The sequence below is a fragment of the Pelophylax lessonae genome, assembly GCF_965119305.1.
Source record: "Pelophylax lessonae genome assembly, chromosome: 1".
NCBI lineage: Eukaryota > Metazoa > Chordata > Amphibia > Anura > Ranidae > Pelophylax > Pelophylax lessonae.
Genome location: NC_138768.1, coordinates 227,240,581 through 227,384,759, shown reverse-complemented (window position 1 = coordinate 227,384,759; position 144,179 = coordinate 227,240,581). Strand labels below are relative to the sequence as shown.

The 144,179-nt window shown below is 43.1% G+C and overlaps 4 protein-coding genes across 4 annotated transcripts in view; 2 read left to right on the top strand and 2 right to left on the bottom strand.

Moving 5' to 3' along the window:
* The window catches only part of LOC309569630 (ubiquitin-conjugating enzyme E2 G1-like), an 18,835-nt gene extending 7,164 nt beyond the window's left edge, over positions 1-11,671 (top strand). The window contains exons 2-6 of the mRNA XM_082275530.1: positions 2,262-2,364; positions 4,543-4,640; positions 5,111-5,289; positions 8,544-8,634; positions 11,335-11,671. Of these exons, the coding sequence (XP_082131656.1) occupies positions 2,262-2,364; positions 4,543-4,640; positions 5,111-5,289; positions 8,544-8,630 (467 nt within the window). The 3' untranslated portion in view covers positions 8,631-8,634; positions 11,335-11,671. The remainder of the gene's footprint in view (positions 1-2,261; positions 2,365-4,542; positions 4,641-5,110; positions 5,290-8,543; positions 8,635-11,334) is intronic.
* Positions 11,672-37,651: 25,980 nt separating this feature from the next.
* Positions 37,652-68,437, bottom strand: ARPC3 (actin related protein 2/3 complex subunit 3). The gene is made up of 7 exons (XM_082243304.1): positions 68,296-68,437; positions 59,951-60,050; positions 56,103-56,179; positions 51,430-51,498; positions 51,147-51,273; positions 39,375-39,469; positions 37,652-38,005 (listed from the first exon to the last, which is right to left on the bottom strand). Exons 1-7 carry the CDS (start codon positions 68,299-68,301, stop codon positions 37,943-37,945), a joined length of 537 nt encoding a protein of 178 aa, XP_082099430.1. The 5' UTR covers positions 68,302-68,437; the 3' UTR covers positions 37,652-37,942.
* A 15,754-nt stretch (positions 68,438-84,191) lies between these two features.
* Positions 84,192-106,893, bottom strand: GPN3 (GPN-loop GTPase 3). The gene is made up of 8 exons (XM_082257739.1): positions 106,759-106,893; positions 100,487-100,595; positions 96,377-96,544; positions 95,553-95,677; positions 93,853-93,968; positions 92,648-92,744; positions 91,235-91,363; positions 84,192-84,655 (listed from the first exon to the last, which is right to left on the bottom strand). The coding sequence occupies exons 1-8, from the start codon at positions 106,804-106,806 to the stop codon at positions 84,590-84,592; spliced, it is 858 nt and encodes a 285-aa protein (XP_082113865.1). The 5' UTR covers positions 106,807-106,893; the 3' UTR covers positions 84,192-84,589.
* A 19-nt stretch (positions 106,894-106,912) lies between these two features.
* On the top strand, positions 106,913-143,226 carry FAM216A (family with sequence similarity 216 member A). The gene is made up of 7 exons (XM_082257753.1): positions 106,913-107,251; positions 114,829-114,863; positions 114,941-115,074; positions 124,012-124,126; positions 135,121-135,181; positions 135,307-135,401; positions 142,883-143,226. Exons 1-7 carry the CDS (start codon positions 107,163-107,165, stop codon positions 142,990-142,992), a joined length of 639 nt encoding a protein of 212 aa, XP_082113879.1. The 5' UTR covers positions 106,913-107,162; the 3' UTR covers positions 142,993-143,226.
* Positions 143,227-144,179: the final 953 nt, after the last annotated feature.

The window sequence follows — 144,179 nt, the reverse complement described above, 5'->3', positions numbered from 1 at the left end:
CTCCTGAAGAGACAGCTTAAAGCCCAATGGTCTGAAAATTGAAGCTGTCTTGTCAGTGAACCTCAGAGAAAAGGATTTTACCGTAAGACAAAAATCCACTTTTTCTGTCTTGGGTAAATCCTCAATTTTGTCTCCCATGCTTCCCCTTTCCAGACACTTTTCAATTTACAAAAAGGGACAGGCAGGTAAATAACTTTAATGCAGCAGAGACAAAGCATGTCTCCATTAAAATTCCTGTCCGCCCATTTTAATTGTGGCCTAAAGTTCCACTTTACCCATTTACCCACTGGGTACTTAAACCCCCTTCCTAACCAGACCAACTTTCACCTTTCAGTGCTCTCACATTTTGAATGACAGTTACTCAGTCATGCAACACTACCCATATGAAATTTTCATTTTTTTTTTTTTTTCACACAGAGCATTCTTTTGGTGGCATTTAGTCATTTTTTTTTTTATTTTGCACTATAAATGAAAAGACCGAAAATTTTGTAAAGAGAATGAATTTTTCTTTTCGGTTTTAAAATTTTGCTAATTTAGAAATAATTTTTTCATAAATTTTGGCCAAATTTATACGGCTACCTATGGCATTTGGTAAAAATGACCAAAATGGGTATAAATTTGGCCTTTGTGAAGGTTATAGTCTACAAGCTATGGTGCCAATCATTGAAAATTGATCAAACCTGATGTACTAATGGCCTATCATTTCTTGAGACCCTAACAAGCCAGTAAAGTTACAAATGCCCCCCAAATGACACCCTTTTTTTGATTTGGAAAGCAGTTTTTTTGAAGTTGTAATTTTTTCACACAATTCTTTTCAAAATATTTTTTTTTTCACAAAATGGTTTTCTCACACTGTATAGGCATACTTGCAACTACACCCCAAAATGCATTGTTACTCCGGAGTATGGCGATACCACATGTGTGGGACTTTACCACAGCCTGACCACATAGAGGTCCAACATCCAAGTAGCACCTCCAGGTGTTCTAGGAGCAAAAATTGCACATATAATTTCCTGACAACCTATCACACTTTTTTGGAGGCCTTGGAGCACCAGGACAATGGAAACGCCAACAAAATGACCCATTTTGCAAAGCTAAACACCCCAACACATAATCTAGAAGCCATAATGCATCTTTTGAACATGTTTTATTTTTATATATACAGTTGTCCATTTATAAGATATTTCTAACGCATAGCATGTACACAGTAAAAATGACACCCAAAAATACATTCTGCTGCTCATGAGTGACAATACCACATGTGACACTTTTACACAGCCTAGCACAAACAGAGGCCCCACATGCAGGGAGCACTGTCATTTCCTGACTTCCTATTACAATTTTGTGAGGCACTGATGAGCACTGCAGTGGCCCTGGATGTGGCATAATTGGGGTATAGCAGAGGAAGGAAATGGATGCAGTTTCTCTCGCACGCTGTACCGATCGTTGTGTACAGTGTGCGAGGAGAGAACTGAAACGGTCATGTGTCGGTTTGTTGACAAGTGATCACTCTGTCCAATGACCTTGGATCATGTGGTAAACGCCCGCTGTTATTGGCCCTTTGCGGGAAGTGCAATTCTGGGAGGACGTCATAGTACACCCTCCCAGAATAATCCGACCGCCCTGTAGCCATCATTTGGCAATGGCCCAGTCGGCAAGTGGTTAAATTCGGCATTAGTTGACACCTTACAGCAGAACACTGACAACTGGGCTTAAGTGTAGAGTCCCAAGTAGACCACAGCATCCTACATGAGCTCTGCTTTGCTGTGCTATACACAAGGAGAGGAGGGTGGGTGGCAATACATTCTGCAAATTCTGGATCTTCAAATTTTAAAGTGGAACCTTAGGCCACAATTAAATGGGTGAAAAGGGAGGAATTTTACTTGCCTGCCCGACCCTTGTACAGTGAGTCGGCAGTGGTAAATCTGAACTCCTGCATATATACAGGAGTGACGTCCTTCCCACCTGGCCAACGAAGGCAGCCGGCGATCAATACCAGAATGCCGGCAGGCGGAAGGGGTCAGTGGCTGGGTAGGAAGCTCAGGGACATCGACTTGCTGGAACCCAGGTGAGTATAGCTCAACCTTAACATTAGGTGCACCAGGTCCTTTTGAACTGGTAAGAAATACACGGTCTTAGGTTTTTATGGTGTCTTTGTAATGTACTAGATAATAAATGTATAGTGTAGTGTAAAGCCAATACAAGAAAAGGTCATCTATAGTTTAGCTCTTCTAACATGTAAGTTTTCTACCTTATTTCAGAATTGAATAAAAACCCAGTTGAAGGCTTTTCTGCTGGACTCATTGATGATGATGATATCTTTAAATGGGAAGTGCTTGTTATTGGGCCTCAAGACACATTATTGTAAGTTTCTGCATTTAATTTCTCAGCACTTTTCATACTCTTGATTAAAGCAGTATTAAATTGGATTTTATCAGTTCTAGGATGTGGTGGCTGCATTGCATGTGTGTGTGTATCATATATATATATATATATATATATATATATATATATATATATATATATATATATATATATATATATATATATATATATATATATATATATATATATATATATAAATTTTTTTTTTTTTACCTGGTAATTTTTCGTTTAACGGGCCAGGCTTTTCAGGCAAAGTGGCTTGTACAGGGTTGGGGCAAATTAGAATGCTGACAGGGATGCTTATAATGGTCAACTTTTATTCATTTATGAAAAACCTTTATCCCAATAGGAACAAAACTGTTTGCTGTAACTGCTTATAAAGTGTTAGCTGGAGTGCTGCTTTAAGTCAATCTAAAAAAACGCAAATCAGTTTGAGAGGGAGCAGAAGTGGGCTGAGCTGGGATATATACACACACACAGCCAAATGCAAAGATTAGTTCATGGAAATCTAGTTTATGCTTGGATCTCAGATCCTGAATCCTTTTGGGTAGAAAGAGTTAGTGATTGTAAAGTCTTGTGTGTTTAAAAAAAAAAAAATCTATTAAAATAACAAATGACATACTTCCTTTGTGCAGTGTTTTGCACAGGGGGAAGTAGAACATCCTCCTCTTGGGTCCCTGGCTGGAACTCCTGGCCCCTCCCGCCTGTTGAGTGCCCCCACAGCAAGCAGCTTGCTATGGGGGCACCCAAGCTAAGCTGCAGCTCCATATATCCATTCAGACTTGGATCTGCTGTATGGCCCTGCCCCCTCTCTCCTGATTGGCTAGCTGAGTTTGACCGCAGAGGGAGCCAATGGCACTGCTGCTGTCTCGGCCAACCAGGAGAGTCCCGGATGGCTGAGGCACTTGTGAATATTATTGGATAAGGAGTGGACTCGGGGGTAAGTTAGGGGGGCTGCTGCACACAGACTTTTTATCTTAAATTTAAATAAAAAAAACCTGAGCGGTGGCGGCTGGTGCATGATGATTTTGGGGGGACAGCAAAACCAACACCCCCCCCCCCCCCAGCCGGCAGTCGAATGAAAACCACCCCCCCTGGGCGCTGGCAGGCCAGCTGGACAGCTAGCATCCTTGCCTCCTCCTTCCCCAAGTGGCTGTGCCTCTTTTCAGCCAATCAGGAAAGGGGACTTGCAACCCGCTTCCTGATTGGCTGGGAGGAGAATGAGTGCTATAGCAAATATTCATTTGCTATTGTCATACAACTGGGTGGGCTCAGGGAACAGTGCTCTGTGCCCTGAGCCCACCCTTTTTTGAAGTCTTATTAGAGCCTCTGGCTCTAATTGGGTGCTTTTATAAAAAAAAAAAAATATTGGAATCCATGCATCCAGTGACCTGCATGTAGATTAGGGGGCTGGATGCATGTATGGAGGGGTGGCGCCCCTAGTGGACGGGCTGCCAATTCTGAGTTTACAACCCCTTTAGGCTTTGTTGGGGTGGAGTACTGCAAGCCCCTTTTTTAAGGGGTAATACGTAATGAAGTTGTGAATATCGATTGGTGGTTTGCAGCGCTGCTTAAAATATACTGTGCAAATATTCTAATAAATAAATATGCATATAAATATCTTCAAACTTCATAAAGAGAAAAAAGTGAATAAATTCATAAAATGTAAATATCAAAATGGTGTCCATAATCAAGTCCTTCAAAGGAAAAAAGGTGCTTCAGTGCTTATCTGTGCTTAATGTGGGGTCACCCCCCCGTGGTTATCTACTTACCACAATGTGGTTGAAAGCAGGCATTTAATGCTGATTACAATCTGTGCATAACTTCTCCAGTGCTGTTGGGAAGATTGTTGCCGGTAAGATCCTTATAATTAGTTGTTAGTCCCGAGTTTCCTCATAAAAGAGAGCAGGTATTCACTCCCCTGCTCCGCCAGCAGCTGTCACCTCCCTCCTTCCAATACTCCACCAGCAGAAGCCTGGCTGTTAGGCTTCAACCAGTTGATGAAGTTGTACCTGGGGCAGGGGCAATGTATAATCCAAGGTCTTCTATCAAAAGACCTTTTTCAAACAGTTTTTTTTATTGGGTTTGTTATGCAATGTCCTCATGAAATGCATTTTCAGTATTTAGTGTTAACCTGTTCACACTTATGTTTTTCAGTGAGGGTGGTTTCTTTAAAGCATATCTTACATTTCCTAAGGACTATCCTTTACGGCCTCCTAAAATGAAATTTATTACAGAAATCTGGCATCCAAATGGTAAGTATTCATTCCAGACAGGTTTTCTGGGCTGTAGCAAACATAGTATCTGGTTACTACTTTGTTAATACATTTACACCTTAATAAACAATATAAAAATCGATTAATGTCATCACAGAATGCCTTGCTCTTTCACTGCCAACATATGGCATACATCTGCAGTATTGGGTGGTTTTACACAAACTTCAACTTTCACTGCAGTCTTGTGGAAGTAATCCAGTGACTATACAGCGGCCTAATTGCTTCCATGGGGCCATAGTAGTGCACCCCCCTCAGTACTGTACTACCAGAATATGACTTTACTAAAGTGAAGTTGGTCCTTTGCACAAGTGTACAGATCAGTAGATCTATATGAATGAGGCCTTGCTGAATGTGTACTCCTAAAACAAATGCCCAGTTTTGGGTTTCTGTGTCAGAATGTGAAAAAAGATGCATTTACTAATGTACTGCACTCTTGTGTTTTTTCCCAGTTGCTAAGAATGGCGATGTCTGTATATCCATCCTCCATGAGCCTGGTGAAGATAAATTTGGATATGAAAAACCAGAGGAGCGATGGCTGCCTATACACACAGTGGAGACCATTATGATCAGTGTTATTTCTATGCTTGCTGACCCAAACAGTGATTCTCCAGCCAATGTAGATGCTGCAGTAAGTATCTAGCTTTAGGTAATGGAATCCACTGCAACCGGTTTACTGTGCTTAATGGCAGTGTTATGAGGATGAACTGTAGAGGTCTGTGAAAAATTATTTATCTAGGGAATGGTATAGCTAGGAGAAGACTACTAGCTACTTACATTTTGAAGTTTTACAGCTCATCCAAAGATCCCTAATAGATGAGCAGTGGAATGTCTTCAGATAGGGCAGAAAGTCCAGCTGAATGTGGCTAAGGTCTCGCTCACACAGGCATACACGAGCATTTGCCTGTGAGGGCTATTGTGAATGCAAAATTCTGTTTGTGCAGCTGCTTCCTCCCAATTGATATGACTTGGACAGTCTGCACAAGGTTTTATGGAACACCTGTGCTTCCCCATGCGGCCAACCATGGCCTTTACATTGGCATGTGCCTAACTAGCGGATGTTTAGATATAAAACCATGTATGGCTTTGAATGTGGCTCAAAAGCCTATATTGCCGCTTACCAATCATTATATGTGGTAGTTGCATTGTTTTTGTTCCGGATTATCCTAACTATAGCACATTTCCTGTTCTAGAGTGACAATGCTTGCTTACTGTACTGGATCTTGGGAGGCGCAGCTTTGTTGGGTTTATATACACGTTGGCAATCACTTTGTGTGGGGGGGGGGGGGGGGTGGAGTTGTGGGCACTCAATGGCTGTGGAGTGTCAATCTATAGTAACCTAGGCAGTGACTGGCCTTTAACAAACTTTAACTGTAGGTGAATTGGGTTACTGTCATTTAAAACCCATGCACTAGGAAGATACACCTGCAGTAAATGTCACTTTTATGGCCCAACTTGCATCAACTAAATGCTTTGTGTTCTTAAGGACCCTTGCAAACAGGTGGCTAAACCCATTCAATGAAAACTCTTGTCTTCCCTTGCCCCATACATTAATTCAGGTCTATGGGAGGTTGTACATTGTAGCAGTGCTGCCTGGGCAGAGAAAATATGCCAGCATTTATACTGAGCTCAGCTGCCCATGTGCAAGGACCCTAAAATAAAAACAAAAATCGAAACCTTGCATTTTAGGAATTCCCATCTACTGTGCATGCCTTTCTGTATTTTGCATTTTTTTTTAACCCACATGTACACTTCTATACTCCACATTTATCTGCTCCAAACTATCCCAAAATCTGCAAAATTTGACCCATAAGATGAAACTAGAATACTTTAAGTTTCTTACATAGAATTTAGAGGGAACTAGACTTTCTGCTCATAAGTGAAATAATGAGGAATTTTCCAAAGGCAATGTCCATAAAATCCTACAAACATGTTACATAGGTTGAAGGACACCAGTCCATCCAGTTCAATCAATGGAAACCATACATAGAAAACCATCATATACACAACTCTTATACCTACCTGATCATGCACTCATCAGTGTAGTTGAGCATTATGGGAAATGTAGTTCCAAAACATCTGGGAGCCATGGTTTGCCATCACTGCCCTAGATCAACAATCTTGAGATCTGACCAGAACTAGTTTTTGAGGGAGTCTATTCCACATTTGCACTGCTCTTTCTGTGAAGCCGTGGAGGTTAAAATTTTCCTTGGCATGTATAAAGTGCCTCCTCTGAAATGACGTTAAAGTAATTGACTTCGCAATGACGAAAGTAATTAACTTTACACCAAGTTCATTACATGGACCACTGTTGTGTTTTTTTTTTTTTTCTTATACATGCTGATCACAACCCCCCCCCCCCCTAAATCTCCTCTTAAAGCGGATCTTTACTGCACCTGAGCACAACAAACCAAAAACATGTTTAATTTTTTAATATTCAAAGCAAACTTCCCCATCCATGGCGATTGCGATGCTTTATTTTGTTCAGAAATCATCCCCCTAGCATTTCTGGCCATGGCCATCTTGAGTAAGGGCAAAATGATTCATGTAGCATTTGCTTCCTGGAATCAATTTGCTGCTTAGCTCAGGCATGCAGGAGAGTGCTTAGCTGACAACCCCTCATCTCCTGAAGATTCCTGGGATGTAGAACATTTGCCTAGGTAAGAAACCAGGAAGTAACAATGTAAAGTTTAATACATTTTGTTATATACTTTCTTTAATACTAGCAGCATGAGGATTTAAAAAAATGTTGAGTGAAGTACCACTTTAAGAATAAATTCTAATCCTTCCACATATCTGAGTTCCCTCATATTTCTGGCAGTTTGGTTGCCATTTTCCTCACTTTCTCCAGTTCTTTATCCTTTTTTGTGAACTGGTGCCCAAAACTGAACTGCATATGCAGGTAAGGCCATACTAATGCTTTGTACAAGAGCATGTCTTTCTAGAGTAAATTCCGCTTGGAAATATCTTGCTAGCTTTAGAAATTACAGCTTGGCCTTGCATGCTATTAAGCTTATGATCTACCAGAACACCTAGAGCTTTCTCTACCATGGACTCCCTCAGTCCTCTACCTAGGTTGTATGCACCTTTTCAGCCCTGCGCTACATAACATTATATAATCAGTTTTAAACCTCATTTTCCACAGTTGCCCAATTAAGTTGGGGCTAGTTTGTTTTGAGGGGGGGGGGGGGGGGGTTGTCCTACTTATTTAACAGGTTTTGAATTTTTACAGCCTTTATGTATTCTGGTGTTACTTTTAAATGAGTGTTCCTCAAATGCTTTTTATTTATAGCTCCTCTAATTTTGGATGTGAGCCACATAGGTTTTGGTTTTAGCCTTTTAAACCTATTGCCCATGGAAATATTTCAAAGTATTGCCATATAGTTGATTTTGAAACATTCCCACTTCTGTTTTGTCTTCAGCGATCATTCCTGTGAGTAGCGTTCAGCTTTGAAAATTTGCTCTCAAAATTAACATTTCTTTCCATTATGTGCTTATTGCTTACATTAAATTTAAATCCTGCTATGGTCACTGCTACCCCAAGGCTTTTATGTGCATTAGAATTATGTTCTGCTATGTTTGAGATCACTAGGTCCAGTAGAGCATTGTTACTAGTTGGGGCTTCTATAAACCGTACCATTAAAATTATCTTGTAATGGGATTAAAAATGTCTGCCCTTTGACTGGAATAATGGCACTTTTGTGCCAGGAGTGCTTAACACTGGCTGGCTTGCAGCAAGCTTCAATAACAAACTTGGAAGTATGTACACCCATAATGCTTCTTTAACATCACCCTCCATAAACAAGGTCCTCTTTCACACTCTTTGAGATCACTTTTCACATAGAATAGGCTGTCTGTTAAACTCATAACTTCCTTGCTTTTCAGAAAGAGTGGCGGGAAGACCCAAATGGTGAATTCAGGAGGAAAGTTGCTCGCTGTGTTAGGAAAAGTCAAGAAATGGCATTTGACTGAACTAGTAAGTCTGTGTAATTTTAAATTCTATTTGAAATTTTAAGTAGACAATTACTATATCTTTGGGTTAAAACACATTGTTTGACATTGTGAGCAGTTGACGTTCTCTTGGATTTTTGTATCTCCTTCTGTGCTTCATTTGTTACTGAAAATTTAATAAAGCAGTGTAAACAAATTTAAGTGTAACGTACACAAACCTTTTTTAACCCTCTCAGTTCTGGAAGGTTTTACCCCCTTCATGGCTAGGGCACTTTTTCTATTCAGCACTGAGCTACTCTAACTGGCAATTGTGTGGTCTGTCACTGGCTGTGTGCACCATACACAGCCGATGACTGATCACTGTACAAACCCACTGCAGTACCATGTGATTGCTGTGACCAATCACAATAGATCACATGACAGCTGTACACCACCGATTCCATTGTGTATGATTCTGTTGCTAGCTGTTAGTCAATCACAGCCCATCTGTAACATGTGATTAATTGTGGCCAAAATCGCAGCTAATCACAACAATGCATACGGTATTAATCTATTTCAGTAAAAATGGTTGCTTATACCAGTGAAACTAACTGGTATAAGCAATCAGTGTTTGAAGAAGAGAAAATCCTGATCAATTCACCAGAGTAGTGTTACTATGGTAACACCGTATTGCTTTGGTCAGTGTGTTAAAGTTGCTTTTATTTCACCAGTCTCTGATCACTACCACACCAGTAATGGTGATGCTGTACTGCACTGGTGACTAGAAAAATTAAGTGTTTTTTTTTCAAAAAACTCGCCATGCCTTTTTACTAAATCTTGGACTGCCCACTTTCCAAAAAGGGTCATTGGGGGCATTTGTACTGTCCTGGTGTTTTTGGGCCTCAAGCAATTAACCACTTGCCGACCGCTCACATGAAGCGTACTGCGGCAAAGTGGCTCGTTATCGTCCAGCGACTTAGACCTACGTCGCTGGACTCCTCCCCTTGTGGGCAGCACACCACCAGGGGCTCGCTCCCGCTGTATTCAGACACAGCGGGAGTCTGGCCAGGGGAGGAGAGGCGGTGATCACCGCCGCTCTTCCCCGATCGTCGGATCGAGTGAGGAAATCCGCCCACTTGTGTAAACAAAGCGGGCGGATCTCCTATGTGACAGGCAGTCAGATTACAGTATTCAGCATAGCTGAACTTGCTATCTGTGCCTGTGTCACTCAATCCCCTCCCCCCCACACGTCAGTAAGCACCAGGCATACAATTAACCCCTTCCCTGCCAGTGTCATTATTACAGTAACAGTGCATATGTATAGCACTGATTACTGTAGTAATGTCACTGGTACCCCCAAGTGTCAAAAATGTCAGTTAGGGGTCCGATCTGTCCACCGCAATGTCGCAGTCCCGCAAAAAAAATCGCAGATCGCTGCCAGTTCGCCATTACTAATTAAAAAAAAAACAAATTGACAAACTTCCCGTAGTTGGTAAACGCAATAACTTTTGCGCAAACCAATCAAAATGCGCTTATTGCGATTTTTTTTTTTTTTTTTTTTTTTTCCAAAAATATGTAGCAATAAACAAATTGGCCTAAAAAATGTTAAATTATTATATTTTTTTTTTTTGTTTATAGCGCAAAAAGTAAAAATCGCACAGGTGATCAAATACCACTAAAAAGCTCTTTGTGGGGAAAAAAAGGACATAAATTTAATTTGGGTACAGCGTCGCACGACTGCACAATTGTCTGTTAATTAACGCTGTGCCGAATCGCAAAATATGGCCTGGTCAGGAATGGGGTAAAATCTTCCAGTCTTAAAGCGGTTAAGGAACAATATAGGCCGTCAGGCTTGATCAATTTATTATGTATATATTATACAGTTTGTGGGCTGCTACAGACTAAACTGATTTGGGTATTTTCTCCAAAGCAATTTAGCAGAATACAGTTTGGCCTGGTTTTTTGAAGAGATTATTTGCAAAATCTTGAAACGCCTTTTTTCAAAAATTTTGGTCTTTTTTTGTTTAGCAAAAAAAGAACCCAGCAGTAATTAAAGGGATCGTAAAGGCAGACGTTTTTTTTTTTTTCTTTTTTTTTTCTTATTTTCTTATTTCATTCCATGCATTAAGATAAACCTGTGTGCAACCCCTCGAATGCTTACCTGAGCCTAACTGTATCCAGCTGTGTTGCAGGCGTTTCTCAGCTGCCTGGGACTCCTCATTGGCTGAGACAGCCGCGCGGCACAATTGGCTCCGGCTGCTGTCAAAGTCAGCAAATCAGAGGGGGCTGGGTTGCGGCTCCGTCTGAATGGACACTGGGAGCTGTGACTCGGCTCGGGTGCCCCCACAGCAAGCTGCTTGTTGTGGGGGCACTCAAATAGAAGGGGAGAGGTCAGGAGCACAAAGGAACCTGAGAGGAGGATCTGGGCCAATCTGTGCAAAACCAACTGCACAGAGAAGGAAGTATCCAACTGTGCAAAACCAACTGCACAGAGAAGGTAAATATAACGTGTGGGGTGTGTTTTTTTTTTTTTTTTTTTTAACTAGACTTTACAATCACTTTAAGAGCTTTGTGGGGGGAAAATTATAAAAAAAACTTAAATGGGTACAATGTTGCATGACCGTGCAAGTTGTCATTTAAAAGTGACAGTGCTGAAAATTGGCCTGGACAGAGGGGATGAAAGTGCCCTGTACTGAAGTGGTGAAGCTTATATTTTGTCAGACTACTAACTTCTCTTTCCTTTCAGTGCATTAAAAGAAGCCTGTCAACATTGAATGAGCAATAGCATTCACAGGCAGAAGCAGAATCCTGCTCACAGCGTGTGGCATCTCACTGACCTCTGTTCTAGCCTCAAGTGGACAGTTTACTGTTTAATAAATTATAGGATAGACTTCTGTTTTAACTGCGAAATTGCAGACTGATCTTCAATCTTTATCAGGATCCTTATTTATTCAGATATATATTTTTGCATATGTCTTTTTATAAAGGTGAAATTGCTTTCTTTACTGCACTAACCCTTATATATTCGGTAAATCTCCATCCTCCATTTGTCTCTAGCAGTACCATAATCTGTTCACCACATGGAGAATAGGGCTTATTTCATCTAGTGTTTCATGTAGCAACAAATAACATCACTGCACTGCTTGGCAAGGTTTAAATTGGCCAGAAATTGGAATGCTAGAATATTTTATGCATTTGCTGCCGCACAAGAGTTGGACATTGCAGAGCTTGAATTCAGCCAGAATGAGTTATGGGCTGTACTTGGATATGTTGGTAGTCGATGCTTTAGTTTTTTTAACCATGTTTACGCAGTAGAATGTTCTTTTTTTTTGGTTTTTTGTTTTTGTCTTGTGAACCATTTATTTGGTTATAAAAATTAAAATATTTTTGAGATGTTTTGATAAGCTGAGTAATTATTTTTGGGTTTTGCTTTCAAAGTGTGCAAAGCAGGTTAAAATGTTGGCTTAATACAAAACCTTATATTTTGAGGCTAGAACCTAAAGCGGCTTTTTGTTTACTGTCCCGTCCCCCCACTGGGGAAGTCTTTGTACTGTCCCGTCCCCCCACTGGGGAAGGCTTCATTGCCTATATGGCCACCAGCAAGAGTGTTTACAGCAGTGAGCTGTAGTTTTGCCAGTGTTGTATGTGCAGTTCATCTGTGGTTTGGTGTGCTCCCATTGAATTTTATTAGACCAAGACTGCATCAAGATCCTGTATGCTGCATCTTTTTGTGCTTTAAGAAAATGCATGCTCTAATAGGTCAGTGGAGCGCACCTCAAATTGTGGGTAAAACCACACATGCAGTTGTGCTGCAGCCAATCCACTGCACACCAGTTTGCACCTGCTTGAACTAAAAAAAATTCAGTTAAACTCCAGATTACTCTTCCCCATTTTACATACCTGCCCTTATTAGTCTGGTACTGATTCAGATCATTTATAACAGTCCTAAAGCAAGAGGGAAGGTTGCATAACAGCAGTGTGACCTATGATTGAACCACTTGGCAGTGTAAAACCCTTAGACTAGTCTAAGGACTGAATTTTTTGTTTTCCTAAAATTGTAAGAAAAGCAATTAAAGAATTTCGCAGATGAGGTACAAGACAGAAGAGCCTCTGGATATGCGATCTCCTAATTAACAAATTAAAAGCCATGATTGCATGTACCAGGGACTAAAGGAACAGGAGGAGCATGCTTTCCTGTTACAAGTTGAATCTGGGGGAAAGTGGGGGGGGGGGGGGTGGATTTCATTGGATATTACAATGAAATGATGAAACCTAGTCCTCTATTAGAACATAGTGACATCACTGTGACCTAATGAAGCCTATTTAAGGACTGAATGACAACCTGTAGCATATTCCTTCTGAAGGACACACTCTTATTTAATCCCTCTGGTCATTTCTTGGTAAAATGAAGCCCAACAATTGGAGAGGGTGCCCCTTTAGATTTTTTTTTCTGAAGGCTCAGATTCCGTAAAGGTGTCAAAGTGGACTCCAATGTCTTTCAAATGAATGTCAATGCTTAAAGATGCAAAAAAAACTAAAGCTGGGAAAAAACTGACCAAAGGGGTCAGATGTAGAAAATGTGGCAAATTGGGCTCAAAAGAATTCAGATGGGATGCAACAATGATTAAAATGCAAAGGGAAAAAAACTTGTGGAAAGGGTTTAAAAGGCCACTTCTGATTTCAGGAAATTGCTCAAGATCTTAAAATAGATCACTGTTGAGCCCAGGTTCTAAACCTAAATTGTAGTGTGAGCCCAAGATCTAAAAAGATCAACAGTTAAGCCTAGGATCTAAAAACAGACTAGAAAAGTGTACCCAGGATGTAAACATACTGTATATTGAACAGTTGATCCCAAGATCTAAAAACAAATTGAACCAGGCAAGGGGATGATGATCTATGGAATAGTTAAGCCCAGGATCTAAAAATTGGATAGTTATGCCATGGATCTAAACCTAGACCGAACAGTACAGCTCAGGATCTAATAGATTTAACAGTTGTACGCAGGATGTAAACCTAGATTGAAGAGTTGAGCCCAGGATCTAAAAATATACTGAGCTCAGAATCTGAAAATTGAACAGTTGAGCACAGGATCAAAAAAAATGAATCAGTTAAAGTGTAGCTAAACCCACAACAGTAAAATCAGTCTATATAATGCAGTAAAGCATGTTTGTTATACTCACTGTGGAACCTAATGGGCAAATTCTCTGCGTTGTGTAAAAAGGCTGTTTGATCCTGGCTTCGCTGATCCTCCCCTCCTACTGGCCTCTGATACTTTCCTGATAAGTCAGGCTGCACATGCTCAGTTTGGTGTGTAGTGCTAGGTTTCTTTCTTGGGAGTTCATGTGATCGGCACAGGACCAATCAGTACTGCCCAGACATAGGGTCAGGGGTCTTGCAGTCTCATAGGACAGTCAGAAAACGCCTACAAGCTTTAACCAGTGCTTGGCTGGACATGGATAGATGTCACAAGACTGCTTTAACTGCTAATGAGAAGTGATTTAGCAGTTTTATATTTACTAAAATTGAGTTTCCACATTCTGTGTACTGTGGGATACCAGATGGGGACTGCAAGGTCTTTGGTTAACCAAAGTCAAGGACTTTAAAATAGTTCCTATACTAAACCCAGGGTCAAAACTTAGAGATCAGTTGAGCCACAGAGCTAAAAAAAATAGATTGCACAATTGAGCCCAGAATCTTAAAACGGAGCAAATGTTTACACATCTACAAAAGCTCAGGGATGGTAGTGTCTCTGTAATTCCCTTTTTTTTTTTTTTTTAACACTTGAGCCCAACATCTAAAATTAGATTGAACTGTTGAACCCAGCATTTAAACTTAGACCAAACAATGGATCTCAGGATCTAAAGATGGACAGTTGAGCAAAGGTTCTCAAAATAGAATAAATGTTAATGCATCTACAAAATTAAAAAAATGGGGTCATTTTTGTCTTCAAAGGGAAGCGACCATGCCTAAAATATAATAGAAAAAGGGATTAAAAGGCTACATCTCTGGTTTCATAAATTGCAGTTTTCCCAGCCATTTGGATTTTTAAGCCTGGAATCAAATTATGTGAAATCCCTTCTGGTCATTTCATAAGATGAAACTAAATTGTTAACTAAACCAATGACCTTTTTGTAATTCAGCTGGGGATACTGAAGCCTGATGAATTTCCCCTGTCTCCTGTAAAAGCTATTCTATACCTATGCACTAGATTTATAGTGCATTGGCTTTAAAGTAGTCAAACTACTGATCTATTTCTATAACAACCATTTACTCAAAATGGGCAATGTTGTTAGATAACTGTCTCGCAGCCTTTGGCTGCATTGCACAACATTTATAAATTGTACACTTTGTTTGTGGCATTTAAGCATGGTTTTTGAAGCCTCGTTACTTCCCCCCTTAATGCCTGCCATTAATATTTCAATGGACACCTCACAGTGCTCTCCACACCGTGTGTTGGTGTTAAAAAAATTAGGCAACATCTTGCTTTCACGAGGCATCATTTATCAGGTGTCTCCATTAACCACTTTAACTCCAGAAGATTTACCCACCCGTTAAAGCAGTGCTGGAAAGTAATGGTGGCCACACAATATTGACACGTTGGGCCCAATTTGGACATTTTCACTTAGGATTGTGCTCACATTTGTTGCCAGCGGGTTTAGACATTAATGGCTGTGTGAGTTATTTTGAGGGGACAGCATATTTACACTGTTATACAAGCTATACACTCACTACTTTACATTGTAGAAGGTCTATTCACCACACATTGCTTTCTTCCTCTGCCTATGTGGAGGGAGGAGGGGGGGGGGGTGCCTTTCCTCCAATCAGCTGTCACACACTGCATACCAACACAACACTCCCAGTGCTGAACAGGAAGAGAAAATCTCTAACACAATGTGCACTTTCTAAAGAGTATGTAAAGCTGAGGACAGCAGATATACATGTAAACCCTATGTAGGGAGATTTGTTTATTCTCTTATGTATCATCTGAGGCTGTTCACTTCACTGGGTATATGTGAGGGTTTACATCCACTTTAATGCTACTCTTCATTTATGGATCTTCATTTATGGACCTATCTGGTAACCTTAAAGGAAAACACTATATTAGCACAAGTTAGTACAATTCCAGATACGGCATTATGGAAATTCCAACGATTTTCTTTTAACTCTTGCAGATATTTACAGAGAGGCAGTGATGTATTCGTTCATGCAATTAGACAAGAGACCCAATTCACCTCATGGATTCCTACAATTGTGCCATGGCTTGAAAGCACATTTCAAAGAGCACAATAATAAACCCATCTCTAAATACCCACTAATGGGAGTGCTAGCGTTCCAAGGCCCCAAAACAGTTAATATCTACTCTATTAATATCTATTGCCTCTTGCTGCACAGTAAAACCTTAATGGCGACTTCCGGTTCCGGCGCCGCATGGAGTAGTTGAGCACTCCACAGCTCCTGCGGTGTGACCCCCTAAACCTGCTTATAAAGCCCGCCCGGCACCTCCACCCTGCTCCATCTGCCCCTCACCTGCCTCAGGAACCCCTCTGGACCCGGTGCAGACATCCTTCTTGCTCCGCCATGGAGCGATTCCTGGAAAAACCGGCGGCGCGGCCTCCGCCGGGTGCGGCCCAAATCGAGGCCGCGGTCGCGGCCTACTCCGGAAAGGCGCCCGAACCTGCAGCCATGGACGTTTCTAAGCAGCCTGAGGACACCCAGCCACCTCCTACCACACCCCTCACGGCTGCTGACCCCTCTGTTGACCGGATTGCTCAGGCGGTGGTCGCTCTGCTCACCCCCACCATGGCAGCCTCGGTGGAACAGGCAGTAGCTGCAGGCATGGCCTGCATCAGGAAAGAATTGGAGTCTCACTCCCACCGCCTAACTGAAGCAGAAAGCAGAATTTCCAGTGTAGAGGATGAAATTTATCAAATGCAGGGCACTGAACAATCCCAGGACAAGCTTAACAGGATAATTATGGACAAGCTTGAGGATTTAGAGAACAGATCCAGGCAGAGCAACCTTCGGTTCATTGGGATCCCGAAATCCGTTGCACCTTCGGCTATCCCTGAATTGTGCGTGCGCAAAATACCTGCTGCCCTGGGCCTGCAAGGGATTTGCGTAGTGGAACGGGCTCACAGAATGGGACTCTATTCTGAAGAACGAAAAACCCCTCGCCCCATCATTGCGAAATATCTCAACTATGCGGACAGATCCGCCATCTTGCAGAAATTCCGCCAAACTCCACACTTCCAAATAGAAGGTATGAAAGTGCTTATTTTTGCAGATTATTCAGTCGACGTTGCAAAAAGACGCAAAGCTTTCCAGGCCGTTTGCTCACAACTGCACAACGAACGTTTAAAATTTACTCTGACCTATCCGGCGACGCTACGCCTTCGTGCCCCGAACGGCAATCAGCTGTCCTTCCAGGACCCCTCGGAAGCAGAGAAATTTGTTTGCACCCTACATCATGGCGACTCGGGTCAGTCTTCTGCATCTAAATCGTCCTCCTTCCCCAGACCGGACCTCCAACACAGCCCACGGAAAGAATCCCCAAAACGGCAGCGGTACGCGGATGTGGTTAGCTCTGGCCGCTCTGGACCTCCTCGCTGACTCCCCTCTTGCCTCTTCAGTATCTCCTTATGCTTCATGGGGCATTGGTGACCTTCGTCTGTGTAATGTCCCTGGATGGCGCCTGCCGCCGTACGGCAGATACCGTAAGCCTGCTCTCCACTACCTGGAGCTAATTACTGTGTTTATTACATGTCATTTACTGTTTTCTCTTCTTCTGATGTTTTATGCACTCCTCTCTAGGATCTGCATCTTATGCCATGGCTGCACTATGCTCAATCGTTTATCGCGACCCAGGTCTCTCTACAGACACGACCATTTTCAGGGCTTCATGTGCCCCGAGCCGTCTCTGGAGTCACACTTGGGGAGCTGTGCTCCATCGCATACGCATGTGGAAAAAAGTGAAGTCGATGCGACTGTTTTGCTATGTTTGTTTGGTTTATAGCTTTCGTTCCTTCCAGTCTTCCTATTCCCTGTTCCCCTGGCCTGCCCCCCTCAACGGTCGTCATCCCTTGGGTTGTAATACACATGTGGAGTTTCATTCTAACTACCTTTTTAGCTTTTATTAGCATACTCTGGCGAGGTTTTCTACATGTTTATGGGAAGGGTATACCATCATTGTTTTACATCTCTGTTTTTCATGTATGAGCAATGACGGTGATTTCCTGGAATGTTAAAGGTCTCAGATCCCCGGCGAAGAGGATGAAAGTCCTACGGCATCTCAAACGCCTTCGGGCTGACATAGCTCTTCTCCAGGAATCGCACCTTCCAGCAGAAGATATGGCACGTATGGAAAAGCTTTGGGTGGGTAAGGTGATAGGTTCGACAGCGGTAGGACGCAAGGCCGGTGTCCTCATCCTTTTCCACAAACATCTTCCGGTCGAGATCCTGGCGGTGGATACGGATGATGAAGGCTGTTATGTCTCGGGCCATATTCGCATTAACAGCAGAGAGTTTGTCATTTCCAATGTATATGCCCCTAATGTATTCGACCAGTCCTTTTACTCGTCGTTGTCGACGCGAGCCTTAAACCTGCCACATGTTCCGCGTCTGCTAGGGGGCGACTTTAATGCGGTCATGGACATAGTTATGGATAAATCTCTGCGCCCTTCAACGTCGTGCTCTTGCACGATCGGTACCCCCACTCCCCTGGCCACACTTACGGAATCTCTCTCACTGACTGACACCTGGCGACATTTCCACCCAACTGACCGTGAATATACTTTCTATTCTAACCCTCACAAGACCTTCACGAGAATTGACTATTTTTTCTGTTCGGACTCTCTCCTCCCGCTGATACAAGACGCAATCATCCAGGACATGGCAATTTCTGACCACTCTCCTCTATCCCTGTCCATTGACCTCGCGGGCTCCCCTACGGCCCCACTTATCTGGCGGTTCCCCTCCTTCTTAGCTAAAAATGCTGACTTCCAGTCATATCTTGAACGCGAATGGCAGAATTACTCGGAATCTAATGCGTCACACTTTTCCTCCCCTCATTTGTTCTGGGAAGCGGGCAAAGCCTTCCTGAGAGGCCGCATAATCTCGTATGCTGCAGCGTACAAGAGACACGCCAAAAGTGGCTATAAAGCGGCGAGCGAACGTTTATCCGCGGCGCAGAGACAGTTACTTCTCACAAATACCCCCAAGGCTACGGAAGCCTGGCTACTGGCTAAGAAAACTTTTGATGAGTGGGCAGATAAAGTGGAACGTATTCACACTGCTCACCTAGCAGCGTCCTTGCACAGATTCGGCAACAAGGCGGGCAAACTGTTGGCGAGGATGTGCAAGGGCCGGCCATCTCCCACACACATAGGATCTCTTTGAGATCCCTCGGGCGTAGTAGACTCCTCTCCCCAAGGTGTGCAGCGCATCATGAGAGATTTTTACTCTACGTTATATGGACAGGAGGACGTAGAGGAAGCGGCGGGTAACATATTTTTGTCGGATACGGGACTCCCTCTTATCGATCCTGCACAGTTAAGCATGCTAAATGCACCGATATCGGCGGAAGAAGTCACACATACAATAAAACACCTAACGGCCAATAAATCACCCGGGCCAGATGGTCTCACAGGGGAATTTTACAAATCTGCTATGGCAAGCTTGGTCCCTACACTGGTAGCGGTCTACTCCCATATCTGGGACTGTGGGCCCTACCTGCCGACAGGTAATCAGGCCATCATCAAACTGCTAGCAAAGAAAGGGAAAGACCCTCTAGAACCAGGCTCGTACCGCCCTATATCGCTACTTAACCTTGACGTAAAAATTCTATCAAAAATTATTGCCTCACCCAGCCCAATCCGGATTCACCAAAGGACGTTCGGCCACGGCAAACATCCAGAAGGTGTTACTGGTACTTAAACAAGCCCGCACCCATCCCGACAAGGACCTGGCTATAGTAACGTTGGATGCCGAAAAGGCATTCGACAACGTAAACTTCAATTGGCTGCGGAGGGTCCTAGATACCATGGGGTTCCGGGGACCGTTCGTACGCCTGATTACCTCCATGTATGCCTCCCCGACTGCTAGACTATGTGTAGGTGGATCCATGACGGACGACTTTAGATTGTACAAAGGAACGCGTCAAGGGTGCCCCCTATCCCCGTTACTCTTCAATCTGGCGATGGAACCCTTGTCGCGTTACTTTTCCACTAAAGCACCCTTACACGGTGTAAGTGTAGGTGACCAAGAGCTCCGGATCTCCCTGTTTACGGACGACGTCCTCCTCTTCACCTCTCAACCCGCTGCTGACATACCCACGATAGTATCTACCTTTGACGCCTTTCGGAAATGCTCGGGCCTTAAAATAAATTACTCGAAGAGTGAAATCCTTCCCTTGGGGTCAGGCCCACAACGCGCATGGGAACATAATTCCCCCTTTACGATTGCACCACAATCCATCACCTATCTCGGTATAAAAATCGGAAGAACGCCCGCCTCTATTTACGCCCTTAATTACCCACCGCTATTCGCCAAAATCAAAGGGGAACTGGAAAACTAGAGGGATCTACCGCTGTCTCTCTTGGGGAGATGCCACCTGATAAAGATGGTCAGTTTTGCACACATATTGTACTTCTTACAAACCCTACTGTTACTGATCAAACACAAAGATGTGCAGAAGCTCTCCAGAGCTTTCTCTCGTTTTCTGTGGAGAGGGAAGAGACCTCGCATATCCTCCAAAAAATTGAGCCTCCCCAGGCGAGACGCTGGTATCAACTTCCCTGACATACGACTGTATAATTTGTCCTGCTTGTTGAGGGTGGCTTTGGACTGGATATCCCGGACGTCTCAATTGTCGAATTATGAATTGGAGTCCCAGATGTCCGAGCCCTTCACTCTGTCGGCCCTTCTCCATGTCAGATGGGCTCAACTTCCCCCTAACCTACGTCATAGCCTGCTCCTTAGGGACACGGTTATAGCATGGAGGGAAATACGTAAGCTGCTAAAACTACCACTGTACTTTTCCAAATATGTGCCGATCCAGGGCAACCCGGCCTTTCCCCCTGGTCTGGATCATGTAGTCTATAATCGTTGGCACCTAAAAGGACTGGTCACCTTTGCTCAACTATGTAACATCCAAACAGGTCTCTTACTCCCCATCTCGGACACTTCCAGGACGTACGATTTGCCTACCTCGGACTCTTTCTACTTGGCGCAATGTCGCCACTACTTTCGCACTACCTCAACCAAACCTGATCAGCGGTTCCAGCCTTCACTCATAGACTCTCTTCTAGTCTCGGGCAAATATACCATCTCGGACATATACAAACCTCTCTTGCAATCGTGCCCACCAGCTATCTTTACATTGTCTGCTAAGAACTGGCTCAAGGACTTTCCTGGAGAGGACACCCTACCCAAGATCGTCAGCGGTCTTCGGACCACTCTTGGACTTACCCCCAACTCTGTCTGGAAGGAGACACAAATCAAAATCTTTCATAGGGCCCATATCCCATTCCTATCTGACAAGACGATCCTGGAGGCCCATAAATGTACTCTTTGCTTTACAGAACGTCCGTCTCTTTATCACAAGTTTTGGGACTGTCCGTCTATCTCATCATTTTGGGACGAAGTCATCGCCTACATTAAAGCCGTCACCAAGTTGACTGCACCAAAAGACCCTCTTCTCTTGCTATTCGGCTACTGGGATAAACGTCTGCAGAAGTGGTCGAGCACATCGGCTGAACCTCCTCGTCTATGGATTCTTACCACTCTACTAGTCGCTAGACGACTGATCTTGAAACATTGGATTACAACTACCCCTCCCCTCATCTCCATGTTACAGCCAGAGCTAACCACACTCCTCTCCATTGACCGCATCAACACGGACGCTACGTCCACTTCCGCTAATGAGCTTTTCCGAACCAAGTGGAACGTCTTCCTTATGCACTTGTCTAATACTTTAGACGACCCCCCCTTGATGACTTTACATTTACTGTTTGTGACCCCACCATTCACGCCACCCATGCCGACATGGGACTCATTTAAAGTTGGGCCATTGAGTTCTGGCCACCCCCCCCCCCCCTCCTACATGGCCTCTCCAGTCACGGTTGGCTGTATCTTTGTACAATTTTTGTGTATAACTGTTGTTTATTCTGATTTGTTAAAATGTAAAATTTTAAATAAAAAAAAAAAAAACAAAAAACCTTAATGGCTTTTAGGAGTAAAAGACAGACTCCACCTACTATCTACAGAAGAAAGAAAAGGCAAAACTTCTCTTTAGAACTGGGGGAATCCATAGCGGAGAAGGATCTGGGTGTTCTGGTGGATTATAAGCTTAATAATAGCATGCAATGCCAAGCTGTGGTTTCCAAAGCAAGAAAAGTCAAAGTCTTTTCTTGTATTAACAGAGGCATGGACTCCAGAGAGAGAGATATCATTTTGCCCCTGTACAAATCATTAGTAAGACCTCATCTGGAATATGTTCAGTTTTGGGCACCAGTTCTCAAAAAGGATATCGGTGAACTGGAGAAAGTGCAGAGAAGGGCAACCAAACTGATAAGAGGCATGGAGGAGCTTAGCTATGGGGAAAGATTAGCGAAACTGCATTTATTCTCGCTTAAAAAAAAAAAAAAAAAAAAAAAAAGAGATTTATGCCTAGTACACACAATCCGAAAATCGTACGACGTTCCGTCCATTTTTGTTTGGTTGCTATGAACTCTCAATTATATTCGCAAATGGGAGAGGTTACTTACGATACGAATTTTCTCGGACGATGATTCAAAAGCTTCCGGTATGCGTAACCACGCTGTAGCATGTGAGGGAAAATGATGTCTACTGCTCATGCGCTGTCACCATGACACTCATACTGCTCACACATAATACAATTATCGTACGATGTGTTATAATACGATCAAAATGTTTATGCTTGCACGACCGGATAATATAGGGCGAACTGTCGTGATTGCCTCTCGTAAGCTGTGTACTAACGATCACATTATTGTCCGATCTTTTCACAAGCGTTATTTTTTGTCCGATTTTGGGAACGTGTGTACGGGCCATAGGGGGGGATATAATCAACATGTATAAAAACATAAGGGGTCCATATAGTGAACTTGGTGTTGAGTTATTCACATAAAAGTCAACACAGAGGACAAGGGGGCACTCTTTACGTCTAGAGGAAAAGAGATTTTCTTCTTCAAATACAGAAAGGTTTCTTCACAGTAAGAGCTGGGAAAATGTGGAAGAGACTCCCTCCAGAGGTGGTTCTGGCCAGCTCAGTAGATTGCTTTAAAAAAGGCCTGGATTCTTTCCTAGGTGTACATAATATAAATGGGTACATAGGCGTGCGCAGCCTATGGCATTAGGGTGTGCACCTCAAACCAAAGCTCAAACACGTGCGCGCGTGTGTATATATATATATTTATAAATATATATAACAACACACACTTTTTTGGCCCAACCTAGGTTTCATATTGATTTGAACAGTATATAATATATATATATATATATATATATATATACACACACACATATACAGTATACACACATACATACAGTATACACACACACACAGTATACACACACATCAGCACTTTCCATTTAAATATCAGCTTGATTGAACACACTGCTGCTGCCCCAATTTCCTGGCATGCTGGTACTTGTAGTGCTCCAGCAGCTCACAGACATTGGATGTGGTAATGCAGAAGAGGAGGAGGTGGGCAGGTAATGAGTAGGGAGGTGTAGCAGAGATTGGGGGAGAAGGTTAGAGCATATCCTCCCTCCAGAAGCAGTGCACTGCTCCTCACAGAAAACAAAACTACGGTAACTGACTCAGAGACAGGAAGAGAAAACACAGCCCCTCCCCCTCCTCCTCAGCAGGGTAAGTACTGACAAAAATACATTTAGATTATCTTCCCCAACTCACCTTCTTCTATAAAGGCTGCAGACTGTGTACTCTCCTCTCTTCTCCAGCGGTCGGCATCTCCTGCTCAGATATCAAACAAGGCGCGCTGGGGAATGGGCGTGTACACTGTGTTCCCATTGGCTGAGGAGGCAGCAGAGAGGCGGTGCAGCTATAGCCTCTGGATTGTTTTCAGTGAAAGGATGTCTGTAACTGACATTTCAGGGAGTCCCTGAGACTCGACTGAAAAAAGTCAGTGGTGGCGCGACGGACCCGGCAAGGAACGCTCACGGACACCAGTGTCCGTGTGCAGACACCTTGCCGACCCCTGGACAGGGGAGGGTGATTAGGGTGTGCCTGGGCACATCCGGTACACCCCGTGCGCACGCCTATGAATGGGTACTAATATTTATAAGTAAAGTTGATCCAGGGAATATCTCAGATTGCCTCTCGGGGGATCAGGAAGGATTTTTTTTTTCCCCTGCTGTAGCAAATTGGATCATGCTTTGATGGGTTTTTTCGCCTTCCTCTGGATCAACTGCGGTTAGGAGGTTGTGTATATGGGACTGTATGGTTGGGTTTTCGTTACTATTTTTTGTTTTTTATTGGTTGAGCCAGATGGACTTCTTTTCAACCTAACTATGACATACAGTAAGGAGCATTTAACACTTGCATATTGTGTGTGTGTGTGTGTGTGTGTGTGTGTGTGTGTGGGGGGGGGGGGGGGGATGCATTTAAACCTTGCAGTGTTTGTGTGTAGGGTGGCACTGCAAGGGTAGATTTTGACTAATTTCTGGAGTTGAGCTTTACTCTCAGGACGACCTCACCAGCTTTACAGTTATAACTATCTCACCCATTATACTTAAACGTCCTGGCACCATGTTTTAAAATGCATGTATGTAACTAAAGTACACAGGAGACTGCCACTGTTCCAGTTATGAAACATTTGTAGTCAGATGTTTGCACTTTTATACTTATGTACACCTGATCAGTTCAATAAACAGAGTTTAACCACTTGAAGACCAGGCCTTTTCTGACACTTTTCTCTCTGTATTTTTTTGGTAGAAAATTACTTAGAGCCCCCCATTATATATTTTTGGCAGAGGCCCTAGAGAATAAAATGGTGGTTTTGATGTCAAACGGTATTTGCACAGCGGTTTTTCAAATGCACTTTTATGAAATTTAAAGGAACACACACACAACCCAATTTAGCCATGATCCAGCAGTTAAATAGCTAGGATCGCTTTTACAGTGTAGGGCATCGCCAGGGGAAAAAAAAAAAAACAATACCGGTGTTATAGCTGACTGCTGCAGCCATGGCCACCGTATAACTGCTTGAACACAGTGATGTACATGTATGTGACTGTGCGTCAAGTGGTTAAAAAACGTTTATGACACTATAAGCCAGCTGATGAAGCATACTGACCTGCAGTCCAGAGTTGTCCCCCACAGTAAGTTTTCTCTGCCACTAGATTTCGACAGTTTTCCAAGTTGAATGATGGTTGGTGTGATTCATCTCGCCTCTCCTAAGCCCAGGCTGTCATAGTCCCGTTTGGGGGTGTATCCTTATACTGGCCTGGGTTTAGAGTACTACTACACACTTACCTCATTACAAGAGTGGAGTATATTGAAGGAAAAAGGATCTCCCACCACTGCAGGAGATGACAAAGAACCTGTGATATCACTGGACTGATTAAAGGCAGAGGGGGCTGTTGAAACAGGAGTAGGGCTTTAATTTTCAGCACAACAGACACAACATAATAGAAAATTGCGCCTTTCTAAGATTATTCAAAAGAGTTGTCCACATTGTGAAGATTCCCTCTCGACTCTGCTTTAAAATGTTTAATTTCCTCTGACTTTCTTCCATTCGTCCTCTCTATACAATACTAGAAACATTTTTTGGCTAGGGTTCAGTTGTAAATTCTTTTTTTAAATGGGTAACACAAAGTGAAACGCTAACAGATCATTACTCTGCACAAGACTATTTTCTGTCTAAACTATAGCCACACATTTCCTGTTGTGGTAACTTTTTTCATACAAACTTTCATGTCGGCTGTTTGGTAGAATCACATTCTAAAGCACAGATATTCGTTTTTTCGTGAAGCTTGATGAATCTCACTAAAGCAGAGGTGATCAGAAAAATGTGCAACAGGCTCCTATGATTAAAGTAAATCTTTCTTAAAGCTGAACTGTGGGCACAAATACTTTCATGTAAATCTACTCCCCAATAACCACCAAGAATTGAAATCAACTTTGTGTGCAAATTCCATTACAAACCAGATATTACCTTGTATAATTAGTAGTGACATCATCACTGTGCTGTATTTAGCCTGTGCAGAAAGCCATTTCCTACGCGTTTCATCATCAGTGCGTGATGTTTTATTTTCACTTTTGGCCTAAGCTCGTTGAAACTGATGAAAGTGCTCTACGTTTTTTTAAAGAGTAAAAGAGTTTAAAAATTACACTATGAGAGGCTTCCACGTTCCCTTTTGATGCTTGCTCCGTATATTTGACACCACCGGGACAGAAGCGTTTTAAAAGTCCAAAAGGTTAAAGACCCAGTGGTTGGATCTTAAAGGGATCAAGGACCACCAAAAACCAGATTGGGTTCCTATACACATGACACACTGACAGAAAAGTGCCTTTCACTTCTTTTATGTCAAGAATTCAACAACATCTGGCAAGTGTGGTGAATTTACCAGGAATTCTGGATGGACCCTCTGCACACTGCTACACCCTTTCAGCAAACTATGCAATGAAAACCAGGGATATTTAGTTCACATATATTGCAATACATACTCAAGCTGACCAACTGCATCAAAGTAATACCTCCTTTGGCCAGTCCTACACTGCCTTGCTACTGCAAATGCTACGGTGGACACAATGCCAACATGAGGCATAGAGACACAAGATGGGGGAGAGCTACTAGGTTCAGATCTGGTCACTGACCTGCGTTACAACAGAGAAAATATATACCTGTGCCTAAATCCCAATAGCTTGTACATGTATTTAACTTATCAAGTGCTACAAAGAATTTGTAGTGCTAATATGTGGTCACACCCGTTTAGCACCCAATAGTTTAAATACATGTACAAGCTATTGGGATTTAAGCACAGGTAGATCTTTTTTCTGTGTGTTTACTATGGACACGGAGAAGAGAGCACATTTGGACATTACAAATTGGTCTCCTTGTCAAATCTTTTCTATTTCATATTGAGTCTAATGACCGGCTTCTCTTGAACAGTCATACTGGGAAAACCAGCATTCGATCAGTGCTTGCATCAAATAGCTGCAACGCTTATATGTGTATTCGGATGGGGGGAGCTCCTTCTGTAAGAATACCATAGTGTGTGCATCTACATCACTTGTGTGTATGCCGGCATCTGTTTTTTTTTGTTTTTTTTTATCATTCAACCCGCTGGTTGAACGAGAAGAAACGGTGTATGTATACCCTGCATAAAGGAGATTGTACAATCAGACCATAATGTGTCTAGCCAGTTTAATTGCAAGTCTATGTAGATCATACTCTAATGTGTGAAGGGCAGTGAATTGTACCTGCGTTCAATTCAGTGACACATGCACTAGAGAAAAGAAAACAGAGCTTTTCCTTCACAATGTTGGTTGTTTGAAGTGAACAAACACTTGTTTTCACACTTTGGTGACTACAATCAGATGACTTTATGGCGAGATCTAATGCCAGTGAGCTACCGGTAGATATCACCAGCAAATTGGAATATCAAATCTTACCGAAATTACGATTTTTTTTCCCCTGATATGCCAGAGGTGGAGAAGTCTTCAATAACATGCTTCCTCTGCCCTTCTCTATGTAGGACTTAACAACAGTAGGCTGAATTGACCACGTGTTTAGGTAAGAGTGGGCCAGCAGAGGTGCCTGGGTCTAACATTCAGAGTAAAGTCACACTGACTTGCGCTAAAATGCATGGAAAATGCATGTATATTTCCATGTACCGGTATTTTACTTACATTTTAGCGTTAACTCATTGACGAGCATTTTAGTGTGCATTAAAGCACACTGCATTTTTACAGGATTCCTTTGACATTCTGTGTGTAGGGAAGGAGTGTAATGAGGGAACCCCAAACAACAAAAAATGGGATAGTTAGCGCTCCCCAGGACAAAGAAAACAAGGCTGAAAAATAAGGGATGAAATATCTCAGTTTATTAGGAGGATCTTGACAAAGAACTCCAGCAAATGGATGGAAAAAACACACACTAGGCACGATAAAAGCATGAATGGTTGCACAGTACCAGGAGTGGGAGCCAATGCTGCAAATGATGTAACGAGAAGCAGATGTCACCCCAATGGGGGAAGATGAAAAAGGCTGTACCTGGTGAAATCGGAATACCACCCGAAGTGGTGCCTCACAGAGGGGGAGAATCCACGGCGTCTGCATGTGCAGGGGGATGAAATCACCGCTGTAAGCATGGGGTGGCCGGCCTCATACTTGGAGCGCACCGGCGTCTCCTCCACTCGTGGGTCCTCAGCTGCGCCGGGAGATGACGTCACCGGAAGTCAGCAGCCAAGCTGGGGGATGACAACACCGGGCAGCCGGGGTCAATAAAAAGGCAGCAATGTCCACACTCAGTGATACCGGAGTAAAATTGTCAATTGTAGGGGGACAAAACACCAAAATGAGATTACATGTTTCGGGGGAATCCCCTTCATCAGATCTGATATGATCTGAGTAGTAGGCCTGTGCTTCCAGCTATATGTTCCAAGGGGTTTGTTTTATATGTGGCCCAGGCCTGGGGATCAGGGACAGTATAAAAGTGTGGAAGAGAGGGATTTAACCGAAGAGGAGTATGTGGAAAGATTCTAAATCAACTCCTAGGTTCCAGTCCCGAAGCGTAGTATGCATGGAGGGAGTAAGATCTCATGTGGAGACCTTTGATCTCTAAAACACCAGAGACTGGAGGACTTCCAAAAATTAAACTATCGCCACCTCCCATATGACAGCCATGTTAGTTAGATCAGGCTGCAGCCACCAGTGTACCGTTACTAATTGGGATGCTAGAAAATATTTGAAGCAATCAGGCATAGCTAGACCCCCCCTATCAATTGGTCTGGTGAGAGTAGTAAGTTTATATCTGGGTAGTTTGGAGCCCCATATAAATGCGAGAAACAGAGGTTTTACCTTTAGGGAAAAGGTGTGCGGAAGCCATTGCGGTGAATTCCTGAAAAGATATGCAAACTTGGGGAGAATTTTCATCTTTAAAAGGTTTATGCGGCCAATCAAAGAGAAAGGAAGGTTGCTCCATGCTTTCAGTTTAAGCCTGACATCAGACAAAACTGGTTCCAAATTAAGTACCACATAGTCGGAACTCTAGAGTCTAGTCTAGAGATCACTACACCTAAATAGGTAAGCCTACCCACTGGAGAGGGAGGGCAGCAGAAGATGAAGCCTCCACCCCCTCATCCACTAGGAACAAAAGAGACTTGTGCCAGTTGACCTACAGGCCTGTAAAGGTAGAGTGAGTATTTAAGATATGGAGGGCATCCTGCATAGAAGAACCAGCATTGTTGAGGAATAGCAGAAAATCATCGGCATAAAAAGTCACCCTCTATTCCAGCCAACCCACCCTCAGGCCACAGATCTCCAGGGAGACCCTACAATCTTTAGCGATTGGTTCCATTGCCAGTGCGAAGAGGACTGCGGAGAATAGGCAGCCCTGTCTGGTACCACTCTGAAGCTGAAAGGGGGAGTAGATAAGACCATCTACGCAAATGATAGCCGGGGGACCCGTATTTAGTGTTTGAATCTACGCTATAAAGCGTACTGGAAATCCCATCCTCCTCATTACCTCCCACAAGTAAGCCCACTCCACTGTGTCAAATGCTTTTATTAAAGTCTAAAGTGGCATGTGTTCTAGAGCCTTGATTTGTGTGAGGGGCATGGATATTGGAAAAACAATCTACTGATGTTAATGTCCATCGATCTACCAGACATAAAAGCCCATCTGATCTGAATCCATGAGGGACATATTGACTTTATTCAATCTGGTGGTCAACAGTTGAGTAAGTATTTTAAGATCACAGTTGAGGAGTATAGCTCTGTATGTGGCACACAGCTTGGGGTCTTTGGTGGGTTTGGGTATAAGAATTACATGGGCCTCTTTTAGATGGGGCACCTGAAAGCAAACAAGTTTTGTACAGTGATGCCAGCCTGGGAGCCAACAATTCTAAGTGAGATTTGCAAAAAATGTGATTGGTAGGCTGTCTGGCCAAGGGGCTTTACCAGTAGGAAAGGAGTTAATGGCAAGGGTGACCTCCTCAGGGGTAATGTCTAACACTAGAGATTTTCGTTCGGAGTGTGGGAGCCAGCCCAGCGCCAGGGTATCCAATTGTGGAGCCATATCAGAGGGCTTGAAGTCAATGACAAGGAGGATGTATAAAGGGTGGTATAATAACGGGTGAACTCCTCCAGGATTGCCTCCTGCAAAGTCACCCCCTCCCCATTTGCAGGAATTCAGGTATGACCACATGGGGCCTATCATGTTGGGATAGCATTGCCAGCAATTTGCTGTTTTTGTCCCCTCATTGAAAAGACTCCTGTCTTTGAGTTTGTATACCAAGTCTAGTAATTTCGGATATGTGTAAGTGTAGTTCCTGGCGAACTGAGGACAAGTGGTCAAAGTTTTCAGCAGTAGAGGAAGAGGAGTACTGGGCAGTGGCTTCCTCCACCTTGGATTGCAGCATGGAGGTAAGTGCAGATTGCTCCGATTTATTGGCAGCAATGACAGAAATGTACTGACCCCTTCTAGTGGCCTTAAAGGCATCCCATATAAACTGTTGGGAAACCGACTCCGCCTTGTGCTCCCAATACTCCCGTAAGCTCGAGGGGATACGTTCTTGAGATACCTCCTAGTGTATCCATTTGGGCGTCAGCCACCAGAGGGCCCTATTGAGTGACTGTTGCACTCGGATCATCAACTTTAGCGGACTGTGGTCAGATAGCCCTGAGGGGAGATAGCAGGCTTCCTGCAACTCACCAAGATAGCAGGCTTCCTGCAACTCACCAAGGAGAGCAGGATTTGCAATAGCGAAGTCTATACGGGAGGAGGTCTTGAACGTTGAAGAAACACAGGAGAAGGCCCGGTCATGGGGATGAAGCTATCGCCATATCTCAGTAAGATTGGCAGCCTGTGCGCAGGTCACCAGTTCAGAATTAAAATTGGTAGGAGGGACCGGCCTATCTAGAGATTGTGATAGTATGGCGTTAAAATCTCCCATGAATAGAATTTTAGCGGGGCAATGCGGAGTTAACTTCTCTAATAACAGATAAAAAGGGGCCATCTGACTAGGAATTGGCAAATAGATATTAACTATGACATATACACAGACAATACCAGCACAATAAATCTCCCATTTGGATCAGTGATGACTTCCTCGATTAAACATGGCACAGTCTTATGCCCCGTACACACGTGCAGATTATCTAAAGACTTTTGTCTGTAGACTTACCAAAACCATATAATATGAGGTCAAACCTAAACACTTTCAATTTGTATGCAATCCGGCAGGCCCTTGCACTACATAGAAAAGGTAAATCTGAAGACAAAAGTCTTCAGATAATCTGCACGTGTGTACAGGGCATTTCTGATCAATACTGAGCAACATGTCCCAATCTCTGTAGTTAAGGAGTTTAATTAGAAAGGGTCGTGATCGAGCCCCGGTTATCGGTGAAGTAGAATGAAGCCTGTGGGCCCTTTCAACCATGAATGTGGGTGGGAGATCTTTAAGGCCAAGCAAGGTGGTAAGGAAATCTTCAGAAAACTCTACTGGTTTTGCACCCTCAGCCCTCTTAAGGATCCCCACCACCCACAATTATTATGTCAGAGCCTATTCTCCATGTCAACAGTCTTATCCTGGAGTGCCTTCACCTGCCTCTGAAGGACCCGCAGCTCCCTGGAGTCTGTTTGCACTGTATCCTCCACCTGGGAAATGCGAGATTCAGCTTCAGACAGCCTGGAGCGATATTTCTCTAAATCATGTCTAATCATGCTTAAGTCAGTAGATAGGGAGTCTATGTTGGTGGTCAATGCCTCTTTCCAGGAGGTAACGGCTGATAGCAAGTCAGCAGGAGATGGTCCGGTGTCCCCTATATCTGCAAGAGCCATCTGCATGCCTGCGAGGCTGTGGTAGCAGTTGACCGCATGGCCAAGATGGCCGCCAGAGAGGAAGAGTGACTGGGGGCTGGCGTGTTCCAGCCCAGTTTTGGCTTGCCGTGGGACATTGCACGAGTGGATGGCAGACTCACCCAATAAGAGTGGAAGCAGGAGAAGGTCCATATAAATGGAAGAAGCAGATCTGCTCTGGCAGGATAACCATAAAGGATGATATAGGAGCAGAGGCCAGCTGACATATTCAAAAAGACTGACTGCCCATGCTACATCTAGAGAATGTAAGAACTTTTCCTCTGTGGAACTAGGATTTTGGGAAAAAAACAATGTAGTGTGATATCTTGATTTAAATGAAAACTGTAAGCCATCTTACAAAAAAAAGTCAGTTGGGGGTCGCAACACCACTCTGTCATGGTGTAGGATCAAAAATGGTTTTTTGAAAGAGAAAAGAAAGAGCTGCCAACTCAGACACCCTCCTAGCCGAAGTTACTGCAACCAAAAAAAACTAAGGAACATGCAAAATAGGCTCAAAAGGTTGCTTCTGTAAGACACATAGTACCAGGTATAAATCCCAAGGACATAAGGGTGGCCTGACCGGCAGAACCATGGGAATCACTCCTTGCAGAAAGGCTAGCACGAATTAATGTGACACAATCGGTCTGTGAAAGAAAACGGATAAGGCCGAGATCAGACTCTTAATCATTTTCAAAGCCAGCCTAATTTCTACTTCCCCAATTGTAAAAAAAAAAAAAAGAAAAGAATCCTGCCAATAACATGTTCAGGAATGCCATTTTTTGGCTTTACACCAAGAAATGTAAGATTTCCAAACTCTGTAGTAGATGTTTCTAGAAACTGGCTTCCTGTCGTTCAGCAGAGTAGCAAGCATAGGGCCAGAGACCCCTCAATCCTTCAAGATCCTGGCTTCAATAACCAAACCGTCAAATTTAGTGATTGCAAAAGCAGGATGGAATATCGGACCTTGAGAAAGCAGGTCTGGACGGCGTGGAAAAGACCATTGCCTCCCTACAGCCAACTTTACAATTTCCACGTACCAAGCCCTCTTGGGCCAGGCTGGGGCTACCAGTATCACCGGCTTTCCTTCCTCCTATCCTGGCAGAAGCTGAACTGGGGGAAAAGGAGAGAGAGATCAGGGAGAGCTGATCCCAAAGTAACACTACCGTCCCAATTGCGATCGGATCCCTGGTCCTGGACACAAACCTGTCCAGCTTGTTGTTGAGCCTGAACTCCAAGAGATCTATGGCCAGGGTACCCCATCTTTGACAAATCGATAAAAAGACCTCAGGACGCAGACTCTTCCCCTGGAAAGAACTGCTGGTGACTTAGAAAGTCCGCCTTCCAGTTGTCAACTCCCGAAATAAATGTTGCCGATAGAAACGGCACATATCTTTCTGCCCATGTCAGAATGTAACTCACTTCGTTCTGGGCTGTCTGACTCCTGGTGCCCCCTTGGTGGTTGATATAGGCAACCACCGTGGTGTTGTTGGATTGAATCCTGATGGGGCAACCCTGCAACCTGGTAGTGCAGAAGACTAGAGCCAAACAAGCTGTCCGGATCGTCATGATATTGATGGACAAGTCCTTTTCCATTCAGGACCACTTCCCCTGGACAGAGACTTCTTTCAGAACTGCCCCCCAGCCAGCGAGACTGTCGACCATGGTCACTATTTTCCAGGCTACTGGTAGAAAGGACTTCCCCTTTCTCCAAATTCCTGGGTACCATCCACCAACTGAGATTCTGTCACACCATTGGGGACGGAAACATGTGATAATCCAAAGCTTGGATCTTCTTGTTCCAAGCCGACAGAATATTGTTCTGCAATGGTCTGGAATGAAACTGCACATAAGGGACTGTCTCGAATAAGACCATCTTGCCCAACACTCTCATGCAAAGGCATATAGAGGGGTACCTTTTTTGTCTTAGGGTCTGGACAAAATCCCTCATGGCAATGACCTTTGCTGGAGGCAGAAACAATTTTGCCTGAACTGTGTCCAATATCAGACCCAAATAATCTAGGCTTTGAACCGGCCGTAAGGCTGACTTCTTTCAGTTTAGAACTCAACCGAGGTGTTCCAAGAACTGAACCGCTAGGGTCACATTCTGCCCTAGACCTGACCTCGATTTATCCTTGGGTAATAGGTCATCCAGATGTCCTATTGCCGATATTCCCTGAGATTTTAGCATCCCCAATATCGGGGTCAGGACTTTTGTGAACGCCTGAGGAGCTGTGGCTAGGTCGACTGGCAAGACCACAAACTGAAAATGACACTCTTCCACTGCGAAAAGCAAAAAAAACTTTGATGAGGCCAGAAAAATCAACACATGCAGGTATGCATGCTTGATGTTTATGGATGCTAAAAATTCTCCTCCTATCAGAGACACAACGACTGAACAAATTGACTCCATGCGAAAAGGATCGGACATTAGAAACTGATTCAGAGCTTTAGGATCCAGAATGGGTCTCACATCTCCGTCTGGTTTTGGAACTGTGAAGAGGTTGGAGTAGAAGCCCTTGAACTTTTCATTGGCTGGAACTTCTACAATAACCCCCTGCGATCTTAAATGGTCCAGGGCCTGGAACAGAGACCTTCTTTTTTCCCTGCTCTGTGGGAACACTGGATGTCAAAAACTGAATGAGAGACAATACCCGGAACTCTAGTCTGTAGCCCTGTGTCACTGTGGAAATGACCCACCTGTCCTGAATCACCTCCTTCCAAGCTTCTGAGAACTGTAGAAGCCTTCCCCCACCAGAACAAGTGGGGCCACCCCTTCATTGGGTAGATTTAGAGGCTGGTTTGGCAGGCCTCTGGACCAAGGGCTTCTTCTGCTCCTGTCCCTGAGGTCTACTTCTAGAGCCCGACGGCTAAGGCCATCGAAATGGCCTGGAAGCAAAGATACTAGGTACAGGAATGTTGGAAACCTTAAAAGGACATTTATTCTTTTTTTATAACTGGTAGGAGCTGAAATCTTTTGATGTACTTATCCAGATCTTCACCAAATAGACGTGCCTCATGAAAGGGAAACAAGTCTGTAACTTTTTGCAGACCAATTCTTTAGCCAGATGATTCTGCGCACTGTACTGACAGGAGCACAAATTGTGAAAACTGCTGAATACTTAGGGGCATCTACAAGCACAAGGCATGAGGTAGGTCTGCCAATTATTCAGCAGCCTCCCCTTGAGCCCAAAGATTCTTAACCAACCGTTTAAAGCGGTCTTTTAAAGACTGACAAATTCCTATTGCCACCACCGCCAGTTGTACTTCTAATCCGGCAACCGCAAATAAAGCCTTCGGCAAAGATTCTAATTTTTTATCCGCTGGATATTTAAACATTAAACATCTTTAGACATTGTCTCCTGGACAGGTTAAGTTTTTGTTTACAGATGAAATAGCAGCATCCACCATTGGCATACTCCATTTCCTTGTAAACTTTTCCTCCATGGGAAACAGAGAGAACCTTTTAGCAGGCACAAAAATCTTATCAGGGTGATCCCAGTCAGCATACACTACCTGCTCTAGTAGCAGGTGTAAAGGGAAGGCCTGAGAACTTTGCGGAGGGCGTAATGAGCCCAAAGACGTAAAGTAAGCCTCCAAAATTTCTAATTGAGGTAACTTAAACCCAGACCTGACCATCTCTGTGAGAGACTGGATCAACAATCTCTGGGATTGAGAGGCTGAAAATGGCTCCTCGGAGTCCCCAGCCTGACCCTCCTCCAGGTTATTCAGAGCTACCTCTTCCATATCCTCTGTCCACTCTGGTTCCAACCAAGCGGGCTCAGGAGAGAGAGATCCATCCCGTTTTTCCCCTTGTGACACTAAGGCAATCATACCAGCTATTTTACCCTCTAGGCCAGCTGAAGCGGATGCCAAGTTGTCCTTTGTGATGTAGGCTGACGCAGAGGCACTAGAAGAAGCAACAATTCCTGACAAGCACAATGGCTCAGATTGGCCAGTTGCTTCTGGTCTTTCAGAGGAAGTTAGCACAGTGGAAGCATGACTAGGATCCTCTAATCCTGATGGTGGCGCACTTGCGTCCCTTCCAGCTGTATCCCTTCCCCCCCGCTCCTTTTTCTGGGAGACATTGCTTACTTTTAAAAGTAAGTCATAAATTTGAGGTAAAAACCCCTGTGGACATTTATCCCATAGCAAAGCTATGATCCAGCATCCGCAGCCATCACATCTTGGTTAACAACCTTAACCCAGATACCAGTGCCTGCAATACCTGTGTCCATGTATCTGAGAATGACTCACATGCCCACATAGAAAGCCTGCTTGGTGTCCCTTCCAGCCGACTCAAAGGGGCTCTACATGCAAGGAATGGTCTTCATTTTATAATGCCATGTGCATAACCACTGTATCTCGTGCATGCTCGCCATGCCCGCTCCCAGCGGCGGCTTCTGCCCATCACTGGCCTTGCAGCCCGCTGCCCCTCCAGTATGTAAGGGATGGAAAAGAAAATGCCAGGTATGCTTACAACACCACCAACAAATGACACCATCTAGTGGGCAGACTCAGTGCTGCACTCGAACTGGTATCTGGCAGACAAACTGCTGCTGGGATTTAGTGCACAAACCAATATATATGCTTAAAGGCATATTTCCCCCTTCTTAAAAAAAAAAAAAAAGTCAACTTACCAGTCCCTCCGCAGGACATTGCTATAAGAAAATGATCCAGCCTTCACCCATGGACCTTCAAGGACCGGGTCCCCCTTATACTTTGGGGTCCACACCCCTGGACCTGTACAGCACCCAGCTGGAAAAACACCTTGGAATTACAGCCCAGGGTTCCATCATCCAGGGTCCAGCGCCCAAAGGGTCACATTACAGGCAAAACCTCGCTCCTTCCTTTCCGAGGCTCGGGCACCATCCATTTTGGCCTTTAGCCATGCGAAAGGATCCGATCACATAGCCCCTTTTCCTGGGATCATCATTTTGTTGGAGAGCATAACAGCCATGACCATCACCTTCAAGACACTGAAGAAAAAAGTGAGGTACTTCCTGTATGGGGGGGGGGGGGGGTTATATAGAGGGGGGGATTCCTGTCTTTTGATTTGCCAGTGTCCAGTGGCATATAACCTAGATAGTAATTATTATGGCTGCTCTGTGTCCCGTAATGTGTGATAAAGAAAGAGGGCTAGATTGTATCTTTATTTTTTAAGCTATTCTCATGAAAAAGAATGAACATGCTGTAAATGACCGTATCACTTTGTATTCATTTATTACCAACCTAGTTGCTGTTTATAGTTTGTAATTATCTACGAACATGGGGGTGAATTTCTGATTCTCTTACTTCCATCTAGTACAGACTCTAGAGCAGTGGTTGCCAACCTTTCGGACCTCGTGGACCACTAAACTCATAATTTTGAATCCCGCCGACCACTAATATGAATTCTACATGCTTTATACACACACAATGCTCTGGCTCTCTGTCCCCCCTCCACCCACACTCTGCATCACACTGCTGCCTTACACAGGCTTATCACTGAATCTCACCTTCTTATCCAGCAATGTGCTCAAGCTTCCTCCCACAGTCTGAACAGCGCTGCCATTGGAAGTCCCCTCCTCCTTCACCGCCCCATCTTTACACTACTCCCGACGTCTCCCTCTGAGTTCACAGGAGCTGGACTACAGAGGAGGCATCGGGTATCAATGCATGCTGACAGTATTGACTGTCAGCGCGCATTGAGAACATCCACCACAATGTTGATTTGCGGCAGAACCCCTGGGAACCACCAAAATTTTCTCCTCAGACCACAGGTTGGCAACCGCTGCTCCAGAGTATTTACTGGTAGCTAGAAATCACGTGACCTAAGTGGTGTCTGGAGTATGGCTTTAGATGTCAACTTCACTGACATCAAAGGAACAATCATGATGGAATGGCTCTTATTCTTGTAATTATTTTTTTTTTTTTTTATCACTATACCTGTAATGAACTCACAAGAGTCCTTTATCTTTGGCTATCAGATGGGACTATTTCTCAAGAGACCAAACAGTATCAGGATAACATGTTATTTATTAGCATACAGGAGAAGATGTGTAATGATAATTTCTCCAACCAGTGGAGTTACAGGGAAAGCACAAAACCCACTAAACAAAATTTATTCCAGAAACAATTTATCACTTTTATTAAGCTCCAGCTTAACATTCAATATTCCTCCACACACCAGATTTTTTTTCTTGGTTTGGCGGTGGTCATTTATAATACAACAGTATAAAAGATCATTTCAAAATGGAACTTTTTAGCTCAGTCTGAACACCGTTACACAGCTCCTCTCATGCCAAAACTTTACTGCCCAGGAGCAGACAGGGATTTGTTCATGAACTGCTTCTTCACAAAGCACATCCACCACTAAAAACAAAGAAAGTGGAACAATTATAGGAATTGCAAGACAGAGATATTCAGCACTAGACCTGCTGAGCCATGTTGTAAATTATTTTAACTGCCATATTACCCATGTTAATAAACATATACACTGCTCAAAAAAATTTAAGGAACACTTTGATAACACATCAGATCTAAACAGGGAAAACTGGACTGGGTAATGTGTTAGGAACGCAAGGATGCCACACGTTTGAAGGAAATAAAAAGAATAAATCTACAAAGGGCTGAATTCAAAGACACCCCAAAATTCTAAGGGAAAACATGATGCAGCAGGCTAGTCTATTTTGCTGAAATTTTATTTCAAAATGGTACTCAGTTTGTACGGCCCCCCACGTGCTTGTGTGCATGCCTGACAATGTAAGGGTATGCTCCTAATGAGACAACGGATGGTGTCCTGGGGTATTTCCTCCCAGATCTGGACCAGGGCATCACTGAGCTCCTTAAAATAATGAGGTGCAATCTAACAGTGCTGGATGGACCAAAGCATAATGTCCCAGAGGTGTTCTATTGGATTTAGGTCAGGCTAGTGTGGGGGCCTATCAGTGGTATCAAATCCTTCATCCTCTCCAGGAACTGGCTGCATACTCTTGCCACAGGAGGCCAGGCATTGTTGTGCACCAGGAGGAACCCCGGGCCCACTGCACCAGCGAAAAATAGTCAGAAAAGGAGTAGGCAAAAAAAATGTCAGTGCCCTTCAACTATTTTGGAGGTTGTCTCATTGTTGCCTATCTAGTGCACCTGTTAATTTCATTAACACCAAAGCAGCTGAAACTGATTAACAATCCCCTATACTAACTAACTGACCAGATCAATATCCCAGGAGTTTACTTAAATTGATACAATACTCTGATTAAAAAGTGTTCCTTTAATTTTTTTTTAAAAGTGTACAAACAAACATGGCTTAATGTACAATCAACACTAAAATATACTTCTGCAGGGAACGCAGATAAACTAAAAGCAGAACTAAAGTAAAAAAAAAAATTGCAAACAGGCAGAGCCTTTATTCCAGAAGATAAATGCAATGTCCCTTCTGCAATTAAATACACTTACCTACCTGTTCGCAATCGTCTTTAGAATGTAAACAGAACTGCACATACACAGCTCAGTTTACATTCTGGCACACTGCCTGTGTGCTGGGATGACTGCACTCCTGTGCATGCGTAGGGGTGTTGTCAACCCATGCCAGCCAATTAAGGCGATCGAAGACTCAAGCCTGGTAAACGTTGGACCATTTGAACTAAGGCAAGTATTTTTTACTTTTAGTTCTGTTTTAACAAACACCAGGACTGGTATAGAACTTCAAAATGACTGCAGAAAGTAGAACTAGTTGGTTTACCTTGCTGGGCTTGTCTGTCTGAGGGTCAAACACTTTCTCACACAGCCTCAGTCCTGTCTCCTGTCTCAGCTGCTGCAAATAGGCCCGCATAATTTCTGGAGGAGCAGTGAACAATAAGACCACATTAAAATGAACAAGCTGATATGTGTTGTAGGGACAACAAAAAAAACCTGTAATCTCTTAATACTGTTTAATTATATGATATTGTATAGTAGATTTTAAATCATCTCTTAACACTGAAATCACTTCTGCGCATTTTTAGATCTGTGGTTAAAAATAAAAGTATAAATTTGTGTTTTACAAGTTATTTAGCAGACCACCCTTAGAATGTATATTAGGGATATAAAATCACATTTACATTGAAAACTGCATGGGCACTTCTTTAACCCATACACATTTGCAGTGGAACAAAATAAAGAAACAAATGCTATTTGTGATTTGCACAGCACATTTCTGATAGAGCACACAGGGGCCCGGGCAGCAGAAGAAAGTGAGAACTTGGACAGGAGGGGCGGCATACACTGGAACTGATCCCCTGTATTTTCCTCCTGTAGCTGCTGAATGCCAGTGGGAGGGGGAAGAAGGAGAAGCAGGCTTTCAGTGGCTGCAGGATAAAAATACAGGGGGATCAGTTCCAGTAAATGGCACCACCGCTCCTGTCCAGGTTCCACGGGTTCGGCAAAGAAGGAATGCGATATACCCATCACCTACCCGCGATGGACAGCTTGGGGGCCCCCGCTTGAAAGCAATCAGCTAGATCTTCAACGAATAGTCACCCCGTTGGCTTAATAAAAACACCAAGAGCATACAAGGTTTCATTGCACATGGCCTCCTGGGGGTAGTGCAAAGTAAAGTTCAGGAGCACTTCCCCAAGATGTACGCATCTGTATGCAGGTATGAGTCAGTACTTGCATAAACCTATGCATGTGGGCAGGCGTAAAAACACAACAGCAGACAGTCTGTGTTCAAGGTTTTTAGCCTGTAAGCACGTGTGGCATTTTTGCAAGAAAATATATCTGAACGTTATTTTGTACGGCCCAAGGTGGCCATGTGCATGAGCCCTTACATGCAACGAGAGCATGAGCCCTTACATGCAACGAGTGCATGAGCCCTTGCATGCAACGAGTGCATGAGCCCTTACATGCAACGAGAGAATGAGCCCTTACATGCAACGAGTGCATGAGCCCTTACATGCAACGAGAGCATGAGCCCATACATGCAACGAGAGCATGAGCCCTTACATGAAACGAGTGCATGAGCCCTTACATGCAACGAGTGCATGAGCCCTTACATGCAACGATAAAAAAATAAAAATAGCACAAGATTTGCCCACCAGCATACAACAGACTTCTTCAACCGGGGTGGCTTGGCAAAACGCCTAAAAATTGTCCATAAACTGTATACAAATCGGCACGTGGATGAAGGCTGCCTTTTAGTTACACTAAGTCACAGGTTTTCATTGTGCACCATTAAAATCATCAGGCTGCGAGTGTCCTAACGACCAATGGCACCATCAGTTGTTAAGGATGTCAGTCGCCTGCATAGCATCCTTGTTTGACCCTCCTCTGCCCCTCTCCATCAGCGTTTGAGTCACAATAGCTGAGTGATGGAGGAAAACTGAGGGATAAGAGAAACACTGGAATACTAGTTGGATTTGCTTTGGAAGAATAAATCGCCTCTAACGTTGGATGTCCTACTTGGACTTGCGAATGTTGCGGAATTATATAAAACGATTAAAATAGTTTTACATTTTAGAATGGGTTGCCTCGAGACTGTTCATAATTTTTAAAGGAAGCCTCGTGATTCTCCATAATTTTTAATGGGTGCCTTGACTGAAAAAAGTTTGAGAAACACTGGCATACAACAGAATTGAGAGATTCCAAACAAGAATAACGTCACACTTAAAGTCAAACAAAATTCATTAATCAGTAAATCACATTATATAGAGGTTTAAATTATAAAACAAGATTCGTCCATTACGTTAAAAAAAAAAAATCAAACAGGATTTGCCCATCAGCTGTCATAGGGCGAACCCTCTTTGAAATTGATAACGGAATGCTGTATAATACAGATGTGCACCAAACGCTCACTGTGCAAATCGCAAAGCAAAGGCTTTAAAGTGATTATAAAGGCAGAAGGTTTTTTTATCTTAATGCATTAGGATAAAACCCCTTCTGTGTGCAGCAGCCCCCCCTAATACTTACCTGAACCTGACCTTCCTCCACTACTTATCAAAAATCTATAAAAATACATGCCTGTGCTGCCCCACAGCAGCCAGCTTCTCCTTTCATTCAGTTGGAGGATGATATATTTCAATGTGCATGACATTGTCTGTGTTCCAAGGAGGATCATGACTTATAAAATACTGATGCTGCCAGATATTCTGTATTGTGATAACTCTATTCCTTGTACCGTACAATATGTGTGGCTCACACTGTTACATTTAAGGCCCCTTTCACACTAGTGCGACTTGTCCCGCGATTTTGGACCGCAAGATCGAATGACAAGTCGTTTTCCATTATTTTCAATGAGCCACATTCATATCTGTGCGTTTTGAAGTCGCACCGACTTTAACCACTTTACCACCGGAGGATTTTGCTGTCTTCCGTCCAGACCACTTTTTGTGCTTCGGCACTGTGTGACTTTAACTGACAATTGTGCGGTCATGCAATGTGGTGCCCAAACGAAATTTACGTCCTTTTTTTCCCACAAACAGAGCTTTCTATTGGTGGTATTTGATCACCTCTGCGCTTTTTATTTTTTGCGATATTAATAAAAAAAGAGCGAAAATTTTGCAAAAAAATGACATTTTCAAATTTTGTCTTTTAAAAAATATCCAATATACTCAATTTATGTCATTTTTTTTGGCCAAAATATATTTAGCTACATGTCTTTGACAAAAAAAAATTCAATGAGCGTATTTTTATTGGTTTGCGCAAAAGTTATAGCGTCTACAAACTATGGTGTAAATACTGAAATTTTACGCAGCTTTAATTTCTGACTGCCTATCTCAATTCATGAAGTGCTAAAATGGCAGGGCAGTACAAGACCCCCCCCAAATTACCACTTTTTGGAAAGTAGACATCCTAAGGAATGTTCTGAGAGGCATGTTGAGCTCATTGAATATTTAATTTTTTTGTCACAAGTGTTTGAAAAATGACTAAAAAAAAAAAATTTTTTTTTTTTTTTAACACAAAGTTGTCACTAAAAGATAAATTTCTCACACATGCCATGGGTATATGTGTAATTACACTCCAAAATATATTCTGCTGCTTCTCCTGAGTACAGGGATACCACATATGTGAGACTTTTTGGGAGCCTAGCTGTGTACGGGACCCCGAAAATCAATCTCCATCTTTAGGTTTTCTAATGGCGTAAATTTTTGATTTTACTCCTCACTACCCATCACAGTTTCGGAGGCCCTGAAATTTCAAGATAGCACAAAACCCCCCAAATGACCCCATTTTGCAAAGTAGACACCCCAAGCTATTTGCTGAGAGGCATGGTGAGTCCATGGAATATTTTATATTTTGCCACAAGTTTTGGGAAAATTACAATTTTTTTTTTTTTTTTTAACACAAAGTTGTCACTAAAAGATAAATTTCTCACACATGACATGGGTATATGTGGAATGACACCCCAAAATACATTCTGCCGCTTCTCCTGAGTATGGGGATACCCCATGTGTGAGACTTTTTGGGAGCCTAGCTGTGTACGGGACCCCGAAAATCAATCTCCATCTTTAGGTTTTCTAATGGCGTAAATTGTTGATTTCACTCCTGACTACCCATCACAGTTTCGGAGGCCCTGAAATTTCAAGATAGCACAAACCCCCCCCCAAATGACCCCATTTTGAAAAGTAGACACCCCAAGCTATTTGCTGAGAGGCATGGTGAGTCCATGGAATATTTTATATTTTGCCACAAGTTCCGGGAAATATATTATTATTATTTTTTTTTTTGTTTTTTTACACAAAGTTGTCACTAAATGATATATTGCTCACACATGCCATGGGTATATGTGAAATGACACCCCAAAATACATTCTGCTGCTTCTCCTGAGTACAGGGATACCACATGTGTGAGACTTTTTTGCAGTCTAGCCGAGTACAGGTCCTCGAAAGCCAACCCCCACTTTCAGGCTTTCCAAGGGCGTAAATTGTTGATTTCACTCCTGACTACCTATCACAGTTTCGGAGGCCATGAAATGCCAAGACAGCACAACCCCCCCCCCAAATGACCCCTTTTCAGAAAGTAGACACCCTAAGCTATTTGCAGAGAGGCATGTTGAGTGTTTTGCAGATCTCACTTTTTGTCACAAAGTTTTGGAAATTGAAAAAAAGAGGAAAAAAAATGCATTTTCCTGTTTTTTCTTCATTTTCCAAAAAAAAAAAAATGAGAGATGCAAAATACTCACCATGCCTCTCAGCAAATAGATTGGAGTGTCTACTTTGCAAAATGGGGTCATTTGGGGGGGGTTTGTGCCATTTTGGCATTTCATGGCCTTCAAAAGTGTGATAGGTAGTAAGGAGTGAGATCAACAATTTACGCCCTTAGAAAGCCTGAAGGTGGGGAGTGGTTTTCCGGGTCCTGTACGCGGCTAGACTGCAGAAAAGTCTCACACATGGGGTATCCTTGTACTCAGGAGAAGCAGCAGAATGTATTTTGGGGTGTCATTTCACATATACCCATGGCATGTGTGAGCATTATATCATTTACTGACAACTTTGTGTAAAAAAAAAAAAATAATAATAATTTTCCTGAAACTTGTGGCAAAATATAAAATATTCCATGGACTCATCATGCCTCTCATCTAATAGCTTGGAGTGTCTACTTTGCAAAATGGGGTCATTTGGGGGGGTTTTGTGCCATTTTGGCATTTCATGGCCTTCAAAAGTGTGATAGGTAGTAAGGAGTGAGATCAACAATTTACGCCCTTAGAAAGCCTGAAGGTGGGGAGTGGTTTTCCGGGTCCTGTACGCGGCTAGACTGCAGAAAAGTCTCACACATGGGGTATCCTTGTACTCAGGAGAAGCAGCAGAATGTATTTTGGGGTGTCATTTCACATATACCCATGGCATGTGTGAGCATTATATCATTTACTGACAACTTTGTGTAAAAAAAAAAAAAAAAAAAATAATAATAATTTTCCTGAAACTTGTGGCAAAATATAAAATATTCCATGGACTCATCATGCCTCTCATCTAATAGCTTGGAGTGTCTACTTTGCAAAATGGGGTCATTTGGGGGGGGTTTTGTGCCATTTTGGCATTTCATGGCCTTCAAAAGTGTGATAGGTAGTAAGGAGTGAGATCAACAATTTACGCCCTTAGAACGCCAGAAGGTGCGGATTGGTTTTCCGGGTCCTGTACGCGGCTAGACTGACAAAAAGTCTCACACATGGGGTATCCCTGTACTCAGGAAAAGCAGCAGAATGTATTTTGGGGTGTCATTTCACATATACCCATGGCATGCGTGAGCAATATATTATTTAGTGACAACTTTGTGTAAAAAAAAAAAAACAAATTGTCATTTTCCTGAAACTTAGGGCAAAATATAAAATACTCCATGGACTCAATATGCCTCTCAGCAAATAGCTTTGGGTGTCTACTTTCCAAAAAGGGGTCATTTGGGGGGTGTTTGAACAGTCCTGGCATTTTATGCTCAATTTTAGCAACACATCACCCACTCTTCTAACCACTTGAAAACCAAGCCTTTTCTGTGAGTTTTTGTTTACATGAAAAAATATTTTTTTTTCACAAGAAAATTACTTTGAACCCCCAAACATTATATATTTTTTTTAAGCAGAGGCCCTACAGAACAAAATGGTGGATGTTGCAATTTTTTTTGTTACACGGTATTTGCGCACACATTTTCCAAACGCAATTTTTGCGTAAAAAAAACACTTTTTTTATATTTAATGCAGAAATACACTATATAATTCCAAATTGTTTGGTAAAATTTAAAAGATGATCTTATGCCGAGTTCATAGACACCTAACATGACATACTTTAAAAATTGCGCACGCCCGTGCCGCGGCAACAAACTATGTACGGTTTTAAAAGCCTTTAAAAGTCTTTACAGGTTACCACTTTGGACTTACAGAGGAGGTCTACCGCAAGAATTACTGCCCTCGACCTGGCGTTCGCGGCGATACCTCACATGCATGCTGAAATTGCGGTTTACATATGACACTAGACCAACGCTTGTGCACGCATTTGCGCGCAAGCAATGGGGGGACAGGGGGGCTTGATTTTTTTTTTTTTTATTTTTATTTTTTAATTTGCTTTCTTATGTTATTTTGACACCTTTTCTTTAATTTTTTTTTTTCTTTAATCATTTTTATTGTTATCACGGTGAATTTAAATTTCCCCTATGATAGCAATCTGTAGTGACAGATACTCTTTTTAAAAAAAATTGGGGTCTTTTAGACTCTAGATCTTTCCTCTGACCTTAACGCATCTGACCATACCAAAATTGGTGTGATAAAATACTTTCCCAATTTCCCAATGGCGCTGTTTATTTCTGGCGAAACAGAAGTCATGAAATGCTCGTAGCCTCCGGCACCTTAGGCCATAGAGATGATTGGAGCCATTCTCATCTCCAATCAGCTCTATGGTTAGATAAATGAACCACCGGCTGCACTCTCAGGTTAACCGGTGGGACAGGAGAGCCCGAGAAAAACCGTGGAAGGCAGCGGAAGGCGGCAGGAGGGGGGGGGGGGGGGGAGTCCCCTCCCACTGCATGTAAAAGCAGTCTAGCGGCCAATTATCCGCTAGGATTGCTTTTACATGTAAGCCGACCGCTTGCTGTAAAAAACGATGCCAAGATGATGCCTAAATCTGCAGGCATCATCCTGGTATAACCACTCAAAGTCCAGCAACGTACCAGTACATTGCTGGTCTTTGTTTGGCATATAGGTTTTTTTTTTTTTTCATGCAGCCTGTGGGCTGAACGAAAAAAAAGAGAACCTATCAGAAATCAGCACAGGAATAATGCGTAGTATTACTCATCATTAACCGCCCAAACAACCACCCACTGAATTTAATGATGGGTATACACGGCACTATCCACGTATACCAAAATAAGATTTTAACTGCAGTGCTGAAATCAGAAAATCACCACAGCTGCTATCAGCAAAGGTATCCATATATGCTGAGCGCAAACACTGTTTGTGTCAGAATATATAAAATCAATGCGTGGTAGCCGACGAGTACCTGCAAGAGAAACAGGTCACAAAAGAATGAAAAACAAACAAAGTACATTAAAAGTACATAGGAAGTGCAGAAGAACATAAAAAATGACTGAGACGACAACTATTTTTTGCTTTTATGTTTTTTTTTTTTTCTTCAAACGTCGAGTTCCAGGTTCCAGGTTCGGGTCTCTCAAAATGACGATAGCCATCGAACATCTTTTGAGACCCTGTGTAAATGTGCCCTAAACTGTGCCATGCTGTACCCTACACTAAAAATCTAGTAGTGTGTGGTAGCGACAGAAACAGTCACCGTGGCAAAGACCAGGTTGGTCAGGACAGTCAGGACAATAATTCCGGGTGTCACGCCTAAATCAGCGCTTGCTGCAGACACGGCATCTTTTTTGGGGGTATCGTTGGGTACGGGTACTCGGGAGGAATTTCGGAAAATGCCTCTCATGCAGCCGGCTCACTGCATCTGGTTGGTGAATTGGGGCAGGAGCACCAGCTGGATACAGAAGGGCTCTGATTATCTCTTCTTGGAATTGAAAGAAGGATAATGTTCCGGCAGACGCTTTGTATAACACAAAAGCGTTGTAAACAGCCAACTGAAATAGGTATACAGACACTTTTTTGTACCAGCGTCTGGCCTTACGGGCAATTAGGTACGGTCCCATCATCTGGTCGTTGAAGTCCACCCCTCCCATTTTACGGTTATAGTCGTGGACACAGAGGGGCTTCTCAACAACACCAGTGACCGTAGAAATTTGGACTGCCGTGTCTGGGTGAATGGAGGACAGCACGTAAACATTTTGTTTGTCCCTCCACTTCACTGCAAGCAATTCCTCGCACCTCAAGCAGGCTCTCTCCCCCGAGCTCAGCGGGGCATTTACTAGCCGTTGGGGGAAGCCCCGGCGATTAGATCGCACGGTGCCACAAGCGCCAATTTGCAATTGAAAGAGGTGTCTAAAAAGTGGCACGCTTGAATAGAAATTGTCCACGTACAAGTGGTACCCCTTTCCGAATAAGGGTGACACCAAGTCCCAAACTATCTTGCCGCTGCTCCCTATGTAGCCTGGGCAGTCGGGGGGCTCCACAGTGCTGTCTTTTCCCTCGTAGACACGGAAATTACCTGTATAGCCTGTGGCCCTGTCACAAAGCTTATACAACTTGACCCCGTATCTGGCACGCTTGCTGGGTAGGTACTGTTTGATAGCAAGACGGCCAGTAAACTTAATCAGGGACTCGTCAACGCAGACATCTTGTTGGGGGGTAAACAAGGCTGCGAACCGCTGATTGAAGTGGTCTACGAGGGGCCGAATTTTGTGGAGCCGATCATATGCAGGGTCTCCCCGAGGACGACAGAGTTCATTGTCGTTGAAATGCATGAACCGAAATATTTGTTCGTATCGAGTCCTGGACATAGCAGCAGAGAACACGTGCATTTGATGAATTGGGTCAGTGGACCAATATAACCGCAATTCATTCTTTCTTGTAATGCCCGTGTTGAGGGAAAGGCCCAGATAGGTTTTAAACTCCTGAATCGTAATAGGATTCCAGGCAAATGGTCTGGCAAGGGGTGAATTTGGGTTGGCGGCGATAAATTGTTGAGCATACAAATTTGATTGGTCCACAATAGATCTGTAAAGATCTTCAGTGAAAAACAGCTCAAAAAAGTTTATGGGATTAAAACCAGCTGTTTCCACTTGGATTCCGGGTTGGGCGGTGAATGGGGGGAAGTACTGGCGCTGTGGAATCTGTGGGCTGCCAATTAGGATATGCCAGCGCTTCAGGGAGGACACTATGGGCTCTACGGGCCTGTCTTCGGATACGCGGTGGCTGCGGGCCACTACTCGTGCTAGCCACCGCACCAGCTTCAACTGCACTCAGGTGACTCGCCACGTCACCAGGTGATACTGCAGCGCTGGTTGAAGGTCCAGGGTGTACTAGGCCGCTCGTGCTTGCCAGTTCACGAGAAGTGTGAGCGACACTAGTACTGGCACTCTGCTGCATACGAGAAACCCCCGGTTCTTGCAAGTCAACAACTCCAGAATGGGGTCGGGTACGCCTGACCCTAGCAGGGACCCCTCTGTCGGAGCTATCTGTCAGGGAGCCGCTGCCATCATCTGGTTCGTATATTGACCCTGATTCTGCCAGTGAGGCTTTTCCCATCGCTCTCACTTGACATGGTCATTATACTGTATATAGCATCATCACTGAACGAACGTTTTGTCATTTTGGTAGCTAAATTTACCCGTACAGTGATGCGACTACTAGGTAATAAAAGCACCTGGTTGTCGAGGACTATTTGGTCGCTACAAAAAAAAAACTGCTAGTGCTAACAGAGATCAGGCCTGACTCTGCTAACGCAGCGGTTTTGTGTGATGTGTTTTTTGGAAGTGTCAGTAATCTATTGATTACTACACTTGCCTGGGTAAGGTGGTCTGGGCAAGGGGGCTAAACGCAGGTGCTAACAGGAATCAGTGCTGATTGTGCAAACACTGCGTTTGGGGAACACTAAATTATGAGGACGCTAGTATAGTTCTGATCAGATCAGATATTGATCTGTTCAAACACTATACTAGTAATGGTGGTGTGTGTGTGTTAGTGTACTTGACTAACTGACGCTAAGTAACGGTGGTGTAGTGGGACCCTGACGCTAACTAGCTAGCCTAAGTTGTGTCACCCGTGACGCTAATACAGTGATCGGTAATCACTGTATATAGTGAACACTGTGACAGGGAAGTGAAGGGGTTAAACTGGGGGAGATCAAAGGGTTAAACCTTTATAGAGGATAGATGGCGGGTGGCCTAAACCTGTTTGGGCCTAGCGCAAGCGCAAATTAGGATCACAAGTGACACTAAATACAGTGATCAGTAGTTATCTGATATACTGTATATATTAGTTCACTGTGTGATAGGGAGTGAAGGGGTTAACTGCAGGAGATCAAGGGGTTAAACCTTTATAAGGGATAGATGGCGGGTGGCCTAAACCTATTCGGGCTTAGCGCAAGCGCAAATTAGGGTCACAAGTGACATTAAATACAGTGATCAGTAGTTATCTGATTTACTGTTTATATTAGTGCACTGTGTTATAGAGAGTGAAGGGGTTAACTGGGGAAGATCAAGGGGTTAAAAGTTTATTACGGGATAGGTGGCGGGTGCCCTAACCCTATATGGGCTTAGCACAAGCGCAAATTAGGGTCACTAGTGACACTAAATACAGTGATCAGTATTTACCTATATACTGTATTTAGTGCACAGAGTAATAGGTAGTGAAGGGGTTAACTGGGGCTGATCAAGGGGTTAAAACTTTATTAGGGGATAGGTGGCGGGTGCCCTAACCCTATTTGGGCCTAGCGCAAGCGCAAACTACGCTCACAAGTGACACTTATACAGTGATCAGTAAATTATCTGTATACCACTGTATATAGTGTTCACTGTGAGGGGTTTTGGGGGTGATCAGAGGTGATGAAGGGGTTAAATGTGCCTATGTGAGGTGTGTCAGTGTAGTGTTGGTGGAAACTCACGTTTTTGGTGTGTCTCTGTCTCTCTCCTGGAATCGAAAGGACTCCAGGAGGGACAGTGACATCACTTCCCCTGTCTGTGTTTACATTACACAGACAGGGGACAGATTGTCATTGGTGGGGACCGATCGCCTGACACTGACCAAAAATCATTGGTCAGTATCTGGTGATTGAACGGTTCCCTACCGAATCCGATTGGAATCGGGACCCGCGGCGCGCGGGAGCGCGCTCTGGGAGCCGTGAACCCGCCCGACGTAGGCCTACGTCGCTGGACGGGAACGCGGCACTTTGCCGCAGTAGCCTCCATGTGAGCGGAGGTAAAGTGGTTAAAGTAGTTCCTGCACTACTTTGGCACGATTTTAATGCGTTTCGAGGTATATAGCCATAGCTTTCAAAATCGCGGCAAAGTCGCGTCAAAATTGTGTCGCCTAAGTGTGAAAGGGGCCTAAATGAAAGAAGAAATTTGCAGATTGCCATTGCTGACAAATCTAAAAAACAAAACTGCCTGCCTGATGGTTTGATCATCTCGTCAGTCACTGAGCTATGGCAAGCATTGTGCACATGAAGTTAGCATTACTGATGTGCACACTTGTTCCAGATCAGTGACTCAAAGAATTAAAACCATTGGATCAGAATGCCAGCCAGAAAACTATCATTTTCAGAACAAATGGTCATATGACAGCCTGTATATTCTTCCTTTAAAGCCCCTTTACACTCCTCCCTCCACGCTGTGAAACTGGCCTCTTCTCTTCGGTGCGCCACCTTCCAGTCTGACATTATCATGTACATTGCACATGGAGGACAGCAAACCCCGATGACTTGTTGGAAAGAAGAGGAGAGCACTGGAAGCCTGCTAGAGTTAGGAATAGGGGAACTATTATCTTTTATTTCTCCACTTCTAGACTTAATAAACATTGAACTTTTTCAGTACAGAGGGCCCTGCTGCCGAGGTTTCTTTTTGTCTTTTTAATCCTGGAGTTCAGCTTTATTACTCATCAGTCAGTTTCATTCTACAAGGTCTGATATTAAACATATCACCATCAGCACAGTCTTACCATCCTCCTGCTTGTTGGAAGGCTTTATGTACATGGCATTAAGAGGGAACCCTGGTTCTCCTGGGATAGGGAAATTTGTAATTCCCAGGGTGTACATTTCCTTTTCTCCTTGGCCTTTAGAAGTGCACTGATTCCAAAAGAAAAAAAAAAAAAACAAATGGCTAGTGAGTTACAGCCTATACTCATTATCGAATGGAATCTTCAAATTAATGTCTTAGGATATATGAATATATTAGGATATATGTTAGTTAGTAAGTGGTTTGTGTCTGTATATACTCCTCACCTTTTGTAACTTCTTTAAGCATTCAGAAATGTACAGAGTGATATAGATTAATGTTCGGTCGGCTTCATTCTGAAAAAGAATAAAAAAGTCATAACATGGATTTAGAAGGCATATTAGTGAATTTGAGATAAACCCATGAGATATTTTGTGAGAACACTGAATATGTCATGCAAAGTTCTAGATCTAGAGTAGACAGGCGTGTGGTTGCCAGTGTCAGCAATGCTCTGCAGTCTGTATATGTTATCTGGCTCATACATCTGCCGATCATATAACACTGGAAAGCCTGACTCTCAAAGTCCCTCCCATATTTCCTGAGGTCGACATTAATATTGGACAAAAGCAAGAACTAGTGTCCCAGTATTTTTATTAAAGAATCAGTCAACCAAAAATGTAAAATTCAGTGTACTGAAGAGGAGAGCTGATTCAACTCCCCTTAAAAAAGGAACTCTGGCAGACCTCTTAATTTTTTTGGCCATGCTTACCTAAAAGGTAGTATCTGCCCATTTCTGATTCTCATCCATCCAGTGTTGACCCGCTGAGATCCTCATGCTCTGCCACTGCTGCTTCCTGCCCCACCATGATCTCTCTGACGTCATCAAGTGACCTGCCCGCTCTTCCAGGTTCAGCGGCCAGGCCTCTCGATAGACCAACACCCTCCTCCTGTTGTTAAACAAAAGGCTATGACTCCTATGATATGTGACATACATATCCAGTGAGGCACAGCGGGCAGCGTGCATGTCATTTGCCTAAGGCAAGTGACGCGCATGAGGAGGCTGGACAGACGTTAACCACTTTACCACCGGAGGATTTTGCTGTCTTACGTCCAGGCCACTTTTTGCGATTCAGCGCTGTGCGAATTTAACAGACAATTGTGCGGTCGTGCGACGCCGTACCCAAACAAAATTTACGTCCTTTTTTTCCCACAAACAGAGCTTTCTTTTGGTGGTATTTGATCACCAGTGTGATTTTTACTTTTTGCGCTATAAACAAAAAAAGAGCGTTTATTTTGAAAAAATAACGATATTTTTAACATTTTTTTTTTATATGAAATTCCCCCCCCCCCCCAAAAATGTAAAAATCTAATTTTTGGCCAATTTGTTTTCTGCTACCTATGTTTGGTAAAAAAAAATCACGATAAGCGTATTTTGATTGGTTTGCGCAAAAGTTATTGCGTTTACTAACTAAGGGTTAGTAAAACGCCGCCGCTCCTCCCCTGGCCCGACTCCCGCTGTGACTGAAAACAGCGGGAGCGCGCCTCCGGCTGCGCGCGAGCGCTGCCTACAGGGGGAGGAGTCCAGCGACGTAGGTCTATTGTCGCTGGACAATAACGAGCCACATTTTCTGCAGTAGCAGCAATGTGAGCAGTGGGAAAGTGGTTAAATAAAATTTAAACAAAAAAGGATTAAACAAAAGAAAAAAGAACCAAAAAAAAAACCTATTTATGCAGAGGAATAGAGGCGGGGTGGAGAGACGGGATCATCCTCGGGAGGGTGAAGGTCTGATTTAAAGTGATAATAAAGCATCATTTTTATTCACTTTCAGCAGCGGATTTAAAAAGGAGTTATAAAAACAAAGGGTTTTTTTAATCTTAATGCATTCTATGGATTAAGATAAACAGCCTTCTGTGTGCAGCAGCTGCCCCAGCCCTCCTAAAATATACCTGAGCCCCATCTCTATCCAGCGATGTCCACGAGTCCCTCGGCCGTCCAGGACTCTCCCTCCTAAATTGGCTGAGACACAGAAGCAGCGCCATTGGCTCCCGCTGCTGTCAAAGTCAGTTAGCCAATGAGGAGAGAGAGGGGGCAGAACCGAACCCCGGCTCCGTGTCTGAATGGACACACAGAGCTGCGGCTTGCCCCCATAGCAAGCTGCTTTCTGTGGGGGCACTCGACTGGAGGGAGGGGCTAGGAGCAGCAAAGAGGAACCCTAGAGAGGAGGATCCAGGCTGCCCTGTGCAAAACCAACTGCACAGAGGAGGTAAGTATAACATTTGTGTTTTTATATATAAAAAAAAAAAAAAACGAGACTTTACAATCACTTTAAAGTGGTTGTAAAGGCAGAAGGTTTATTTTAATGCATTCTATGCATTAGGATAAAAAAAAAAAAAAAAAAAAAAAAAACTTTCAGTGTGCAGCAGCTCCCCTAGACTCCCTAATACCTACCTGGGCCCCATCTCTATCCAGCGATGTCCACGAGTCCATCGGCCGTCCGGGACTCTCCCTCCTGATTGGCTGAGACACAGCATCGGCACCATTGGTTCCCGCTGCTGTCAAAGTCAGTTAGCCAATGAGGAGAGAGAGGGGGCAGAACCGAACCCCGGCTCTGTGTCTGAATGGACACACAGAGCTGCGGCTTGGCTTGGGTGCCCCCATAGCAAGCTGTTTGCCGTGGGGGCACTTGAGAGGAGGGAGGGGCCAGGAGAACCGACGAAGGAGAAGAGGAGGATCCAGGTTGCTCTGTGCATAACCACTGCACAGAGCAGGTAAGTAGAACATGTTTGTTATTTTTAAAGAAAAAAAAAAAAACACAAGACTTTACAATCACTTTATTCACTGAGTATGTGTATGTGTAAGAATACAAGTTAGGGACCCTTAGATTGTAAGCTCTTTGAGGTAAGGGACTAATGTGATTGTAAAGTAGAAGTGTAAAGTGCTGCATAAATTGTTGGTGCTATATTATTATCTGTATTAAAATTAAAAAAAAAAAAAATGCAGCTTCTTTATCTTTTATTCCTTGCCTATGTAAACAGCTGCCCCAGGTTTCTTGTTTTAGGGTAGCTCTTTTCAATTGCAGCACCCTATCCCTATGGAGCCATCCTTGTATGCAGGGATTGGAGTGGTCTCCCTACATCACTGCATCAAGAGAAACACGCAGCCCAGTAGCCTAGGATGACAAGGCTACTTTCCTCCTCCTTTCTGCAAACTAATAGGTTAGCTGCAGACTTCATTGAGCACAATTAACTCTTTCCTGTGAAGATCAGAAGTTTAGGGAGGCAGCACTGAGAGAGCAGAAGCCAGTAGCATTAAAAAGTTGTAAGCTGCAAGTGCTAGGGTAAGATATTTGACAAACAGTTGACGGGGAATATATACTCAATAAGGGATTAATACAACTTCAACCCCAGTAATAAAGCTTTCAGATGCTTTCAAGAGCCATACAACTACAGGCGGATCCCACAGTCTCCGAATAATGAACTAAAGGCCTCATGCATACTGAACGTTTTTACAGCTGCTTCTAACATTTTTTTTCCTTCCCCTAAACTCTCCTGCATGTTAGCCTGTGTGTCCTTGCACAGATAGGCATTTAGAGGCAGGAGAGTTTAGAGGCAGAAAAAAAAAAAAAAAACACTTGGCGCTGCTAAACGTGCCTAAAGGCGCATTTAGCACTTCGGCATTTATTCATTTCATTAGCCAGAATAAATTAAAATTCTGGCCAATGAAATAAACTCCCAAACACTGAATGCTGCTAAACTATGCTATATTACTTTGAAAAAAAAAAAAAAAACGCAGCTTAGGTCAGTTTTTAACCACTTCTGGACCGGAAGGTTTTCCCCCTTAATGACCAGGCCATTCGCGATTTGGCACTGCGTTACTTTAACTGACAATTGCGCAGCCATGTGACGCTGTACCTAAATGAAATCAATGTCCTTTTTTTCCCCACAAATAGAGATTTCTTTTGGTGGTATTTGATCACCTGTGCGATTATTTTTTGCGCTATAAAAAAAAACATTTTTCACTTTCTAACATTATATAACATTCCCAAAAAAAAAAAAAATGAAGATTCAAATCTTTTCATAATTTTAGGCCAATTTGTATTTTGCTACATATTTCTGGTTAAAAAAAAAATCACAATAAGTGCATACTGATTGGTTTGCGCAAAAGTATTCACGTCTACAAACTAGGGGAAAGATTTAGGTCGTTTTTATTTTTATACTAGTAATGGCGGCGATCAGCGGGACTGCAACATTGCAGGGGACAGATCAGACACCTGACATTTTTTACATTTTTGGGGACCAGTGACACTACTACAGTAATCAGTGCTAAAAATATGCACTGTTACTGTACTAATGACACTGGCAGGAAAGGGGTTAACACCAGGGGCGATCAAAGGGTTAAATTTGTCCCTAGGGGTGCTTTCTAACTGTGTGGCTTGCTGCATGAACACAGAGACCTGTGTTCCTAAATAGGAGGAACACAGGATCCCTGTGTTCACAACGGCAGACCGCCATTCTTTCTCCACGGGGAGCGATCGCGGGTACCCAGTGGCAATCTCGGCCGCCGGACCCGCGGATCACCTTCCCCTGTGGCGAATGGAAATGCGCGCGACCATGTTTGCGGTCCCGCGAAGTGACGTACAGTTACGCCGTTTCGTGGGACAGAGTCAACCTGCTGCAGTATATGTACTGCTGGCGGTCGGCAAGTGGTTAACACGGTTTTTCTCCTGTCATTAAAAAAACAGCTATTACAATAAACCAGTGTACATGAGGCCTAGAAACTACAAGGGGATTAGCAGAAACACTCAATGGAGAGCACTCATTTTGTGGTAGCCAAAGAGCCAAGAAGTTAGATGAACTGACCCCGAATGTGATTTGGCTCACCAAACTCCACAGATAATTAAAAAATAATCCAAGACATTTCTGAAAATGTTATGTCAAAACTTGCATTCAAATACCTTACCTTAATTTCATAATTTTTGAAGAAAACATTTGCCTTGAAATAATAAATAGCTTCATCAATGATATCAGTGTCCTTGGCTAAAAACAAAAACAGAGTAACATTAAATGACTGAAATGGCATCTTTAAGTTTTCAAAAAATTGTCATACAACATAATGAGATAAAAGCAAAGGGATATATAACATTTTCACTGACGGGTATCAAAAACTCCTTTTATGATGCTAAACCAAACTTCGATACATAGAAAAAACCTGCTATTATAGTTCATACTGATATGATAAAAAACTTGTCATGTAGCTAACAGGACATACAGACACGGAACATCTTCGATAGGAGGATTCAGAGATATGTTATACAGAACTTTCTATGTGGCTAGCAGGAGACAAAAACAGTGCCTTGAAATTGTATTGAAAAGTATTCAATTTCATACCCGTTGAAATTTTCCACATTTTGTCATAATACAACTAAAAATGAAAATGTATTTTATTGGGATTTTATGTGATAGACCGTCACAAAGTGGCACATATTTGTGAAGTGGAAGGAAAATGATAAAAAAGATTTCCCAATTTTTTTTTCAAATATCTGAAAAGTGTGGCATTTGTATTCAGCCCCCTTTATTTTGATACCCCTAACTAAAATCTACTGGAACCAATTTCATTCAGAAGTCACCTAATTGGTAAATAGAGTCCACCTGCGTGTAATGTAATCTCAGAAAAAATACGGATGTTCTGTGAAACTCTCAGGCCCCGTTCACACTGGGGCGACGCTACTTTGCCGGGCGACCTCATAGGTCGCGGGGCGACCTCGGAGCGGCCGGCACGGACTTCATAACATTGAAGTCTATGCAGGTCGCCCCAAAGAAGCTCCGGACCCTTTTTCTAAGTCGGAGCGACTTGTGTCGCTCCTATTAGAACGGGTCCACAGCTTCTCTATGGCAGGCGACCTACGGCGACCTGTCAGACGACCAGGTCGCCCGACAGGTCGCCCCAGTGTGAACGGGGGCTCAGAGGTTTGTTAGAGAACCCTTGTGAACATCACAAAGGCCAAGGAACACACCAGATAGGTCAGGGATAAAGTTGTGGAGAAGTTAAAAGCAGGGTTAGGTTATAAAAAAATATCCCAAGCTTTGAACATCTCACAGAGCACTGTTCAATCCATCATCTGAAAATGGAAAGAGTATGGCACAACTGCAACCTATCGAGACATGGCCGTCCACCTAAACTGACAGGCTGGGCAAGGAGAACATCAGAAAAGCAGCCAAGAGGCCCATGGTAACTCTGGAGGAGCTGCAGAGATCCACAGCTCAGGAAGGGGAATCTGTCCACAGGAGACAGGACAACTATTAGTCGTGCACTCCACAAATCTGGTCTTTATGGATGAGTGGCAAGAAGAAAGCCATTGTTGAAAAAAAGCAATAACAAGTCCCATTTGCAGTTTGTGAGAAGCCATGTGGGGTACACAACAGACATGTGGAAGAAGGTGCTCTGGTCAGATGAGACCAAATTGAACTTTTGGCCTAAATGTAAAACGCTATGTGTGACGGAAAACTACTGTGTGACGACTACTTTCACAAGGCACTGTAGCTAGCAGGATTCAGAGATATTTTACACAGAACGTTCTATATAGCATACAGGATTTTCCATCTGACCAGGATTCAAAGATCTATTCTACAGAACTTTCTATATAGCTTGCAGGAGTCAGAGATACATTATAACCAACTTCCAATGTAGCTAGCAGGCTTAGGAGATATAGTATATTGAATAATCCATGTAGGTAGCAGGAATCAGAGATACAGTGCCTTGCGAAAGTATTCGGCCCCCTTGAACTTTTCGACCTTTTGCCACATTTCAGGCTTCAAACATAAAGATATAAAACTGTAATTTTTTGTGAAGAATCAGCAACAAGTGGGACACAATCATGAAGTGGAACAAAATGTATTGGCTATTTCAAACTTTGTTAACAAATAAAAAACTGAAAAATTGGGCGTGCAAAATTATTCAGCCCCTTTACTTTCAGTGCAGCAAACTCTCTCCAGAAGTACAGTGAGGATCTCTGAATGATCCAATGTTGACCTAAATGACTAATGATGATAAATAGAATCCACCTGTGTGTAATCAAGTCTCCGTATAAATGCACCTGCACTGTGATAGTCTCAGAGGTCTGTTTAAAGCGCAGAGAGCATCATGAAGAACAAGGAACACACCAGGCAGGTCCGAGATACTGTTATGGAGAAGTTTAAAGCCGGATTTGGATACAAAAAGACTTCCCAAGCTTTAAACATCCCAAGGAGCACTGTGCAAGCGATAATATTGAAATGGAAGGAGTATCAGACCACTGGAAATTTACGAAGACCTGGCCGTCCCTCTAAACTTTCAGCTCATACAAGGAGAAAACTGATCAGAGATGCAGCCAAGAGGCCCATGATCACTCTGGATGAACTGCAGAGATCTACAGCTGAGGTGGGAGACTCTGTCCATAGGACAACAATCAGTCGTATACTGCACAAATCTGGCCTTTATGGAAGAGTGGCAAGAAGAAAGCCATTTCTTAAAGATATCCATAAAAAGTGTCGTTTAAAGTTTGCCACAAGCCACCTGGGAGACACACCAAACATGTGGAAGAAGGTGCTCTGGTCAGATGAAACCAAAATCAAACTTTTTGACAACAATGCAAAACGTTATGTTTGGCGTAAAAGCAACACAGCTCATCACCCTGAACACACCATTCCCACTGTCAAACATGGTGGTGGCAGCATCATGGTTTGGGCCTACTTTTCTTCAGCAGGGACAGGGAAGATGGTTAAAATTGATGGGGAGATAGATGGAGCCAAATACAGGACCATTCTGGAAGAAAACCTGATGGAGTCTGCAAAAGACCTGAGACTGGGACGGAGATTTGTCTTCCAACAAGACAATGATCCAAAACATAAAGCAAAATCTACAATGGAATGGTTCACAAATAAACATATCCAGGTGTTAGAATGGCCAAGTCAAAGTCCAGACCTTAATCCAATCGAGAATCTGTGGAAAGAACTGAAAACTGCTGTTCACAAACGCTCTCCATCCAACCTCACTGAGCTCGAGCTGTTTTGCAAGGAGGAATGGGCAAAAATTTCAGTCTCTCGATGTGCAAAACTGACAGAGACATACCCCAAGCGACTTACAGCTGTAATCGCAGCAAAAGGTGGCGCTACAAAGTATTAAATTAAGGGGGCTGAATAATTTTGCACGCCCAATTTTTCAGTTTTTTATTTGTTAAAAAAGTTTGAAATATCCAATAAATTTTGCTCCACTTCATGATTGTGTCCCACTTGTTGTTGATTCTTCACAAAAAATTACAGTTTTATATCTTTATGTTTGAAGCCTGAAATGTGGCAAAAGGTCGAAAAGTTCAAGGGGGCCGAATACTTTCGCAAGGCACTGTATATTATAAAAGAGCGCTCTATATACAGTAGCTAGCAGGACTCAGGGATATATTATAGATAATTTTCTATGTGACTAGCAGGACTCAGAGTTTTCTTCTACAGGACTTTCTATCTATCTAGCAGGTTTATGTGATATATCATACATATAATCTTTATTATATACACAGGATTCAATGCACAATGGAACAACAGTCTTTATTTGCCATAAAGATCATTATTTTCTGCAATAAGAGCCACAATAATAATCACACTGCTGATAACAATAATGACAAGAGCAAACCCATGCATGGAATGGAACCACAATCTGTTCCTCTTATTTAAAAAAAAAAAAAAAAAAAAAAAACGATGTAGTAAGCAAGCTGAGACGTGAAACAATAGTGGAGCAGGAATGTGAAGGAAATCTTTGAAATGCTTTTGAATACTTACTTTCTCTAGGGGCAGGTCCTTTAAACTGGCTTCTAATTGGCAGCAATGCCATGTTTCCTATTAGCTTGATATCGGATTCCATTAATGTGGAATGGTAAGCCTGTAACAAACAGAAATGATATAAACATTTAAGAAGTCCTTGTCCACTAGTGCTCATTTTTTTTATTTTTTTTTTTATTTACAACTTGACATTTATGTTACTCTCTTTTTAAAATGGAAGCATGTAGTAGAGGCTATGAACGTGTACAGAAGTCTCCAAAGCTACAAATTACAATTTAGAAGTACAAACTCATTGGCAGTATGATTGTTTCCAATTTTACGTGCTGAAAGTGGTACCATTATTTTGCATGTAATTCTTAAGGACGAGCAGCACAGACCAACTATTTACATATGATTTTTTTTTTTTACTGTGCGTTCTTCTTTATAACATCTCGGGTATGATAAAGTTTGAAACACAAAATCATAAATTATAATATAATAAATATATATATATATATACACACACATATATATATATATATATATATATATATATATATATATATATATATATAACAGTAAAACTGCAGGAAAGGGCACTGGGGGGCAAACGAATGTCAATTTATTTTATTTTGTAATGTAATCCAATAGGATTACAATATATCAGTGTGTTTTGCTTTTCAAATTTGCCACGTCGCAGGAGACGGGGCTCACAGCATCGGGCAGAAGATCCGGCCGCCGTATGCAGCAGGGACACATCGCGGGATCCCGGGGACAAGGTAAGTAACCTCTACCAGGATCCAGCAATGCTCCCTGGCGGTACCCCGAATGTGGCTCGGGGCTACCGCTAATGGCACTGAAATTCCACCCCGAGCCACACTCGGGAATACCGCCAGGGAGGTTAAATTTGCCAACAACTATACATGCAAAGACCTCTTTAATCAATTTAATTTATAGTAAAGCTGAAGTTTAGGTATTATTTATTTTTTTCAGGTACTTATATAGCGCTGTCAATTTGCGCAGCGCTTTACATATACATTGCACATTCACATCAGTCCCTGCCCTCAAGGAGCTTACAATCTAAGGTCCCTAACTCACATACATACACAGTAGGGCCAATTTTTTTTATACAGGATCCAATTAACCACTTTACTACCAGTCACGTAACCTCTACGTCGGCTGACTTTGAGTGGTTATACCGGGATGATGCCTCTAGCTAGAGGCATCGTCCCGGTACCGTTGTTTGAAGCCGACGGTCGGCTTTCCGTCGGTAACGATCGATGCGGCTCGGGAGCCGCTCGATCGTTACCCGGGGGGGCGGGAGGGGACGTCCCCCCCCTCCCGCCGCCTTCCGCGGCTTTGCTCGGGGCTACCGTCCCACCGGGAGCCCCGAGCACCCAGCCGGCACGTCCGCCGGCTGGATGGAGTCCCGATGAATGCCGGAAACGGCATCGATCGGGTCTCCGATGACGTAACCCGGAGGCGGCGTCCATGACGTCACGTCCGGGTTACTGTGCTGCAAAAGGCGGCAGATTTGAAAAACGGCTGTATGCAAAAATGCCGTTTTCGGCGTTTTGCATACAGGGAAGTGTAGTGGAGGGGTCTAGGGTCTTTTAGACCCTCGATCCCTCCATAAAGTGTACCTGTCACGACATATTGCTGTCACCAGGGATGTTTACATTGCTTGTGACAGCAATAAAAGTGATCAGATTTTTTTTTTTTTAAAAAACCTGTAATAAAGTTTAAAAAAAAAGAAAAAAGAAATAGGAAAAAAAAAAAAAAAAAAAATTTAGCCGTCCCCGTCACCGTTAGCTCGCGCACAAAAAAAAACGTATACGCAAGTCGAGCCGCAAATGAAATCGCTGTTCAAACCACACATGTGAGGTATCGCCGCGATCGCCAGAGCGTGGGCAATAATTAAAAAAAAAGAGCTACACTCTAACTCTAAACTGGTAACCGTTAAATAAATTTAAAGCGTCGCAGATTGAGATCTCTATTGACCGTAGTTTGTCGTCATCCCACGGGGGGGCGCAATTTTAAACCGTAACATGTTTGGTATCTATTTACTCGGCGTGACATCATCTTTCACAATATACAAAAAAAATGGGCTAACTTTACTGTTTAGTATTTTTTAAATGCAGTGAAATGTGATTTTTCAAATTTTTTCCAAAAAAATGGCGTTTTAAAGACCGCTGCGCAAATACCGCGTGACAAAAAATTTTGCAATGACCGACATTTTATTCTCCAGAGTCTTTGCTAAAAAAATATATATAATGTTTGGGGGTTCTAAGTAGTTTTCTAGGAAAAAATACTGGTTTTAACTTGTGAACAAAAAGTGTCCGAAATAGGGCTGGGGCTAAAGTGGTTAACCTACCAGCATGTCTTTGGAGGTATGATTTTTTATTGCAAACAAAGACCAATGTAGGTATGTATATCTCATACCTAAGCTGCAAATTACTGTAGTAGTTTCGGCTACTACAGTGATAGCAGCAGTTTCCTTTCTGAATACTAACCACAGAGGGATTTGGGAGGGGGGGGGGGGGGAAGTGACAAGACTTTCTCTGATTAGATGAGGTGGGGTGAAATGGTGACTGGTAGCAGTACAGAGCCAGTGAACCCCCGTGGTTAGTAAGCAAAAATGCAGCCATTTGACACTGAACCCAGAATATTACTGCTAACACTATAGTAGCAGTGACTACTACAGTAAGTTTATATTCCACAGGATTGGTCAGGTATGATATATGCAAACTAGCAACGCACTAACCTGGACCAATATAACTATGCAAAAACAAATGTTTTTTTCATATTTATATTATATATATATATATATATATATATACATATACACACACACACACACACACACACACACACACACACACACGAACACTTAAAACTGAAGCTAATTTGGCTGTACTTCTATGGATCACAGGAGTGCTGTTTGTTCTGCACTCCTGTGACCCGTTTTCAGCCATCAGCAGCCTACAACCCACTTTCGGCTGACATCACAGAGCCGGTCCAGGATATGGTCAGGATCCACCCAGAACCCTGGACCGCCACCTGGCTCGGCCTCTCTGCAATCCGCTGGGAGCCTGAGTCAGCCCCTCCTGCCATCTCCACAGTCCAGAGCTCCAGTGAATGGACTGGGGCAGAGCAGAGAGCTGATGATAGTCTCAGCTTTCTGTGTAGAGCAGAGGGGGAAACTGGGCGATCAGCAGTGTGTGATCGCCCAGTTCTCATTGCAGAGCCGTCAGGAAAGCCCATACTTCTTATTAAAGGCGTCTTGCACACTGCAGCTTGAAAAAGCTCAGTACAGCATTTTTTTTTTTTACTAATCTAAAATCCAGCCCATTGTTTATAATGTGCCTGTACACACGGGTGTGTACTCAAGAGCTGTGTTTTCACGAATAAAATAATAAAAAAAAAAAAAAATAGAAAAATCTGTGCTTCCAGTCAGTTATTTGTGCCGGTACGCCCGAATAAGCATAAATACAACATTCTGGGAGCCAGAACGTGAAATTAGGATAACGTGCACATATGTGCATGCGAATATGTGCAAATATGTCCAACATAAACACCTGAAATTATGTATAAAATGCGGATGTGCAAACAGTAACATGTGCAAGAGGCCTAAATCATCTAGGCACTAGCTTTACATAGTTGTTTGTAGAGCCAAGATTGTACAATTAGTTTGTGTGAGCAGTTTTGTTTCTTTTTAGGCCTCATGCACACAGGGCGTTTGAAAAGCCAGTTCCGACGCCAGGAAGAAGCAGCTGTAAAAACGTGCTTTTAGGAGCGTTTTGTATTGGCGTTAATGCATGTTTGGGAGCCTTTCTCTGCCCCCTTCTATTTTCCAACCTCAAATCCAACTACTACAGCTTAAAAACTTCTGACGTGGCCTAACGCTGCTTTTCCAGAATGCACAGGTCCTGGGGTTTTTTACGGATTAAAAACACCTATTCCACTTACAGCTCCTAAAAGGCTGTGTGTACATGAGGCCATAGAATAGCATGGAGGGGCGTTTTTTAAGCAAAAAAAAAAAAAAGTCTGAAATTCCTAAAAACAGCTGTAAAACACCCTGTGTGCATGAGGCCTAAAACTATATACTGATGTTTTTATCTACTTTGTGTACATGATCTTTGTTTAAAAAAAAAAAAAAAATGTTACAAAAGATTCCCATAGCACTATGGGATAGCTAAAAAAACAGCACTGAGCATTGGACTGAGGTGGCTGATGAGGAATCAGAGTCAGTGCAAGGAGTCATTCGGTCATATGTAAACTGCAGCTTACACTACAGAGCTCTGTAACATATTTAGTAAAAGTGCTCAACACTCAAAGGACCCCAAATGAATGTGGTAAAAGCATTTATTTAAGCTCTGACAGTTAACTGACAGTTTTCCAGTCCCTGCTGAGGAAATGTGTCCCTACAGCATTATGCTTCCACCACCATGCTTCACCATGGAGCTCTAAGAACAAGTGTATTTCTACTTACATCAGGTTACAGATCATGTGACCTTTTGTTAGCACACAGGTGAGCTTTACCCAATCATCTAATTATGAGACTTCTGAAGTTAACTAGTTTTCTCACATCTTATTTAGGGGTTTCATAGTAAAGGTCTCTCTGTCATTATCGATGGCACAACTATCAGCCCATCCCCACATGCCAAGGTCTTAGGTGTTGTCCTGGACTCTCCTTCAAGCCCAACATCCAATCGCTGTCCAAATCTTGCTGCCTCAACCTCCGCAACATCTTCAAAATACACCCCTTTCTAACCATAGACACAACAAAGCTCCTAGTTCACTCCCTCGTCATCTCGCGCTTCGACTACTGCAATTCCCTTCTCATTGGCTTACCTATACACAGGCTATCCACCCTTCAATCCATCATGAATGCTGCTGCCAGACTCATCCATCTTACCAATCGCTCAGTGTCCGCTACTCCTCTCTGTCATGCCCTCCACTGGGTTCCGCTCACCCAACAAATTAAATTCAAAATACTAACAACATCTTACAAAGTCATCCACAGCCCCCAACTACGTCACTAGCCTAGTCTCAAAATACCAACCCAATCGCTTTCTTTGTTCCTCTCAAAACCTCCTGCTCTCTAGCTCCCTCGTCACCTCCTCCCATGCTCCCTTCTAGGACTTTTCCAGAGCCTCTCCAATCCTATGGAGCTCCTTACCCTTATCTGTCTGATTATCTCCTACTCTATTAGTTTTTAGGCAATCTCTGAAAACCCTCCTTTTCAGAGAAGCCTATCCTACCAACACCTAACAACTGTACCTCCATTTTCTCCATCAGCCCATCCCCCACAGTTATTGCCTTTTGTTTCACTTGACCCTTCCTTCTAGATTGTAAGCTCTAACGAGCAGGGCCCTCTAATTCCTCCTGTATTGAATTGTACTGTAACTGTATTGTCTTCCCTCATATTTTAAAGCCTCGTACACACGCAACGATTGTTGGCCGTGAATTTTTGGCCAACGTCCGATCAGCCGATTTTCGGCTTGTTAGTATGATGCTTCCGACAACCGACTCCGACTTTTCGGCCGAACAAAATCTGGTGTGCAGGCTACAAAATTTTTGTTGGCCGTCAACAGAACGGCCGATTTTCCGGGCATGCTCAGAGAAGAAAAAACACACGGAAAGTAAATCATCACATGACATCACTTCTGCAGTTGGTTGTTGTTGGCCGAAAAAATGTGTGTGCAGTCTAGAGCACATTCCAACCAACAAAACACTGGACAAAAGACGGCCGATCGGTCGGCCGATAATCGTTGCGTGTGTACGAGGCTTTAAGCGCTGAGCAAACTGTTGGTGCTATATAAATCCTGTATAATAATAATAATAATAATAATAATAATAATAATAATAGGGGGTGAATACTTATGTACACTTAAAATATAGGTTTATTTTATTTATTGTGTCTTAAATATGGTTTGTGTCATTAACCGGTTGCCGACCGCCGCACGACTATATACTGCGGCGGTCAGCCCCGGCCAGGCAGAGTGACGTATCGGTACGTCACTCGCCTGTCACTGACTTGCGAGCCTATCGCGGGCGGGCGCGTGCCCGCCGCGGCTCGTTCACAGGCAAGTCAGTGCGTGTGACCGGCGGACTCGATGTCCGCCAGTCACACTGCGATCGCTACTGTGAAGGGAGAAAGACAGAGCAGCTTGTGTAAACAAGCTGCCTGTCAGTTCTCCCTGTGTAAAAGTAAAGATCTGTCCGTTCTACTATGTAGAACGGTTGATCTTTGCTTTTACACCAATAGGAATGTCCCTACACAGTAGAAAGCACGCCCCTAGGACACACTTAACCCCTCCCTGTCCAATAAAGTTAACCCCTTCCCTGCCAGTGTCATTTTTGCAGTAACAGTGCATATGTATAGCACTGATTACTGCAGTAATGTCACTGGTAACCCCAAAAGTGTCAAAAATGTCAGTCAAGGGTCCGATCTGTCCGCCGCAATGTCGCAGTACCGAAAAAAAAAAAAAATCGCAGATCGCCGCCATTACGCGTTAAAAAAAAAAACACCAAAAATGACAAAAATCTTTCTCTTTGTTAGTAAACGCGATAACTTTTGCGCAAACCAATCAAAATACGCTTTTTGCGATTTTTTTTACCAAACATAGGTAGCATAAAACAAATTGGCCGAAAAATGTTAAAAAATTTTGATTTTTACTTTTTTTTTTGGGGAATTTCATATAAAAAAATGTGAAAAATATTGTTATTTTTGCAAAATTTACGCTCTTTTTTTGTTTATAGCGCGTGATCAAAAAATCGCACAGGTGATCAAATACCACCAAAAGAAAGCTCTGTTTGTGGGAAAAAAAGGACGTCAAATTCGTTTAGGTACAGCGTCGCACGACCGCGCAATTGTCCGTTAAAGTCACGCAGTAAAAAAATCGCAAAAAAACCCCTGGTCCTTTAGCAGCCAAATCCTCCGGGGCTTAAGTGGTTAAATAAAAAAAAAAAAAAAAAAAAGCTATTTTGCACCTTCAAAGCCATAGGCATGTTGTGTACATCACATGGTACTAAATGTGTACTGACAGTTCTGAGACCCGGTCTAATGGGTTCCTGTTGGAATCATCTGTAGGATTAAACAGATTTGGAGCTGTGTAAACGTGTGCTCAGAAAAGGAGTGGATACTATATTTGGAGAAGATGAATATAAAGCAGAAGGCTGACACAGTGAGAATCATTTCCTGCCTGACACATCAGGTTCCCCTTTCTGCCAGATCTGTGTGAACACTAAAGACGACTATTTACACATCAAATTTCTGCAGATTTTTGCAGAATTGGCCAGAATTTGCTCCATAATTGGCACCACCTGGGCTCAACAAAATGTGATTTTTCAAGTAGCTTATGAAAGCAGCCCCTTACCGCCCTACCTGAACACTAACATATAGCTGGTCATGGCTGTACACACGCTGCGCCAAAACATAAACAGCATCTACGTTCTGGCAGGTTGTGTCGCTGCAAAACATCTATGGAGCCACACCAGAACTGCACTGCAACCACATGCAACACGTGTGATTGGGGAGCAGTAACCGGGTTAAATCAGGTGGTGAGGAGGTGAAATATGTCCTCACCTCCGAAAAGCAACCCAAGCATGGATCGCATTTAAGAGGGGCGGTAGTGCGTGCTGCACTTGTGAATGAGCCCTGAGAGCATTCCTGTGCATCCCTATAGAACGGCGCCCTCTATAGACAGATTCAGGGAGATGTCGCTCTCTCATTGACCTTAATGCTGCTGAATCTCTATGGCTAGTGAGGAATCTCTATGGCCAGTGAGGAATCGCTATGGCCAGTGAAGAATCGCTATGGCCAGTGAGGAATCTCTATGGCCAGTGAGGAATCGCTATGGCCAGTGAGGAATCTCTATGGCCAGTGAGGAATCTCTATGGCCAGTGAAGAATCTCTATGGCCAGTGAGGAATCGCTATGGCCAGTGAGGAATCGCTATGGCCAGTGAGGAATCTCTATGGCCAGTGAGGAATCTCTATGGCTAGTGATGATGGAAGTGACATCTCATCTACAGAGGGATAGACTCCTGGGCTGGAGATTTCAGCACATTGCCACCCATCTGACACCAGCCTAAGGCTGCTCTGTAAGCAGATCCTGAGAGATCACCTAAAGAGAATCCATTAGATCCACTCTTATTACATGAGAGAACATGGCCTGTCATAGTACTTGAAGGGGGGTACACACACTATCCGATCACCCATGGGGTGTGCTCGGTCATAGAGATGGGCCTCGCCCGGCACTTCCTGGCTGGATGATCCATCTCCGGGAGTCCCTTGCTACCTGAAGCCGCCACTGACATAGAAGAGGTGGCCACCGATGATTGCTCCCCTCCGATCACTTACCGGCATGATGACGGTGTTCGGGTGAGGAGAGGCTCCCAGGTAAGCGATGCTGTTCAGATACTTCCGCTGTCCCACCCTGACACTCCGAAGCAGGAAGTGACCGGACGCGTGACAATACCGCCGGCAACCACTAGAGGCAGCGACTGCTGACATGTAGAAGAGACTAGAACGATGCTGTCCTGTGTCCACTGGGGGGCGCATGGATCCACACTTACAGTGCTACAGAACTGAAAGAAGGAAGTATGAGGCTAAGCCTGCTGCCTTCACACCTGAGCAGAGTCTATTCTTCCTGATTTTTGAAGCCTGCTAGCAAAGGGTCCTTTCATACGAACGATCCGATCAGATCCGCCTGTCAATTTTTTAGGCGGATCTGATCGGATCTTCCATGCATCCCTATGGGGCAGCGGAGACATGTCCGCTGACCCCCGCATCCGATCCTGTCCGTTAAATCCGGACGGATGGAAACCCTATTTTCCATCCGTCCAGGGGATCGGATTGGATGGGATCGGATGAAAGTGGACAGGCAGTCTGATCTCATCCGATTCCCCCATAGAGATGCATGGGGCTCTGACACCTCCCTCTCCGCACACAGAGCGGAGACGGAGCTGTCACCTGCCTGCTCAGCGGGGATCAGTGTATCGATCCCCCACTGAGCAGCACGGAGTCCGCCGATGGAGCGGACCGTGTGAAAGGAGCCTAAAGCCTCGTACACACGCAACGAATTTCCGCCGACCGGTCGTCCATCTTTTGTCCAGAGTGGTGTTTTGTTGGTTGGAATGTGCTCTAGACTGCACACGAGTTTTCCCGCACGACAAAATTCTACTTCAGAAGTGATGTCATGTGTTGGTTTGCTTTCTTTGTGTTCTTTCTTCTCTGAGCATGCCCAGTCTTGCTCATAAGATCTTTCCCTGTCGAAATCTGTACTGACTGCACGAAAATCGGACGTGTTTTGACGGAGGACAAAAATTTTATAGCATGCACACCAGAATTTTTTCGGCCTAAAAGTCGGAGTCGGTTGTCGGAAGCATCATACTAACAAGCCGAAAATAGGCAGATCGGACGTCGGACGAAAATTCCCGGCCGAATTTTGATGCGTGTGTACGAGGCTTAAGGGGCATGGGATGTCAGCGGAGACATGTCCACTGACATCCGATCCTGTCCGTAAAATCCGGATGGATGGAAACCATAACCCTATAAAACTGGGCAAATATTCATCTGATTTATTTTGTTGTTTCACAGCAATTCGCTGTGAAATTAATGTATGAAAATTCTCTTACAACTATGTTTTTTTTTTTTATGTTGTTTGTTTCTGATCATGCGCAGTCTTTCTTTTCTGATTTTTCTTGTATGAAAATCGTACGAAAACGGTACACAATAAACGAAAATCGTTCATTCTGTTCCGTATGAGAAAGTTTGTTCCTTCGGAAATTTTATTTTGCAAAGTCAGAATCGGATGTCAAAAGTTGTGTACACACTATACAAAAATCGAACGATCCTGCCTTGTATGGAATTTTTCTTCAGATTTTCTCATGGTGTGTATGGGACTTAAAGGTTAACTCCACTTTAGTGGGGGGGGGGGCAAAGTAGCAAACAAAAAAATAAATAAATAATATAGCGCATACAATTACAGCACAAGTCATACTGTAATTGAATGTTATTAAATATTACCTTTCCCTTTCTATCTGTAGGCGCTGTAAGTTTCTAAAAATGCAATGCAATATGGCTACCTGGAGCTGTTCTGTACACAGAATGTATACTGACCACACCCCAGAAACGTCTTTTCCTGCTTGTGTGATTGGCTCACCAATTTTCTCAGAAGTCTGCCTAAGATACAAGTCAGATTTCTGGCATCCCCTGCAACAAAAATGTCATTTTTGGTGAGATACTCCCAATAGTAAGGGTCCCGCCACACTGGCTTTCCGCCTGGCGGACTCTGTTCCGCTCAGTGAGGATCGATCCGCTAATCCCCACTGAGCAGGCGGATGACAGCTCCCTCTCTGCTTACTCTAAGGAGACAGACCTGTCAGATCCCCGCTCCCCTCTATGGGAGATCGGATGAAAATGGACCGCCTCTCTGTTTTCATCCGATCCGATCCTCCAGATGGATGGAAAATCACTGTTTGTTCCCCTGTGCTGAGTGGGTCCAAGGCCCCTTTCACACAGGCGGACCGTTCAGATCCGCCTGTCCGTTTTTTTGACGGATCTGAACGGTCCCCCCATGCATCTCTATGGGGGATCAGATGTCAGCGGAGACATGTCCGCTGACACCCGATCCGATCCGTCAAATCTGGATGGATGGAAACCCTATTTTCCATCTGTCCAGCGGATCGGGTGAGAACAGACCGACGGTCCGTTCCCATCCGATTTCCCCCATAGAGATGCATGGGGAACTGACAGCTGTGTCTCTTCACACAGCACGGAGACACAGCTGTCATCCTCCTGCTCAGCGGGGGATCGGCGGCTCGATCCCCCACTGAGAAAAATGGAATCCGTCTGATGGACGGATAGTGTGAAAGGAGCCTAACAGTAGTGGTTTTATAATTATCAATCAGCTGTGCACCTGTAGGCTTCTAATGAGGAAAGCTGCTGAGCCTGCATCCCTTCAGACATGTTCGGATGTTGCACACGGGCTTTTCGATCAGGTCCGCCTGTCAGTTTTTTTCAGGCGGACCTGATCGGATGCTCCATGCAACTCTATGGAGCAACAGATGTCAGCGATGACATCTCCACTGACACCCACCGATTTCCAATCAGATCCTGTCCGTGAAATCCAGACTGATGCAAACCCTATTTCTTCAGAATAACAAAAGGTAGGAATGTGCAACAAAGGTTGTTATAATCTTTGTAACGTACATAGATCACCCAGAGGGGAATGTTTTTATTTCTTAACAAAAGTGGAGTTACTCTTTAAAGCCTCGTACACATGATTAGATTGGACAAATATTCGTCAGTTTTTTGTTGCTAGTCTCATACCGAAAGTGAAGAGGTTGCTCAATATACGAAAAGTTTTGTATGACAGAATACAACTTTGGAAGTGATGTCATGTGTTGAATTGTTTTGTATTTATTCTTTTGTTTCCGAGCATGCCTAGTCTTGCTCTTACAATTTTTTTTTCAGCCGAAAACTGTACTAGTTAAACAAAAATATTTTATAGCCTGCACCTTCAGCTTTTGTCGTCAGAAAAGTCGGAATCGGCTGTCGAAAAGCACTATACTTATTCAGAAAATCGGCAGATTGTTGGTCGTATGAAATTTGACTTCCAATTTTCTTACCATGTGTACGGGCCTTTAGGCTCCATTTACCTGTAAGTGTTCCATGGATGCATTTTTGTACACGTTCATAGAACACACACTACCTTTGTGGTGCTATTCACTGTTAATGGCATCCCAAACGCAGCCAGCAGGCATGTTTTTAGTGCACAGGAAAACACACAAAGCTGAATGTCCAAAAAAGGTACAAGAGCTTCTTTAACCTCCCTGGCAGTCTGATTATGTCAGGATTTCTGTGCTAAAAGTGGTACATTGTTTTGTATAGAAATCTGTTGCTTTATATTTTAAAACTCACCTTCCCCTGCAATCCCCCGCCGTCCTCCCGCTGTGTGCTCGGCTGTTGCCAGCACCTGTCTTCCGCTTCCCTTCCCTACAAGCGTTGCGATGCAGGGGATGGAACCGGCGGCAAATTCAAAAATGTAAATACACCGAATAACATGATACAAAGTTGTGATCCTAACGGATTACACTATATCATGCCATTTCACCACAGGATTTCACCTGGTGACTTTTTCAGTGCCCTGCCTGTGCTTTTCCAGTTCATTGTGCCTGGAAAAGTGAGAACGACCATGGTGTCCAAAAAGCGTTCTTTTTGCACAAAAGTGCTTTTAGACGAACTGGAAAACAGTGACAGCGAAACTGAGTTACTTGAAAAACTGAGCGATAGCGATTCGTGTATCATGCCATTTCACCACAGGATTTCACCTGGTGACTTTTCCAGTGCCCTGCCTGTGCTTTTCCAGTTCATTGTGCCTGGAAAAGTGAGAACGACCATGGCGTCCAACTTTTTGCACAAAAGTGCTTTTAGACGAACTGGAAAACAGTGACAGCGAAACTGAGTTACTTGAAGAACTGAGCGATAGCGATTCGTGGGAAAATTCGTCATCAGGTACAGAAAGTGACGACAGCGACGATTCTGATGTGTTTCTGGCACATTGCTCCGTTGGAAATTGTGAAGAATCATTTGATATATTTCCCAAATTCCACAAACCATGTGCAAGAAAGAGACATCAGAATCATCGCTGTCGTCACTTTCCGTACCGGATGACTAATTTTCCCACGAATCGCTATCGCTCAGTTCTTCAAGTAACTCCGTTTTGCTGTTGCTGTTTTCTAGTTCGTCTAAAAGCGCTTTTGCGCAAAAAGAACACTTTTTGGACGCCATGGTCGTTCAAAATTTTCCAAGAACAAAGCACTGGAAAAGCACAGGCAGGGTACTGGAAAAGTCACCAGGTGAAATCCTGTGCTAAAATGGCATGATACAGTGTAATCCGTTAGGATCACAGCTTTGTATCATGTCATTTGTGTTTTTACACTTTTGAATTTGATGCCGGTTCCACCCCCCTGCGTCGCAACGCTCGCAGGAGGGAACCGGAAGGCAAGTGCCGGCAATCAGCCGTGCACAGAGTGGGGAGGACGGCGGGGGAGCGCAGGGAAGGTGAGTAACATTGTGGGGTAATCCCGAGTGTGGCTCGGGGTTACCGCTTTTGGCACTGAAAGTTAACCCCGAGCCACACTCAGGAATACCGCTAGGGGGGTTAACAAAACCAAAGAAAATTCCCAGCTCAACTTACCAACCAGCCAAATTATCCTAACAGTAGAGTTAAGCCCCGTACACACGAGTAGAAATTCTGCCAGGAAATTTCGTCCGACGACCGATCTGCCGATTTTCGGATTGTTAGTATGGTGCTTCCGACAACCGACTCCAACTTTTCGGGCGAAAAAATCCTGGTGTGCAGGCTATATAATTTTTGTCGATCATCAAAACACGTCCGATTTTTGTCTCATTAGTACAGATTTTGATGGGGAAAAATCTTATGAGCAATACTAGGCATGCTCAGAGATGAAAGAACACAAAGAAAGCAATCCAACACATGACATCACTTCTAAAATAGAATTCTGTCGTGCGGGAAAATTCGTGTGCAGTCTAGAGCACATTCCAACCAACAGACACCACTCTGGACAAAAGACGGACGACCGGTCGGCGGAAATTCGTTACGTGTGTACGAGGCTTTACTCTGTTAGACAGGATAATTCGGTTGGCAGCAGGCTGGTTGGTAAGTTGAGCCGGGAATTTTGTTTGGTTTTGACAAGCATTGCCCTTCCATGTGCTACTTACTGCAAAGGCAAGTTATAGGTGAGGGCATTGGCCATTTGTTTGTACTGTTGATATATTGGTGAGGGAACATGCTTGAAACCTTTGCTGCCATGGTGCTATATTGCTGGGTGTCCAGTGCGCCCCTGTGCCTTTAACCACTAGCTGACCGCTCACGTTGCTGCTACTGCAGCAGAGCGGCTCGGCTGGGTCCAGCGACGTAGACCTATGTCGCTGGACTCCTCCCTCTCTCGGCGGCTCGCTCCCGCTGTATTCAGACACAGCGGGAGTCGGGCCAGGGGAGGAGAGGCGGTGATCACCGCCGCTCTTCGCCAATCGTCGGGGAAAGACTGAGGAAATTCGCCCGCTTGTGTAAACAAAGCAGGCGGATCTTCTCTGTGACAGGCAGGGACAGATCACAGGATTCAGCATAGCTGAACCTGCGATCTGTGTCAAAGAACCCCCACACACGTCAGTAAGCATGAGGCACACATTTAACCCCTTGATCACCAACAGTGTTAACCCCTTCCCTGCCAGTGTCATTATTACAGTAACAGTGCATATTTATAGCACTGATTACAGTATTAATGTCACTGGTTCCCCCCAAAAGTGTCAAAAATGTCAGTTAGTGGTCCAATCTGTCTGCTGCAATGTCGCAGTCCTGCAAAAAAAAAAATCGCAGATCGCCGCCATTACTAGTAAAAAAAAAAAATAAACAATAAAAATGACATAAATCTTTCCCGTAGTTAGTAAACGGGATAACGTTTGTGCAAACCAATCAAAATACGCTTATTGTGATTTTTTTTACAAAAAATATGTAGCAGAAAATAAAATTGGCCTAAAATGTTAAAAAATTTTGATTTGTAAATTTTTTTGGGGGGAAAGTTATATATCAGAATGTGAAAAATATAGTTTTTTTTTTCAAAATTGTCGTTCTTTTTTTCAAAAATTAAAAAAATCGCAAAGGTGATCAAATACCACCAATAGAAAGCTCTATTTGTGGGAAAAAAAAAGGACATAAATTCAATTTGGGTACAGTGTCGCACGACCGAGCAATTGTCCATTAAAGTAACGCAGTGCCGAATTGCAAAATATGGCCTGGTTAGGAAGGGGGTAAAATCTTCCGGTCTTCAAGTGGTTAAAAATTCGCTCATTGAGAATTTTTTTGTCGAAGACATGTAGCTAAATACATTTTAGCCTAAATATATGACAAAAATTGAATATATTGGATATTTTATTAACGGTCAAAGTAGGAAATGTCAATTTTTTCACAAAATTTTCGCTTTTTCAATTAATATCGCAAAAAATGAAAAGCGCAGAGGTTATCAAATACCACCAAAAGGAAGCTCTGTTTGTGGGGAAAAAAGGACGTAAATCTTGTTTGGGTACAGCGTTGCATGGCAGCGCAATTGTCAGTTAAAGTCGCGCAGTGCCAAGTTGAAAAAAGTGGCCTGGACGTAAAGCAGGAAAATCCTCTGGGGCTAAAGTGGTTAAGGAGGGGTGGGCTCCCTCCAGGCTCCAATGCCCTCCATCTATCCATTATAATGCATGTGCTTCCACTGTGGAGGTTCTCAAAAATGTATAGTTAGGACTGCAGATAATACCAGGGTGCCATAAAGTGGCTCTGCAGCTTACGCATGTATTTGCAAATGTGTGCAAACTAAACTGGGTTTTAACCACTCGCCGACCAGGCGCCGTAGTTATACTGTGTCAGGTCGGCTGTTACGCAAAACGACATACCTGTACGTCGTTTCGTGTAGCAGTCAGTGTGGGCGCGCACGCGCCGATTGGCTAGAGGGGGAGCCAATCAGTGGGTCCGACGGCCAGAATGTCTCACGGCCACCCGCAATCGATCCCCATGGAGACACAACGGCGGTCTGCCGATGTATACATGGCAGGCTGCTGTTGTCAGTGATGAACACCGAGATTCTGTGTTGCTCCTATTTAGGAACACAGATTTCTGTGTTCATCCAGTGAGCCCATCCCCCACAGTTAGAAAGCATCCCCTAGGCACACATTTAACCCTTTGATCGCCCCTCGTGGTAACCCCTTCCCTGCCAGTGTCATTAGTACAGGAACAGTGCATATTTTTAGCATTAATCACTGTAGCAATGTCACTGGTTCCCCCCCCCCCCCCAAAGTGTCAAAAATGTCAGTTAGGGGGTCCGATCTGTCCGCCGCAATGTCACAGTCCTGTTAAAAATCGAAAGACCCACAGTGACCGTTTAGAAGAGCTGGGGGGGGGGGGGACCCAGGGGTCCAAACATCCCAGGGAAGGGCCCACGTCCACCCTAAAAAGGTAACCAGGGGAGAGAGGGGGGACACTACTTACCACACCATGGAACCGAGTGGGTACCACTCCAGGCAGACCACTGTACCATTGAAATGGGGGTGCTGCGGACCAGAGGCACGCTGCGACTCAGACGGTGACCAGGTTGAATGCACCTCGCGAGACGTTTAACTCACCGGCCAGCCCTTGTCCAGTGGGGCTATGTCACAGCCGACCTAGCACAGAGCTAAGGCCTGCGCTGGGAGATCATAAGGATCTAGAATTTCCAGTCCGGCAGTTGAGTTGTAGTTCCCACAGGAACAAAAAATAATAAAAGAAAAAAAAAAAACTCAGTTTAAAAAGAAAAAAATGCTACGACCAGAGATCAAACTGAGTGCCTATAGCAGGAAGTGGGAGTATATCCCCTGGGACTGCCCCATAGGCGTGGTAAAGCTTTTTCCTGCCTAGTTTCCTACTCCTGTAGGGGGCAGCATAACCCAATGGTTTAAGAAGATTCTGGAGCTGTGTCTGTCAATGAACGAAAGAGAAAATGCATCATTTGCCTTTTCTTTACATTGGGCAATGCAGGCCAACGTTGCTGGTGTATGAGCATCCCCTAATATCTTTATTTTATTTTTTGTAAATGCAAGACATTTTTTACCGTTATACATTCTCTGCATTAAAGTGGTTGTAAAGCTCAGACAGGAAATACGAACAAAGCTTATCCTTCTATGGTGTGCGCTTGTCTCAAGAGCACTAAGTGTCATTTCTGTCTGTTCCTTCATTTCTCTATCAGCAAGAATCACTTGTGACAAGTTTTCCCTGACATTGAGAGAAAAAAATAGTGACGGGGAAGGATTCTTCAGCAGATTAATAGCCTCACCTCTGTTCCTTTGTGCTGTGTGAAGTGGGTGTGTTCCTTCCCTCCAATCAGCTGTCAGAGCTCTCCTCACTGAGCAGCAGAGTGTAACTTCAGCTTTCCACCCCCTTTTTTTTTTTTTAACTCTCAAAACTTTAGGCTGGTTTCACACTGTGTGCAGACGCAGCTCACAGCAGGGGTCCGGTGTGTCCCGGTTCATTATTTCAGGGATGAATCAGGCCCATATTTTTGCCTGAATTCGAACCTGAAACTGAGCCAAAGATGCACAGGACCCCTGTGCAATCCGTTCCGCAGCTGCCATGGAGATGTGTGAACCGGCTCCATTGAGAGCCGCTCACTCTCCTGTCATGCGAATTGGATGCGGGGAGACCCTCATCCAATTTGCGCTAGTGTGAACCCAGCCTTAAAATTCAGCACTTTGAATGGCTGTAGATAAACAGATACAACTTATGTAGGAGGATTTGTTTCGTCTTTATCATCTGAGGCCAGTTACTTCACTGGGTAGATGAAGGGTTTACAAACACTCTAAGGTAAAAAAAATGTCCCAGTAGACCTCTCAGAAGTCTTCTACCCAAGTTACTTTCTGGAATCAGTGACTACTTGCCTCTCTTTGGGTAATACTTCTATTATCAAAATTACAAAAGCAGAAACAAAAATCAATTCGATCACATTAGCTTGGTACAAAAATACATTTATTGCAGATATAGAAGTAACTCCATTCTTTTTTTTTTTTTAAATGATCAGTTAAATATCACAGCAACCCAGCACAGATGATGCCATTACACAGGCAATTTTAAAACCTTGGTATAAACCATTTTCATTTCTCCATGACCACATATTACCTCTGTAAATTCAAATGTCTGTCTAGAACAGATACAGATCGCTGTACAACTGTTTTCTTTAACAATCTGGCTTTAGGCTAGGTTTCCACTAGTGCGGCTACGAAGTCGTGCTACTTCTAGCACGACTTCGTAGCAAAAGTAAACCGCGGCTTCAGTTAGACTTGTCCCTCATATATAGAGGGAAGTCGCGCTCAAAAGTAGTACACGATTTACTTTTGAGGTCGCGGCAACTGAAGCCGCGGCAGTGGAAACGTGCCCCATTGAAAACAATGGGGTTTGACTTGCTATGCGACTTGACATGTGTCAAGTCGCACCGCAAGTCGCACTAGTGGAAACCGAGCCTTAAACCACTTGCTGACTGGTCCTCAGACAAATGATGTCCTGGTGGCAGGTGGAATACAGGGGCTATGGCTGCAGCAATATACCATAACCCCAGTATTTTTTTTTTTTTTTCAGCTGCCAATTTTCTACAAGATAAAAGTGGTCCTAGTGGAAATTTGCCACTGGATCACTTTTAGAAGTAGAGGGAGGGGTGCCCCCCCGTCCCCGCTTACCTGACGATCAGTGTAGCCTGGGACCCATCCTAGGCCGGTGGCTTGCAATAGAGAGGAGTGAAGGCAAGATGGCCTCCGCTCATCCCTATGGCCTTGGAAGACCGGAGCGACGCCATGACCACTTCTGGTTCCTCAAGCATGTAAACAAGAATTTTTTTTTGTGAAAGCAAATGAAAAAAATTGCTCAAAAACGTAAAGGAGAGATTTGGGGGTCCTATAGACCCCAGATCTCTCTATAAAGAGGACCTGACATGCTGTATTGCTATCGCAAGAGGCGTTTACATTTCTTGCGAAAGCAATAAAAGTGATCACATTTTTTTTTTTTTAAAAAGGGACAGTGTATAAATAAAGAGAACTGAATAAAAGTAATAAAAAAAAATAAAAGTAAAGTACCCCTGTCCCCTTGTGTTCACCCGCAGTGGTGAACATATATGTAGGCCATGCCCACATATGTATATAGTGTTCAAACCACACATACAAGGTATCGTCGCGAACATCAGAGAGCAATAATTCTGGCAGCTTGTAGACATTACCTAAGGAGATTTTTAGGTACCGTAGTTTCACACAATTCCACAAGTATGCGCAATTTTAAAGCATGATATGTTGAGTATCTGTTTATTCGGCGTAACATTATCTTTCATGTTTTAGAAAAAAAATTGGGTTTTATTTTGTGTTTTTTTTTTTTTAAGCTCATTAAAGTATATTTTCTAAGAAAAAAAACTGCGTTTGAAAAAACACTGCATAAAAATCGTGTGACATATATATAAAATGTTTAGCGGTTCTAAGTAATTTTCGAGCAAAAAAAAATAAACACAGAATTTTAAATATATGAAAGAAGTGTCAGAATTGGCCCAGTAGGCAAGTGGTTAAAATGCTAAAACTCTTATTCCTATCGGTTTGATATAAAAAGGAAATCAGCATTTAAGCTGAACTCAGAACAAACCGCTAAATACACAGATTAACCACTTACTGCACGCCCACCGTCAAATGACGGCGCCGCAGTGCAGCTATTGTTCTGGGACGCAGTCATATGATGGCGGACCAGAACGGCCTCTCGCGCGCCCGCGTTGCTAGGACACGCACGGTGCAACCCCGATCTTGGTAAAGAGCCAATAACATGGCTCTTTACCCATGTGATCGGCTGTGTCCAATCACAGCCGGTCACATGTAAATAAGGAAGTGCCGTTTATCGGCTCTCCTCGCCTCACACTGTCAGAGTGTGTGGCGAGGAGAGCCGATCAGCGGCTCATCCTCAAAGGGGAGACTAGGAAAGGTAATCAGTGCCCTGATTACAGAAAAGTGAAAAACAGTGCCAATCAGTGCTCACCATCAGTGCCCATAGTGCTGACAGTCAGTGCCCATCAGTGCCTGCTCATCTGTGCTGCCCATCAGGGTCCATCAGTGCCACGTATCAGTGCGGCATATTCGTACCTCCTCATCAGTGCCACCTCATTAGTGCCCATAAGTGCCCATCAGTGCCGCCTCATCAGCACACATCAGTGAAGGAGAAAAATTATTTTCAAAATTTACTCAGAAAATAAGAAAAACTTTTTTTTTCAAAATTTTCTGTCTTATCTTTTTTTTTGTAAGAAATAAAAAACCCAGTGGTGATTAAATACCACCAAAAGTAAGCTCTATTTGTGTGAAAAAAATTATAAAAATTTCATATGGGTACAGTGTAGCATGACAGCGCAATTGTCATTCAAAGTGTGACAGCGCTGAAAATTGGCCTTGGCAGAAAGGGGGTGAAAGTGCACTGTATTGAAGTGGTTAAAAACATATTTGGGAGCTGCATTTCTTTCCAAAGGATTGGAATTTGTCCACCCAGTTCTGAGATTTCTACATCTCAGCCACACAGCATAGCCCCGTCTGGCCTGGTTTTTCTCTGCTGCAGATAAACACAGGTTTTACCTCTCCCCAGCCTATGACTGGACAGTGAAAGGTGAAACAGCACACTGATGAGCTCATCTCAACTGTCACTCTGCTCCTTTTTCTGATAGCATGTTCCTTGTTAGCACTTGAGCACTGCAGCACAACTTAAACACTCCTTGTGCTGCTTCTCCCTCTCCCAATCTGAGCTCTGCTGTACAGTGAAGGCATATACCAGGTACAATTCAGATATGCACACTGCATACATTTAAGGATTATGATTACAGGACTGCATTATTTAGGTATTTAACACTTTGGTGCCGGCTCCCATCGGCCCTTTAAGGGGTTTGGAATTGCAGGAGACGGGTCGGGGCTTGAGACCATGTGACCGTCATGATTGGCTGTCACATGATCGGAAAACTGATTGCAAGGAGCGATTGTGACCCGCCAGTCACTGTGCCAAGAGCGGGCAGGGCGTGGGCTTTTGGCACAGCTCTGTGGGCGCTAATGCGCGTAAATATTCGGCTGCTGAGAGGCCACATATTTGCATGCGCTCGGCGCCTAGGGGTTAGTATCCGCCTTGAGTTCAGTTTCAAAGTAAACTCTGCAACTCAAAGTCTTTACAGTCAACTTGTCACACAAGAAATATGTACACTGCCATTACGCACCTCCGTTTGACAAGGCTTTTTCATAGACTTACACTCCCTGGCTTAATACTTTTTGATCTGCAACAGGTAAGCAGATTTTGGGGTTTAAGAGTGGAAATATTGAATAGCTTAGCAATTTTCTACAAATGAAAGGTTTCTTTTAAGCTAGTACTCTAAATGTACATTGACAGCCTGAGCATGTCACATGTGTCTCTTAGTGAACACATAGCAGTGGTTTAAAGAGGATTGTCTAGACATGACAGTATAAAAGCTGTTTTAAAGTCTCACCTAGTGCATTTTTTGTGATCTGTCCACAAGAACTAAGGGAAATACAGTTACTAAGTTCAAACCTAAATTCACCCATTTGTATTCCAGAGTGAAAAACCAAGTTGCTGGGGCCCAAAGAAGGCTAGTCTAATTTACACGATCACATTTACTTTTTGCCCAGAAGGGTGTGACAAAGGTGCAGTAAGTTTGGGTCGAGTATTTTCCTTACCCCTAAGCCCCACAATATCTGGTCCAGTAAATTCTATGAGATCACCTATTAAGCACTTGCCGACTGCCCCACGCAGATTTACTGCGGCAGGGCGGCTCGGCTGCACATAATCACTTAGATCTACATGACTATGTGCACGTGGTTTCGGTTGATTGGTTTGATTAGACACAGCGGGAGGCAGACCGCGGGAGGAGCGGGCTCGATCACCGCCGGCCTTCCGCGATCTTCGGCAAAACTGACAGGAGAGCCATCTGGTATGTAAACAATGCAAGACGGCTCTCCTTTCAGAGCGGCAGGGAAATATCAAGTGATTCAGCTAAGCTGAAACACCGATCTCTCTCTGCCTCTGTTTCGGTTGATTGGTTTGATTAGACACAGCGGTAAGGCAGACCGCGGGAGGAGCGGGCTCGATCACCGCCGGCCTTCCGCGATCTTCGGCAAAACTGACAGGAGAGCCATCTGGTATGTAAACAATGCAAGACGGCTCTCCTTTCAGAGCGGCAGGGAAAGATCAAGTGATTCAGCTAAGCTGAAACACCGATCTCTCTCTGCCTCTGTTAAATCCACCCCCCCCCCAGTTAGTAAGCACAAATAGGGAACACATTTAACCCCTTGATCATCCCCAGTGTTAACCCCTTCCCTGCCAGTGTCATTTTTATAGTAACAGTGCATATTATTTAGCACTGATTACTGTATTAATGTCACTGGTCCCCAAAAAGTGTCACTTAGTGTTATATTTGTCTGCCGAAATGTCGCAGTCCCGCTAAAAAACGCTTATTGCCGCCATTACTAATAAAAAAAATAAAAAGTCTGTAAATCTATCCCATAGTTTGTAAACGCTATAACTTTTGCGTAAACCAATTATTATATGCTTTTTGGGATTTTTTTTCACCAAAAATATGTAGCAGAATACAAAGTGGCCTAAACTGATATAAAAAAAATTAGATTTTTTACAATTTTTTCATCGGGAATGTTTTAAAGCAGAAAGTAGAAAATATTGGTGTTTTCTTCCACATTGACTCTCTTTTTTTGTTTATAGCGCAAAAACAAAAAACCGCAGAGGTGATCAAATACCACCAAAAGAAAGCTCTATTTGTGGGGAAAAAAGGACATCAATCGTATTTGGGTACGGCATGGTACGACAGCGCAATTGTCAGTTAAAGCAACGCAGTACCGAATCACAAAAAACGGCCTGGTCATTAAAGGGGTAAAACCTTCCAGGGCTGAAGTGGTTAAAAGCTGACAAGTCTGTTGAGGGAAGAGATGTTACTGATGAAATTGCCTAACAATCAAAATCCTTATCCTTCCGTCTGACAAGAGAAGCTACTACAAAGTTGTTCTAAAGCCCCAGTCACATGGGCAAAAGTGCCCCCAGCAGATTTCTGCAGCAAGTATACGGTGGATGCTTGCGGCCAGAATCCCAGGTGTTCTGACCAGCAGATGCTCAGCCTGTACAACTGCTGTTGCTGCATATCTGAATGCAGGTAACTGCTGAATTCAGTTGTACAGGCTAAGCAGCCACCACTGATCCTGGCCGCCACTGAGCCTGGCATCCTGGCCACAAGTATCCACAGTATACTTGCAACAGGAATGCTCATGAGGGTACTTTTTGCCCATGTGAATAGGAACTAAGAGAGAGAAATAGATTTGAAATTCAATTGAAAGGTCATTAAGGTCACAGGTTTTAACCTGAAACAGTAATACCAATTGTAAATTTAAGGTCACGTTTGATGTCTGAGAAACTTTTGAACAATTATGAGATATTAGTCCATGTAACTGTGTTTTCTAAGGGACTCAAATGTTCTACAGAACAGAAGACAACCTGCCGAATTCATAAAGAGTGTTTATGACACACTTTAGAAATCCTTTGTCTCTCTGCTTGCCCTAAATTCATGTACCTGGTGGATTCAGGTACATGAATTAGGGGAAGCGCTGACATTTGTCATCCGGAAGCACACTAGTGCCAGATGCCTGACATTCTGTCCTCAGTATAGCTAAACTCCCTCCCCACCCCTGCTGCAGTCACAAAAACAGTGCAGTGGCCAAGGAGTTTTGTAGCTGGATGGGCAGAAACTAATTGGGATTTAGATACACTCGTTTACAATCAGGTCCACTCTTTTAGTGCTTGACAGCAGGCAGTGGGTGGATTGTACAACCAATAGATAGCCTGCTACTGGCTATGAAGTCCACCCAATCGCTGCAGTCAATCACAGGAAGGAAGTGGACCTGATAGGGAACTAGCCACTCAACTTCCCCATAAAGTTTCACCTACTGCTAGGAGCCTGCTAGCTGTAAAACAAACATTGTCTTTGACACAGTGTACAGAAACATGCACTCTGCCAATCTCTGTATGCCAACTTAGAGTTAGTCTTAATTACCTCCTGTTTTGTTACCCACAAACTGGGAGTAATTCTTTTTGATTTTGGTGCAGCTGTAGCACCACTTTGTAAGGCTCCATGTACACGGGACGTTGTTAAAAGTCCCTTTGAATGCTGGAATTTTTAGGACGTTTGAAACGTCCGTTCGGTCGCGTTTGTACCCGCGTTTGCGTTTAGAAGCGTTCCTAGAGGTCAAAAAAATGATTCCCCTTTAAAATGGAAAAAACGCGAACGCTAAACGCGGGTCATCGCGTTCAGACGCGTTTGTGCGTTTGAAACGCCGGGAAACACACATTCGAACGCAAATAATTGCGTTCTAAAAAAAGTCCCTGAACGCAACTGCCTGCAAATGACTGTAAACGACCTGGTGTACATGGACAAATAAGATAAAATGTAGATGGGTTCAGGGGCTTCTGAAAAAAAACGCCCAACTGCTCCTAAACGGCCATTTTCAGCGTCCCGTGTACATGGACCCTAAAAGCCATGCTCTTAAGAACCATGTGAATCGGTCACGTTTTCCCTTTTTTGAATCTGGTGCAGGACATTTTAAAAGCCAGAAAAACCATTCCATTAACAGAATGTGAAAAATAGGCAAACTTAAATAAAAAATAAAACTTACATTTATACAGAATAAAACTGCCTTTGATTTACTGTTTACTAAACATGTCTGAAAAAAAATTGCTTATGCAATCAACTGAAACTAGGATGTCAGTTATTTCAAAATAACATTTTTTTCCTTCCTCTACACAGGATAGAAAAACCTATTCTGTATGCATGTGAAAACATGCAGTGCAGACTCCGGTTATCTAGAACACACTGCCAATTTATCCGCACACAGCTAGTAAAGTCCATCACGTGCATGTTTCGGCGCTGCAGTCTCCGTATGTGTACCGAGAATCCAACTTCCACTATTCATCATAATATATCTTGAGGTAATGAAAGCTATATGCTTCCCAGCACATCATTTCCCTATATTTCATTGAAGGTTGAAGGTGTTAGTCCTCATCCGCCTGTTCCTGGAAGAATTCATCAAAGTTCTGTGATTTATCCTCCTCAAGTTCCTAATAAAAGCAAAAAAAAATAAAAATAAAAATTATAAACGTCAAGAATAGAACAAAGACAGCGATGTTAAAGAAAAAAAAAATTGTGGCGTGAAAATTGCTACAGACTGTTTGATTTTTGTTTTGCCACATTTTCTAAAAAGGCAGAATAAACATATCTTCTCGAAATGTCACAAAAACCTTTTAAGCTAAAATTACATTAGAGCATTTGAGAAGGCTGGGGGTTTAAAAAAAAAAAAAACAGTTACCTGCTCTGTGCAATGGTATCGCACAGAGCATCCCTGAACATCGTCTTCTCAGTGTGCCTCCATAGGAAGCCGCTTTCTATGGGGGCGCACATGTGGGCTCCCTCCCAATCCGGCTGTGTGCCTCTGTAGACACACACAGCATGGCTCAGCCTCATCCCTTAAAGGATTTGATGGACAGCAGTGAGAGCCACTGTCCTATAAGGAGAGAGACCAGCGCCACTGCAGATGGGCACAGCTTTGGATTGCGGTCTATTGACATTTTTTGGTTTCTGTTCTGGGGTAAGATTATATAGTTCTGTGTATAACTGGGCAAAGTGATTGGCAATGTCATCATTGTTGGATAGTCGTTGGCCTGAAGGTGGACGAATGGAACGTATTTGCTTTCTTGGATTGTAAGGCTTTGGCTAACAAACTTCCGCTTTTATTGCTATGTTGGTAGAAGAGTTTTTGGGAAAGAGCATAGTTTTTGACCTTTTTCCCTAATTGCTCTCTCAGGAGAATACGGGTTTGGTTTAATTCCGATTGGGTGTTTTGGGCTCTGTTTAATTTGGGTGTTTGTTCTAGTTTTGTATTTTTTTTAGGAGGGAGTTGATGTAGTCTTGTTTGGCTCTTTTACGTATGGCGGCTAGTTTTAGGAATGTGCCGCTAATGACACATTTGTGGGCTTCCCATTGAAACATGGGGTTCATGTCTGATGTGTCATTGTTTATGAAGAAATCCGAGATGTTTTGGGTGATTGTGTTGTTGTGGGAGGAGTCAGTGGGTAGAGATGCGTGTAGTCTCCATGTTTTTGTAAGTAGGATTTGTTCAGAGAAAGTTACAGTAGCGGTGACAGGATGGTGGTCGGAGATGAACATGGGTTCGATGGTTGCTTGGGATAGGAGTGGAAGATCTTTTTGAGCAATGAATAGATAATCTATTCTTGATTAGCTGTTATGGGGTGGGGAAAAGAAGGTAAAGTCTTTTAATCTAGGGTGGAGGGTTCGCCAAGTGTCACGAAGGAGCAAGTCGTGTAGTTGTAGTTTGATTTGCCGGAGGGCTTTGTATGGTGGAGAGGATGTTCCTGAGGAAATGTCTACAATTGGGTTCAGGGGGAACATTGAAATCTCCTCCGAGGATTAGAATGCCTGATTGGAAGGACGTAAGGGACAGTAAAATGTCACGAAAGAAGCTAACTTGTGCAGAGTTGGGGCTATATATGTTCGCTATAGTTCTCGGTCTTCCCCAAACCACGGCACAGCGTTGGATTGAGATACAACTCAGTTAAGTATAAAGAGGGGGGCAACATTTCCACTGGAACATTTTTACCTTACTGTAGGGAATGTATCAAAAGGTAAAAAATGTTTTGCCTTGAGAACTACTTTAACTCTGGAGAGACTCTCCCAACCTTAGGTATATTTGGATTTTATAATAAAAAAAAAAAAGAATATCAGGCTTTCTGCCCTCATCAAAATAACGTATATGCGCCCCTTTTTCCACAGCAGAAGAACTCGCAAATCTGTCTGGATATTCAAATTATTAACCAAACCAAGCGATAAAAAGTGATAAAACCTCCTACTACAATAAAATTCAGTAAATATATCTGATGTTCAATAAAATATAAACAAAAACTTTTTTCAGTGATACATTTTGTGCAATTCAAACAAAAAAGTGTTGTTCAAACCGTACACATTACAAATAGTCTCTCCTTTAAACTGACCAATTTGTTAATTCTAAACCATGACTTCAAAAACCAACTTAGAGAAATCAATACCCCCTGAACACTCCACCCTAGTGCTCACTTATTTCCCACCTCCACAATGCACTCATCAGATTCATAGACTCCTTAAAGAAACTCCCCGCCTGTCTGTCTCCCTCCCTGTACTGGGACAAGTTCTCCATACTAGCTGTCAATTTTTGAAAGCAGTGTGGGCGTGCGGGGCTATGGGATGTACAGGGAAGCAATTACACTGACATGGTGCTAGAGACCTGCATGGAATCAGTGCAATGCTCTACAGACTCCTAATACAAAAAATAATAAACATTTTTTACCTGCAAAAAGATGTCCATCTATTATTTTTTATACAAAGGTGAACTTATCCTTTAAAGTAATATATAGGTCTATGTTTGCTTTTTGTTACAAGTGATACAGTATCTCACAAAAGTGAGTACACCCCTCACATTTTTGTAAATATTTTATTATATCTTTTCATGGGACAACACTAAAGAAATAACACTTTTCTACAATGTAGTGAGTGTACAGCTTGTATAACAGTGTAAATTTGCTATCCCCTCAAAATAACTCAACACACAGCCATTAATGTCCAAACCGCTGGCAACAAAAGTGAGTACACCCCTAAGTGAAAATGTCCAAATAAGGCCCAATTAGACATTTTCCCTCCCCGGTGTCATGTGACTCGTTAGTGCTACAAGATCTCAGATGTGAATGGGGAACAGGTGTGTTAAATTTGGTGCCATCGCTCTCATACTGGTCATTGAAAGTTCAACATGGCACCTCATGGCAAAGAACTCACTAAGGATCTGAAAAAAAAGAATTGTTGCTCTACATAAAGATGGCCTAGGCTATAAGAAGATTGCCAAGACCCTGAAAATGAGCTGCAGCACGGTGGTCAAGACCATACAGCGGTTTCACAGGACAGGTTCCACTCAGAACAGGCCTCGCCATGGTTGACCAAAGATGTTGAGTGCACGTGCTCAGCTTCATATCCAGAGGATGTCTTTGGGAAATAGACAGATAAGTGCTACCAGCATTGCTGAAGAGGTTGAAGGGGGGGGGGGGGGGTCAGGCTGTCAGTGCTAAGACCATACGCCTCACACTGCATGAAATTAGTCTGCTTGGCTGTCACCCCAGACCCAAGACTCTTCTAAAGATAATGCACAAGAAAGCCCGCAAACAGTTTGCTGAAGACAAGCAGACTAAGGACATGGATTACTGGAACCATGTCCTGTGGTCTGATGAGACCAACAAACTTATTTGGTTCAGATGGTGTCAAGCTTGTGTGGCGGCAACCAGGTGAGGAGTACAAAGACAAGTGTGTCTTGCCTACAGTCAAGCATGGTGGTGGTGTCATGGTCTGGAGCTGCATGAGTGCTGCCAGCACTGGGACTGGAGCTACAGTGAATGCCAACATGTACTGTGACATACTGAAGCAGAGCATGATCCCCTCCCTTCGAAGATTGGGCCACAGGGCAGTATTCCAACATGATAACGATCCACCCAAGCACACCTCCAAGACAACCTCTCCCTTGCTAAAGAAGCTGAGGGTAAAGGTGATGGATTGGCAAAACATGTCTCCAGACCTAAACCCTATTGAGTATCTGTGGGGCACCCACAAAACGGAAGGTGGAGGAGCGCAAGGTCTCTTAACATCCACCAGCTCCGTGATGTCATCATGGAGGAGTGGAAGAGGATTCCAGTGGCAACCTGTAAAGGGGTTTTGATCTCTATGACCCTATATGTAGTCGGGTTTGCAGTCGTCCCTGGTTAAGAGTTTTGTAGGTTGTTGGTACCTCAGGCCAGTGAGAAGTGGGACTTTTAAGGCAGGTAGGGGTAACACGAAAAAGTACAAGCAAAATAGGTGATAAATAATAAAATGGTATTTAATCCTTAAAACATATGTACAGTTGAGTACATTAGAGTGATAGGGTTATAGACCCTTGTGAAAGTGCTGTGCTAAAAGGGGAGCCACTCCAGCATACAAGGATTTAAAGAAAATAATATGTATGTACCACACTTGAACGACTCACCACAATTTTTTAAAAAAAGTGGTGAAATTTATAAATATCTAACACCATATCTGTATTTTACCCACAGAAATGGTGACTATCAACCTTGAAAAAGGCTCCCTAAGGGGCCGAAACGCGTAGGATATAGGAGACATCCCTGATCTGGGCAACCCAACCTTAACAGCAGGGAATGACAGAGATATACTCTTAAAGTCACCATTTACCACGTGTCACAAACCCTCTATCTACCACACACTTTCACAAGGGTCTATAACCCTATCACTCTAATGTACTCAACTGTACATATGTTTTAAGGGTTAAATACCATTTTATTATTTATCACCTATTTTGCTTGTACTTTTTCGTGTTACCCCTACCTGCCTTAAAAGTCCCACTTCTCACTGGCCTGAGGTACCAACAACCTACAAAAGTGGCAACCTGTAATGCTCTGGTGAACTTAATGTTCAAGAGGGTTAAGGCAGTGCTGGAGTGTGTAATATATATATATATATATATATATATATATATATATATATATATAAATAAAAGAAAGCTCATATTGCATAACACTGATAATACATGTTATTAACCACTTGCCTACTGTGCACTTAAACACCCTTCCCATCCAGGCCAATTTTCAGCTTTCAGCGCTGTCACACTTTGAATGACAATTGCGCGGTCGTGCTACACTGTACCCATTTGAAATTTTTATCATTTTTTTCACACAAATAGAGCTTTCTTTTGGTGGTATTTAATCATCTCTGGGTTTTTTATTTTTTACAAAAAAAAAGAATAAAGACAGAAAATTTTGAAAAAAAAAAAAAAGTTTTTCTTATTTTCTGTGAGTAAATTTTGAAAATAAATTTTTCTCCTTCACTGAAGGGCGCTGATGAGGCGGCACTGATGGGCACTGATAGGCTGCACTGATGGGCACTGATGAGGTGGCACTTATGGGCACTGATGAGGAGGTACTAATATGCCGCAATGATGAGCACTGATAGGCGGCATTGATAGGTGGCACTGATATGCGGCACTGATAGGCGGCACTGATGAGCACTGATAGGCGGCACTGCTGGGCACTGAGAGGTGGCACTGCTGGGCACTGAGGTGGCACTGCTGGGCACTGAGAGGCGGCACTGGCGGGCGGCACTGATGGGCACTGAGAGGCGGCACTGATGGGCACTGGCGGATGGCACTGATGGACACTGACGGGTGGCACTGATGAGCACTGATGGGCAGAACTGATGAGCACTGATGGGCAGCACCATCAGTGCCCACACTCAGTGCCCATAGTGCTGCCAGTCAGTGCTTATCAGTGCCTAGATGAGCAGGCACTGATGGGCACTGACTGGCAGCACTATGGGCACTGATTGTGGGCATTGATGGGGGACACTGATGGAGGGCACTGTGGGCACTGATGGGGGGGCACTGTGTATGTTTTTTACCTTTTAGTAATCAGGGCACTGGTAATCAGTGCCCTGATTACATGTCTCTTTGTCCCTGGCGCTGTGCAGCTCTCCCTCCTTCCTCACACTGCAGGCTCCGTGTGAGGAAGGAGCGCCGGCGATGAGAGATGATCTCATATGTTTACATATGAGATCATCTCTCATTGGATGATCCGATCACGTGGTGAATGGCCGCTGTGATTGGCCATTCACCACGATCTGTGATCGGCTGTGTCCAAGGGACACGGCCGACACAGATTCTCCCCGCTGCGCGCTCGCGGGAGCGCGCGGGGGGCGTGTCACTGGGAGGCCGTTTAAAAACGGCCTCCCGAAAATTCGAGTCCGCGCTGCAGCCGTATATAGGCTGTAGCGCGGATGGGAACTGGTTAAAGGTTTATAAACATGTAAAAAAAAAAAAAATCGGTGTGTACATTCACATTAAAAACAGTGTCCTTCTTGGTGCCCTGGATGACGGCACCGCCCCACCTGCTACTGCATACAAGATGTTCCAATTGACGGAAGTGCCAAGGAGGACACTCTTTAATGTGAGTGTACACACAGATTTTACTTGTTTTTAGACATGGTTTGGAGTTGAGGAGTAGAATAGAGGTGATGCAGAGGAAAAGACAGCACTAGGGAAGAAGCGCACTATAGCACTGGCACTTTGGGGATATTCGTTTCTCTAAGTTGGTTTTGAAGTCATATTTTGTAGTTAAAACATTGGTTAATTTAAAAGACTATTTTGGAGCACTGTGTAAGGATTAAGAAACTTTTTTTTCACCTATTGTTTGAATTGCACAATATTGAGCACTGAAAATACATTTTCTATGTATATTATTAAGCATCAGATATATTTACTGAAATTTATTGTAGCAGGTTTTATCACTTACACTTGCACTGTACGATCTGGTTGATGTATTTGGTTGTTAAGAGTCCACTAAATCTGATTGTACAACCTCCTTTAGATATACCAACAACTATGGGCCTGCCTGACTGGGTACAAATAATTGGATAGATAAGATTGTCCCTCACATTTCATAGTTTTGGTAAAATCTAAAAGGTTGGTTGTAAATAAGATTGTCAGGCAGTAAGGTGTATGTTGACATCTATATATGAAATAATCAAAATACAGTTTTTAGTTTTGATTGAAATTCACTCACCCTTGGCTCTTTGAACTCCAGGTCTTCCCCATACTGGATAGAAAAGTCTATATGCTGGAGCACAATGTTTATGCATTCTTCATCTGAGCGATCAAATGGTAAAAATCGGACCATGCTGTAATCATCGATCTAGCAAACCAAACAGAGACATGATTGATGTGCAATACACTGAGCTGGTTACTTCGTACACTGTCAATTAAGATTTTCATTAGCTGAAAGTTTGTCAATGTTTCCCCACAATCATCCTATGATTTAGCAATTTACAGCATTGGTTAGATTGTGAAACTGGAAGGTATACAACCCTCTCTGATTTTAGACATAACAATAGGATGCTTTGCCAACTAGCTTTTTTCTGTAAATATCAATGCGTTTCTGGAAAGCATGTGGTACAATCTGAAATAATCAATCAACCTTCCCATGAACAGCAAAGTAATTACATAAAGCATCAGACCTGGGTATGAATTGGTACCGCAAACATTTTTTGGTGTGTTATCCTGTTCCAAGCAGGACCTTAAAAACTGGAGACCAAAGTTGCCACATGTATGTTACATTTTGGCAGTTAAATTAAAAAAATCATTAAAAAAAAAAAAAAAAAAAAAAAAAAAAAAAAAAAAAAAAAACTTATATCACCTTTTAGAGCAGCCCTTTTCAACCAGGGTGCCTTGAGGTTTCTTCAGGGGTGCCTTGGCAAAATGCCTAACCATTACCCAAAAATTGTATACAAGCTGGAGTATGGATAAAGCCTTCCTTTTAGTTACACAAAGCCACAGGTTTTCACTCTACAACCTTACAACCTTCTAGCTGCCGGCGTCCTAAGGACCAATGGCATCAGTTGATGAGGAGGATGTCAGCTGCCTGCATAGCATCCTTGTTTGGCCCTCCCCTGCCCCTCTCCATCAGCGTTGGGGTCACATTAGCTGAGTGATGGAGAAAAACTGGGGGAGAAGAGAAACACTGGAATACTAATCAGTACCAGTTTGCAAAAGTGTATTTGCTTTGGAAGAATAAATCACCTCTAATGTTGGGTGTCCTACGTGTGGATGTTGCTGCAATATGTAAAACAATTGAAATAGTTTTTACATTTTGGAATGGGGTGCCTCAAGACTGTCCATAAATTTTAAAGGGTGCCTTGACTGAAAAAAGGTTGAGAAACACTGTGTTAGAGGGTAGTTACATTTGTTCTCAATGGCATGTAAGTACGTAGCCACCCTTACTTGCCTGCCCTCGAGATGCACACACCCATAGCTGGCTCTGGCCTATAAGCGGTGTACAGGTGTGAGAGCACAACACCCTGTCAGTGTTTGTGTGTAAAAGCAATACCTACTGTTATCATGTGCCTGGTATGCAATAGTTATAATGAAAGTAACAATGTCCCGCTCTCTCAAATATAGTACTTTTTGGTCAATAACTCACCAATCCACAAATTGCCTCCGTCAGCTTCTGGAATTTTTTACTTCTTAGTCTGTTGGTTGAATCTTCCATCATAGAATACATATCGGGGTCTAAAAATCTTATGTGAAAAAAAGGAGAATATAATAAACATCTTTTTCCCAGGTAAATGGTCGGGGGGGGGGGGGGGGGGAAGAGTCCCATACCCTACATAGGCAAGGATTTCTTTAACCACTTCAGCTCTGGAAGATTTACCCCCCCCCTTCATGATCAGGTCATTTTTTGCTGTTACTTCAGCTGACAATTGTGTGTCCGTGCGACACTGAGCACAAATAGAATTTTTGTCCTTTTTTCCCACAAATAGAGCTTCTTTTTGATGGTATTTCATAACCTTTGTGTTTTTTATTTTTCGCATTATAAACAAAAAGTGACGGACAATTTTGAAAAAGAAAACAATATTTTCTATTTTCTGCTATAAAACATCCAATAAAAAAAAATGTAAAAAAAAAAAATAAATTTCTTCATCAGTTTAGGACAATACGTATTCTGCTACATATTTTTGGTAAAAAAAATCCCAATAAGCGTATATTGATTGGTTTGCAAAAAAGTTCTATTATCTACCAACCATGGGATAGATTTATGGAAATTTTTATTTTTACTAGTAATGGCAGCAATCAGCGACTTCTAGCAGGACTGCAATATTGGAGCGGACAATTTGGAAAAATATGTACGGTCACTGTACTAATGACACTGGGTGGTAAGGGGTTAACATCAGGGGCGATCAAAGGATTAACTGTGTGCCTAGCTAGAGTTTTAGTGTAGTGTGGGAGGTGCTTTTACTAGTGGAAGGCATAGATTGGTGTCCCTGCTTTGCAGAGACACAGGATCCATGCCTTCTGTACTGACAGAATGGCAATCTGCCTGTGTACCAAGTGATCAGCGGGTGCCGGTGAACAGTCAGTGGGACCTGCTGATTGGCTCCCGTTATGTAAAATCACATCGGGAGTGAGCCGCCTGCCGATGCGCACTCGCGCCAGATACTCCGGAAGTGATCCTGCGCAGCGTGGCCGCCCCGTAGTAGTAAAGCACAGATGTAATTTTTTTTTATGCTCTCAGATCCTGGAAAATGCATCAGCTGCTCCACTGCAAGGAAATTTAGACAATTATAGTTCACATTTTTTAAAAATCCTGTTTTTAATTATATCTTTGAACAAGTGTGGTAAACTCACTTCTCAATCTCCTTTTTAGCTTTCTTGTTCAGTAAATCCATCTTAGTCATGAGGTTGCACTGTGGAATTTCCAAAGATACCATAGCACTTAAGGCGGCCATTACTCCAGAAATAAACTATAAGAAAAAAAATACAGAGCAAATCTTAGATGTTTACTGCAAAACCTCAACACAAGTTCATATTTATATATTGGAAAACTAAGGAGTATGCAGTAAGCATAAAATACAAAATGGAATTTATGGGTAATGAAAAATGCAATGCAGACAGAAGTTTGAGCTGGCTCACTTGACAATTTGCAAGTTTCATATGGAAAGGTGGCACATAATGTAATTCCTTTACCTCAATTATCTTCTACCTATGATTGATTATGAGAGTGTATTTAGATGTTTGTACATATGTAAAACAAAAAAAAAAAAAACCCCACACAGTAATAATAGAGCAATACAACAGCATGGGAAATCCAGGACACTTAAAATGGATCTGACCCAGTCTAGAAAGTGCCTACATTGACAACAGTGTTGCGGTCCAGGCACTGTGTACTGCTGCAGATCAGGTTCTCTTCTACCTGGACTCAACCTTTTGTTACAGTACTCTACTGTGCCATTCAAGATTTACAATGTATTTTAAAGTAGAATAAAGTCACACATGGACCCAAACACTAGAAGCCTTCTGAAGAGAAAGTTGCAAGAAGAGGCCTGTATAAAAGTCATCAGCTTTTATATGGTCTATATCAAGGCCCAACTCACACCTTTGTGTTACAGGGAATGTGCACATAAACATGCATTTCTGCATGCGTAACCAAAAACACACATCACACTTGCAGTGTCATTATTTCTTAATGAAACCTCAAACGCAGCTAGCAGCCGGGTGTTTTATTGCGTGAAAAATGCACATTACAAAACCGCACCAGGCTCACTGTCAAAAAAAGGTGTAGGAGCTACTTTGGCATGTTTGCCACATGTAGGGCGGCCTATTCAAAAATTCAGGCCGTCCTATGCTGTCACGCAACACACAAAAAAATCACGCAGGTGTGAAAGGGGCCTAATTGCAATTAGAAAGGTTACTTATTGATCAATAACTTGCAAAAAAAAAAATGCCTGCCTGCCAGTGGGCTGGGATCTTCTCCCTATACCCACTGTCAGAATTCAGCATGGTTGTGCAGCTTTTAGTTCTCAATGAACTACCAGGGTGCTGGTGAGAACTCTAGGTAGTTCATTGATCTTCCTGTCATGCAATAACTGCCAGCTGTATCAGAGGTACGGGCAGACAGCTACAGTCTGCTGGAGCCTGACATTACACTCACGATCAGCCACACTTTACATGCATATTTTTTACCTGTAAAAAAAATAAGTATTTATTCTTTTTTTTTTGCAAAAGGTGAACTTAGCCTTCAAAAAAAGGTGCACTTTTACTTTAGTGTAGCATGTACCTAGAACAATGATTGTATTTTTCTGTTTGGTCATGCTTATGATGGATTGAGAAGGGGCTCAATTTGGGGCCATGCTCACTGTCTCCCCTATCTAAACCAATATGGCCAGACAAGCCAGGATGCAACTTGCCAACACGGCTGAATTTTTACTTAAGTAAATATGCTTGAATTCCATGAACAGTATCAGTATATTATGGCTCCCATACTGGACAGTAAAGCTCTAGAACCCTACCGTTGATATTCTGTATTTATCTCTGATTGGAAACCTTACCTTGAAAGATTCCACCATGAACTGAGAATCAACAAGAAAGACACCACAGACTCTAAACTCCCATTGCTGGAGCTGTTCTACCAGGTACTTCATAACCGGCAGGTGAGTGTACAGCTCAATCTGACCTAGGAAAACAAAAGTCAATTGTAACGCAAACTTGAACTATAGTATATGGTAGTGGTGGAAAACAAAAAAGATCCTTTTATCCTGTTTTAGTGGCATTTAATGCAACTCCAATAACAAGGAGCACATATGAAAATCTCAAAAATATAACTATATAAAATATAGTAACTAAAGCCAAAAATATAACTATAGTAACTAAAGCCAAAACCTTTTTCTTAGTTTTGGATAGGGAGGTTAGGGGACAGAACCTCTATCAGATTGTTATTGCTGTTTGTGTCCACTTTACAAAGATTTAGCCTATTTGTCCTGGGAACTAATGTCACCGGGATGCAAATTGTGGAAAATCAAACATTTTGGGTTTCCAATGATGGTGTTGGGGTAGGGGCATATGTTCTGGTGAAAACGGTCTAGGAAGGCAGTTCTCTCATTTTGGCAAGATTTCCATTCCTTCTGTGTCTGCAGGACAGAAGTTCTGGCTTTAGTTACCCTTTCAATTCTGCAAAGCAATGCTACTTTAAAAACCTTAAAAACAGTCATATAGCTTTAAAAAACTTTCATACATTTTAGAATGTGGACTGCATTCACAAGTAGGTGTGACATGACATTGCATTTATGTGCTATGATGACCTAAGGGCAGATTTGATGGACATCAGACATGTATTTTTATAAAGGCGAAGTCAATCACAACTTTTGATGCTTACCCGGGCAATCAAAAAGTATATAGTCATCCTCAGTGTGCCCCAAACAACTCTCCAGCCAGTCAAAGTTATTAGCAAAATATTCCATACAATATACAAGTCCCCCATTAGGACCAAATCGGAGAGAGCTGTCTTCCATTACATCATCTACTTCTATCAGTTCCCGGATATCTGTAACAAAGAAAAAACCTAAAGTCTCAAAACCAATACATTTTTCATCAAAGCAACAAGTAATTCATAGCATACTCATTATAGTGAACCCCAAGCCAAAACATTTTTATCTTTTAGTTTGAATAAAAATAAGGAGGGAACTGACTCTTCTCCCCATCTCAATAACAGTTTCATCAAGACAGGAAGTGATAGTAAATCTCTCAAACAGGGACACAAGGATGGAAAACAAGTAGAGTGGGGAAGGGTAAGAATCTCTGTTAGGCTTTTATTTTTGTCAGCAATCCTGTTGGGGAGATTTAGCTTGTCACAGGAACATGAAGTAAGGGGAAATCTTCCCGATGGGGACCAGATCGCAATAAAAACAGTAGTTATGTCTCCTCCTTACACTATCTATCACTACTAAAAGGAAAAAAAAAAGTCACATTTTAAATGCATGCTTAGCAACATCAAGCCTTTTGGAAGGCAAGTAAAACACTGTTATCGAGCGCTTTAACGATACATGTAAATGTATAGGTACAGTATAAGCAAATTTTACAAAGCAATAATAACCTAATGAATGATTCTGCATACTTTTAATAAACTAGTATCTAAAATGGTAGTAAACCGCCGGCAATTTATTATTTTTTTTTTTAAACTGTAAGACAAAGTTCTAATATGCATCGCATACTAGTACAAGCTGTCACCGCTGACAAGGCTTCTATCTTCACAGACTCAGGCTGTGTGAGTGGCCAGAGCCGCGATGACCTCGCTCCCGGGCATGCGCGTAGGAGCTGCAGTTTATAGCACAGGACTCTGAAGGAACAGCTTGGGCCGGGCCATTCCTTCAGAGCACAAGCACTGGTGAGGTCACTGGCTGCATGTACAGCAAATATCTCCAAAATGGTGCATGTTAAGGAGAGTTTACTCCCACTTTAAAAAAAAAAAAAAAAAGAAACATTTCAAACAGTCAACCTTTTTTCAGTCGAGATACTAGGGTTGCACCGATGCCGATACTAGGCATTTACACAAGTATCGGTACTCATGAAAATGCACCAATACCTAAAACCGATACCTTCTGGCTCAGTTGTCAGCGGATCGGTTGTTAAGGAGCGGGCCACTCCATCCTTAAAGGAGATGTACAGCCAAAGCTTGTTTAGCTGTACATTTCCTATGGATCACAGGAATGCAGTTCGTTCTGCACTGCTGTGACCCGTTTTCAGCAGAGAGCAGTTTGAAGTCCACTCTCTGCTGACGTCACAGAAGTCAGTCCAGGGCCCACGTCATCATGACAATGGAAGTTGGGATCCGCCAGGTGCCTGGACTGACACCGGGGTCAGCCTCTCAGCAAGCCACTGAGAGCCTGAGCCAGCTGCTGCCCGCCACTCCACGGCTCAGCGCTCCAATGACGAGTAGGGGGCAGAGCAGAGAGCTGCTGACTGGGAGCTGTCAGAACCGAGCGATCGGTGGGTTAAATTGCTCGGATATCAGTGCAGAGGCGCCAGGGGCCAGATGCAGCGTCGAATGGATGCTCCATCCACCTGGGTAAGTATAATTCTCAAAAAAAACAAAGCCATACTTCTCTTAACAACTGATGACTCATTAATCTGTCAGCGGGGTTCCTGCTGACAGATGAATGTAAACAGAACCAGGGGCAGCTGCCGCTAGCTACCAGTGTCTGTGGAGAAGCCTAACTTATGGAGTCTGCCATGCATGGAGGGAGGAACAGCCTGGACGTACCATGGCAGGGGAGAGTGGGCATGCAGGAATGCTTCCGTCGTCAGCCTTTCCACTGCTCAGCCCTCCACGTGAAGATTTAACCGAGACCCGGAAGGTCAGTGTGTCGCTGGCCATGCCTTCCCTCTTGGGACTTTCCTCCACCTCAATCATCTCTGCTGTGTGTGCAGACAGGCTAAACACTTTTTAGCTAGAGCCTGGAGTCTGCACACAGGAGGTATCATTACTCCCTGTGCTGCCTGCAAGGGAGAGATACCTCCTGATTGGCTAATCAGGTTAACCCTGTACTGCCTATGTGCCATACATCCCATCTGTTAGGCTAGACAGAGCCCCATGGTGTAACCCTGTGCTGCCCTGTAAGTGTGGACTAGGATTCAGATGTACTATAATCAGGACCCCATTGTTAAACCTGTGCCGCCTATATATATTATATATGGGGGGGGCTGACAGGCTGTAGTGACCACTTTGGTGGGCATCTCCCTGTGCTGTGTGAGCTGAACTTCTAAACTAGACTCTAGGGGTAATTTGCAGTGTGGAACTCTTTTGAAAATGTTTGTCGCCTGGCTGTTGCAGTGTTGATGCACTGGCTTTAGTGCCTTTTAAATCACTGACCTGGAACAAATATGCGATTTGGGAATTTTAGAAGAGACAGATGTCCTGGTTAGTGACTGAAAGTACTGAAGTGGATCAGCATAACAACCAGGAATCCAGGACTTTAACACACAGAAAAAAGTTGTAGTTGTAAAACTATAAAGTTCTAATAAAAAAAATAAAATAATAATAATTATATTATACACACACACACACACACACACACACACACACACACACACGCTATTAAATCCTGTTACACACTTAAAGCAGTATTAAAACCCAAAAGTGAACATTATATTGCAGTTTACGAATTCTTACATGTGATGGCTGCATTCATTTTCCTTTCTTAGGCTTTTATTTTTACCTTGTGATCTGGTCAGTAAGGCAGCCCATACATTAGGCTGTTTTTTTTGTTCAACCAGTGGGTTGAACAAAGTAAACATACACAATTTCTCCATCCAAACTTTACTTGGGTGGGGGAATTCTCCCCGCTGAGCTATTGTATTCTGACAGCAGGTACACTTCCTTGCCATCAGAATACACTGATCAGTGTTGCAGGCTGTAGTCTGCAGTGCTGATCGAGTGGGGAAATGCCAACAGGGCAGTTGTTCAGAAATTGATCAGTAGATTGATTTCTGTACAAGCATTCATGGATCAAAATTTGGCCTGGTACCTTCTGAACCGGCCTGCACATGTAGCAGTTCCATGGTTGAGACAAACTAATTACCACCGATGGGGTTGCTTACAATGATCAGCTTTTAGTTATTGAAAACCTTTATCCCAAAAGGAAAACCGTTATTGTAACTGCTTATAAAGTGTTAGCTGGAGTTTGGCTTCAATTTGTTAGTACATTCAACACTCCCCCCCCCCCCCCTCCCCCAGACTTACAATGCTGCTGTTCAAAGGTGTCTCCAATGCTCCTTTATCCAGAATGTGGGCACTCCAACACAGAAGCAGTGTTAATTTTGGCAGCAAATTTCAATTTAGTTTTAGTCTTAGTCTTAGGACTAAAATGGCATTTTAGTTTTAGTCCCATTTTAGTCTTCTGCAAGTGTTTTAGTTTTAGTCGTATTTAGTCGACTAAAAGGTCCTACATTTTAGTCGACTAAAAGGTCCTACATTTTAGTCATCTATAATCAAATGGGTGTAGTTCAATTGTAATTTGTAATGCATTATTTACGCATTTTTCTACAATTTCCAAACTCATTATATACTACTGCTGGTCCTGGAGTGAAAAATCGAATATGTTATTATTTATGGTATTAAGCTTTGAGCATGGACCAGTGTTAATTTTGGCAGCAAATTTCGATTTAGTTTTAGTTATAGTCTTTTGACTAAAATGCCATTTTAGTTTTAGTCGTATTTTAGTCATCTGAATTGTTTTAGTCGTATTTTAGTCTACTAAAATTGTGTTAATTTAGTCGACGAAAACATTTTAGTCGGTTTTAGTCGACGAAATTAACACTGCACAGAAGGTGTGTTACTGGCCAAATCACCAGGTAATAACAGAGGGGGAAAAACACCTTAAAAAAGAAAAATTAATGCATCCATCACCTCTAATGTAAGCTGCAATATATTACATTTTTGGTTTTATCCTGCTTTAAGCTACCTAAAAACAGTCAAGTATCCATTTACCTGCCATAACAGGATAGTCAAAGTGCTCTGCTGCAGGATCCAGATTAACCACTTGAACAGAGCGATTCAGAGCCTCACAGTGTTGAACCATTGTAGAACAGTAGGTGCTCTAGAATGAAACACATCACAGATAGGTGATTACAAAAAACAAAGTAGAATATACAGTATATGTATTGTGTATATTATATGAGTAAAAACAAAGATGAAACTTGAAAATAGATCATTATTTCAGATAGGATTAGGATTTTATAATGTGTACTATATGGGCAAGGTGAGGTAAAGTGGCGCTGCCTGATTATAAGTGATAAAAAATGGATGTTGCTAATTAAAGTGCTATAGTGTTAATTGATAAATAAAAACTCAGTGTAAGAACAATATCAAAATTGGTACATAAATTAATCTCCTTAGTAGGGGTGTTGTAAAGTGTTTTTAGTGCAAACAGTACATAGATAATATATGTGCCAGTGGAAAAAGGTATGTTTAAAAGCACACTTTATAGAATGTGTGCCTTGCCTGTACAGGTGGTGATCCGTGCACTAAATAATATAGATAAAATACAATAAATTCACATCTGTGCTTATAACGGATAAATGCAACAATAAATAGTGCTCATGCAGTGAATAAATAGTCCCAAAAAACCAGACCAACAGTCTGTTTTGTTGCTGGGTAAATCCGTGATTAAAAGAAATATATATGCAGTAATCGGTGAAAACGGCTAATCAGGTGTTGTTAAAGTGCTTCCAGTGCTTTAGGGGTGATGTGGGTGATGGGTGAAACACACAGGTGCACCCCTCCAATTGCTCCCGCACTCACCGGAGGTATGTACCCCTACAGGGGTAACAAGCCTTATTGCAGCGTTGTCTTGTAAGGCTCCTGAGGGAGGGGATGTCCCCCTTTTTGTGCCAGGTAATAGGATCTCCTCTTAAATGCAGTCGATGATAATATGTAAGGAAGAAGTACTAATATAGTGATGTACCGTATACAAAATAGCTTTATTGCGAAAGATAAAAGTCAGGTACTCACATAAAATACAATGGTAACGGGCATCCAAGCAGTAGGGGCCGCGAGTCCCTCGTTGGCGGCCGCTTACGGCACGCACCTGATGACGTCAGCTCTGACGAAACGCGTCGTGTGCGATTACGTCATTTCCGCCCCACTGCAACGCAGATCCGGTCGCTGACCCGCACAGCGTCCCGGAAGCGGCCGCCAACGAGGGACTCGCGGCCCCTACTGCTTGGATGCCCGTTACCATTGTATTTTATGTGAGTACCTGACTTTTATCTTTCGCAATAAAGCTATTTTGTAAACGGTACATCACTATATTAGTACTTCTTCCTTACATATTATCATCGACTGCATTTAAGAGGAGATCCTATTACCTGGCACAAAAAGGGGGACATCCTCTCCCCCTCCCTCAGGAGCCTTACAAGACAACGCTGCAATAAGGCTTGTTACCCCTGTAGGGGTACATACCTCCGGTGAGTGCGGGAGCAATTGGAGGGGTGCACCTGTGTGTTTCACCCATCACCCACATCACCCCGGAAGCACTTAAACAACACCTGATTAGCCGTTTTCACCGATTACTGAATATATTTCTTTTAATCACTGATTTACCCAGCAACAAAACAGACTGTTGATCTGGTTTTTTGGGACTATTTATTCACTGCATGAGCACTATTTATTGTTGTATTTATCCGTTATAAGCACAGATGTGAATTTATTGTATTTTATCTATATTATTTAGTGCACGGATCACCACCGGTACAGGCAAGGCACACATTATATAAAGTGTGCTTTTAAACATACCTTTTTCCACTGGCACATATATTATCTATGTACTGTTTGCACTAAAAACACTTTACAACACCCCTACTAAGGAGATTAATTTATGTACCAATTTTGATATTGTTCTTACACTGAGTTTTTATTTATCAATTAACACTATAGCACTTTAATTAGCAACATCCATTTTTTATCACTTATAATCAGGCAGCGCCACTTTACCTCACCTTGCCCATATACCCTGATATAGCCTTTTGGCCATATTTTGAGGTAGGCTGCAGCCTTCTCTTCCCGTCCACAAGCGCAAAATTTCTTACCTCTATAATGTGTACTATGGCACAGCTGCAACATAGTTACCATCATTGCATCCTTAACTAGATGGGCTGCTGAAGTTCTCTGTGCCAGGCTCTAGGGAACTACACTGACCGCCAATGTAAGGGGGAACTACACCGACCACCACTGTAAAGGGATACAGTAGTGTCTGCCAATGCAAGAGGGCACTACACTGACTGCCATTCTAAGGGGGAATTACACTGACTGCCAATTTAAAGGCGATCTACATGGACCACAAAAGGTAAAGGAGATCTACACTGACCACCAATCTAAAAGGTACACGATAGTGTCTGCCAATGTAAAGGGAGAGCTACCTATGTAAAGGTGGAACTACACTGACCACAATTATTTTTAATTGGGACTACCTCATAGGCCGCCTATGGAAGGGGCTCTTGTACTTACCACCAATGTAACAAGGCATGTCTTCACTAACTACTACTGTAAGGGAACAGAACAAAAAAAATAAAACAACTGCAGTGGGGCCTACCCACACTTCAAGGGCAAAATGCTCATTAATTCTAAAGAGTCGAGGAAAAGGTTATGTTACCCACCATATTCCTCACTTCAGTGCTCTCCTCTGCTCTGGGCAATCTCTCGGTGTCCTCACAAATAATGTGGGACTATTAGCCCCTATTCACACTAGTGCGTATTCTTAAGCAGCTGCTGCATGGCGCGACAATGGAAATCCCATTATTTCCTATGGTGCTCGTTCATATGAATGCAGCGCAACTGCACATTTTTTTGAAAAAGTGCAGCTGCTATTATGTGCAATTGCAGCGCATTTTTGGCCCCACGGACTTCAATGGTATCACGCCCAAAACACATGTACATGTGTTTGTAGTGAGTTTTGTGTACAAAGCCGGGTTCACACATGTGCGAATTGGATACGGTTTTTCATCGCATTGAATTTGCATGACATGCGAGTGTGACCGGCTCTCAATGAAGCCGGTCCACACACGTCCAGGGCGGCTGCAGTGTAGTTTCCAAAAGGGTCCTGTGAGTTTTTGGGTCTGGTTCAGGTGTGAATTCAGGCAAAATTTTGGACCTGAACCGGTGAACAGAAACGCATTGGACCCAGGCTGTAAACCCGGCATAAAACCCAGTCTCCAGAAGTCTGCTTCTCAAATAGAGAATGAAAAATGCGTCAAAAATGTACAAAGTCGCACTACAAAAACCCACTGAAAAGGCATCATGCTACAGCTGCACAAGTGTGAACCAAGGCTTAGGGCTTGTTCAAAGGGTATACCCATTTTTTGCATGGAAGATAGATTCTCCGTATATATGCATGTAAAATCTGTAGCTGTACATATTTTCATATGTAGACGCATCTGTTGCGGGCTCATTGATTACAATAGTGCTGTGTTTAGATGTGTAAAAAAAAAAAAACTATTTGCTGTATGCATCTAAATGCAGCGTTTTTTTCTGCCCATCTTACAGTTGAGTCTTACATTGTATGTGACAAGATAAGTGCATGACTGAGACCGGGAGTGCCTTAGCGCCCCCCCCAAGAGTTTTAAATGCCTGGGGCTGAGGCTGTCACAGCGGTTATAAGATCAGAAAGCTCCCAATCGCAAATAGGCATCGGGAGCTTCCCAGTTCCTGCCGGCAACTGTGCTGGGAGTACGTATGGTGCACAATCTCAGCACACAATTGTTTATATTTAGGCTGCATGTATATGCAGCCTCTTTGCGTTTAAGATCCCACCCGCTGTGGGTACCAGATTTAAAAAAAAAAAAAAAAAAAGTGACAGCATTCAAAACAGCAAACTTGGCATTTTGAATGCTTTGAAGTGCAGAGGAGGGGTTTGGTGGTCTTTTGGACCCCAGATCCTGCCCTAAAGAGTACCTGTCAATGGCTATTACTGTCACAAGGGATGTGTACATTTTTTAAAGCATGAGATGTTAGGTATCTATTTACTCGGTGTAACATCATCTTTCACATTACCCAAAAAATTGGGCTAACTTTACTGTTTTGTTCTTTTTTTTTTTAATTCATGAAAGTGTATTTCTTCCAAAAAAATTGCATTTGAAAGACCGCTGCGCAAATACCGTGTGACATAAAATATTGCAAAAATTGCCATTTTATTTTCTAGGGTCTCTGCTAAAAAATATATATAATGTTTGGGGGTCCTAAATAATTTTCTAGCAAAAAAATACTGATTTTAACTTGTAAGAAACATGTCAGAAAAAGGCTTAGGCTCCAAGGGGTTAAGGCCGGAGGGCGAAAGTGACGTTTGACGTCTCTCCGGTCCTCCAAGAGCATAGAGTCGAGTGGGGGCCATCTTTCCCTCACTCGACTTCCTGCCCATCTGTAAACAGGACGGGTGTAACGTTAAAAAACCCTACCTCGTGAAAATTCCCTACCCTCGTCACTTCCTGTGCACCTACGTCATGGAACAGCTGAGCAGCTTCCCACTGCGCATGCTCACAGTTCCGGAGGGTAGGGAATTTTCACGGGGTAGTGTTTTGTAACGTTACACCGCATCAGCTGTTGCCGCGGGTACATTAAATCATCTCCGCTCCAACCCCTCTGATTTCCCTGATCTCAGCTCCAAAATGAAAAAGCGACAGCAGGTCTATGAAAATATAAATCACGGAGATCTCGGCTCCGTGAGTTATATTTTCAAAGACCCGCCACCGCTTTTATATTTTGGAGCCGAGATCAGTGAAGTCAGAGGGGTTGGAGCGGGGATGATTTAATGTTGCAGCGGAGATGATTTAATGTACCCGCGGCAACAGCTGATGCGGTGTAACATTAAAAAACACTACCCCGTGAAAATTCCCTACCCTCCGGAGCTGTGAGCATGCGCAGTGGGAAGCTGCTCAGCTGTTCAATGAAGTAGGTGCACAGGAAGTGACGAGGGTTGGGAATTTTCACGGAACACCATATAGTTTCCGCTGTTGCGGATCCCTCCGGTAAGCGGTGGAAACAACCGGGAAGCGGCGGGAGGGGGGGGCACCTCTCCTGCCGCCCATTAAAGTGATCCCGTGGCGAATCCGCCTGCCGTTTAAAAAAATACCAGAGTTATGGCAGCTATCTGCTGCCATAATCCCGGTATTAAACCTAAAAAGAGCAATGTATATACACGCTGGGTGGTCTGGAAGTGGTGGAGGATGACAGCTGTGTCTCCGCGCTGTGTGCGGAGACACAGCTGTCAGTTCCCCATGCATCTCTATGGGGGAAATCGGATGGGAACGGACCGTCGGTCCGTTCTCATCCAATCCGATCTGCTCCGCTGGACGGATGGAAAATAGGGTTTCCATCCGTCCAGATTTGACGGATCGGATGTCAGCGGACATGTCTCCGCTGACATCCGATGCCCCATAGGAATGCATGAGGGGACCGTTCAGACCTGCCAAAAAACGAACAGGCGGATCTGAATGGTCCACCTGTGTGAAAGGGGCCTAAAGCTTGTTTTTGTGTTTATTAAAAGTCAGGAGCTACAAAAAGTGTAGCTGCTGACTTTTAATAAAAAACATTCACCTGTCCCTCGATCCAGGTATGCGGCCACCCGAAGCCTCACTCTCTCCTCTCGGCGGCATCACTTGTGTGGGCACCCGGCTGTGACAGCTTGCGGCTTCACAGCCAGGTGCGCACTGCGCATGCGCGAGTCCCGCTGCACGACATGAATGGCCAAGCAATCTTCTGGGACCTGTGACGTGTCCCAGAAGATTGCAGTGCAGGGAGGGGGAGAGGGGGACTTCTACCCTAGGCGGCCCAAGTGGGAGCAAGTACCTATCAAAATCTAGGTACCCGCTCCCCCCCCCCCCCAAAAAAAAAAAATGACATGCCAAATGTGGCATGTCAGGGGGTCAGGAGTATTTAAAGCGGAGGTTCCACTTTTGGGTGGAACTCCACTTTAAGTGGTTAAATCTATACACAAATGTTTTGCCTTCCATTCCTATTTCAAACTGAGTGGGTGCTCCAGGGTTAAAGGGCCCATACCCCTGTAGTGTAGGGGGAGCTGAGGGCCCACTGCAGGGGTAGATTTTTCTGGCGTATAGAAGAAGGGTGATGAACAATACTGTACATGATACATCATATACTGTAGTGTAGAATATTCAGATGACAGTAATGTCCCCTGATCACAACATTAGATAGGAAGTAAAGGCTGGGAAGGTCTGTTCTCCATCAGCCATGTCATGTAATACTCTCACCTTCCCGCTGCCCGCCGGCCCCATCACCAGCTGCGCATAGCGAGGCATGATCACCTCCCGCTACCCCGACCCGCACCAACACTACATTACACGTGACCTACTTCCGGGATCTGGACGGAGGCCACCATGGCCCAAACAACTCCTCGTCATCGCAGCGCGCCCGTACCACAAAATGAACACACGTACAACAACGATATTCTTGTAGCAGTTTAAGTCATGACTAATAATACTACGCCTCTAATTCTTATAATAACAGTACGGACAATGTTAGCGCTAAAAAAAATCTTAGCAGCTGAATAATGTAGTACGCATGCGCAGATGCTTTGAGGATGCTGCAGTAATGTCCCCAGTGTGGGGATAACCATGGAGACGTATATTCCTGGAGAGCGGCCTGAGCTCTGAGGATGGAGGGACTTCCACCCAGCCACAGACACAATTCCACATCTGGGTCTCACTCCTTAAATGTCAGGCCATGCCAGAGCAAGTCAGGAAGGTGAGGACACTTACCATCATCTTATCATTATTAATAGAAAAGGTGATGGGATATTTCTGTTTGTATTTTGTTTCACAATTGACTAATATGTAGTGCATTACAAATATAAATAAAATAAAAATCCAGTGTGTAGGGCTGGGAAACATGCAGTGCGGGAAACCTATTTTCTGTGCGCTTTTCGTGCAGCACGTTCAAAACGCAGCGGGTGTGCAATCTGCTGCGGGTGCCAGTGTATTCCTAACAACACCCCAAATACAGATTGCAAACACAGTGCATTTGCTTGCATCAGATCGCATGGAACCGCAGTATCATGCAATTAGGTACAGTGAATTTTCAAAAAGTAAGATATCAGCCCATTTGTCTAAGGACTGATAACAGATTACATTTTTTGTTCATCAGTTTTATACGCTTAAACCCAACAAATATTAGGCCCCTTTCACACAGTCCGTTCTTCGGACGGACTCCGTTTATCTCAGTGGGGGATCAATCCGCCGATCCCCCGCTGAGTAGGAGGATGACAGCTGGGGGAATCGGATGGGAACAGAGTCAGACCGTCTGTCCGTTCTTATCCGATCCCATCCGCTGGACGGATGGAAAATAGGGTTTCCATCCGTCCAGATTTGACGGATCAGATCCGATGTCAGCGGACATGTCTCTGCTGACATCCGATGCCCCATAGGGATGCATGGGGTGACCGTTCAGATCAGCCCAAAAAACTGACAGGCGGATCTGAACGGTCCGCCTGTGTGAAAGGGGCCTTAGTGTTATATAATGGATCTAAAGGTTAGGCTAAGGAGAAAGAAAATATGTAGTATGGCAGGATGCACTTCCAATAGATTCTGGGTTCAACAGTTCTGTCTATTTATAGATCCTGGGCTCAACTGTTTGATTTATTTTTGATCAAACAGGGCTCAACTGTTCAATCTATTTTTAGATCCTGGGCTCAACAGTTCAATTTATTTTTAGATCCTTGTCTTAACTGTCCAATGTATTTTTTTCATACTGAGCACAACTGTTTGATCTATTTTTAGATCTTGGGCTCAACAGTTAACCACTTAAGCCCCGGAAGATTTTACCCCTTTCCTGACCAGGGGGTATTTTGCGATTAAGCACTGCGTGACTTTAACGGACAATTGCGCAGTCGTGCGTCGCCGTACCCAAATGAGATTGACATCCTTTTTTTCCCACAAACAGAGCTTTCTTTTGGTGGTATTTGATCACCTGTGCGATTTTTTGATCATGCGCTATAAACAAAAAAAGAGCGACAATTTTGCAAAAACAACAAATATTTTTCACTTTTTTTATATGAAATTCCCCAAAAAAAATGTAAAAATCTAAATTTTTTAACATTTTAGGCCAATTTGTTTTCTGCTACATATGTTTGGTAAAAAAAATCGCAATAAGCGTATTTTGATTGGTTTGCGCAAAAGTTATTGCGTTTACTAACTAAGGGAAAGATTTTTGTCATTTTTATTGGGTTTTTTTAACGAGTAATGGCGGTGAGCTGCGATCTTTTTTTGCGGGACTGCAACATTGTGGCAGACAGATCAGACCCTTGACTGACATTTTTGACACTTTTGGGGGTACCAGTGACATTACTACAGTAATTAGTGCTATACATATGCACTGTTACTGTAAAAATGACACTTTGATAATTTAAACTTGCTCGCGGCTGTAATGTTTTTCTGTCACGTGACATCAGAAGGTGGGCTGTGCCACCGAGTGACATAACTGGGTGGCCCCGCCCCTTGCCTATAAGCAAACTGTCAAGGCTAAAGTCCAGACAGATGGACAGTTTTTGAATTCTTTTCTATTTTTCGGGTCCGGCGGGCCTCGTGAATGACGTTGGATTTACATTGAGGGACACTATTTTTTTCTTTTTAATAAAAACTTGTCAAAAACTGTGCTCTGTGGTTTTTACTTTTTTACACTTTTTTGGTGAATGGGTAGGGGTACTATCTACCCGATACCCATTCACATATAGGGGGGGCGGGATCTGGGGGCACCCTTGTTAAAGGGGGCATCCAGATTCCTAAAAGCCCCCCACCCGCAGACCCCCACAACCACAGCCCAGGGTTGTCAGAAAGAGGCCCTTGTCCCCCATCAACATGGGGAAAAGGTTCTTTGGGGGGCACCCCAAAGCCCCCTCCCCATGTTGAGGGCAAGCGGCCTGGTATGGTTCAGAAGGAGGGGGGCACTTGCCTCCCCCCCCCCTTTTCCTGGCCTGCCAGGCTGCATGCTCAGGATAAGGGTCTGGCTCTTTGGGTCTGGTACGGATTTTGGGGGGTACCCCACGCCTTTTTTTTTTTTAATTTTGGCGTGGAGTTCCCCTTAAAAACGATACCAGACCCAAAGGGCCTGGTATAGATTTGGGGGGGGACCCCATGCCATTTTGTTTTAAAATTCTGTCATAGGGTTTCCCTTAACCACTTAAATACAGGGCACTTTCACCCCCTTCCTGCCCAGACCAATTTTCAGCTTTCAGTGCTCATTGGCATCTATAGAAAATATTGGACAGCTTGGCATGGCACTGCTCCCAGTCTTGAACATTGTTGTTTATGGAAAATATTGGTCAGGTTGACATGGCACTGCTACCTGTCCTTAACATTGGCATCTATGGGAAATCTTGGTCTGCTTGGCATGGCACTGCCCCCGAACTATAAGTGATGGACACAAAACTTGGGGAGCAACGAGAGGGGACCCAGGACTACAACATATCCATACATTTAAAAGTGGGGTATGCCTTTACACTACCCTGACTGCACTAAACTGTCTGAACTCACTATCCACTTACTTCCAGCCTAGTCTCTATTGTCACACACTATACAGGGCTGCTGTGAGGGCAACAGCCTTATATAGTGTGGGGCGTGGATTTGGCCCCTGAGCCATGTTTGGCCAAAGGCACCCTGCCTTTGGCCAATCATGGCTCTAAAAGGACATTGTGCTGTGATTGTTCTGCGTACACACGAACAGCTCATGTTCAAGATTAAACTTATGTTCGACTTGAACAGAGAGCCCATCACTAATTCTGGATACAACTGCTCAATCAATTTTTAGATCCTGGCCTCAAGTGTTCGCTCTATTTTTGGATCCTGGGCTCAAATGTTTTATCTATTTTAAGATACTGGGCTCAACTGTTTGATTTATTTTTAGTTCCTGGGCTCAACACTGCATTCTGTTTTTAGATCCTGGGCTCAACTGTTCAATCTATGTTTAGATCCTGGGCTCAACTGTTCAAAATATTTAATCATTCTGTGCTCAACAGTTTGATCTATTTTTTGATCCTGGGCTCAACAGTTTAATCCATATTTAGATTCTGGGCTCAACTGTTAAATCTATTTTTAAATCCTGGGATCAACTGTTCAATTGATGTTTACATTGTGGGTACAACTGTTCAATCTATTTTTATATCCTGGGCTCAACAGTTCAATCTATTTTTAGATCCTGGGCTCAACTTTTCACAATATTTTTACAATATGTGCTCAACAGTTTGATCTATTTTTAGATCTTGGGCTCAACAGTACGATCTATTTTTAGATTCTGGGCTCAACTGTTCAATCTAATTTTAGATTCTGGGCTCAACTGTTCAATCTATTTTTAGATCTTGGGCTCAACTGTTTGATTTATTTTAAGCTTCTTGGCTCAACAGTTCGATCTTTTTTTTAGATCTTGGGCTCAACTGTTCAAAATATTTATACATTCTGTGCTCAACAGTTTTACCTATTTTCAGATCCTGGGCTCAACAGTTCAATCCATATTTAGATTCTGGGCTCAACTGTTCAATCTATTTTTAAATCCTGGGCTCAACTGTTCAATTGATGTTTACATTGTGGGTACAACTGTTCAATCTATTTTTAGATCCTGGGCTCAACTGTTTGATTTATTTTTAGTTTCTGGGCTCAACAGTTCAATCTATTTTTAGATCCTGGGCTCAACAGTTCAATCTATTTTTAGATCCTGGCCTCAACTTTTCAGAATATTTTTACAATATGTGCTCAACGGTTTGATCTATTGTTAGATCTTGGGCTCAACAGTACGATCTATTTTTAGATTCTGGGCTCAACTGTTCAATCTATTTTTAGATCCTGGGCTCAACTGTTTGATTTATTTTTAGCTTCTTGGCTCAATAGTTTGATCTATTTTTAGATCTTGGGATCAACTGTTCAAAATATTTATACATTCTCTGTGCTCAACAGTTTGATCTATTTTTAGATCCTGGGCTCAACAGTTCAATCCATATTTAGATTCTGGGCTCAACTGTTCAATCTATTTTTAAATCCTGGACTCAACTGTTCAATTGATGTTTACATCGTGGGTTCAACTGTTCAATCTATTTTTAGATCCTGCGCTCAACTGTTTGATTTATTTTTAGTTTCTGGGCTCAACGGTTCAATCTATTTTTTAGACCCTGGGCTCAACAGTTCATTCTATTTTAAGATCCTGGGCTCAACTTTTCAGAATATTTTTTACAATATGTGCTCAACAGTTTGATCTATTTTTAGATCTTGGACTCAACAGTACGATCTATTTTTTGATTCTGAGCTCAAGTGTTCAATCTATTTTTAGATCCTGGGCTCAACTGTTTGATTTATTTTTAGCTTCTTGGCTCAACAGTTCAATCTATTTTTAGATCTTGGGCTAAACTGTTCAAAATATTTATACATTCTGTGCTCAACAGTTTGATCTATTTTTAGCTTCTTGGCTCGACAGTTCAATCCATATTTAAATTCTGGGCTCAACTGTTCAATCTATTTTTAAATCCTGGGCTCAACTGTTCAATTTATGTTTACATCGTGGGTTCAACTGTTCAATCTATTTTTAGATCCTGGGCTCAACTGTTTGATTTATTTTTAGATCCTGGGCTCAACAGTTCAATCTATTTTTAGATCCTGGGCTCAACTGTTTGATTTATTTTTAGCTTCTTGGCTCAACAGTTCAATCTATTTTTAGATCTTGGACTCAACTGTTCAAAATATTTATACATTCTGTGCTCAACAGTTTGATCTATTTTTAGCTTCTTGGCTCGACAGTTCAATCCATATTTAAATTCTGGGCTCAACTGTTCGATCTATTTTTAGATCCAGAGCTCAACTGTTTTGATTTATTTTTAGTTTCTGGGCTCAACAGTTCAACCTATTTTTAGATCCTGGGCTCAACAGTATGATCTATTTTTAGATTCTGGGCTCAACTGTTTAATCTATTTTTAGATCCTGGGCTCAACTGTTCAATTGATGTTTACATCCTGGGTATAACTGTTCAATCTATTTTTAGATCCTGGGCTCAACTGTTTGATTTATTTTTAGTTTCTGGGCTCAACAGTTCAATCTATTTTTAGATCCTGGGCTCAACAGTTCAATCTATTTTTAGATCCTGGGCTCAACTTTTCAGAATATTTTTACAATATGTGCTCAACAGTTTGATCTATTTTTAGATCTTGGGCTCAACAGTACGATCTATTTTTAGATTCTGAGCTCAAGTGTTCAATCTATTTTTAGATCCTGGGCTCAACTGTTTGATTTATTTTTAGCTTATTGGCTCAACAGTTCAATCTATTTTTAGATCTTGGACTCAACTGTTCAAAATATTTATACATTCTGTGCTCAACAGTTTGATCTATTTTTAGCTTCTTGGCTTGACAGTTCAATCCATATTTAAATTCTGGGCTCAACTGTTCGGTCTATTTTTAGATCAAGGGCTCAACAGTTTGATTTATTTTTAGTTTCTGGGCTCAACAGTTCAACCTATTTTTAGATCCTGGGCTCAACAGTATGATCTATTTTTAGATTCTGGGCTCAACTGTTTAATCTATTTTTAGATCCTGGGCTCAACTGTTCAATTGATGTTTACATCCTGGGTATAACTGTTCAATCTATTTTTAGATCTGGGCTCAACTGTTTGATTTATTTTAAGTTTCTGGGCTCAACAGTTCAATCTTTTTTAAACCCTGGGCTCAACTGTTCGATGATGATATACAAAACAAGTATTGCACAAATTAAATACCGTATATGAATAAACTACATAACAGACTCTCCCGCCATGCCTCAATTGGGCGCCAACGTAGTAAGGCAACTTCATATTTGCTAATAAAAATGTACATCACCTAAATACAGCAGCTTAATTACTTGAGATTACGTTGGTATACACTGCTCGGAAAGGATGAAGGAATTGATACCATTGAATGGCCCCCACGCTCGCCTGACCTAAATCCAAAAGAACACCTCTGGGACATTATGTTTCAGTCCATCTGATAGTCCATCCGACGCCGCCAGGTTTCACCTCAGTCTGTTCAGGAGCTCAGTGATCGAGATCTGGGAGGAAATACCCCAGGAAACCGTCCATTGTATCATTAGGAGCATGCCCTGACTTGGTCAGGCATGCATACAAACACGTGGGGGCCATACTAAGTACTGAGTACCATTTTAGTTGCTGCAATAAAATGTCAGCAAAATGAACTAGCCTGCTGCATCATTTTTTTCACTTTGATTTTTGGGGAGTCTTAATGTTCAGCCCTCTGTAGGTTGATGATTGTTATTTCCATCAAACGATGTGGCATCCTTTAGTTCCTAACACATTACCCAGGCCATATCAGTATAGATATCCAGCATGAGATTTTTCCCCATTGAGATCTGATGTGTTTTCAAAGTGTTCCTTACATTTTTTTTAATAATGTATTAAAGCTGAAGTTGAGAAAAAGAAAAAATTATTCTACAGTGGTATTGGAGGGAGGGAAATGTGTTAAGCTAGCCATAGATAGGGCGATTTTAATTTCTGCAAGAGAAAATCCCTCAATTCCCCATCCACACTGACTGTAAGGTACTGTAAGGTAAGGTAGGATGCAAGGGAACAAAAGGCACTGTATTAGGGGTGAAATATTCTATTAAAGAAACAGTGGTGTGAAGAGAATACTTTGTTGAACAGATAGGCTGCATTACTTGTGTTCAACAATGACAAGAGGAGCTTTTTGGTTCTGAAGCAGGCCAGTAAAGGTATAGTGGGTCCGGGCTTGTTACATCTACCCCTCCCCCCCCCCCCCCCTCAAGATTTATGTGTGATCCAGTCATTGACCAGTGATTGTTATTTAAAGTTGCCATGCCTTGTATAATAGTTTTTTTGGGTTAATGGGTGTATACAGTATCTTCTTAGGCTGTCAGGTCATCTTGGCTTCTTGTTTTGACTTAGGCTTCTTGCACACTGCTGCCTAAAAACTTTTTAGACATACAGACATTTTTATTTTTACTGATGTAAATGCAGACCATTGTTTTCGATATGCCTGTAGACACAGGCGCATAAACATGTGTTGTTCACAAGCCTGATGTTTGTGTGTATATGCGCAAATAACCACATATGCCACACTTCCTTTATTGCGCATATACACGCTAGTGATATACATCCCTTCCTTGCATTTTTTCTGCCAGGAATGTCTAATGTTCATACATCAGTACAGTGTACAAGAGGCCTGTCTTCTGGGTATTGTAATGATATAATATTGTAATAGTTTCTTGGCTCCAGGTTTCTATGTAAGTACAATTACTTACCACTGCTCTGCTGCCAGTAAATCATGCTTTCTGTTTCTATAGGACTATGGACTTCCATCAGAAGAAACCTCCACAGGGTGGGTACCTAGTAAAGGAATTTATTTTTCTTAGAATTTTCAGTCCACGATAAGTATAACATTTCCGGTCTTTTCAGGGCTACATAATATTAGTGTTTGTGGACAACAGACTGTGGAAAGAAATTGTGGAACATCGGAGAGTGCTCCTGTCATTTCACAAGTCAGAACAATTCAAATCCCCAAGTCTATGAAGGATGCAGCCTTTCTTAAGGTATATGTTTTTTTTTTTTTAAATACTTAACAAAGCACTTTAAAGTGATTGTAAACCTAAAATAGTTTTTTTTGTTAAACAACAAAATGTCATACCTACTCTGTGCAATAGTTTTGCAAAGCACAGCCCTGATCCTCCTCTTCCCAGCTTCCCTGCTGGCACTACTGGCTCTTTCCCCTTGCCGAGTCACCCCATGGCAAGTCGCTTGCTATGGGGACACTCGTGCAAGCTCTAGGACTTCTCCTTTTTTACCCTCACTTCCATTTGTTTGGAATGAGCAGTGCACATTAGTTGCAGTCATGTGCACTTGCCTATGCACATTATGCATCCCATAATCCCATCTTGGGAACAAGCAAGAGAGGGTCACTACATTCCCAAAAACGATTCATTCAGTGGGACCATTAGACTGAACGTATCCACCCTCTAACAGAAAGTCAGATTACAGCAGCAAAAAAATAACATTTGGAGTTTTGGAGGAGGCTGAGAGCAAGAGGTATTTTTATCTGCCCCTCCACATGAATGTTAAATTCATGTTTTCTTTTCTTTGTGTTTTCTCCTTCCTTTTAAAAAAGATCTTGTCATTTTCATCTTCCTGCTTTCCATCTAAAGGGAAACTCCTGAAAAAAGTAGTCTGTTTTCATTGCATTTTCAGTCTGTCTTTTCTGATTTTGTGCAAAGACAACTAAAGAACAACTTAAACAAGAAGGGATCAAAGGAAGCTACAGGGAACTATAATTTAAAAGAAGGAATATAAACTGATTAATGTAAGATTCACTTTAAGCAGATCTCCTTCGGGTCTGGTATGGATGTGGAGGAGAACACCATGGCAAAATGTAAAAAAAAAAATGGCGTTTTTGAACGCGAAGCCGGGCCCCCTCATACTCAAGCAGTTCAAACTCTTTATCCAACTCCTCACAGCGGCAAAGCAGACAATAGCCAAAACATGGAAATCTCTATCTCTGAACATTCTTGAAACCAAACACCATATGAATCGCTCCATGTTGCACGCTGGAAGCCTTGGACAATGAAACTTTGAATAAATTTGACTCCCTATGGAGGCCATGGATTTCTCTTGTACTTCCTCCAGATTTTAACAAATCTGTGCTACTCTCTTGGTAATACCCCTACCCAAAATAACTCATAAACCATCTGGGTGCTCGCCCGCCCTGTCCTCGGGACTCCCCACCACTCTTCTCCTTTCTCCCCTAGCCCGCATTCCCGCTCTATCTGACTTTCTTTCCTCTCGACCCCTCCCTTACCTCCCCTTTCACTTCTCTCCCTTTTTTATGTTGTTTTATCTATATACAATATCATATTGCTACAACAGCTTATTTTTAAAAGAACATAGGTCCAAAATGTATTATGTATTTTGATGACTTTCTACAGTTAAACTACGTTTGAACAATTCTCTTGAACATCTCACGCGGGAAACGTTCCATCTTTGTGTTACACAGTTCCCATAGACGGTCGGTCTGAAAGATGAATAGTCTCCATTCCTGTCTCTCTCCATGTCACAGTTTGAACCCATTAGGGGTGACCAGGAGTAGATCATGACCTTGAACCTTTCACTCTCCAATCCCGCCATTGGAGGGATGGCGGGATTGGAGAGAGAGACCTCCTTACAGGGGGCGCATAGATCACAAAACAGAAGAATGTAATCTTATAAGGAATGTCCTTGACAAGATTAGAGGTCGGCTGACCGAAACAGAATCCAGAATATCCCCTACTGAAGACCTTACAGCCACTCCACATAGCGGACTTGCAATGCACAGTGAGTGCGCTAGTCGCTAAATCAGACGACGCTGAAAATAGACTAAGGCACAATAATGTTCAGGTACTTGGACTCCCGGAGGGCAAAGAGGGTTACCAACCAGTGGAGTTTGTGGAAGGGTTCTATAAGAACCTGCTGGGCCTCACTGGGGTTTCTCCAACCTACGTCTTTGAACGTGCTCACCGTGTACCTACAGGACGCGCCATACTTCGAAGGAATCCTCATCCTTTTTTAGTCCGCTTTCTCAACTACCGTGATCGTGACAATATCCTGTCAGAAGCTCGCAAACACCCCACGCTACCCTACGGTAATAAGTCTGTCCTACTACAGCAAAAGAGGAAAGATTTCAATGATGTTCGTAGGATGCTTTGTGAGAAAAATATCAAATACTGCATGCTGTACCCTAGCCGTCTTTAAGTCCTATATGAAGTTTCGGTCTGCTTCTTTGACTCTGTGGCTAGTTTTAATGATTGGCTGAACACCCTGTAGTAAGCACAACATCCTGCTCCTGCCTAAAGTTTGGTTCCTGCTTGGGGTCCTGGGGGAAACCTTTCTACTTCAGATCCTTCCTTTATGTTATCTGTTCAAATGATAAATAATTCAGCTCATTAGGCTTCCTTATTACCAGGCCTGTTAGTGTTTTGCTTCTCTGTTCCAGATAACAAGACGTATCTGCCTGGGGCCCAGAGTGTTGTCTTGGGCGATGATGGATCACTCCTTGTAGTTGTTGCCCTCTTTGTGTTGCCCTAACCATGGCACCTTGCCCCATATTGCCTCTGGGCACCTGCAGGCCCTATGGTCCTCTATGAATTTGCGGCATCGGAAGTTCTGCTTTTGCCACTCTTTGGAGAGACTTCAAGGAAGACAGCCATTCCAATAGTTATGGGTACTAAACTGACTGGCAAAGTTGTTGAGGCTGCCAGTCGGGAGGGAGTTTACTAGGTTTATGTGAAGACTTGGTTCTAGACGTACCTTAAAGACTTTGATTATTAATTAAGGGCAGCCTTTTTCAACCAGGGTGCCTTGGCAAAATTCCTAAAAAATGTATCAAAAATTTTATACAAGCCAGCAAGTGGATGAAGCCTGCCTTTTAGTTACACAAAGCCACAGGTTTTCATTATGCACCATTACGACTTTCTAGATAATGGCATTCTAACAACCGATGATGTCATCAGTTCATAAGGAGGATGTCTGTTACCTCCACAGCATCCTTGTTTGACCCTCCTCTGCCTTCTCTGTTTAGGTCACTTTAGCTGACTGATGGAGAGAAATTAAGGGAGAAGAGAAACATGGAATACTAATCAGTACCAGTGTGAAAAAAAGTATTTGCTTTGGATAACAAATCACCTCTAACGCTTGGTGTCCTACATGTGGATGTTGCTGCATTATGTAAAACTATAAGAATATTTTTTTACATTTTAGAATGGGGTGCCTCGGGACTGTCCATAATTTTAAAGGGTGCCTTGAGAATGTCTATAATTTTAAAGGGCGCCTTGACTGAAAAAGGTTGAGAAACACTGGTTTAGGATAAAAAAAAATTGACTTCATTGTTGTTGGGGTATAGATTGTCAGTAGGGAGTTTCTGTTTCTATGGTTTGTGTTACTGTACTCTCATTGTGCACTTGCATTCAGGTTCATGTTTTATAATCATCACATGCAGGTTGTACTCAGGGTAATAGAGAATGGCACTTCCCCTCAGTGGTTTGGTGGAAATTGGCTCCCGTATTCTATCTTTCCGGTCTTATTCATCTTTCACACCTATCCCACATGGAACTGAAAATACTGTAGTGGAATGTCAGGGGGCTAAATGATAAATTTAAAAGAGCATTAATGTTCAAATACTTGAGTCATCATAAAGCTCATATCTTGTTTTTACATGAATCCACCTCTTAGGTAAAAAGATCTTGGCCCTGTGTAGACCCTGGGTATAACAAGCATGTCATGGGACTTATTCCAGCTACGCGAGGGGAGTTGCCATTCTTTTAAACAAGCTGTTAGCAGGCAAAGTTTTACACCTTATAACAGATCAAGAAGGAAGATAGATCATGCCCTTATTCAAGGTTAAGGCAGTGGTGTATGCCCTAGTCAATATATATGTCCCACCTCCCTTCAACCAGCAGGTATTATACCTCATGTATGAAAAGTTAGCCAGGTTGCAATTTTCCATAATACATTTAGCCAGGGATTTTAATTGCACTTTGGACCCGTGCTTAGACTCCTCTAATCCACACAGGACCTATACTCCTGACCTACTCCATTGGGCTCGGGCATTTCTAATACACTGAAATCTGGAATGGAAACATCAGTCCTCCAGGGCATACTCCTTTTTCTCTACACACACAAATCCGGTCCCAGGATTGATGGCTTTTGGTAAATGACAGTGAATGAGGTACCTTACCTCCCATCTGGTCTTTCTGACCATGTCCCCTTTGTTATCGCAGGCGCCAGACATCATGGCGTTTAATGCCTAAGTGGATACAGGATCTGAAGGTTGAGGAGCTGGTTTCTCCTACGCTGATGCAGTATTGGAGTATTAATGATGGTACTGCCACAGTCCCTGTGGTGGGGAGGACTTGAAGGCCCATACACCTGGAGAATATATCCCTGCCATTAAAACAGTTAGGAACAAATTATCCTCCCATTTCCAGCAACTGGAAGCTAGTAAGACTAAAGCAGCAGCTGCCTTTTCTGATTCCCCAAACTCTGACAACTTTTTGTTAACTCGCTGACACTAGACAAGCCTTATTACCGAGGCTGCTCACTAATGCCTCGTACACACGTTCAGATAATCGGACGAAAATAATCGCTTTCGACTTGATTGCACGATAATCTGATCGTTAGTACACAGCTTTCGACAGCCGATTACGACAGTTCATCCAACAAAATCCGAAGGGACAAACACGAAAACTTCTGTCTTACGATAGCCTAGCAAACGACAATAGTTTAATCAGTACAGTATGCGTCCGCTAAAAATCGATCGACAAAGACCGCGCATGATCAGAAACACTAAAAAAGCACGGAAAAAGCCTGTCTGCCATTGCTTTTGTTTTGCACCATCTGATACATAGCTAGGCAACCAGGAAGCTTTTCTGGAATCTAACGAAAAAAATCCTACGTTTATATGCATTGTTGAATTCGATATTAGTATCATGCAACAAAATGCTAACGATAAGTCGTCTGATTATCTGAACCTGTGTACGAGGCATTAGAGTTAAAATCTTTGGCTGGCCGTGTCTTTGAGTCTGGGGATAAGATTGCTAGCTAATCTTATGGCTGAATCAAAAACCCAAACTGTGGTCTCTGAAATCTGCTGCTGGGATGGAAGAATGATCTTGGATCCTAATGACATCCTAAACGAGTTTAGCTCCTATTATAGTTGCCTGTATAGAGCTGCCCCAGGCGGGTCAGTCACAGCTCTTCGGGAGCATCTCAGTACTCTTTATTTGCCCCTTCTTTTGACAGTTGATCTTGAATTTCTGGACAAAGATTTTACAGTCAAGGAAATTGAGACAGGCCATCTTCCCCCTTTCCACAGGCCAATCTCCTTACTAAACTATGACTTCAAGTCTACAAGTCTTGACAAAATGCTAGCGACTAGATTGCTGATGGTCCTTCCATTATTAGTTAATACTGTATAGACCAAACTGGCTTCATGCCAGGGAAGTCCACCGACATCAACTTGCGAAGGGTCTTCACTCACTTAAAACTGCCCCCAGCCAACTCCTCTGCTACGGTAATGGTGGCACTTGATATAAAGAAGACATTTGATACTGTAGCCTGCCCATACAGGTTCACTGTCCTGGAGGTCATGGGAATTGGGGTGGAATTCTGTAGGTGGATCAAGATATTGTACAGGTCTCCGATGGCCCAGAATAAACTGGGGGGGGGGGGGCTCTATCTATTTCTTTTGCTGTGGAGAGCGGTAAGAGTTTGCCCACTGTCCCCAGCACTTTTTGCTCTGATGATGGAGTCTTTGGCCACAGCTCTAAGATGCTCACAATCCGTAGCAGGTATTCGAGTAGGCACCATAGAAGAGAAGCTAGCCACGTGTGTGGATGATTTAATACATTTTCCTAATGATCCAGAACCTTCGCTTAACAAGGACCTCTTAATTCTTTCACATTTCTGGTATCATGCCGACTTGAAAGGAAACTGGGATAAATCTCAAATTTTGCCCATTGACGCAGAGGCTAGGCGATTAGCTGACCCAGACCTCCCATTTGTATGGATGACCAAGATTAAATACCATGGCATTGTGGTTACTCCTTTACCCTCTGATTATTGCACTTATGAAACATAACCCCATTAGTGCAACACTTGAAAACTAAATTGAAGGCCTGGTCGCATCTTCCTCTCTCCCTGTTTGAACGCATACATTTATTTAAAATGAAGCTTTTACCTGCATTTTTATGTTTTCAGGCACATGCCTATAACTGGCTACTTACAGACGATTCTAAGGCTGCGATGGTGTTGGAGTTTTCCAGTTTAGGCTCCTATGAGGTCTTGCAAAACCTGTCGTAACGCGGTCCCATTTCCTCTCTCCCATTGACTAATTGTAGGAAAATGGTTTTGAAAGCTTGATCGGTGGTTTATGCTGCCCGTCCTAACACTCTTGGGCATGTCTCTCCACACACTGACATTTGGTTTAACATTAAGTTGTCAGAGTTTCTGTCCATTCCTGATCCACACATACGGGCACTGAGGGGCATTAAATACCTAGACCAGATTTGATTAGAGGGACAGTTGTGGACCTTTGATAGTTTAAAGCAAGCCTACAATCTGCCTAACTCCTATCTATTTACAGTAGGTATCGCCAACTCAGACATGCTTTCCAAACACAATTTGACAATCAGCTGGTTGCTCTATATACCTCGGCCTTTGAAAATCTACCTAGTGAGAAGTCCATGACTAACCCCTATTCACCATCTACAAGGAGTTAATTTCCTCCATTCATGTTGGGTTTTAGTCCTTTAAAGCTAAGTGTCTCTCTGACCTCCCTGAGCTGGATGAAGAAGACTGAAAGGGAATGTGTGAATGCTCCTTTTCTCAGTTGGTGTCTACTAGAGATAGACTGATCAAATTTAAGATTCAGCAACGAGTTTACCTTACTCCCGTGCAATTATATATAATAGATCAGTCCGTCTACATGCTAGAGGTGTTTATCAGACTCAGCAGACTTTATACATATTTTCTAGTGGTGTTCATTAATCCAGACATTCTGGATGGCTGTACCTTCTGTCATCCTCTTGGTCACTACTATTCAGGTGCCATTGATGACTGATGTGTGTCTGTTGGGTCTGGTAGCTCTTCGTAGAGCCCCTAGGACTCTCTTGGGTCTTCTACTCTTTTATGCACGTAAAGTAATTGTTAAATTGAAATCTTCCTCAGCCCCCTCACTGAATTTTTAGAAGCACCTGGTCAATTCAGCCTTACCACTGTACAAAGCAACGTATTTATCTTGTGGCTGTACTAAAAAGTTTCATAAAGTTTGGGATATATGAATAGATTCCCCATCTGCGAATAGTCACTCTGCTAAGCCCGACTGATAGTCAATTTCCAGTGAAGTTGGTGTAATGGTGGTGACGCATCTATTTGCTTTCTGCACATGCCTTAATGTAGTTTGGTGCTGATTTTTAGGGTAGTGCCATATGTACAATCCTTCCCTTTACAATATTGCCACCCTGAGTCTTGATCCATGAGTACTGTGATTTATTCCACTGTTGTGGTCTGACCCAACTTTTTGTTTTGTTTTTTCACAGTTTTTTATTGGTATATTTTGCGAGCCTGGGTATGCCCATTAGGCTCTGTATTGTATGTTTTAAACTCTTTAAATCTGAATTTAAACCTTCAAAAAAAAAGAAAGAAAGAAAATGTCACAGGGTGGGGCAGACAGACTGTGGGAGCGTTTGTGGTGAGCAGAGCTTTTCCTTTTTTTTTTTTGTTTTTCTGGTCAGGCGGTGGCGGAAAAAACAAAAAAACATTAAAAAATGCATCAAAAACGCAACACTTGCATTTCTGGTGCGACTCCATTGAAGTCTATTACACACAAAATGCAATCTGCTGCAGGAGAAAGGTCCCTAACCTTTTCCAAAAATGCACAGATGTGAATATGTACCATAGGAAACCATGTTAACCGGACTGTAGTGCATTTCTGAAAAACGAAAAAAACACAAAAAAGCGCATAGGTTTGAATGTAGGATCAGGTGGTATCTGTACATTTCAGATACTCACTCATCCAGCAGATCCAATGTTGTCCCGCTGAAATCCTCTCTTGTCCAAACATAGTTCTGTCCTGTGCCGCCGCCATGTTTTTTCTGACATCATCGAGAGGCCTGCCAGCTCTTCCTGGTTCAGCGGGTAAGCCTCCCAATGACGTGCCAACAAGCCTGCCCCCTCCTCCTTCTTTGAAAGGAGAGCTAGGCCTCCTGGGATATGTGACATGCATATCCCGTGAGGCACAGCAGGCAGTGTGCACATCAATTGCCTAAGGCGAATGCTGTGCATGGGGAAGCGAGGCCGGACACTTTTGCTTGAAAAAAAAACTGTACTTCTCCTATGGATCACAGGAGTGCAGTTTTTTCTTCACTCCTGTAAACCTTTTTCCAGGTGACAGTGTGCTAAAGCCCGTTGTCTGTTGACGTCACTCTACAGTCAGGATCCACCCAGATGCCTGAACTGGCAGCTGGCTTAGTCTCTCAGCTGTGCTGCTGGGAGACTGAGACAGCTGCTCCCTCCCCAGCCCTGCGCTCCAGTGAGCTCTGGAGGGGCAGAGCAGAAAGCCGTTGACTTACGGTCCCAGTTCTCTGCTCAGAGCGGAGGGGAGAACTGAGCAATCAGCAGGGTTTGATCGCTCAGTCCTCAGTGCAGAGGCGGCGGGGGACAGATGCAGAATCGTATTGATGCTGCATCCACCTAGGTGAGTATAAGGTTTTTTGGATTTTTTTGTACCCCACACTTCTCTTTTGAAGTGACACTAAGTTCTGGTTTAAAAGAAAAAAAAAATCGATTGATATATTCTTAATTAGGAAAAAAATACTTTATGTTGCCGCAGTTTCCTTCTGTATCTGAAGAAATTAAAGTAGTAAGAATAGTTCAGAGTAAAAGATGTCTTTATACACATATCTTTACTTGAAAATGTATGCACATTTTGTATGTTTTTATTTTAGCACCCAGATCTGACTATAGGACAAAAGCGGTACTTATGCAGCATTGCAAAAATCTACAGCACCAACAACATGAGAGCCATACTTGAACATCAGCTGCAGTCACAGATAAGATGTGGTATGGAATATCACAGAAATTTGCATGTATATAATTTAAGCAGAAATAGTATATGTATTTTATTGGGATTTTATGTGATAGACCAACACAAAGTGGCACATAACTGTGAAGTGTAAGGAAAATGATAAATGGTTTTCAATTTTTTTTACAAATAAATATCTGAAAAGTGTGGCATTTGTATTCAGCCCCTTTACTTTGATACCCCTAACTAAAATCTAGTGGAACCAGTTGCCTTTAGAAGTCACTTAATTAGTAAATAGAGTCCACCTGTGTGTAATTTAATCTCAGTATATATACAGCTGTTCTGTGAAGCCCTCAGAGGTTTGTTAGAGAACCTTAGTGAACAAACAGCATCATGAAGGCCAAGGAACATACCAGACAGGTCAGGGACAAAGTTTTAGAGATGTTTAAAGTAGTGTTCGGTTATAAAAAACTTCCCAAGCTTTGAACATTTCATGGAGCACTGTTCAATCCATCATCCGAAATGGAAAGAGTATGGCAGAACTTCAAACCTACCAAGACACGGCTGTCCACCTAAACTGACAGAACGGGCAAGGAGAGCATTAATCAGAGAAGCAGCCAAGAGGCCCATGGAAACTCTGGAGGAGCTGCAGAGAGCCACAGCTCAGGTGGGAGAATCTGTCCACGCTGGACAACTATTAGTCGTGCAGTCCACAAATCTGGCCTGTATGGAAGAGTGGCAAGAAGAAAGCCATTAGAAGTCCCATTTACAGTTTGCAAGAAGCCATGTGGGGGACACAGTAAACATGTGGAAGAAGGTGCTCTGGCCAGATGGGACCAAAATTTAACTTTAGAGTCTGCAAAAGACTTACGACTGGGCGATAGTTTCACCTTTGAGCAGGACAACGAACCCCAAACATACAACTAGAGCTACAATGGAATGGTTTAGATCAAAGCATATTCATGTGTTCGAATGGCCCAGTCAAAATCCAGACCTAAATCCAATTGAAAATCTGTGGCAAGACTTGAAAATTGCTGTTAGGAGAAACTCTCCATCCAGCCTGACAGAGCTTGAGCTTTTTTGCAAAGAAAAATGGGCAAAAATGTCACCCTTTGGATGTGAAAAACTGGTAGAGACATCCCCAAAAAGACTTGCAGCTGTAATTGCAGTGAAAGGTGTTTCTACAAAGTTTTGGGGCTGAGTACAAATACATGCCACACTTTTCAGATATGTATTTGTAAAAAATGTTGAAAACCAAGTATAATTTTCATTCTACTTCACAATTACTGTATGTGCCACTTTGTGTTGGTTTATCAGATAAAATCCCAATTAAATACATTTATGTTTTTGGCTGTAACATGACAAAATGTGGAAAATCGCAAGGGGTATGAATAATTTTTCAAGGCACTATATGTCTGGGGGGCGCTGAAAAGGACAAACCCAATTCCAAAAAAGTTAGGACACTGTACAAATCGTGAATAAAAACAGAATGCAATGATGTGGAAGTTTCAAATTTCAATATTTTATTCAGAATACAATATAGATGACATATCAAATGTTTAAACTGAGAAAATGTATAATTTTAAGGGGAAAAAAAGTTGATTTCAAATTTCAAGGCATCAACACATCTCAAAAAAGTTGGGACAAGGCCATGTTTACCACTGTGTGGCATCCCCTCTTCTTTTTATAACAAGAAAAAGAAAAAATTCCTAAGGGATGTTGGTGATTATAAACAAGCCAAAGTTTTCAAGTGGCAGTGTAACATCACTTCTGGGGAGGACTCCGATACTGTTATGGACACAGGGATTGAGTCTTCCACCAACCCCCAACCAGCCACATCTTCCTCTTCTGCCTTTTTTGGTTTTAGAGAAGGTGATCCCCTCCCTCTTCCAGGCATACCTCCCCCCCCCCCTCCTCGGAATGGTTGGGTCCACCGTGGACGTGGGAGAGGCAGGGGGAATCCCCGCCCTAGTTTTCAACAGCAGAGGGAAGGTATCCCCGTGCAAAATAGGTTTGAACCTCTGAATTATCAGAGGGAGGAGGCTGATCGGTATTTTGACTGTTCATCCGTTTGAACAGAGGGGCTCATATGATCGAGAATTTGATTACAATGGACCCTCTAGTAATAACCAGTGGGGGTCTAGGGGCCGATCCCAGAATGGGTCTATGGATAACAGTCGGGGGTTGCCCTATTATCCTGGTAATGGGAATTTTGTAGGCTCTTATTCCAATAACCGGAATTATGGTGGAAACCAATATTCTTTTCCGGGGGGTACCCCAAAAACAAAATACTAAAAAATCTAAAAGAGGCTCCCGAGGGGGCAGGAGGGCCTGAGCAAAAAAAGAGGTGGGTCTAAAAGATACTGGTCTCTTTAATTTGAGCTCTGTCAAATTGTCTAATGAAGGTAAATTCGTCCTCAATCATGGTCTGAAATTTGTTCCACCCAGAACTCTCAACAAATTTGAGACGTTCATGGATCTCCAGAAGTATGTACGTAAAATGAACATCAAGAGGTACATGATGTCCAATCCCATCCGTCCAAAAGAAGTTTATAATATGGGTATTAAAACCACCCCTTTTTCCAACACATCGGTGTTTAATCCGCCGGGAGCATTGGCCCCATCCTTGTCTGTCTTCAGGGATCTTGTGGCCAAGGAAATTGACCAGTTGGCAATTAAAAAGCCAAGAGGTAATTATATGTTTAATAAAGGCCTGAAACTCCTGAAGGATCGAGACGACATAATAGTCAGACTGGCAGACAAGGGTGGCCGCATTGTTATTTTGGATACCGTGGCTTATAAGCTTGAGATGGGAAGGTTATTGTCAGACAGGGACACATATTGCTTTGGGTGGAAATCCCACATTAAAATACAAGAAGGAATTAGTGTCCTTGGTTGATAGTGGATTCCAGAGGAAATTGTTAACCAAGAAGGAGAAATCCTTCTTGGTGCCTGTTACTCCACGTGTTCCGGTGATTTATTATCTGCCAAAGGTCCATAAGGATCCATGTAACCCATGGAGGCCGATCATTAGTCGCATTGATTCGGTTACCTCCCGGGTGGGTAAATACATCGATCATTTTTTACAACCGTTAGTTGTTCAAACTCCATCTTTTTTGCGGGACTCGACGCAGGTAATGAATAAATTGAGAGGTCTGGTGTGGAAGGATAGTTACATCTTAGCCACAGCTGACGTCTCGTCCCTCTACACTATAATTTCCCATCAGCATGGAAGAGACGCTGTATCCCATTTTTTGGGCAGAGGCCCTTTGTTGAGTCTCCAGAGAGTTTATTTTGTTCCTTCTTGATTTTGCGATGGGCCATAATTATTTTTGGTTCGGCGGTACATACTATCTGCAGAACAAGGGTGTGGACATGGGCGCAGAATTTGCGCCCAGCATGGCCAACCTGTTTATGGCTAAGTGGGATGAGGATGTCATCACTTCCAGACCCACCTCAGAGTTGGTGTTCTGGAAAAGATATATTGAGGACATCCTCCTCCTATGGGATGGCGACGTCAACTCTTTGAATGAGTTCATGGCCCTTGTTAACAATAATGGTAGGGGTATTACATTGCAGTTTGAATACAGTAGGACTGAGATCCATTTTCTCAATCTTAGGATAAGAGTGGAAGAGGGAGCTATCATCACTTTCACTTATTTTAAGGAGACTGACAGGCATGGATATATTAACAACAACAGCTGCCATCATCCGGCATGGCTGAGGTCCGTTCCTGTCAGTCAATTCCTAAGGTTGAGAAAGACTGCACTAACAGGGAGGATTTCCTGTTAAAGGCCTCCATCTTGAAAGAGATTTTTGCAAAAAGGGTTATGACATTGATACCATTAATGGTGCTATTGCTCGGGCCGAACAGCAAAACAGGGAGGATCTTTTAGGACCAAAACCGCATTTTTCTGTTAAGAACATTATTAGAAAATATTGGCACATGCTCCGAAATTATGGGGTGTTAGGATTTTCAGAGGGGTTCCTCCTCTCAGACAAGAGGAGGCTCCGAATGTTCTTTGATCCACCTAAGAATATTTCCTTCTTCCATACCAGAGGGGTTTTTACCCCTGTAGGAGATGCGCTGTATGTACGATTAATGCCATGAAGGATAGGAGGGTGGATTGTTTTCAGTCCAATTCCACTATCCAGAGTTTTAAAATCAATCCCTTTATTTCCTGCACTACTAAGCACGTAGTGTATTTAATAAGATGTCCTTGTGGGCTAGAATATATTGGTCCTACCATTAGGATGCTACATGTTCAGCTTAAGGAACATATAGCCAATATTACTAATGGGTACCCTAAACACAGCGTCTCAAGGCATTACGATCAGTGCCATGGAAGGAATCCGGAAGGTACCATCTTCCTGTGTATTGATAAGTTTTCTGGCTGTTGGAGAGGGAGCAACATGACCAGGGGGGTTTCAAAATTGGATCCAGCTGGATTTTTAATGCTAGGACATACACCCCGTTCGGTTTAAACATCGAATGGGATGTGAATGCTTTTATTAGTAATGCTTAATATATATCTTGCTGCCATTTATTAGTTTTATTAGTGAGATTTGTTTTTCCTCTTTTTTCTTACAAGTTTTATTTGATGTTTTGAGTTTAATTTATGTATTTATTCTAATAATGTGTTGTTATTGTCAAGATTTGTGAATTTATGATGTTTGATATGTGCTATGATATTATCTGGTGTTGTTTTGTATGTATTGGTTGGGCAGTTAGCACTGTGACCACGAGATGGCGCCGGTCTGTTAAGTTGTACTGGCGTTTTTGTCAGTTTTATACATATATCATTTTTTTCAGGACATTGTTGTATTAATAAAGTAGGCCTGTATTGTTATGGTTGGAAATAGCGTGGGATTGCCGGTGGTCTCCTCCTCTTGTGGGGATGATTACTTCCGGTCTGCTGGAACGCATATTTGGTTTTAGGGAAGGGGATCCCCTCCCTCCTCCAGGCATACCTCCCCCCCCCCCCCTCGTCGGAATGGTTGGGTCCACCGTGGACGTGGGAGAGGCAGGGGGAATCCCCGCCCTAGTTTTCAACAGCAGAGGGAAGGTATCCCCGTGCAAAATAGGTTTGAACCTCTGAATTATGAGAGGGAGGAGGCTGATCGGTATATGACTGTTCATCCGTTTGAACAGAGGGGCTCATATGATCGAGAATTTGATTACAATGGACCCTCTAGTAATAACCAGTGGGGGTCTAGGGGCCGATCCCAGAATGGGTCTATGGATAACAGGTGGGGGTTGCCCTATTATCCTGGTAATGGGAATTTTGAAGGCTCTTATTCCAATAACCGGAATTATGGTGGAAACCAATATTCTTTTCCCGGGGGTACCCCAAAAACAAAATACTAAAAAATCTAAAAGAGGCTCCCGAGGGGGCAGGAGGGTCCCCGCAAAAAAAGAGGCGGGTCTAATAGATACTGGTCTCTTTAATTTGAGCTCTGTCGATTTGTCTAATGAAGGTAAATTCGTCCTCAATCATGGTCTGAAATTTGTTCCACCCAGAACTCTCAACAAACTTAAGACGTTCATGGATCTCCAGAAGTATGTACGTAAAATGAACATCAAGAGGTACATGATGTCCAATCCCATCCGTCCAAAAGAAGTTTATAATATGGGTATTAAAACCATCCCTTTTTCCAACACATCGGTGTTTAATCCGCAGGGAGCGTTGGCCCCATCCTCGTCTGTCTTTAGGAATCTCGTGGGGCTGTTGGAGAGATTACTTCCGGTCTGCTGGAACGCATATAGCCCTGCATCCTAGTATTGTTATGTGCCCCTCCTTCCTTCGGTATATATGTTGTGAGAATAGCGCCGCTAGCCATGCCCCCTGATTATGTCTGGTTACGACGAAACATGTAGGCGGAGCTTGGCTGGCGTGTCGCTCAGTACATCGGAGGACACCACGGCCATCTTTTTGGTTATCAGAGCTGCTGCTGATTGCCATTGCTGACTAAAAGATGAGCGAACACTTGATATATATTGTGTAAGTGGCCCATTTTATGTTTTAATAAACCTGCCTGTTGTTATACTGCACCATGAGGAGTGTGTCCTTTTCTTTCTGATCTGAGGTCTGGTACCGGTGGTTATCGGGCTATAGGACAAGGATTGCTGTGCTGACTTGTGTGGATTCTCCAGGAGGTTTACTATATGCGCTAGCCTGACCTCTGTTAGGGGGGGTCGGTCAAATCTGGTAAGAGGCTTGAACACCTGGGTGATTGCTGGTGGTGGCCCCTGCATTGACATTTGGATTTAAATTGAGCTAATACTGTTCCCCTATTCCACCCGTTTTTGGATTATATAGGAACTGCTCACTATATATAAGCGCTGCACCCATTGTTCTTTTCTATTGTATCCGTTATTCAGGATTTGTGCTAGCTGCTTTTGTGTTTTCTATCTATTGAGATTGGCGCAGTATATAACCCTCATCACTTCTTTTTATAACAGTCTGCAAACATCTAGGGCCTGAGGAGACAAGTTGCTCAAGTTTAGGAATAGGAATGTTGTCCAATTCATGTCTAATACAGGCTTCTAGTTGCTCAGCTGTCTTAGGTCTTCTTTGTTGCATCTTCCTCTTTATGATGCACCAAATGTTTTCTATGGGTGCAAAATCTGGACTGCAGGCTGGCCATTTCAGTACCCGGATCCTTCTACGCAGCCATGATGTTGTAATTGATACAGCATGTGGTCTGGCATTGTCATGTTGGAAAATGCAAGGTCTTCCCTGAAAGAGACAGCACCTGGATGGGAGCATATGTTGTTCTAGAACTTGGATATACCTTTCATTATGATGGTGCCTTTCCAGATGTGTAAGCTGCCCAATGCCCATGCCACACACACTCATGCAACCACATACCATCAGAGATGCAGGCTTCTGAACTGAGCGCTGATAACAACTTGGGTTGTCCTTGTCCTCTTTAGTCCGGATGACATGGCGTCCCAGTTTTCCAAAAAGAACTTCAAATTTTGATTCGTCTGACCACAGAACAGTTTTCCACTTTGCCACAGTTCATTTTAAATGAGCCTTGGCCCAGAGAAAGCGCCTGTGCTTCTGGATCATGTTTAGATATGGCTTCTTTTTTGGCCTATAGAGTTTTAGCCAGCAACGGATTGTGTTCACCGACAATTTTTTCTGGAAGTATTCCTGAGCCCATGTTGTGATTTCCATTACAGTAGCATTCCTGTATGTGATGCAGTGCCATCTAAGGGCCCGAAGATCACGGGCATCCAGTATGGTTTTCCGGCCTTGACCCTTACGCACAGAGATTGTTCCAGATTCTCTGAATCTTTGGATATTATGCACTGTAGATGATGATAACTTCAAACTCTTTGCAATTTTTCTCTGAGAAACTCCTTTCTGATATTGCTCCACTATTTTTCGCCACAGCATTGGGGGAATTGGTGATCCTCTGCCCATCTTGACTTCTGAGAGACACTGCCACTCTGAGAGGCTCTTTTTATACCCAATCATGTTGCCAATTGACCTAATAAGTTGCAAATTGGTGCTCCAGAAGTTCCTTATATGAACATTTAACTTTTCCGGCCTCTTATTATTACCTTTCCCAACTTTTTTGGAAAGTGTAGCTCTCATGAAATCCAAAATGAGCCAATATTTCGCATGACATTTCAAAATGTCTCACTTTCAACATTTGATATGTTATCTATATTATATTGTGAATAAAATATAAGTTTATGAGATTTGTAAATTAGTTTATTCCTTTTTTACTCACAATTTGTACAGTGTCCCAACTTTTTTTGGAATCGGGTTTGTTCTTTTATTTACCCACGCAGCTGGCCCCCTCTTCCTATACTCTTTGGCGGTTGACTATCCCTCTGTGTCCTCTTGCCAATGTATCCCAACGAACATGTTCCTGTAGAGATGCTTCTTGCCAATGTAGGGTGATGGGTTTGCATTGGCTCCAATGACGTCAAAGGCCATTCGACTGCCACTGCATAGGGGTGAAAATTTTTTTTTGCATGCTACTCCCCCTTCCACTATGCATTCACGCTGTAAGAAAGGATTTTTGTTTCCTTGAAGTTCAGCTTTAAGCAGTGAAATCTTTTAGGGCCCATTCACACCACTGGGACTGCCCTGGACTCTCGTTGTAAAAGAAGACCTTGGCAAATAGCAACCTGGCTGTAAGATTTATAATGCTTCTCTTGTGTTAGGTAAAATTTTAACATATTTTACTTATCTTATGATCTGAAATAGAGGATCTAGTCCCATTCATTTTTACTTAAAGCAGCTTTAAGCAAAACTCGAGGTAGTTGGTTAACAACAGTGTTGGTAGTAACTGCGTTTAAGTAAACGGCGTTACTTAACGCAGTTACTTTTCAGGGTAACGAGTAATCTAACTGACTACTCGTCCTGTCCCTGTAACGCCACTGCCGGTACTTTCGGCTGCGTTACCGCAATTACATCTACCGCCACTAGATGGCAGTAGATGTAATTGTATTCCCCCTCTCCTCTATGACCGCTGATCGTGGTACTGGAGAGAGAAGAGGAGGAGACTCAGTCGAGTGAGTCATGCGGCGCCAGGAGTCGGACAGGGACAGCAGCAGCACATCGTGCAAAGAGGTGTGTACTTTGTGTGGGTTCCGGGTACAGGACTGGCACTTCAGCTTCTATTCCAGCAAATGATATGTATGTATATTCTGCTAAAATGCATCACATGTCTGAACTCCTGACACTGGATCTCGTGCTGCAGCCATATTTCCCCCAGGCTCCTGGTGAAGTCATCACAGACTAACTTAACTCCATGACTAATTAGACCATCAGAAAAGACTTGTGACCAGCAAGACAAAAACAGTCTAAATTTAATGCAGAGAACTGCAGGGATACAGATATCTCTATGGATCTGTGATACATATGAATATCTAGCTGCTGCCCCCACTGTAAGTGCCATTAAAGTGCTTCAATAGGGGACAGCTGCAATAAACCAACAATTCCAGGAAACACCCCATGGTGCGATGGCTCCGAGTGCTCTCACGTGTGTGCCCCTATGGGGTTAAACTTACCAGATAGCAGGCCCCTTTGCAGGGATATTTCAGCTTTATATATATTGCTTTCAAGGGTGACTCCTCTCTCCTCACCTTCCCTCAATGGTAGGGACTCCATATGGATATAGAAAAAAATAGCCTCCATAGTGCAGTATCGTTAAAACTGATATTTTATTGAAGAAAACATTCAATACATGTCCACTGTGCACTGCTGCCCCCTAGAGTCCAATATTCATATTACACCCAACAGGGAGCTCATTATCCACAACACTGGAAGTCAGAGGAATGCAAAGACCTACAGGACAGGGAATCACTGAGAGGAAGAGTGCCACCCTGGGATATACTGTGCATTACTCATCTAATGAAAATTATTTAGAAAGATTACTGCTTTGTATAATGTGCATTCTATTGTAGTGACATCACCGCCCTCCAGATATATTATACAGAGTGACATCACCGCCCTCCAGATATAGGATATATTATACAGAGTGACATCACCGCCCTCCAGATATATTATACAGAGTGACATCACCGCTCTCCAGATATAAGATATATTATACAGAGTGACATCACCGCCCTCCAGATATAAGATATATTATACAGGAGTGACATCACCACTCTCCAGATATAAGATATTATACAGGAGTGACATCACCGCTCTCCAGATATAAGATATATTATACAGGTCCACCAGTGTTCCACACTGCCACCACCAGTGTGCCACACCACCACCAGTGTGCCACACCACCACCAGTGTGCCACACCGCCACCACTCGTGTGCCACACCACCAACAGCCAGCCACTCCAGGCAGCAGGTACCAAAAAACAAAACAAAATACAGTTACTCACAGTCAGGAGGATTCAGGACTGAGACCCCCACAGTGTGCCACACCGCCACAACTATTAAAGATCTTATAGAACGTAATTGCATTATAGAATAGTAAAAAAAGTTGCAGTTACTTTGCTGAGTAACTAATTACTTTTTCAATGTGGTAACTGAGTCAGTAACTCAATTACTTTTTGGGAGAAGTAATTTGTAACTGTAACTAATTACTTTTTTAAAGTAAGATGACCAACACTGGTTAACAAAGAGTAAGCTCCTAGTCTGTCTGTGTCTTAGGTGTAGGCTGCAATGATGTCTGATGCCTCACAAGAAATTTATTCTTTGTAGAAGAGGTAGGAAAGAGAATCAAGTCTCTCTCTATGCCAGCCTTTTTCAACCTTTTAACATGAACCCTTGCTAATAATTACTATGTCTAAAATTCACAGTACATTAGCTTGATGGTTGAAGTGTAATTGCTCTTTACATTTGTAGTCAGTGGGAAGAAGTGGGAAGAATTTCCTCCTAAACTGGCCATAGATGGCTTGATCCTGGCTGGTTCAGCATGGACAGGCTGATATCCAAACCATCTATGGACAGGCTTGGCCAGCATGCCAGGTGTTTACATGATATTATTGCCCCAGCTATAGCTGCTAGCAGTAATCACTGTTTTCCCAGCAGGGGCGGCTCCACCCGAAGGCAGAACACAATAGCCCAATGGGGGGGGGGGGGGGATTCCCCCATCAACTCTGACTGTGTTGATGGAGGAATCAAGCAATTTTCTTTCCGTGGATGCAGGAAGGAAAATTGCATCATTAATGGCTGGCTTTATAGATAGCTCAAAAGATCACTGGTGTCATAGTTACTTATTTTAGAGGTAGAAATTGATCATTACTAAAGCAACCCCTAGGCCTAGGGGAACCCTGGCCGAGAGAGGCCAGAAATCTGAGGCTACACAAATATGGCTGTTTCAGAATGCAAAACATAACTGGATAAAACAGTGGTAATGAAATTTTTTTTTTTTTTTTTACAGATAGTGTTGTTCTTTAGTGTTAAGGTCAGCTTTAAGGAATTTTCTCTGTAACTGACTGTAGTATCTCAAGTTGGTGAGATTTCCACCAGCCTAAACTGCACTGAAAGTATTTTCGGGTGGGGAAAATATTAATTTGATGTCTTACCAAATTATTTCTCTTAAGGGTCAAGAAAAGCACACTTGAACCACAAAATGTCAGGAACATTTAAGGATCATTGCACAAGGTACAGTATGTTTACAGAAATAATTTAGGTTGAAATATTATATATACTGCTTTGGATACATACACAATTTATTTAATTTGCATAAACTGTATATGCGCAAGTTCTATTTTCTTATTTCCCATTAGGTCACAAATGAACCATTGTGAAACCAAAAGTAAATCATGCATTTCTGGAATAGAAGACAATATTTCTGGAGCGGAAGAAACATCAGTCACGAAAGGTACTTTTCCGGTCTGTCCAATCTAAGTAAATATATAGTTTAATTGAATGCAGTGTATCAGCTCCTTTATGCAGGATATTATTTGGTAAAGTATCCACACACCTCAAAATATCAGGTTAGAAAGATATAGCAAATATTTATGGTAGAATTAGGAACATGAAAGCTTTGGGAAATGTTGACTGCTTCCTATTCTTTTCACACAGGATGAAGCCAGTAGTAAGCATTCTATTAGTAAGAGCAATATACCCTCTTATTGGAAGGGCTAGAGATTATTGAAAATCATACATTAGGCTGGAGCCATCTTGTATTTTTACAAGTAGTTTTACCTCCAAATAGATCCCTCTTCTGATGTTTAACATCTAATTCACACCACCTGGTTTAAATTGCCATTCAGAACTCACCTTTGCTATTCACAAGGAAATGTCACATAAATATATTTTAGGAAATCTATATCTATACTAAGAAATAGAGGAAGGCTACCATTGCAGTTTTCCTGAATATGATTGTTTCAGGGCTTACCTTATTTAACAGTATGAATAAAGAAAAAAACTTTGTAGTTGTGGATAGAATGGAGAGGGATTAGACCACCTGTCAGGTTTTTAATGCGGTCTGTTCCCCCATAAGGGGGATTAATCGTCCTGTTAACCATTATCACGATCATCAAATGGGGACACTAGTTCTGGTGAACCTGATGACAACCAAGAATTAATTCATTTTGGAGGGGTTACTTCTAACTTCCTGTTTTGGCTGTTGGACAGAAAGCAAAGAAAAATCTCCCCTAAGGGAGAATCATATGGAGGAAAAAAAAATATAACCTGACAGGGGTTATAATCCTCCCTTACTTTACCCAAAATGAAAACAAAAAGCTTATTCTTAAGTTGTACTTTTAGTCTTGGACACGAACAATCATGGAGATAAGTAAGTCAGTTTGAACTCGGAATTCCCCAATTTGCATACTTGTTCCAAAATTTTGCTTAAGGTGTTGAAGACATTGGATCAGTACGATAGCCAGAAATCAAACTTTTCTAAAAGCAGAGGGAGATTTGAAACTCTCTCTGGACTCTCTGGAAAGAGTCCAGAGAAGGGCAACAAAACGGAAAATTGTTTCATACTTACCGTAATTTTCCTTTCCTGGTGCCTATCCATGGCAGCATACTAGTGATAGAGCCCCGCCTCTACTCCTCCCTCAGGACTAGTGAGTAGCATAAAAGAAAGGCCCAGCCCCCTGTCCCATCATTCTCTGTCATATAGAATACCAAGGGTGGGAGCATATGCTGCCATGGATAGGCACCAGGAAAGTAAAATTACGGTAAGTATGAAACAATTTTCCGTTTTCCTGGTGCCTCCATGGCAGCATACTAGTGATAAATAACTAGCAAGACAAATGGGTGGGTAATGCTAAATATGCAAATCTTTAATTGGGCAAAGACATGGCTGACTGAATAGTCCTTCTGCCGAACTCTACAGTTGTAAGCGACCCTGGGTCGATACGATAATGTTTGAAGAATGTATGACGTGATGACCATGAGGCGGCCCTGCAAACCGTCTCTAAGGAAACGTTGGCCCTTGCCGCCCAGGAAGCCGAGACTGCCCTAGTAGAATGAGCTCTTACTTGTGAAGGTGGAGATAGCCCCTTGACTTTATAGGTTTTCTGGATGAGTTTGATGATCCATGATGATAGAGTCCTCTTGGTGGACTCTTTGCCCCTGTTTTTCCCAAAGGGGATGACAAACAAACTGTCAGATTGTCTGAATGAACTTGTGATTTCCAGATAGGCTCGAAGAACTCTAGAGATGTCTAGGTCGTGCTGAGTTGCATCCGCGTTATGGAAAACCGGAAGGGCCCAAGGTTCTAGAAGATGGGAAGAGGAGGAGACCTTGAGGATGAACCCCTGTCTAGGGCGAAGTTCAACCCTGTCCGGAAAAAAGGTGATGTGATCCTCACTTATTCCCAGGGCATGTAGCTCGGAGACTCGTCTGCCGGAGGTGATGGCCAAGAGGAAGGCAGTTTGTAATGACAAATTCCAAAGAGAAGCCTGTTCCACTGGAGAAAATGGGGGGTTACAAAGAACTTCCAGGACCAGGGAGAGATCCCACTGTGGAAACGAGCGTCTAACGGGAGGGCGAATTTTCAACACACCTCTTAAAAAGGTAACCACTAGAGGATCTTCGGCCCATCTCTTGTTGGTTGCAGCCGAGATTGCCGCTACCTGTACTTTGAGGGAGCTTAGTCCCAATCCTAAATCCAGTCCTGTCTGTAAGAAGGCTAAGATTTGAGAGGTAGAGGGGAGGACGGGGTTGAAGTCCTGCCCCGCGGCAAACGCTAGGAATTTGTTCCACACTTTTGAATAGACCGCGTTGGTAGAGGGCTTCCTGGCTTTCAAAAGTGTCGTGATGACTTCAGGGGTACACCCTAAGGCCTGAAACCTTTGCCTTTCAGTTTCCAAACCCGCAGATCTAATCTCTGCGGGTTCGGATGAAATAGTCCCTGCTGGGACAGTAGGTTGGGAAAAAGTGGAATCCTGATGGGGGGTTCCACACTGAGATGGATGGCTAGAGGGAACCATGGTCTCTTCGGCCAAAAAGGGAGTATCGCCAGGACTTGTACTGATTCTGTGAGAAGTCTCTGGAGAAACTTCAGAATCAGTGGGCGGGGAGGAAAGGCATAGGCTGTCGAGAAATTCCACGGGCATGTCAGGGCATCGACTGCTTTCGACTGAGAGCAGGGGAGACGAGAGTAGAATCTGGGCAGTTTCGAGTTGTCCGGAGTGGCAAACATGTCCACTTGAGGAGGGTACCAGAGGTTGGTGATTTGGAGAAAAACTTGTGGATGTAGGGACCACTCGTTGTTGTCTGCGAACCTCCTGGATAAAGCGTCTGCCACTGTGTTCAGCCGGCCCGGAATGTAAACGGCCCTGAGATCTCGTAGGTTCCTCTCTGCCCACAGCATGATGGGTTCGACCTCTCGGAGGAGGGTCCTGCTGCGAGTACCTCCTTGTCTCAGCAGGTATGCCACTGCTGTCTTGTTGTCTGATCTCAGGAGGACTCTGTGGCCTTGGAGGAGGGGTGCCAAGGAAATCAGAGCTAGAAATGCCGCTCTTAGTTCCAGTACATTGGATACCACCCCTTTGGTTGAGTGGTACCATCTTCCCTGAAGCTTGACCTCCCCGCAATGGGCGCCCCATCCGTGCCCACTCGCATCGGACGTAAGGATGGTCCAGTTGAATGAGCCTAGGTGACGGGGGTTGGCAAGATTTTCCTTCTTCGTCCACCAAAACAAGCTTCTGCGCATTAAGGCGGTCACTTGGATTTTCTGGGAGAGGTGTTGTTTTCTCCATTGTGACAGAAAACCTGTTTGGAAAAACCTCAGGTGCCAGTGGGACCATGGCACCATGGGAATACAAGAGGACATTGTGCCGACTAGACTCAGACACTGAGAGGCCGTCAGATGAGTACTCCGAATTACAGTGAACATCCTCCGTATGATAATATCCATCTTCTGGCTGGGTAAGGACACTGTCCCCACTTGGGTATTGAACATGGCTCCCAGGTAAACCATCTGTTGTGTCGGAGACAAGTTGCTTCTTTGAAAATTTATGAGCCAGCCGAACTCCTGTAAGGTCTGAAGGAGAATTTCCCTGTGGGATCTGAGTTGATCTGGATTGCTTGCCAACAGGAGAATGTCGTCTAGATAGTGGTACACTCTCAACCCCCTTTCCCTGAGGGGGGCTAGGACAGTTATCAAGGTCTTGGTGAACACTCGCGGAGACGTGCAGAGCCCGAATGGCAGGGCCTTGAACTGAAGGTGTATCTCGCCCACAGCGAACCTCAGAAATCTCTGATAAGTTGGGAAGATTGGGATGTGCAGGTAAGCATCTTGTAGATCGAGAGATATCAACCAATCGCCTGGCTGAATGACCTGAATGATAGTTTGCAGGGATTCCATTTTGAAGCTCTCGAGTTCTATATATCGGTTGAGCCTCTTGAGGTCTATCACCGGCCTCCAACCTCCCGTCCTTTTTGGCACTAAGAAGAGTGGAGAATAGAAACCGGTGTAACGCTCCGCCAATGGAACCGGTATAGCTGCACCTTGAAGCTGAAGATCTGTCAGGAATTGGGATAATGCCAATGCTTTTGATGGCGAGGCTGGTATTCTTGACTCTTGAAACGATGCATGAGGAGGAGGATGAGCAAACACCCACCGGTGACCCTGATGGATTGTTGACAGAACCCAGGGGTCCTGACAACGCGAAGCCCAAATTGGGAGAAAAGCCTGTAGCCTGGCTCCGACTGGGAGGGGTTGCGATCTTCTGGCGTCAAAAAGGCTTCGTTGCCTCCTGGGGAGTGGTGAAAGCCTTGGTTTTGCGTGTGTTCAAAAAAGAGGCCTGGGTGCCTCTCCAGGGTCTTCTGTTATCCCTGTTCTGTCTGGTTTGCCTAAAATCTCTGGAATTTGAGGGTCGGAATCTAGACGAATAGACTCTTGTTCTCTTGACTTTCCTGTCTTGTGGCAGGAGACCAGACTTGCCTCCAGTTACCCTGGAAATGGCCTTGTCCATTTTTTCTCCGAAGAGGGTTTTGCCGTCGAACGGAATCTTACACCAACTCTGTTTGGACGCAAGGTCGGCTGTCCATGGTTTTAGCCAGAGGGCCCTTTTGGCCATTATTGTGTGGAGCATTGATTGTGCGGAACAACGTATGGTATCGATGGCGGCCTCTCCGATGAAATCGGCCGAAATTTTCAGTTCCTCCAGTGCCTTGACAATGTCTTCTCTAGGGACATTTTGGCGTAGCGCTGTCTCAACATTTTCTGTCCAAGCCCTGATGGCATTGGAGACAGATGTAAGGGCAATAGCCGGTTTACAGGCTGCGCCCGAGGCCAGGTAGCTCCTTTTTAGGTCCAGATCTATTTTCCGATCTAGCGGATCTTTGAATGACGCTGCATCTTCCATAGGTAGTGTCACGTTTTTGGCGAGCCGAATGACTGCAGCATCCACCACCGGCATGGAATTTAATGATTGCGCTTCAGCCTCGGCTAGAGGGTAGAGTTTATTAAGACGGCCCAATGAAAACTTTTTATCCGTCTTCTTCCATTCCTCTTCGATAATTTCTCTTATCTCGCCCATAAGAGGAAAGAATACTTGTTTCCTCTTAAGGAAGGGAAAATATGTTTTTGACTTAGGAGTGGGTTCTTCAGGATCCTCCCAGGCAATTGCTGTTTTAACTGCCTGAATAAAAGGTGGGATTAAGGCATAGTTAAAGCCTGACGGGTCCGACTCCTCTATGGATTCTTCTGAAAGGTGACCTGAAGATGCCTCTCCAAGTAATGGAGCCGCAGCGCGTGAAGGGTTTAGCCCAGAGGGGCCTGGAGCGCTATCATCCCTGTCCGGAACTTGAGCTGCAGAGGGAGCCGCCTGTGCGGGTACTAGAGTTGTCAACTCCGAAAGGGAATCTTTCATTGTCTGCTTTAGCAGATCCACCACTTGTTTGTTTTCCAACTCCCGGTTGGCTGCGTAGTCCCGAAAACAGTCCTGGCAGACTAGTTTTCTAGGTAAGGGTACTGCGCCACAAGCCCAGCACTTCTTCCTTGATGAATGTGATGGCGGAGAAGGAGAGCGACGGTATCTTGACCTAGATCTTTCTGAAGATCTATAGTGGGAAGATCTTGATCTGCGATCTGGACTGTCATGGTCGCGGTGCCTCGAAGACTTCCCGGATCTTTTGGAGTGTGTTGGGCTGGAACAAAGGACACTTGTTAGTCCATACAAGCACTCTTTTCCTTCTTACTTCAATACTTACAGAAAGGTGGTCCCATACCTATTGTGAGGATCTTGGTTACGTGATGAGTGGCTCATCGTAGGGCGTTGCAGAAGGACCGGCTGTGAGAAAAAAACGCAAGAAGGAAAACAGAAAAAGGGAGAAGAAAAGAAGGGCAAAAAAAAAAAAAAAAAAAAAAAAAAAAAAAGGTTTTATTGAAGACAAATAACAACTGAATAAATGGAAATGATGACGGAGGAAAAAAAAAAAAAAAAAAAAAGTATTATAAAATGCTACCTACCAAGGGCTTTAACAAGTCGGTAGGAGCAGGGAAAGATGCTGTCTTTCGGGTGGACAGCAGGTGGAATGGCCCTTTAATAGGCAGAGCAGCCTAAGAGAGCACAAAACCCCTCCCCTTAGCTTCTGTGGGAACTCAGGGCAAAATTACACCTGGTTCCCACATCCAAGATGGCCGCCCGAGCCTCAGCCGCACTGCGCATGCGCCCGCGCATGCGCAGACCGTTCCTCGTGCGCGGCCCTACTCCCCGCCCTACGAGGCGGTCCGCAGAGACGCAGAGACTCTGTGGAGCAAGGGGCGGCCTCGATTTGCATGGCGCTGCAGGGGGAATCCCAGGACTGGGAGCCATGTACACAGGATCGGATGTTTTCATAGAAAACTTAAAGGGACAGGCTGAAAAGGTAAGACAAAAGGCAAGAAGGGAAAAGAAAAAGAGGGAAAGAGAAGGGGAAGATGACAATGAAAACGAACACAAACAAACAAACACACAAATAAGTACTGGGAAACTTAAAAGGGGAATCCAAGCTGAAAAGAGGGAAAAAAAAAAAAAAAAAAAGACGGTCCTTGTGCAAAATCCTGCAAAGCCAAACATTTAAAGATTTTTAAAGAGACAGTAGCAGTATGCGTTCCTATGAGGAAACACTGCAATTTGTACCCCAAAGATCCACAGAAGGGGGTTCCCGGCCTTATTAGTGCTTTGAGCGACCCAAGAACCGGGACTGCGCACAGGAGAGGCTGAACCCGGCGGAAAGCTGCCTGGAGGCAGAGGTATGGACATACTGCTTATTCTTCACCAGTCAGGAAGGTATGAGGAAAAAAAGGAGAATGATGGGACAGGGGGCTGGGCCTTTCTTTTATGCTACTCACTAGTCCTGAGGGAGGAGTAGAGGCGGGGCTCTATCACTAGTATGCTGCCATGGAGGCACCAGGAAAAATAATTAGGGGAATGGAGGACATCAGCTATGAGGAAAGACTACAAGCACTGAACCTATTCTCTCTAGAGAAGAGACGTTTGAGGGGGGATATGATATCAATGTACAAATACTGTACTGGCGACCCTAGCATAAGGAACAAACTATTCAGAGTAAGGAAATACAACAAGACACGTGGTCACTCACTAAAACTAGAGGAAAGGCGGTTTAACCTTAAAATGCGTAAGGGGTTCTTCACTGTAAGGGCGGTAAGGATGTGGAATTCTCTTCCACAAGCAGTCGTATCAGCAGGGAGCATTGATAGTTTCAAAAAACTATTAGATGGGCACCTTAAAGACCACAACATACAGGGGTATACAATGTACGGTTAAAAGCAAACACACACACACATCATAGGTTGAACTGGATGGACTGATGTCTTTTTTCAACCTCACTAACTATGTAACTATGTAACTCTTCTTGCAGGGATTTGATGAAGATGTTTTATTTTTCTTGCAGACACACAGCAGGCCACTGCTATATCTGCAGATTCTGCATTAACCATTGAAGAAACCACAAGTCAATGGATCAAGTCACTTTCAGTCAATGATGGCAATTATGATCAATAAACTGCACAATACAGGACAAACATTAGAGCACATGTATATGTTTTGTAAGAATATTATTAATGGATAAAAATTGTGGTTCTGTGAAACCGGGCACTTTTAAAGTCTATTAGATTCTGGTATTGATGACTGTCAAGTAGCTTTAATAATATTTGCCTCACCAGCTTAGGATGCCGCTTGAGCACTAGGTGCTTTCATGCACCCGATACTTTGTGTAACCTTGCTTTATTCTGCTTTGATATTTTTCTAAATGAGGAGCCAATCACAGGAAACAAGAGATGGCTTTTTGAACACTTCCACATGCAGCAGCTAACATCAGAATTTAGTTACTTGACTAAATCTTGCAGGCTGATAGCTCCTTGTATTAGTGTGCAAAAATAAATTATTTTTGCCAATTTCGTTTTGGTTGACATGTTCTATTTCAAAAGACCTTGGCTATAAAATTGTGCAACTTAATTTTATTGTGGAATAGTACAGTTTCAGCCAAGGCTTTTTTCAGGCGAAACATAGCAGAACTCCGTTCCTCCACCTCCAGCACTCTTCTCCCCACTGTCACTTGCAAACATCTAAGTCTGGCCTTTGGGTTCACAAATGACAGCTTGCCTTTCCTAGCAGCTCCCCCAGATCCCTCCTTGCACTCAGAGCTGTGCCAAGGGAGGTTTAGGTGCCCCAGGTGCAGTGTGGTCATGGGTGGGAGGGGGGCGTTGCATGGTAGATTACACGCTCTGTGATTCCCATCTATTTCCTGGTTCATTGATGCCTGCTGGATGATCTCACTATGAGAGATGCAGAGCTGCCTATGCCTACAGTGTGTGGGAAGGAACGGAGCTAGACAGGGTGCTTTTTGCAAAGTTAGGACATGTCGAAGATGTTGGAGGGGAATGTGTGCAGAGGGCAGAGCTGAGGAGGGATGGAATGGAAGTGATATGTTGAAAGGGGATGCTGAGGTAAGAACCTGTGGAGGAGAACTGAACTCTGCATCCTGTGTGCAGGATATCCCTAAACTCTGCGTGCATTCTCACTGCTAGCCATGCACACTTCTGAGATTCTTGCTAAACATGAATATGCAGATATGCATCCTTTAAAACTATGAACACCATGAAACAATTTGGTAAGATGATACTTCTGACTGAGATTAGATCAATGCAGAACCTTCTGTACAAAATAGATCTGTTTAGGGGGTTTTAGTT

Bases quoted from the DNA above. Each gene is read 5' to 3' on its own strand.
- ARPC3 (XM_082243304.1), bottom strand. The intron at 51,499-56,102 runs GTAAGGTATTTG...ATTCTTTTTCAG, and splicing joins TCAAAAATTATGAAATTAAG to AATGAAGCCGACCGAACATT. The intron at 51,274-51,429 runs GTGAGGAGTATA...TTTTGGAATCAG, and splicing joins GCTTAAAGAAGTTACAAAAG to TGCACTTCTAAAGGCCAAGG.
- FAM216A (XM_082257753.1), top strand. From the start codon at position 107,163: ATGGAGGGACTTCCACCCAGCCACAGACACAATTCCACATCTGGGTCT. The intron at 107,252-114,828 runs GTGAGGACACTT...CTGTTTCTATAG, and splicing joins TGCCAGAGCAAGTCAGGAAG to GACTATGGACTTCCATCAGA. The intron at 135,402-142,882 runs GTACTTTTCCGG...TTTTTCTTGCAG, and splicing joins AGAAACATCAGTCACGAAAG to ACACACAGCAGGCCACTGCT.
- GPN3 (XM_082257739.1), bottom strand. From the start codon at position 106,806: ATGCCTCGCTATGCGCAGCTGGTGATGGGGCCGGCGGGCAGCGGGAAG. The intron at 96,545-100,486 runs GTAAATGGATAC...TCTTTGTTACAG, and splicing joins TGACTATCCTGTTATGGCAG to ATATCCGGGAACTGATAGAA. The intron at 95,678-96,376 runs GTAAGCATCAAA...TTGTTTTCCTAG, and splicing joins TATACTTTTTGATTGCCCGG to GTCAGATTGAGCTGTACACT.